The sequence below is a fragment of the Lactuca virosa genome, chromosome 8 (genome assembly GCF_052849685.1).
Source record: "Lactuca virosa cultivar CGN04683 chromosome 8, Lactuca_virosa_CGN04683_v6, whole genome shotgun sequence".
Lineage (NCBI taxonomy): Eukaryota > Viridiplantae > Streptophyta > Magnoliopsida > Asterales > Asteraceae > Lactuca > Lactuca virosa.
The window spans coordinates 392,848,341-392,992,519 of record NC_136433.1 but is presented as its reverse complement, the minus strand read 5'-3'; the positions used below and the strand labels follow the sequence as shown (position 1 = coordinate 392,992,519).

The 144,179-nt window shown below is 37.3% G+C and overlaps 2 protein-coding genes, 1 long non-coding RNA gene and 1 pseudogene across 13 annotated transcripts; all 4 read left to right on the top strand.

Moving 5' to 3' along the window:
- The first annotated feature begins 7,701 nt into the window (after positions 1-7,701).
- On the top strand, positions 7,702-14,809 carry LOC145128882 (DUF724 domain-containing protein 6-like). 6 transcript variants are annotated; one of them, XM_079063658.1, is made up of 10 exons: positions 7,702-8,254; positions 8,758-9,174; positions 11,763-12,065; positions 12,545-12,638; positions 12,734-12,936; positions 13,003-13,029; positions 13,136-13,265; positions 13,328-13,648; positions 13,734-13,895; positions 14,000-14,809. In XM_079063658.1, exons 1-10 carry the CDS (start codon positions 7,766-7,768, stop codon positions 14,674-14,676), a joined length of 2,823 nt encoding a protein of 940 aa, XP_078919784.1. In that variant the 5' UTR covers positions 7,702-7,765; the 3' UTR covers positions 14,677-14,809. The 6 variants fall into 6 exon arrangements, with proteins under 6 accessions (XP_078919784.1, XP_078919788.1, XP_078919785.1 ...); XM_079063662.1 differs by having other exon boundaries at positions 7,703-8,254; positions 11,763-12,002; XM_079063659.1 differs by having other exon boundaries at positions 7,703-8,254; positions 13,334-13,648.
- Positions 14,810-65,602: 50,793 nt separating this feature from the next.
- On the top strand, positions 65,603-134,561 carry LOC145132011 (long chain acyl-CoA synthetase 1-like; annotated as a pseudogene). Its single transcript, XR_013717838.1, has 19 exons — positions 65,603-65,721; positions 81,584-81,641; positions 81,729-81,777; positions 81,901-81,977; positions 82,066-82,105; positions 82,188-82,282; positions 82,382-82,549; positions 82,643-82,753; positions 82,819-82,906; positions 83,009-83,075; positions 83,159-83,234; positions 83,348-83,366; positions 87,037-87,041; positions 109,276-109,369; positions 109,575-109,820; positions 133,746-133,885; positions 133,976-134,158; positions 134,234-134,353; positions 134,439-134,561. The product of XR_013717838.1 is annotated as a long chain acyl-CoA synthetase 1-like (transcript).
- Positions 66,271-77,348, top strand: LOC145132245 (general transcription and DNA repair factor IIH subunit TFB2-like). 3 transcript variants are annotated; one of them, XM_079066960.1, is made up of 10 exons: positions 68,508-72,681; positions 72,785-72,843; positions 72,946-72,997; positions 73,839-74,015; positions 74,109-74,251; positions 74,971-75,039; positions 75,363-75,446; positions 75,822-75,905; positions 76,807-76,887; positions 77,168-77,348. In XM_079066960.1, exons 5-10 carry the CDS (start codon positions 74,162-74,164, stop codon positions 77,300-77,302), a joined length of 543 nt encoding a protein of 180 aa, XP_078923086.1. In that variant the 5' UTR covers positions 68,508-72,681; positions 72,785-72,843; positions 72,946-72,997; positions 73,839-74,015; positions 74,109-74,161; the 3' UTR covers positions 77,303-77,348. The 3 variants fall into 3 exon arrangements, with proteins under 3 accessions (XP_078923088.1, XP_078923087.1, XP_078923086.1); XM_079066962.1 differs by lacking the exons at positions 68,508-72,681; positions 72,785-72,843; positions 72,946-72,997; positions 77,168-77,348 and adding exons at positions 66,271-66,971; positions 68,106-68,479; positions 76,061-76,146 and having other exon boundaries at positions 76,807-76,917; XM_079066961.1 differs by lacking the exons at positions 68,508-72,681; positions 72,785-72,843; positions 72,946-72,997; positions 76,807-76,887; positions 77,168-77,348 and adding exons at positions 66,271-66,971; positions 68,106-68,479; positions 76,061-76,146; positions 76,480-76,792.
- Positions 77,441-81,363, top strand: LOC145133108 (uncharacterized). Of its 3 annotated transcripts, XR_013718409.1 has the most exons (8): positions 77,441-77,659; positions 78,354-78,412; positions 78,527-78,729; positions 79,093-79,179; positions 79,362-79,397; positions 79,968-80,048; positions 80,148-80,385; positions 81,238-81,363. It is a non-coding gene; the product is annotated as an uncharacterized LOC145133108 (long non-coding RNA). The 3 variants fall into 3 exon arrangements; XR_013718408.1 differs by having other exon boundaries at positions 78,354-78,729; XR_013718410.1 differs by having other exon boundaries at positions 78,354-78,729; positions 80,148-80,390.
- Positions 134,562-144,179: the final 9,618 nt, after the last annotated feature.

Below are 144,179 nucleotides of genomic sequence, written 5' to 3'. Positions count from 1 at the left end.
TCTTATGACTAAGAAGAGGAGTCATGAATTGTTTAAATGGTTAAATAAAAAAGATGAGTCATACTTCGTTCCAAAACAATTCTTAGAGTCATACTCCAAGATTGTAACTTGAGTGACATATCTTAAAGAGGGTTTGTTAACACTAGTCAAATGTAAGAGTAAAAGGTTATCTACTCTTGTACATTTGAAATTGGTAAGTTGTGATGTTTTGGATAAAACAGAGACCAACTTAGGCCAATTGTGTAAAGTGTTAGTCTTGATAAAGAATCCGCACTATCTCTTGAATATTTGACAAGGGAGTCTTATATGTCAAGAGGACAGTGGGAGTCTTAAAGCTCTTGAAAGTTTCAAGACTTAATCAAGAATAAAACCTAAAGTCCTTCACTAGCACACGACTTGAGGTTTATAACCTATCGTGTTGAAATTTTTGTGTCTATTCAAGTTGGCTTTGCATAGGAGTTCTGAGAGTTCTCAATTGGTTGCACAACTACTTGGAAGCAATGGCAGGCACCTGAGCTGCCAAATGGCAAGAATTTAAGATTGCACAAGTTTAATCAATATAAGTTTGGATTTGTCACTAACCTTGTCTTGTGATTATGGTTTTGACAAATTCACATGGATAAGAACACATACACTATTAAATCTAAGTGTCATAAGGTTTCTCTCCGATTCATGAAAATGATGGTGAGGAAACACTTTCACTAAGTAGATTTTAGCTAGATAGCAATTGTGATATTTGCATTCTCAAAGTCGTTAGTGGAGCGTGTGTGGTTTACCGGTACACTAACATGGACTTGTGAGAAGTGGCAAAGGTCTAAACAATTGAGACTATGATTACGGCATCCCTTTTCATAGTTCTAAAATTGTTTAGACACACATGTGAGCTATCTAAGAGAGGTGTATGATTTTGATAAAGTTTTATCAAAACAATCTAGTATCAGAAATCTGAACTTTGGTAAGAAAGTCAGCTGATTTCTGAGTACATGTCAAAGCTAGTGGGAGCATAAGTGTTATGCTAATAATCATCATGTTAGTGGGAGCATGATAATTATGACAAAGGTTGCAAGTTATCAATGTTAATTATAGAAAACAAAAGTTTCAATTCGTGAGGTTGCAGGGGTTGAAAAAGTTGTTTTGCTATAATTAAGAGAGAGGAAATTATACTTCATTTCAATTCTAAAAGCTTAGATTGAGATTTTAATCGTATTTAATCAAGGATATATATATGAATTTCATGTTGGAATGGCTCAACATAAGGAAATTCTATATATGGGTCCATTATTTGCGTTCTAAAATTCGATTATGATTACGGCATCCCTTTTCATAATCTGAATTTTGAGAACTTGGCAAATTGAAATAGAAATATTATAGCAAAAGACTGGTTTAGTCTTTATGTGAGACATCATGAATCGTGTCCCATACGCTTCGGATATAGGATCGATTACATGTGCTATATTCATCCTTTCTAAAATTTTCCAAATGCCTGGGGCATTATGAAAGGAAAAGGTCTAGAATTGGATATGACTAAAATGATTAAGCAATTGTCGAGGACAATCTAAGGTTTACCAAAGATTGGTTGCTCAAGGACAGTTGGAAGTATAATGTTAATTCTGGAAGGACCATATTCACATAATTTGTAAGGAGGCAACTCTTGTTCAGAAGTGATAGTCAAAATGGAATATGGAAATGTTTCAAAGTTAGAAATTATTCAATCTGTGTAAGATTAGGAAACTTAATGAAAGAAGGATGTTTCCAAGGAGCTGATCTCCTTTGGAATGCTCTGTAATGATTGTTGTCAAGTCTTTCTGACTTCGTGCATAATCATTAAGAGGATCAATGCATATAAGTTTAGAATCTAACAGATTTCAGTAAATGGCATGAATTTGGAATTCTTGCATTTGCAGTAAGGATTTGGGACTGTGAAAAGAGGATCATTGGAGTGATGTTCAATTGATCTATTTTACAAAGTAAAGATCATAGACAAACATAGTATGCATACTTGGTGTATGGCATGACTAGTGTTTAGAAAACATAGTGTACATGCTTGGAGCATGGGACAACTATTGTTTTAAATTCAAGTATAAAGTTGATAAAACCGAAACAATGAATAATGAGTAATCAGTATGGTGATAAATAAAAGTGTTTATTTATATTCATAGGGTTTGATACCATATTTGATTCATTTATTCTTGTGTTTCACTTTGCATGTTTTGACTTCCAGAATAACTAAGTAGCTCTTCCTGAATGATTAAGTTATTCAAACCATCCACAGTCGGTCATATGTTGGAAGTAGATATGAATCAAGACTGTCATGGGTTGGTTTGTAGAGGTCCAAGTTGGTGGACAAAGTGGTGCTACAACACTCATGAGTGCTCATAAGTTCTGAGTATTGGATTCAACCCGCGCTCATGGATTTTATCACGAGTGATCATGAGACGATAATATCTTATATTCTTCAAACCTAGAGATATGAGTTGTTACTATGAGTTGGTTATACATTGATTGCACGAAAACGCATTGGTAACTCGATGTTATAAAACGTGCCTTTGTGTATGATTCAACAAGTAGTAGAACAAGCCATATGAGTCGAAGTTTATCCATTCCTTTTACCTTCGGGATAAAAGCGATATTTGTGGGCCCCTCGATGATTTAAAGATGATACATGTGAGTGCTTGGCCAAGCCAGGACTGATTTGATTTGTTCAATCAGTCAGTCATCATGAATCGGAAATCGGGAAACAACAAATGGACAGAGAGAATGATTGATAATCCATGTCTCAGTCCATATGATATCTAGAATGGAGGAATATATGATCCCTTATCTAATGGACAAGTCATTGATAAAGGTCAGAGTTCATCGACAAGGTCAGAGTTCGACAGAAGCTTTTGAGAGCTACGATTGCTGATCGGTTCCTGAAGTCATACGCAATAATAGTTTTAGACTTATCCAAGTGGGAGACTGTTGGATTAATGTCTAAGTCCATAACTATAATTGGTAAGACTTAACCCGACCCGACATGGTCCATTTGGGTTGCATGGCATCATGCATTTGGATAGACTATAATGAGAGAAATAACACTTAAGGTTGGTTAATATATTATAAGTTCTAATATATTAATAAGGTTATTTAATTAGTATTGATCAAGAATTAATTTGGAATTAATTAAGTGATCAAAAGGAGACTAATTAAATATATGGGTTGATTGTGTAAATCATTCATTCTTATATATGTGGACTTGTGATCCAAGATTCCTTATGGTGGACTAAGTCCATGGGGTGACCCATGGATACTCCATGGAGGTTAAAATCCATGGAGCATAAGGAATGGGTAAAGTTATGAGTTACATGGTGTAACCCTAATAACCACCATATAAAAGAATCCCATGGCTCAAGAAATCGTGGACTAATGTGTGAGTGTGAAGGCTAGACGATTTCAAGGAGTGTTCAAGTTTCTCTCAAGCTATTCCAAGTGTATTTGGTGTTGTGTGAACCATTTGAGGTGTCACACTTGGGGCACTAGGCACTCAAGCTTCATGAAGACATTCTACATCAAAGAGGTATGTATTCTATCTTGTTATATTTATTATTTTGTATGCTAGATTAGGATAATACCTTGGATGTTCATAATTATATGTATAATAGAGAAAACATAGATCCAAGGTATTTAGGGTTGCATGTACACTTAGGAGTGTTAGAATGCTCATAACCCAACAGTCCTGACCTCCCCTGTCTGACACTGCAAAGCCGGAATCCTCTCTGTTGGGTCTCCTGCCCTACTTTCTCATCCATTAGTGATCCTCAAAGTAACCGGAGCAGGCGCACTCACTGCTCCTCTCCTCAACATCGGACAATCGGCCTTTTTGTGGCCCACCTGATCACAGAGAAAACATAACGGGCTTGTCCCTTGAGGACAATCCCTGCTGACGTGACCAACCCTGCCACACTTGTAGCAGCCTAAACCCCTGGAACGACAAACTCCATCGTGCAGTTTCCCGCATGTGCTACACTGAATCCGACCCTGCTGTCCTCTCAAAAGGTGATCTTCCCAGGACCCTCCGATATCTGCACCTGATCTGACCCCCTCTTCCCAATGTGCTCCAAATCAATCTCCCGCTCTTGGGCTCTAGAAATCATATCATTCAAGGTCTCGCACCCCGAGATACTCACAAACTCCCTGATATCATCCTGCAGCATATCATAATACCTCACTTTCTTCATTTACTCATTTGTTGCATACTGCGGTACCAATAAAGCCCTCTCTCGGAACTTGGCAGTGATCTCTGCCATAGTCTCAGTAGTCTGGCGGAGATCCAGAAACTCTCGCGCCAACTGTTGTACCTCAATCGCTGGTGCAAACTCAACTCAGAACCTGATCTAGAAGTCATCCCAAGACATAGCATCCACAACATCATCACCCAACTCACTACCGAATTCTTCCCACCAATCTCGTGCTCTGTCCTTCAGTAGGTAGGAAACATATCCGACCTTCGCCTCCTCGGGGCAGAAACTCGCCCTGAACGCGTTAGCCACATCCGCTAACCACCTCCTACTGACAGTGGGGTCCCTCTCCCATGGAACGCAGGAGCTCCACAAGCACGGAACTCCCGAAAAGAAGGAGTGCGAGCTCTAACAATAGCCATAATCTCAGCACGAAACGCGCCCAATAGCTCATCCAATAACTCCGAAACACAGCGAGAAACCTCCGATGAGATAAACTCCCGCAACTAATCATTAATCGGCTCTGTGCCTGCACCTGAGTCGGAACCCGAACCAGAACCAGAATCAGAACCACCTCCATGAGAGCTCATCTCCAAACTGAAATACCACAAGCCAACGATCAGAACATGCTTGAAAATTCCTTCCCACAAGCTCCTTAGATTCTCCAAGGCTCTCGCTGATTCGAGTATGGATCCCGTGCTTTCAGTAGTACGGGCCCAATACTACCTTCCACACCTATCCATACTTTACTCAACAATCCTCCCGAATCCTCTAAGTCACTCTCCCAAACCAAAGCACAAAACTCACTAAACCGCATCACTAACCCACTGAAGCATATCCTAGGCTCTCCTAGGTTCCCAGCCTCACCCAGCCCTCAGCTGCTGAAGGACTTCCACCAATGTCAACTAACTTCCTCATGAATATAGTCACATGCAACAAAGATCAGATAATCCTTCGAGTAAAAGACTCAACCCTAGAACGGTTGGACTCAGACAAGAGCTGCGCAACAGGGTCAAATCCATCACTCTAAGATTAGTTAACATGTGCCACATGTGACTTAACATATTCACTTAGCAGTCAGTTCACACCACCAAAAGTCACACAAAGCATAAAGCAAGCAACATTCAGGCAACGGAAAATCTAACCAACATACTCTAATCAAGCCATTCTATCCACTTATCATACATACATACTAGCATGCAATACTAAAGCTCATACAATCAGGCATATAAAAGCATCTCTCATATCATATAATACTTAGCAGATCCTTAGTTCTAATCTAGCATGCGATTCACATAGTCATATCATATCACAACCAAATGGCCAATGGCCTAGCGGTATGGAGTGACCATCTCATATGAGAGGTCAGGGGTTCAAGTCTCGGTGGAGACATAGGTGGTTATTTAGGAGTAGATTAGTTAGTTTGCCGTTACAAAAAAAAAATCATATCACATAATAAACATGTATTGGTACTTTGGGAACCACTTACTTGAGCTCGGCCGATTGCACGCATCACACCCATTTCTTTGATTAAAATTCTTTTTTAATTAAATGTTTATTTTATATAAATTTTCACCAAACCCTCAGTTTGAGTTCAGGCACACCCGAGAGTATGCCCGAATCCCTCAAACCAAGGCTCTGATACCAATTATTTGCTTCACGGTAAAATTATCTACATTTAAAATTCAAAATTTATACAAATATAAGAATACCAACATTTCAAGTGATAAGAAATGCAAAATTTTCCGCTCATCTGTAACTATCTAATAAATAAATAACTTTACAAATTTTTAGTCTTTACTACTTTATATTTAATATTTCTTTTTGTCGATCCATATAATACATAAATATCTAAGCTAGTATATTTATAAATTACTTGGGTTTAAAAGATTCAATTAAAGTTTAGAAGAAGCTTGGGCTTGACTTAATGTGATCTAATTGAAATTATATTACAAAACTTAATAAACATCAATTTGAACCATCTTCATTTATTTATACTAGTTATTATTATGTTTTGTCTTTCTATCTATATCAATATTGTAATCATCAAAATTAGTGGTTGTTTTTTTTCTTCAGAAAAATCACTTCTGAGCAATTTTTGCTGTGCCGCATAGCACACGCAAACACTTGATCTTTCGTAACTATTTGTTTTTTAGAAGACTTATGACTTAAAAACTGCCACATTTGCTGGATCAGTCTCTTCAAACCACTTCTCACTTTACTTTAAGTTATATTATTAAACGTATATTTGTTTTAATTTTTTTCAACAACATATTTATTATTTTAATAATATTATAAAAAATATTATAATCAATTTGAGTATATTTTACATAGTTTCAAATAATTTCAAAACCATTTGGTAAATTTCATATATTTTTTTTTGTGTTATGTTGTCTATAACCGCATATTAATAAATTATAAAGTTAATCAGTAAAATTACTATATTTATTGAAACTAACCAGAACAATAACCATCGTCTTCGAAATTTTAACAAAAGTGAACATATTTTTTTTTTGCTAAATTAACAAATTTTTAATTATTATTTAGCAAATATTATGTTTAATTATTTTCGTTTCGAAAAAACAAACAACACCTTAGATAATAGAAATTTACAGAAAAGTCCCAAACTTTTGAGAAAAGTTTCAAAAAAGTCCTAAATTTCTTTTCGAATAAAAAGTCCCATTATTTTGAGAAAATTACATAATCTGTCATTTGCTGTTCAAATATAAAAAATGATTTTTTCGTTAATTTGGGCAAAATGTTAAATAATCGGGAATTTTCTGTTAAAAAAAACTTTTTGGACTTTATTAAAAATTTCCCAAAATAATAGGACTTTTCTGCATTAATCCCCCTTAGATAATTAGTCAAATTCAAACACCCTTAAGTAAAAAGTTACAAGAAATTGGCTAACCGCAGACTTCAAACATTTTCGTTTTGAAAAAACAAAGAACACCTTAGATAATTAGTCAAATTCAAACACCCTTAAGTAAAAAGTTACTAGAAATTGGCTAACCGCAGATTTCAGACATTTTCGTTTCGAAAAAACAAACAACACCTTAGATAATTAGTCAAATTCAAACACCCTTAAGTAAAGAGTTACAATAAATTAACTAACCGCAGACTTCAGACATTTTTGTTTCGAAAAAACAAACAATACCTTAGTCAAATTCAGACACCCTTACGTAAACAGTTATAAGAAATTAACTAGATTTGAGACCATTATTTAGCAACAAATCACATGAGTACAATCATTATTACAATAGGGTTAACGATCTGTCCACTTTGTAATAATCTTTTTTTGAAAAAGAAAACATTATTGTCCATCATTTCTACATATTGATACCATTTATCATTTATATATAATAATAAAACCTATTTTGAGACATAAACCATGATTTCAAAACTGAAAAAGGTTTGATTTTGGTAAGAGGTTCCTCTCCTTTCAGATTCCAAAACAAAGAAATATAAATAAATAAATAAATAAATAAAAAGATGCTAGGGTTTTTGAAAATTGAATTTGGGATGAAGAAATGCCCTAAACATCACCCATGGATCAGCGTCACCCTCACTACTTCCTAACTAAAGGCTCTCAGGTTGAAGTTAGCTCCGACGAAGACGGTTTTAACGGTGCTTGGTTCGTTGCCACCGTTATTCACCCTCCTCCTTCCATTTCCACCACTAAAAAGACCAAGTCCCTGAATCATCCTACCAATAACAACTTGGTCTATGTCGAATACCATAATCTTGTATCCGAGGACGGTTCTTCCAGACGCTTGAGAGAGTACGCCAACGTTTCTTACGTCAGACCTTCACCTCATCCCGATTCTAACGCTGCTGCTCCCCATTTCCAACTCAACGATCTCGTCGACGCCTTTTACCGTGACGGCTGGTGGACCGGCGTCATCACAGCAGTCGTAGACAGCTCCAACTTCGTTGTCGCCTTCCAAAACCCTCCCGACCAAATTCAGTTTAATTCCTCTGATTTACGGGTCCATAGAAGATGGGACGGTGGCAGATGGGTCCAACCCGAGATACAGGTTTCCCGCTTTACCGTTTCTAGTTACCGTTCCTAATTCATACTACAAATAGTCTCCAGAGTACTACATGATATATATACGTTCTCTAGCTATGCTAGGGTTTTGTTTTCTCTTTAATTTCGTTTCTATTTTTTGGGGTTTTGTTTTCTTCACCAAAATGTACCTTGCTACGATGAACGAAAGCGCAAATATATGGTGCTATTTTTTATTTTTATAAATAAAAACTCTTCGACCTATGGTCACCATATCGGCTTGTCTGAGCGTTTCAAAGCTTAAAGCATGCTGAGCTGCTTCTAGTATTCCCATTTAGCCTAGGATTTATTGTCTTATCAGTTGTCCTTGTCAAAATTTTGCAAGCTCCCGGATTTTTCCATCTCATTTTATTACTGCATGCTCTTGGTACAAGGATCTTTTAACTTTTGAGTTTTATTCATTGTTTTGGTGATGTGAATTTTTTGATCAATGACTCTGATTTTGTTTTCCCCTTGAAAAACTCTCGAAAGAGAACAGCAGGGTTGATGTTCACTGTAGGCAAAAAAGTGGAAGTGTGTTTTGAGGGAGAAAATTTGCGTGATGTTTGGTTCCCTGCAACTGTTGTAGAAAACTCGGGCAACAATTCTTTTCTGGTTGAGTATCAGCAGCCAGGAATTGGTGATGAGGCAACTGTTCATAAAGTTACTGTAGATTACTTACACATCCGACCCTCACCACCTCATCTGAGGGATAAGAATTTTGTTTTGCTGGAAAAGGTGGATGCTTACTCTGATTTTGGCTGGTGGAGTGGAGTAGTTACCAAAGAACTTGCTGGTAATAGGTACAACGTGTTCTTTAAACACACAAAAAAGGAGAGAGAATTTGATTGCTCAAGAGTAAGGCCGCATATGGATTGGAAGGGCGGCAAATGGTTCACCACTTCTCAGGTATTCATATCATCATTTACATGGTTAACTGCTCTGCTTTCTTTTCAATTGCACCTGTCCCACTCTGTTTGGTGGTTGATTATGGACTATGTGAATATTTTTGTTGTCTACACTCTACACCTCTATAACGATTATGGATATAATATATACTTAAGTTATATATAAACCGTGTAGAGCTTTGGATGTCTAATCTAGGAAAAGAGCACAAGCTTTCCTGATTGAATGAGTCATCAGTGAGGTCGTTAATGAGCCAACAATTTGAGCATGGCTCAGCTTGTAATCAAATGAAGAATTTTAGAGTAAACAAGCCAACACGAAGCTATGTCAGCTAAAAGAAAACATGGAATGAGCTAAAAGAAGGGCCAAACTTACCCAATAGCAACCAACTTGCATTTTTCTACAACTGGAAACACCAAAATGAGAAACCCACATTTAGAATTGTTGCAGAAAATAAAAAACGACACAATTACTTAACAACTGATAAAGCCACCATTACCAAATCCATTTGCTATAAGTCAATCTATGATTGGCCTCCATAGACTATTGTTTAAAATGCTTTTTTTTTTCCTTAATCGAAAAAAAATCTTGTCGTATGTTGTCTTTTCATTCATCTTCTTCTATCAAAGCCTTCATAAAGAATTTTTTGTTTTGTTTTTTTTGCCTAAAATAAATCTTGAGAACAATTCCTTCCGAATACATGGGTAAAAGATGCAATAAAAGGAATGCTAGCTTCACCACATGCAACAATATTATGAATGAGTGTGATTCAATGGCACCTGAAGCTAGTAAGCTACTTGCCTCTATTCCATCTTGGGTTGTATATGGAAAGGGAACTTGTATATTCTAGTTGTTCGCCATATTTCCTAACTTGCATATTGTACAATTGAACTTCATGAAATGATGAAGTTTTCATGCATTTTTTGTTTCTGAAATTTTCAACAAACGAGTGGAGAGGTAAGATTGAAACCTACGTACGATAACTTTAGTTGATGAACCACATATCCGATCTCATTACTCAATCTTCCATTTGGTTCCAATCTGTCAATCTAAGAATTGAATGAACCAAGTTGCACAACTCATGGGTGATGGAGAAAAACTAGCAAGAAACTTCCTACCTTTGACATCTTCCTGGTAGTTCAAATTCTTCAATTTCTACATAGTAATTTCAACATGAAAAGTTACATGGAGCTTAAACATAGGCAAGTCAAGAAGTTGACTGAACGAACCATATTTCTATAAGGAGCGAGTGAGCGACCAATGAGGACACATGATCACTTCAATTTCTTGAGTGCCATGTTTTGAAACTATTACTAGTTAATTACATGCTGACCTAAGCTATTAGCTCGCACTTGTTCTTTGGACCAACCTAAAGACAAGAAAGAATTTGTTGGCAGAAGAGCATGCTCATGGACAAGAGCATGCTGTTCAAACAATCAAATTGTGAGATTTGTATTGGTCAATCAAGTAGATAAAGGCTGCGAAGTCTTAGATTCTTCCTACCAAAAATAATGCTCTACCTGTGAGCATGTATGGAATAGTCTTAGATTCTTCTTGGTTCATCAATGAAAGGCATGCCCTTTTCATGTTGGGCCTTTCTTGCATTCCTCACAATTCTCTCATTCGTCAATTGATAATTTGACATGCATCCGCTGAAAAAAGCTTTATTCTTGGTTGATTCTTCAAAGAACTTTTTTTTTGCTTTTCCCCTCTGCATACGCATACTCATCTTTTGGATGGTGAACCACGAGCCTAGTCATTTAAGAAAGTAACAATACGAATAGCATCAATATTAATAGCAACAATATTGTTTGAATATGCTCCCCCTTCTTCTTCCCAGCATATGTAGCAACAGTTATCATAGAAGAGAAGACAACTTTCTGTTCCTTATTATTATTATTTTTTTTATCAGAAATAACTAGCCACTTCACTACCAATACAGTCACAGTCAAGATAGGAAGTACATGTGCTCAGGTTTGACAGTTTCCCTTTCACCTGCCCTCCCTGTGTCTAGCTGGAGTCCGACATTGATTTCTGATTTTAATGTCAGCTCTAGGTTGTCTATAATATATTGCCAGAAGCTGTATATGGTTTTCAGCTGGAAACTGGCTTCATAAGATCCTTGGTTATGTCTTGTTTGCTTGTCCTGATATTGTAATTTCATTCCTTTTTTTTTTTTTTTTTCACAGTTGTCAGTAGCGACCATGGCGAAAGCTATCACGAATAGCATGGCTATGCGCCAAAGTGGTGCTATTGAGTGTTTGGTGACAGAAAGTAAGGCAAATAGCGACATTAGGTTTTTTTTTAGGGAAAATCGGAATAAAAGAAATTAGGGCTGAAGTGCTGAACGCAATTAGCTAGTTTAATGGTTTGTTCCTTATTTATTGACTATATGTGTATAATAGCTCTAATAGTTGAACATGATAAATATCTTTTATTGGTGCACTGACAAAGCTGTGCATTGAACTTGGATCTGCTTCATGACCTCTAAGTTGTAGGTTTTCTTATGCACACACTGTTTGTAAATTGTAGTTATGTGAATAGTACTGAGATTGTTGTTCTACATACATGGTGGATGTAATTCTGTGAAGGGTGAGACAGATGGGAGAACAACTAGTCATTCCAAGCAGATTGAGCAAACAACCCCTAAACAATCTATCGTTGCAACATCAATAGCAAAGAGAACAAAGCATACCGATCTTGACAGCAATGATAAGAATTCACTGCCTTCCAGAAGACTGGAAAATGAAATTAGGTCTGATTATCCAAGTTTATCAAGTAAAAACACAAATGGCTCGCCCGTTGGTCAATCTGAGGGCTTGGATACTGAAGTAAGTATAATAAATGACCAAGCCTTTAGTAAAACTGAGAATCTTTCTCATGGAAAGAAAGTGGTGAGTTGAATATCTTATCATCTTCTATGCATTTAGTGTGGTTGACTATCTGAATGAATTTCTTATCTAGACAATCATTGAGGTATGATACAAATCAGAATGATATGCCTGATGTTTTTCTTCGGCTCAGTCGGAAAAAAATTTGAAAAAATAGATAGCATCGTATTACCTTGAAAATTTTGGATTTTTTAGTCTGTGAGGTGTGACTTGGTAGTCCAAGTGATTCGTTTAAAGATTCTTTTTTGGGCCAAAAAGTCTAGATAGTAAATTAGTCATATAGATTTCAATATTCGAAAGGTCGAGAGCATACAAGGAATGGGTTTATAAGATAATTGGTTGCGAGCTTACAATATACGATTAGCAGCTCTTGATGAGCATTTTTGGTTATGCAACTGATGTGAAGTTCCACCAGCCAAACTAATCAATAATTTTCCTTCATCCAATGTTGAAAACCAAGCTTGACTTTTGACTTGTTGCAGCGTAGTAAACGAGGAAAAGGTGTTGAACTGAAAACTCCAACGATGGATTCTTCAAGAAAGAAGGGGAGATTGGAAACCGAGCTTATAGCAGAAGGTGTGTGATTAGTTGAACCTTAGCTGCCTTTGTCTTTTTGTTTGTTGTTTTAGAATCTTGTATAAGAGGTGAAGGAGTAAACAAAGATTTTTCAGGAGCTAAAGATGATCCGGTTCCAGTGAAAACAAGAAGCCAAGAAAATGTGGAAAAAGATGTTACTAAAGACTTAACCGAATGTAATGGTAATGGGATGACAGTATCAGAAGAGAAGAAACCTGAGCTGTTGAATGTTGCAGAAGGTGAGAGAAAAGAAGCATCTCCATGTGTTGGGTTGGCACCATTGACAGTGGTTGATAAGGTGAGACTTATTTTATACTTGGATGTTGAATGAAAGTGATGTATAAATTAAATGGCATTTGTGCAGAAGAAAAGTGTATCATCTAGTGTAACGGTAAGTATTTGATGGTTTGGAGGTTTGAAAAGCATTTTGTAGGTCATGTGTATGGTACTTGTTAAATAGTAGTTTAATCTTTAATATATGTATGTATGTGAATCAGGAGGGGAAGGAAGGGGAAGCTGAAACTGTTGCTCCGACTCCGACTCCAACTCCAACTCCAACTCCAAAAAGGAAGAGGGGCAGACCACCTAAGTTACAAGCCACAAGTCTTGAGACTCCAGTTGCAGCAGGTATCAGTTGACACTTGACAGTTGGTTGATGATGAACATGAAGGCATATTAATATTTTATAGTTGCAGTGGCAGTTAATGATGAGATTGAGAAAGAAGGTGTTGGTCCGACTGAGATGGAAAGTGGTCAGAGGTCTGCAAGTTCAGTAACCAAACCATTGGAGAAGCTTCCTGCAGAAGACAATAATGATGTCCAAAACCCGGAAAACACATCAAGTAACAACAAGCAGCAGCAGCTGGCAAATGAAAATGTTCAAGTACCACCACAGCCACAACCGCAGCCACAACTGCAGCCGCAGGAGGGGAAAAAGTATTCATCGATGAAAGGGAAACGAGGAAAGCGACGGACAATCAGTATAAACTCTGAGTCTCCTCCAACTGAAGGTGTGCAAATTGCTTATAATTTTGTCTGTATGTGTGTTGATTTGTGTGTGTGTATATATATATTTTATTTTTGGGTGGGGTGCAGATTGTAGAGAAAAAAAAGCCGATAAGGTGAAGGATGATATTTTAAATTCCCCAACCCCAACAAGAAATGTTGAAGCTGCCTCTCTTGGGAAATCGGTGTCTGACGATCAACCTCTTTCGAGGTGGTTAGTGCAGTCTCCAAGTGTTGATGGTCATGGGACAGGTCGTAATTTCTTGTTTTGTCTACATACATATTGGAGGATTGTTTGGTTGATGATGATAGTCTAATACTAATACTAATATGTGATATATTGATGTTCATATCAGAGGGAACTGGAAGCGTGGAGCAACCAAGAGAAAGGGATATGGAGTCGGAAATGATGATAGTGACGTCCCCTGCTGCTGCTGCTTCAGGTTTAGGTTTTTGTGATAGTTTGCCGTTTATGATAAGCAGTCCTACACTGTGGAAGACAATAGAATCGATGGACGCGTTGCGTAAGATTCCACAGAAACCACATTTCCGTCCATTAGAAGGCATGAAGGAGAGCGGGCGGGAAGGACTGGCCATCGGGAGCATGGTGACCTTTTCGACGGTGGTGGACAGGACTTGTGCACTGCGGTTTGAGGACCCGAGAAGCGCGATAGAGGAGTGCTTGGAAACGCTGGCGGAACTGGAACCTCATGGGTTTCAGGTGGAGCTCATCAGAGACCGCTTGACACAGCTGCTTCTCATAAAGGACAAGCAGGAGGACCTCCAACAACAATTATTATCCAAACAAAATTTGGAGGAGGCACACATGGAACAAAACAGACTGGATGCAGAGATTGATGAAATCGACACCGAGATAACACAGCTGGAGGAGAGACGCAGGCAGCTGCTGTCCACCAAGGAAAAACACGACTCCCACATGGCTCTTACCAAGGCCGCAGGGGACCGACTTCACCAACAGCTCGGGGTAGTTGGAACCGAATTTCATCTCCTGGCGGCTGCCCCTTTCTTCTGATTCCAATGTCATTGTCATTGTCAATGTTGTATCTCCCTTTCCCTCTCCTCTTCTTTTACAATACCATATCATCCTCAAACCCTTAGTCACAGTGTTGCTTACTTTTGAACTAAATTTCAAGTTTTTCAGTTTATGATTGTTGCACTTGCAGATTAATATTTTCAAAAACCAGACAATTTGACTCAGGTCGGTTCTGGTCTGGTCTTCACCACTTGCATCAGATAACAAACACTCTTTCTTTTGACAATTGACTATTGACTTAAGACTGTGGACAATGGGAACTTATTATAACTAGTCACAAAAATATTATAAATACCAAGGAACTCATTACATTAATGATTTTTTTCGTATATCGGGGATAATGTATTCTTGATAGATGAGATGGCCAATAATGAGGTTTTTCACCACATTCGTTCTTGATCTAGAATCTTGATGGTTTGGTTGTGTTGGCAATGATGATTTTTTCGTGAATCAGTATATTTCTTACCCCTCTTCATTTAATGTTGATGAGTTGTTTTGTTTTATAGTCGTTTATTATTATTATTATTATTATTATTATTATTATTATTATAAAAAATTGACTAACTATTTTTTCAAACTTTTTACCATAAACTAGGTAAAAATAAAAAAAATGAGTCAAATAGCCACCATTTTAACATTACTAGCTGCGAAAATGTTGGCTGCCTATAATTTTTTTTTCTAGATTTTTATAAGTCACCTTTGTGATGTGAAAATGTTGGCGGCTTATAATTTTTTTTTTCAGAGATTTAAGATCAAACAAATCTAAAAATCCAGAAGAAGTGAAAGTGGATCTTGGTGTTTGTAATACAACCATTAAGATTCTTCTTTCACTTGTTGATTTTTAGATTTGTTTGATCCAAATTTATTCTCCACTTTCGATTTATTTGTTCTTGATTTGGGTCCTATTTGCTTATCGAGGTGGGGTTTTTTTGCAAGCGAAGAAGGGTTGCATCTGACAAGAGAATTGGAAGTGTGGAAAGAAGAGATACATACGGGTGGGGAGAGTGTGGTAGGTGATGAGTTAATGGGTAACAGACTAATAGGTGGGGAGGGTGGGTGTGGTAGGTGATGGGTTAAGGGGTAATAGACTAATAGGTGGGGATATGGACGAAAAACTTAACAAAAAGACACTATAAAGAGAGTTCGTGTCTAAACTTAAAAACAAGAAAAACATATAACCATATGGACCATTCTTGTAATTTAATCTAAAAAAATTATTACATAGTCATAATAAATAGTTTGTGTCCTCATTTAAATCTGCCTTGGTTTAGCATTTATACCCCACTCGCACGACTTAATAAGAAAGAGCCTGTTCAAAGTCTAAAATCAAAAACAATAAGTTGATTTATACTTAGTTGCTGTTATCTTTCTGAAATTGTAATTATTTATTATTCTTGTGGTTGTTTCGTTGTGGAACGAATGACATCTCCAGAGACCAGAAAAAACATGTTGCATACATGTCTTTCTCGCACTATATATATATATATATATATATATATATATATATATATATATATATATATATATATATATATATATATATATATATATATATATATATATATATAGAGAGAGAGAGAGAGAGAGAGAGAGAAAAGAAAATATACATTACAGCCCCACCTAAGCTTAGGTACTAAACCTCTTGAAAATACATTGTTTTACTAGATAAAGATTACGGTTAATGGATTCACGATTAATACTTCAAGATGTAAATTCAAGATCGACACAATAGGGTTTAGGGTTTAGGGTTTAGGGTTTAGATTTAGGGTTTAGGGTTTAGGTTTAGGGTTAGGGTTTAGGGTTTAGGGTTTAGTGTTTAGGTTTAGGGTTTAGGGTTTAGGGTTTAGATTTAAGGTTTAGGGTTTAGATTTAGGGTTTAGGGTTTAGGTTTAGGGTTTATGGTTTAAATTTAGGGTTTAGGGTTTAAGTTTAAGGTTTAGTAATGTTCACTTGGGTGAAATAATAAACGATAACTGAGGAAAGAAAACAGAGATGGTAAAACGATAATGAAAGAAAGAAATGTTATGGAGGATGATATATTTACCAAGTGAAACCAAATCGGGTATATTTAGCATGTTAAAACGACATATTTTAGAAGTTTAGTACCTAAGCTTAGGTGGGGTTGTAATGTATATTCCCTATCCTCATATATATATATATATATATATATATATATATATATATATATATATATATATATATGTTATTCTATTTAAAGTAATTATTGTGTTATTGTATGCATAAATGTGGGCCAATCAATTTTACTTATTTTAAGAAATTGATTAATATATATTATTGAATTAAATATAATTGAAAAATATCACCTAATTTAATTACAAGAGTATTTTAGTCAATTAATATAGAATTAATAAAGGAAAATTGCATATTTTAAGGGATCATAGATTCTATTAATTTTAAAAATCCGATTTTACGAATTATAATTATTTTAATTCGGACATTCTGATAGAATGTGTTTTTGAGTATATTCAAAAATAAAAATATTCTTGAACCATAAATAATAAAAATATTCTTGAACCTATTTCTTGATCGTGACTTTAAAAACTTCTTGTAGAATAACAAATTCTTGAACAATTAATTGAAAAATAAAAACAAAAAATACATTATTTCTTATAGAATACGGGTAACAATTGTTAAGAATTACATTTATTGTTAAAGAATAAAACTAAAAAAACTTTCAAAACAGGAAAGAAAACATCAAAATCTAACAACGACACTAATACATTCTAAAAGAATAATGTTGCTTAGAATCACTTTCAATTTTGCGGTCCGTTCTTCAAGCATCAACTTCTGTGAAAACAAAACCAAATTGTAGTTTAGATTCCAACAAAATTGGAATTCATGATTCCATTCCAATAGAATTGGAATTTATGATTCCATGCCAACAGAGATGGAATTCATGATTCCTTTTATATTCTTCATGTCAATCTCAACAATTGTACCACACGTTTATGTTTTCTTTCCCCTAGATCACAATGTACTCCATATCTATCAAAATTCACAACTATACAATAAGATCATCAAGAGAATTGATTTTTTTTATCTATTTAAGTAGTAAAACCCAATCAAAAGAAACATACCCAATCAAAGAAGAGATCATCACCATTGTTCTTCCTTCTCTTTTCTGTCAAATGAAGCAACCAAAGCCTTCCCTATTCTTCTCCTTTGTTTTCCTGCCAAAGAACACCACTAGAGATGGGTAAATTCCAAGTAATCAAGAGAGCAACAACACTCTCTTGGTCATCCTTGCTCATTACCGATTCCACAAGCAAAAGCCACTGCTTTCTTGCTTCCATTACCATTAAAAATTAAACAAAAAAAGATGAAGAACGAAAGGGCTGCAGAAACAGCCCCCTGCTTACCTGTTTCACCTGCAAACAAGAACACGTTTGTGTTTCATTTCCTTCCCTGTCAAACACCCAATCCAAACACCCATTGGTTTCTATCAAATGAAACAAACCCAAACACCCCAATGATTTCTATCTAACAGTCAAACAAAAAGAAAAGGGAAGAGAACCTGTTACTGATCGGAGCAACACCCCTCATAACCCCTCTTCTTCTTCCGTCGAGCAAACCCACCGAGGACCCTGACTTCTTCACTTCTGCTGATCGCGACACCCCACCATTTTCCTTCGTCCCTTCAACTTCGTCAAACCACGGAGACGACCTCCCTTGTCGCCGATTGAAATCGCTCCTCCTATATTCGCACCTCTGATTCGGAGGAGAAAGAGCGAAATCTCGCTGCCTCATGCCTTCCTTCCTTTGGTTCGGCCAAAAACTGGAGATGGTCACTTAGTTCAATTGATTACCACCACCAAGACCACCTCTGTTCGATGCTTGATCGCTCGATTCTTCCCTCTCCCGATCTATGAAGAAGACGATGAAGGGCAACCCCACAAAGGGTCGCTGGTGTCGATGGACCCCCTCACCCTTGCGGTTAATCAATCACCATCGACCCACCAATCTCCCTAATTCTTGTTCGTGTGTCTTGCTCTTCGATCAGACGAAGGAAGAAACCTATACCCATCGATTCTTGTTGAATGCGAAAATCTTGTTGAAGCTACCCATCGATTCTTTTTAAAAAGGCGATCTTCTGTTTTGGAGCTAGGGTTAGGGAGGATCGAATGGGATAGAATACAGTATTGTTGATTGTTTTAAAAAGGGATAAAGGTAGGTCAAAGTAATTACCATAATTATAGGAGTGTATTTGTAGAAATTATTTATCAAATTACTAAATTACCCTTATTTATTTGTCTGATTATTTATTTATTTTTTAAATTTTGATTGACCCACATTTATGCATACAATAACACAATAATTATTTTAAACACCTGAACCTATCTCTCTCTCTCTCTCTCTATATATATATATATATATATATATATATATATATATATATATATATATATATATATATATATTATTGTGTTCTAACTATCTATTATGTGAATGTAGGATTGATTGTGTACCAATCATTTTAGTTATTTTAAGAAAGTAATTAATGCATATTACATGTTGAAGATATAATGAGTATTAATTATGTAACACTCATAAAAATCATGCCAAATTTAAACTTTTTAAAACATTTCAAAACCCATGATTATTACAAAACTTGTTTTCAAAATAGTATAATGTCAGAGTATCCCAGAATCAAATCATAAAATCATGAAATATGAGAAGCTGTACAATCACGCCTTCGCCTTCCTGCGATCATCAGAGGTACCTGAAACAATAATCGATAAATGTAAGCTCGAAGGCTTAGTGAGTTACCCCCAATATACTAACGCCATAAAACATATCAATAACATATAAGCAAACATCATGAAATATGAGCCTTCAGCCTGACTGGACCGCCTTGCAGGCCTTCAGCCTATCTGGACCGCTCTCCGAGCCTTCGGCACGTCTGGACCGCCTTGCAGGGCCTACAACATATCCGGACCACTCGCCGGGCCTTCAGTCTGACTAACATGCCCTCCTAGGTATGTTGGCCTTCAGCATAAAGCAGGACCGCCTCAACCCAACCCCAATCAAATAAACATGTGCACATAATATCATACGCTAGCATATATAACAGTCAAACTGATCTAACAGATCATCAATCATAGCAACATCCTATAAATAGGATACAGACCTAACCGTTCACTAACATAGTGTCACACCCCCAAACCAGAACGGCGGAAACGTTCGGGGGTAGATGACGTCATACGTAGTATCACAACAATGTATCATAGCAATCATAGTAAACACAACCAAACATTGAATACATATATGAAAAAGGTTTACATCTGTTTGAAACATATTTTATATACATCAAAAGTAAAATCAAAATAAGAAGACGTGACTCTATACGCTCCATCTTCTCAAAACTCCAGGAGATACCTGTCTACTGATTCCCTGAGAATACAAGCAGTTTTGAAAGAGTATCAGCATAAAGCTGGCGAGTTCATAAGTATATTTTTGTAGTGAAAACCTTTCTCTGAATCTGTAAAATGTTTGTATGCTTTCCAAGAAAATCCAATATTTTCTAACATATGTGTTTGATACTGTATTTTGTAGTAGTGTAAAACATATTAGTTTGCATGTCTGAATACCACCAACTGAATTGTATAACATTGTTTTGAATGAAAATCCCTTTGTATGAAAACCCTGGCTACCACCAGTATGTATAGTAGTTTTATTATTTATAATAAAACCGTGTATTGTATCCCTAGAATCCTCCAGTGTAATGACTAGTATGTACTAGTTTTATTAATGAAAATAAAACTAATGAAGAATGAAATTCCGTAAACAATAAGGTTAGTTTATACTATTGTGAATCGTATAACCATGCTTGATATGACCTAGTGACCTCTATGATGTTCTTCAGGCGTCGGACGTTATGATATTTGTCACCCCAGGCATGCCTGCCTAACTGTAGCTAGCAGTTCAGGTGTGAGATTGTCAATCTCGAATAGATCTATTCTCAAATTTCACGCTCTCCCTCCAGGAGACTCTGGTTATACTATGGTAGGATTTAACCTGGACCCCGAAGGGTACAATTGAAGTGTTGTCTCACAATCCTGTATTAACTAGTTTACATGTGGTTCTGTATTGTTCTCTTGTATTTGAATTCGTTGTATACTTGTAGTGTAATAATAATTATACTTAAATAATTATTAAATGTTGTACACTTATAGTAATGTATCTCATAAACTAAATCTGTCATAGTTTATATGTTTAGCAATGTAAAACTCTGTATTGAAAACCCCAAACTATACCTATTATAGTTTGCATGTATGTTGTGTACTTGGTTCGTGTATTGTTCTGAAAACTATGCAATTATGGTTGTAAATTGAAAACATCCCTTATGCTCAGCATGTTACAAAAGGGATAAAATATCTAAATATTTTATAAAACATGGAAATCTTTTGATTGTATCAATTGCATAAGTTTTAAACTTGTTGAAATTCTCTTGTATAAGTTCACAAAACTCATTTGTGTTTGGCTTGTATCCCCCCTGAAAACATTAAAAATAATAAAAGTGTAGGGGTATGAACTCACTGTTGATGTGTCAAAACGTCGACTGGAAATGAAGATCCTCGAGTGGTTGTACGTGGCACTTAACGGAATCCTAATATCAAATAAATACATATATGTATCTAAATTAGCGATTTCGTTAGACAAAGTGTTAGAAAAACACTTGTGCTTGGTTAAGGAATGTTACCGGGACTTGATTGAATCGAGGAAAGAGGGTTTTCAGTCTAATGCACCACTTAGGAAGGTTTTACGGCCGTGAACTGGGGTTTACGGCCGTGAAGAGTTTTCGGCCGTGAACTGGGGTTTACGGCCTTTGAAGATTCAATGGGTTTACAGTCGTAAACGAGTTTACGACCTTTGAAGATTAGAAGATATGAAGCGTGTATGACCGTAAACTCAAGAACAATGATGTTGGATTTCGATGAAAATATGTTCCAAATGCTCCGAAATGACTCCCAATGATGATTTTCGATGATTTTCGGAAGAAAAATGGCGTTTTTGGTGTTTACGGTCAAGAGTCTAGAGAGAGAAGGAGAGAGTTTTCGGCCAGAAAAGTCTAAATGAAGGGTAGGGACATGTATTTATAGAGGGTTTTCGTGGTCGGTGGTGGGGTCCACCTGGAATTGACCGCAAACGAGTTTACATTCGTAAATAGGTTTACGGCCGTGAACTCCAGTCAGGCCGTGAACATGCTGTTTTTTCGAGAAAAATTCGAGTTTCACGTGGTTTTTGGTCCCTACTCGTATATAAAGTTCAATTATATAACTAAATGAATTTCCAAACCGAAGGAATTTGACGAGACTCAATAAAATTCACATTTTATTAACGGTAACGGAAAAAGTTTTGAGTTGTCACATCATCCCCCCGTTAGAGGGAATTTCGTCCCGAAATTCAAACACAGAATACAAATCATGGACTCGGAAAGAGATGCGGATGTTTCTGTTTCATCTGATCTTTGCGCTCCCAAGTGAATTCAGGTCCCCGCTTGGCATTCCAACGAACCTTCACTATCGGGATGCGGCTTTGTTTCGTTCGTTTTACTTCCTTATCCATGATTTCTACGGGTTCCTCTACGAAGTGTAAGTTTTCGTCTAGTTCGATCTCATCGAGGGGAAGCACAAGTTTCTCATCGGACAGACACTTATTCAGGTTCGAGACGTGAAAGACAGGATGAACGTTACTAAGTTCTCGGGGTAGACGAAGTTTATATGCTACGGGACCGATCCTAGCGAGGATTTCGAATGGTCCAATGTATCTCGAATTCAGCTTTCCACGCTTTCCGAAGCGTATCATGCCTTTCCAGGGTGAGACCTTCAAAAGGACACGGTCACCAACCTGGAATTCCAAGGGTTTTCGTCTCTTATCGGCGTAGCTCTTTTGTCTGTCTCGTGAAGCTTTTAGTCGTTCCCGGATTTGTACAATCTTTTCTGTAGTTTCACAGATGATTTCTGGGCTTGTGAGAGTGGTGTCGGGGACTTTCCCTTTGGCTAGTTGCGTGTCGCCCACTTCATCCCAACACAGAGGGGATCTGCACTTACGGCCATACAAGGCTTCAAACGGCGCAACCTTGATACTGGTGTGATAGCTGTTGTTGTAGGAAAATTCGACCAAGGGCAGATGAGTGTCCCACGACTTACCAAAATCTATGACGCATGCCCTCAACATGTCCTCCAAGGTCTGAATGGTTCTCTCACTCTGCCCGTCTGTTTGTGGATGGTAAGCTGTGCTCATATCCAGCTTAGTTCCAAGAGCCTTCTGCAGAGACTGCCAAAATCTCGAGGTAAACCTGCTATCTCGATCGGAGATAATGGACACAGGCACACCATGCAGATGAACTATCCCTTGGATGTAGATTCGTGTTAGTCTCTCCATTTTAAAGTTTTCCTTGATCGGCAGGAAGTGGGCGGATTTAGTCAGTCGGTCGACAATTACCCAAATGGCGTCGTGCCCACTCGGAGACTTGGGCAACTTTGTGATGAAATCCATTGTAATCCTTTCCCACTTCCACTCAGGTATTTCTGGTTGCTGGAGAAGACCTGAGGGCTTTTGATATTCTACTTTCACCTTGGCGCAAGTCAAGCACTTGCCCACGAAGGTAGCGATCTCTGCTTTTATGTTCGGCCACCAATAAAGCTGTTTGAGATCCAGATACATCTTATTTGAACCTGGGTGAACGGAGTATCTAGTCTTGTGAGCTTCATTCATGACAACCTCCCTGAAACCGCCGTACTTCGGGGTCCAGATCCGGTTCATGAAATAGTAAACTCTATCTCCCTTGACCTCTAAGTTCTTTTCCATTCCTCTCAAGGCTTCATCCGACCTGTTCTCTGGTTTTAAGGCTTCCAGCTGAGCCTCTCTGATTTGATCGGATAATTGGGAATGGATAGTCATTGTGAGTGCCTTCACTCTACGACCTGAATACTCTTTTCAGCTGAGGGCATCAGCTACTACATTGGCCTTGCCAGGATGATAGCGTATTTCGCACTCGTAATCACTGAGTAGCTCTACCCATCACCGTTGCCTCATGTTTAACTCTTTCTGATCAAAGATATGCTGTAGGCTCTTATGGTCGGTGAAGACAGTGCACTTGGTTCCGTAGAGATAATGTCTCCAAATCTTTAACGCAAAGACCACTGCTCCCAACTCTAGATCGTGAGTTGTATAGTTAACTTCATGTGTTTTCAGCTGAAGCGACATCGGTTTCTTCTTTCGCAGCTTCAAGTGTCATCTGAAAGGCTCTCGCATTCGGCTTTGGTGGAAGATTGGGCTTTGCTGCATCCTTCCTCTTTGGACAGTCTTTAAAAATATGCCCTTCTTCATGGCACTCAAAACATACCCTCTGGTTGGACGGACACACGTTGGCAAAATGCCCAGTCTTTCCACATTTGTAGCAAGTCACCCCCTCACTACATTTCCCAGAGTGCTTTTTCTTGCACTTCTCACACCATTTCACTTCGGCTCCTCCTCCGAATTTTCTCGAACCAGTCTTCGAGAACTTGTTCTTTTTATTGGAACCTGAAGTTCCTTCAAACTTTCTCTTTTCACCAACTTCTGCCCTCTCCAGACCCTTCTCTCTGATCTGATTCTCAACATTCTTAGCAGCCCAGATGGCGGCTTTCAAAGTGGTTGCTTGCTTAACCATCGGACCAAAGTCAGCTGGTAATCCAAGGGAAAACTTGTTGACCTTAGAGAGTTCAGTTGGAACTAGATGAGGAACAAGCTTCATCTTTTCCGTAAAACTAGCAGCGTATTCAGTAACGCTCATCTTTCCCTTCTTCAAATTCTGGAACTCATTATTAATTTCCAGAAGATTCTGCTCAGAGCAGTATTGCAATTTCAGCTGTACCACAAAGTCTTCCCAAGACATCTTGCTAGCTTCTCCCTTGGGCATCGAATCAGCTAGTAACTTCCACCAGCTCAATACACCAGATTTTAACAGAGGAATTGCAAGTACGGTCTTCTGTTTGTTGCTGCACTCACAACTTTCAAACATCGTCTCCATTTCGGAGATCCAATTCATGACTTCCACCGGTGTCGGACTTCCAGATAGACACGGTGGTTTAGATGCCATGAAATCTTTGTATTTGCATCCTAGTCCATCAACTCCTCCATCCTGGTTGTTTTGTCTAACTATCGGTGGGTTGGTTTGACCAAGAGTCCCACTGTAATTCCCTCCTACTGATTGCCCTTCATTCAATTCGGGCTATTCAACAGGTATCGTAGTTTCCTCCCTATTATGTTGTAGTAATCGCCTGGTCTCCTCCATTTGGCGATCTAACATCATCTGCATCATTGCTTGTACCCCAGCCATCGTCATTGGCTCAAGTGCAGCTCCTACAACAGGTACTTGCTCAACTACTTGAGGTTGAGGTTGTTGATCCCTGTTTCCGTTTGCATTTGCAACTCCACTACGAGTTCTTGCCATTACAATCTATATACCGAATAAGGCGAATTTAGGTCTTTATCCTCGCTAGGTATTTAAATTCCCTTATCACTCCGAAACGTTTACATGTTAGTTCTAATATCGTAATCGTACGCTTAGAATTCTACACACATAAGGTTTCCAGATCCGGTCGGAAACAGACCATAGATCCGAACAAATAATGGCATATATGGCAAACATATAGCATTTAGTACATAAAAGCATTTTAGGCATCTTTCCTAAAATAAACTAGTGCTCGTGTCTAAATTATGGTAGACACTCATCTCACAATCATCACTTAGCATTCTAAGTTTAAGTCTAGAAATCCTACAAATTTCTTAGTTCGCTTAAACTAATGCTCTGATACCAACTGTGACATCCCCTAATTTCTCGGCCAGAAAAGACCGATTTAATTTATGCTATTTAAAATAAAATCAAAGAAATCTTTTTAAAAGATGTTGCGGAATTGGTCCCCAAAACAAAACATGATAAAAGTTTAGCAAAACCTTTCTTTAAGAAATGTATAGTTTCATTTCATATCAAAACCTCGTATGTCATGTTCCGATACAGATCAAAAGCATAAACAAGACATTATAAGCCTTTCAACAGTTATTTACAACTACTGGCCTATAATCCAAAAATCTCTCATCGTCCTCCGACTATGCTTGGGGTCCACTACCTGTAACATAAAAAGCTGAGTGGGTCAGGCTTGGGAGCCTGGTGAGCATATAGGGTTTTCAAACCACAATAATAATAAACTTATTAAGTTCACCAATCAACAATAACCCTGATTACCCGTTCCCGTTATCCTCACTTTACGTCCCTAAACACTTATCACAAGGGACCTAGCCTAAAGAATATCATCGGGATGGACACTACTGCTAAGGGGTTTCCTCAGCCATACATGTCCTAAAGGCAACCATGAGGGGGATGGAGTACATCGAATGAACACCCAAGTTCATTAACACCTACAGGTTGCGGGCCTACCAGCGTTCCACTGGACTGTCTAGAAAGTCCGTGGTCGTCATCCAAACTCCGCTAGATGACTGGATCACAATCACATCGAGGCCTCTCATCATTTTATTTCATCACACATCAACTATCTACCCATGTTTTACCCAACATATTTGTAGATAAAAATACATATACAGTTTAAAACTTGTATAAAACATCTATTCAACAGTCACCTCAATTAAACAATTAATATAATTACACGTAGCACGTATTTTATAGAAAATACTTCATATCTAGGTGTAAGATGAAGGTGACTATGCACTCACTTGATTTACTGAAAATCGGGCAGCAATTCGTTTCCTAAAACGTTCGTTTCTAAAAAAACCGGGAGTTTTATTGAGAAATCGGGCTCTACAAGGGTCGGGCTTCGAAACCGAAAAGATAAATTTTCCGGGCTTCTCGGGCACTTCGAGGCGTATTCCGGGGGTTATAATCGATACCGGGGCTTTGGGGGATGTTAAAATGAAGGAAATGTGAAAAAAGGGGCTAAAAGTGGCAAAATTCCAAAAGTATCCGAGAAGGCTCGCAAGCCCTCTATTTATAGGGGGTCCGAAGTCGGCTTAGAAGAGAGGAGTCGGCAGCGAGGACACGCGGAAGCAGTTGGGCGAGGGTGCGCAGGTGGCTCGCACGTGGGTTGCGCATGCGAGGGGCTCGGTGTCGCCTCCTGATTGGACCGCGGTCTAGTCCGAGGCTTCGGACGTGGCACTCCCTGCGAGGCTCGAACATGTGATAAAGGGCACGCGTCGGATTTTTAGTGGACCAGACTTCGGATGCGAGGGCAGGCGACACGTCTCGCCAGCTGGCTTCAGTGACTCACCAATTTCAGACACGTGGCACTATTTAAGTGAGGGTGACGTGGCCGAAGCCACCTATGCGAAATTTCTCGATTTTCGCGCCAAAACTTCTAAAATCCATAACTTTCGCATACGAGCTCCATTTTTGACGTTCTTTATATGCATGCGTAGGTAAAATTACGCTCTACAACTTCCGTTTAGACTTCGTCGGCTAATTTTGACTTAATTTTTATATTATTATTTTTAACAGACCGGGACAGAAAATCCGTTAAAAATTCATAACTTTTTCATCCGACGTCCGTTTTCGTCTGTCTTTTTACCGTTGTGCTACTATTGACGAGACCTTCGATTCTCGTTTAGGTCGTGTCGGCTAAAAATCACTCGATCTAAAATTCGAGTTTTTAGCTGTCTACTGCTAAGCTGAAACTTCGAAAAATCATAACTTCCTCATACGAAGTCAGATTTGGGCGTTCTTTTTATACCTACTCTCGGTTTAACGAACACTACGACTTTCGTTTAGATCACTAAGGCCAAAAAGTAGTTTATCAAAAACTCACTTTTTACGACATTCGGCACCGTGTCGGTTTTGTCGCGAAACTTCGACAGGTCATAACTTCTTCGTTATAACTCGGATTTTGGTATTCTTCATATATCCGTAATCCTTGTCACGCCCACTACAACTTTCTTAATAGATATCGGGTTTATCTAATATTTATTTTTGACGCTCATTTTTATTCTTAATTAATTAAACCCTAATAATTAAGCATAAAACACATAATTCACATAATATTCACATAATTCCTTTTCATTACTTCAAAATGAGTTACAAAGGTTAACCTAGACTATAACGTCAATATTAATGCCTAGCCTAGAAACACGGGCATTACACACGATTACAAACTTGTCTAGGAACGGACGGCACACCCGATTCATCAGATCCATGAATACCGGCAGTGCGTTGGTTAGACCGAAGGGCATTACTACAAACTCGTAGTTTCCATAACGAGTTCAGAATGCTGTCTTGGGAACATCATTCTCATGAACTCGCAACTGATGGTACCCTGATCTTAGGTCTATTTTCGAGAAGTAACTGGCTCCCTGAAGTTGATCAAAGAGGTCGTCGATTCTGGGTAAGGGATAACGGTTATTGATGGTGAGTTTGTTCAGTTCTCGATAATCAATGTACATCCGAAATGATCCATCTTTCTTTTTCACGAATAAGATCGGGGCACCCCAGGGTGAGGAACTCGGTCTTATGAATCCTTTGCTGAGCAGATCATTGAGCTGGCTAGATAACTCTTGCATTTCTGCCGGCGCTAGACGATATGGGGATTTAGCTACAGGAGTAGCTCCAGGGATTAAGTCGATACGGAACTCGACTTGGAGTTCGGGAGGGATTCCTGGAAGATCTTCAGGGAAAACATCAGGAAAGTTGCAGACTTCAGGGATGCTCTCGAGGTCCTTAACTTCCTGCTTTTTGTTAACGACATGGGCTAGGAATGCATGGCATTCCTTTCGTAGATATTTCTGGGCTTGGATGCAGGAAATGATACGGAGGTTTGAGCTGAGTTTATCACCGTAAACTAGGAGAGTTTCGCCCGAGGGTAGATTGAGACGGATGGCTTTTTCGTAACAAAGGATATCGGCACGATTGGGGCTCAACCAATCCATACCAATGATAACATCAAAGCTTTTTATAGAGACTGGCATAAGATCGATGGGGAAGGAATGATCGTTTAGGGTAAGGGTACAACCTATGAATATGTCGTTAGTGCTCTCTTTCTTTCCGTTAGCCATCTCGACGGTAAATGTTTCGGTTAAAGGTTGGGATGTACATTTAAGTAGATGTTTGAATGCATGACTAACAAACCTCCTCTCCGCACCGGAATCGGAAAGAATGCATGCATAAGAGTTGTCAAGGAGGAACGTACCCGTAACAACTGTGGGATCAGCAACCGCCTCCTCTTGGCCCATTTCCAGCACTCTCCCTGTGTTGCCAGCTGTGGTTGCCTTGGGGCAATTTCTCTTGAAGTGTCTAACCTCCCCACAACCATAACAGGCTTGATCGACGCCCGTTCGAGGAGCCTGATTGGTTGGTTGGACTGGTGCCTTGCAGAATCGAGCTGTGTGTCCTTTCTTACCACAGATGTTGCACAACATCTCCCGGCACTGTCCATGATGATGGTAGTTGCACTTGTTGCATAGGGGTAGGTTTCCAGCATAACGGCTGGGGGTTGTTGGAGTAGTGGGAACTGTAGCAGGAGTAGTAGCAGCGTGGACTGCCACTGTCTGTTGCTTCTTAGAGGGCTCCTGTGAAGATTGCCCCTTGCTTTTGTTCCAAAATTTCTTTTTCCCACCACCCTCGTTCGGTGGTTCAGGAGCAACTGTTACCGTATCCAAATCAACCCCGTGATCTATCAGGGTCTGCGCCAGACACTTGGCGCTGTCAAAAGTGGTAGGCTTAGCAGCCAACACGTTTCCTTGAGTTGGGGGCGTCAATCCCCAAATGTATCTTTCAATCTTCTTGCTTTCTGGGGTGACCATCCCCGGACAGAGAAGAGCCAGATCGCAGAATCTAGTTGTGTAAGTGGCGATGTCAGAACCCTTCATCTTTAGGTTCCAGAGCTCGTGCTCTAACTTTTGCATCTCGCCCCTTGGGCAGTACTCAGCCAGCATGAGTTCTTTCAGACTCTCCCAACCCATCGCATTGGCTATCGGCAAGGTTAGAGATTTGACTCGACCATTCCACCAGGTCAGTGCTCTGTCGGTGAAGGTACAGGCGGCAAACTTCAGCTTGTTAGCTTCCGTACAAGCACAAATTTCGAAAATGGATTCGATCTTATCGAACCATCGGGTTAAGGCAATGACTCCTCCATTGCCGTCGAAGGATTTGGGTTTCGCGTTCATGAAGTCCTTATAGGAACACTCATTCTGGTGTCCCTGGCCTCCACCAAGGTTTTGGGGTTCTGGTCCGCCTCCTGATCCACCCGAGCCACCCGGGTTAATTTGCGCCAATACAGCATTCACGGCGGCTGAAACTGCTGCCTGGAACATGGCAGGATCGAACTGAGGAGGTGGTGGTGGTGTTGGATCCGTCGGGGGATTGTTGTTCTTTCTGTTGGGTCTCTTTCTGGGAGGCATCTTGTTCTAAAAATAATCAGGAAGAAGAGGATGGTAAGTCCCTATATTTTTGAATCAAGATATATGAAACAAGATATATCTCAGCCTGATAGATAAGTGTTCTACTAAGTGATAAACAGGGAAAAGTTACCAATACAAGTAAACTATCGCTAAGAAGGAACGGGTAGCAACACTTGAAATGAATCTCCATACTGTATTCGGCTCTAGCTAAAATACTCCTATAGTATTTTAAGTTGTATGATCTGTTTTACTGATACCTGGTATATATATACTTGGTAAGTTTTAGGCCTGCTGCAACACCACAGTCACTCCCAAGCACATGTTGGTCATGTCTCGAATGAATATAGTTGATCAGACTATATTGATCCTAGACATGATTACATAACTGCCCATGTTTAACCACAGTGTCCAACATCCAAAATACTTTTGTTTTGTTCTACTTATGTTACTGTTTGTGATACGTATGTATACTTGTATACTCCTTGTAAAATACTTATATTTTTAAAAAAATATACTTTTAGTTCAGAGCGCTTCGGCCCCTTAGTGTTTATAGTTGTATACCATGTAAAGTTCGGTATACTTAGTTCACTATAAACAAGAGCTCTAATACCAATCTGTCACACCCCCAAACCAGAACGGCGGAAACGTTCGGGGGTGGATGACGTCATACGTAGTATCACAACAATTGTATCATAGAAATCATAGTAAACACAACCAAACATTGAATACATATATGAAAAAGGTTTCCATCTGTTTGAAACATAGTTTATATACATCAAAAGTAAAATCAAAATAGGAAGATGTGACTCTATACGCTCCATCTTCTCAAAACTCCAGGAGATACCTGTCTACTGATTCCCTGAGAATACAAGCAGTTTTGAAAGAGTATCAGCATAAAGCTGGTGAGTTCATAAGTATATTTTTGTAGTGAAAACCTGTCTCTGAATCTGTAAAATGTTTGTATGCTTTCTGTTGGGTCAAAATTATGGTTTATACTTTGCTTTTCTAGACAATTGTATTTTTCTGTAATGTTTTATGAGTTTATGGTCAGGTTTACGGCCAGATGGGTGTTTACGGCCGTAAACCCTGTTTACGGCCCAATGGGTGTTTACGGCCGTAAACCTATTTACGGCCGTAAACCAATTTATGGCCCATATTCCCCAAGTATATATATAGGTGTTAGGTGGTTGAGGAGGGATTGATGAACAGAAAAGGAGTGTACGGCCAAGAGAGAGAGAGAGAGGAGTTTTAGTGTGTGTAAGTGTGTGAATCTTGTGTAAGAGAACTTCATTCTAATCAATACATTCAAGATTCATCATCTTCTTCTTCTCCTTCTCTTTTATTTTGATCTGACATCATCCAATTGATTGGGATTCCGCACCATCAATTGGATCTGATTGATACTCAAGCATTTTGGGGACTTACAATTGGTATCTGGATTGTATCAGTCAATTTTGTCAGATCTGGAGCTTATTTGATCTTATTTTCGAAAGATTTTTGCGTTTTTGGATAGATCTCTGAAAATTAAGGGGGGGGGGGGGGGTTTGTTCTTCGCGTTTTTCATAAAAACGGGTTTTTGATCGAGTTTTGGAGCAAAAAGGGGCAAAAATCGATGTTTTTGGTCGTAACCAGCGAGGGGGTGGCGGCGTTTACAGCCAGCAACTAGGGTTTCCGGAGTTTACGGCCCGGAGTTTGCGGTCCGAGATTACGACCCTCCGAGGTTTACGGTGCGAGCTTACCGTCCGAAGTTCACGGTCAGCATCGCATTGCACGTGTACGGTCGAAGCTTACGGTTCTCGCCTCGGATTACATCTCGTCCTCGCATCGCAATCTCGGCCTCGCACATCCGAAGCTCGCATCAGCGCTTTACTAAAAAAAAATCGAAGCGAAATTGAGGGTGCCGGGTATCGAACCCGGGACCTCTGGTTCATAAACTCAGCGCGTTACCCAACTCGACTAGCTGATTCCTTGTGTTACTCCTCTCACATTTAATTCAGAAGGCGTCCTTCTCGGTTCCAATTTCGAATTTTTTACATTTTTAACCCAAAAATCAATTTCTTTTATTTTTAAATTCATTTTTCTTCCAAAAATTTTAGGTTTTAATTTTTGACTTTTATTTTTGACTTTTTACTTAAATTTTTGACTTTGACTTTTAAAATTTGACCTTTGACTTTAAACTTTGACTTTCTCGTTTAACCTTCAAATTTTCAAATTTAGATTTTCGGTTTGACTTTTAAGTTTGACTTTTTAAATTTGACTTTTAAGGTTGACTTTTGAGTTTTTAGTCAAAGAATTTAAAAAAAAAATGAGTTCCGAATCCATTCCGGTAAATGAAGTTTCATGTACTCCAGCTTTTGAAACTATGATTAAATTTCTTCGGGAACAAATTGATTTATTAAAAAGAGAAGTTGAGGACCTGAGATATGAAGGTTATCAACTCAGGAAAGGACAGAAACCCCTAAAGGCTCAGTTAAAAAAAAAATAAAGGACTTTAAGAAACTTCAGGAAGACTACAGTAACAAATGTGGAAATTATGATTATATCAAGAGACAGAATGCTGAGTTAATTACTGAGCTTGATACATTAAAAGGGCAATTTGAAACTGCAAATTTTGATTTTAAAAGGTTTGATGTATCAAGCGAAGTAGTTGCGAACATGATAGACCATTGTTTGCAATTTAAAAATAACCAGCAAAAGGGTTTAGGATACGATGTGCCTCCTCCTTTCAATCATACTTATCAGTATCACCCTGTGTCTAAAGAGGAGATTGCCAACGAACCATTCATGGTTTATGGCAAACCAGCTGGTTTTGTTTCAGGAGGCATTATTAATGTTGAAAATACTAATGTTTCTACTTCCCATGCAGATCAATCCTTAAATCAATCAAAGCAAGAAGCTGTAGGATATGTTTCTGAAAATAAAAATGTTTCTGAACCTGCTGTTTCTGTTTCAAATGATAACTCTTTTGTTTCCGATGTTAAAATCAATGATACATCTTGTGATGCTTCTGCTCCGGATCATGTTGAGTTAAATTTTTTTGACATATTTGATGATTTGTTTGAAAATACTGATGTTCCTGTTTCTAGCACATCTACTTCATGTGCAGGTAAAGTAGCAGAGGATGAGAACAAGAAGAACACCATTGAACAAACCAACATCTCCTTGAGCTCTGAATCTGTTGCTTCGAACTCAGCTGCTTCTGATCAACTTGCTGTTGAGAAATACAAGCCACCAATTCCAATGAAACAGAGTGCCTGTTGTAATTGTGCTTGTGGGAAAAATAAGAGACAAGGCAAGGACATGCCACCAGGGGCAGGAAGAAACAACTTCACAGTGAAGAAAAAGACATGTTTTCACTGTGGAACACTTGGACACATTGCCAGAAATTGTCCTAATCGCGCATACGTTCCCTACTATGCACAAGGGTGGCAGAACGCGCCAAGAGGGAGATACTCCAAAAGAAACCCCTCAAGGTCACGTTCAGATAATGGTGACTGGAACGCGCAGAAGACCAAGAATCAAACCCACAAGGCCAAGAATCTGAATCCCAAGGGCAAGAAGGGAATGTCGGCCAAGAAGCCCAATCCAAGAGATGCTCCAGTGAAACAAAGACCGGTTAGGTCAAAGTCATCTCAACGGCCGACATCAAGATCAAAAGCAAGTACTGAGCCACCCATCAGATCGAAAAAGAAATGAGTTAAACCCAACTACAAATGGGTTCTAAAGGCTCACTCTCCCAAATCTTCTAACGATTCTAATATTTCTTCATCTTCTGTTTGTGATAAACATGATATGTCATGGGAGAGAGTACCCTGCAATGATGACAAAGGTCGACCCAGTTTCAAAATGGACTGGGTTCCAAAGACCAACTGATCCCGCTCTGTGCTGGAGTAGCTATGGAGGCTTATCATCAGACTTTGGTTTGTTGATAGTGGCTGTTCCAGGCACATGATAGGGGACATCTCTCAACTGTATAACATTTTGACCTTTGTTTGAGAGTATGTGTCCTTTTACGGGGTTAGTGCTTAATGACATGAAGAATTTTCGGATCTGCTCTGAGATTACGCGTGCTGTTCTCAGACCTTCTGGATGCAAATTCAATCGGTGACTTACGGTTTGAGTTTTCTTCTATATACTCCTGAGTTTTTCTTAAGCTGATTCGCTTTAAAGACTAATTTTTGTTTTAGGATAGTTTAAATTTGCGCATTTACTTTCGTTTCTCTCCTATGCACAAATTTAGGGGGAGAAATAAAAACAAAACAAAAATTAGAAAATTAAAAAAATATATATATATTAGAAAATCAGAAAATCCAAAAATATGGTGTTAGTGAAATGTGCTTGAGGGAGATGTTTTGGGAAGTGATATCAAGAAAGTGATAACGGGCAGTCTAAAACCAGTGTAAGGGACTGAATCTAAATTGTCTAGACTCTGTGTTCAATGCGCTGGTAGGCACGAGAGATTAAAATGGACTTGACTAGGCATTAATGAACTTAAGGAATCTAGAGACTTGAAATTTTTTGACCTAGATAGATCCATTTAGCCTGATAATACGACGCTCAGATAGGTTGAGCAGGGAGATATACATGATAATCCACCGGTCACACTAAAATAATCTATATCTAGAACCGTGGTTTAACTCTTCCTCGATGTACGGACTTTGTCCTTAATTCCGGTATTGATGGGGCGACTGGGGAATTCCGATAAAGTAGGTCTGTAGGAAATTATTTTCTTGCTTTCTTTCTGTTAGTCATATGTTTCCTCCTCTGCGTGATTGAAATACATCCGACCTGGACTGCAACATATGCAATTCTATTTCTCTGCATTTTCTATCTATGCAATTATTTCTGTCTGTTAGTCATATGATGTCTCCTTTGCGTGATTGAAATATATCCGACCTGGTACACAGCATATGCACCATTCTACTTCTCAATCCCTCTAAATCTGGTTAGTCATATGTTTCACTCTCTGCGAGATTGGAAGAGATCCGACCTAGGTGTATAGCATATGCACTCTAAATCCGACTTCTCTCATAATAATTGTCTGCTCACCTAAAGTAAGGAGTACTTTGGAAGTTCCTGATTATTGGGGTATGTCAGGAAGCGGGAAACATGTTCTAGTACATTTAAAATTGAACAATCACTAGGTTGTCTGTAGATCTCGCTGCTCAATTTAGGTGGACAACAATATCTTTGGTCGTCGTCAGCTGAATGGTCCTTAAGGAATATTATTTAGGAACTTAGGATCACATTGTCTTGTCACTTATAGTATGTCCTAATTTTGTCACAATCTCTCGTGTTTAAGTGGACCACAATACCTGCGATTGACCAGATCTATTCATGAAGGAAGAGGTACTGATAAACAGTAAAGGCTGTCTAAAAACTTTGATCCCAAATCACTCTTAAAGTTAGATATCATTTTTATTTTTGTTAAATTTGTTCATAGTTTTCTTCTAATTTAAATATTAGGGGAGAATTAAAAATTTTGAAAACCAAACAAAAATAAAAAAAATTAATTAAAAAATATTTCTATTTTATTTCTTTTTCAGAAAATATGAAAAACCCAAAAATATTTTGTGCTAAGTTTTCTTTTAGTTTTGTTTTGTCTTGAAAAGTGAATTCAGGTGAAGATGAAACTCATGTAGTTTGTGTCGAAGATTTCTGAGTCAAGGCTTCATCCGTGATCATCGAAGAATTCTCATTCGAAGGAGCAAGAAATGAAGATTATTCTTTCGACATTCAATCTTTCAACCCCAGAAGCAAGGTGAAGCTGAAATTGAAGATTATGTGATGGATTGCATTGAAGTCTCCTCAATCAGTCTGCTGCTATCTTGAACCTGCTGAAGTGATCCATAAGAGTTGTTCTCTCTGATGTTCTCTCTGAAGATTCTCAAGCTGAAAGCGCTATCTTTCAAGAATCAGTACAAGAAGCCTCCTCACCCAATGTGCGTTCAATGTCAAATTCTGAAGAAAAGACCAACTGCTCAAGATGAAGTCATTCATTGAAGATTCATCAAGTTCATCTTGAAGTTGTGAAGAATTTGAAGATTAATGCTGAAGCCAAGCTCTCGATGAAGATTGACAAGAAAAGCCAGCTACTTTTTAGGGGGAGCTTGTTGGGTCAATTAAGAAAAGAAAGCTATAAACCAATGGGGAGATTGTTGGGTCAAAACTATGGTTTATACTTTGCTTTTCTAGACAATTGTATTTTTCTGTAATGTTTTATGAGTTTATGGTCAGGTTTACGGCCAGGTGGGTGTTTACGGCCGTAAACCCTGTTTACGGCCCAATGGGTGTTTACGGCAGTAAACCCATTTACAGCCGTAAACCTATTTATGGCCCATATTCCCCAAGTATATATATAGGTGTTAGGTGGTTGAGGAGGGATTGATGAACAGAACAGAGTGTACGGTCTAGAGGAGCTTATGTGTGTGTATTTGAAGGTGTTCTAGAGAGAGAGAAAAGAGAGTGTGTGTTAGTGTGTGTGAATCTTGTATCCGGATCTTCATTCATATCAATACATACAAGATTCATCATCTTCTTCTTCTCCTTCTCTTCTATTTGATCTGATATCATCCGTTTGATTGGGATTCCGCACCATCAAACGGATCTGATTGATACACAAGCATTTTGGGGACTTACACTTTCCAAGAAAATCCAATATTTTCTAACATATGTGTTTGATACTGTATTTTGTAGTAGTGTAAAACATATTAGTTTGCAAGTCTGAATACCACCAACTGAATTGTATAACATTGTTTTGAATGAAAATCCATTTGTATGAAAACCCTGGCTATCATCAGTATGTATAGTAGTTTTATTATTTATAATAAAACCGTGTATTGTATCCCTGGAATCCTCCAGTGTAATGACTAGTATGTACTAGTTTTATTAATGAAAATAAAACTAATGAAGAATGAAATTCCATAAACAATAAGGTTAGTTTATACTATTGTGAATCGTATAACCATGCTTAATATGACCTAGTGACCTCTACGACGTTCTTTAGGCGTCGGACGTTATGATATTTGTCACCCCAGGCATGTCTGCCTAACTGTAGCTAGCAGTTCAGGTGTGGGATTGTCAATCCCGAATAGATCTATTCACAAATTTAACGCTCTCCCTCTAGGAGACTCTGGTTATACTATGGTAGGATTTAACCTGGACCCCGAAGGGTACAATTGAAGTGTTGTCTCACAATCTTGTATTAACTAGTTTACATGTGGTTCTGTATTGTTCTCTTGTATTTGAATCCGTTGTATACTTGTAGTGTAATAATAATTATACTTAAATAATTATTAAATGTTGTACACTTATAGTAATGTATCTCATAAACTAAATCTGTCATAGTTTATATGTTTAGCAATGTAAAACTCTGAATTTGTAAAACTCTGTATTGAAAACCCCAAACTATACCTATTATAGTTTGCATGTATGTTGTGTACTTGGTTCGTGTATTGTTCTGAAAACTATGCAATTATGGTTGTACATTGAAAACATCCCTTATGCTCAGCATGTTACAAAAGGGATAAAATATCTAAATATTTTGTAAAATATGGAAATCTTTTGATTGTATCAATTGCGTAAGTTTTAAACTTGTTGAAATTCTCTTGTATAAGTTCACAAAAATCATTTGTGTTTGGCTTGTATTCCCCCTTGAAAACATTAAAAATAATAGAAGTGTAGGGGTATGAACTCACTGTTGATGTGTGAAAACGTCAACTGGAAACGAAGATCCTCGAGTGGTTGTACGTGGCACTTAACGGAATCCTAATATCAAATAAATACATATATGTATCTAAATTAGCGATTTCGTTAGATAAAGTGTTAGAAAAACACTTGTGATCGGTTAAGGAATGTTACCGGGACTTGATTGAATCGAGGAAAGAGGGTTTTCAGTCTAATGCACCACTTAGGAAGGGTTTACGGCCGTGAAGAGTTTCCGGTCGTGAACGGGGGTTTACGACCGTGAACTGGGGTTTACGGCCTTTGAAGATTCAATGGGTTTACGGTCGTAAACGAGTTTACGACCTTTGAAGATTAGAAGATTTGAAGTGTGTACGACCGTAAACTCAAGAACAATGATGTTGGATTTCGATGAAAATGTGTTCCAAATGCTCCGAAATGACTCCCAATGATGATTTTCGGACGAAAAATGGCGTTTTTGGTGTTTACGGTCAAGAGTCTAGAGAGAGAAGGAGAGAGTTTTCGGCCAGAAAAGTCTAAATGAAGGGTAGGGACACGTATTTATAGAGGGTTTTCGTGGTCGGTGGTGGGGTCCACCTGGCATTGACCTCAAACGAGTTACGGTCGTAAACAGGTTTACGGCCGTGAACTCCAGTCAGGCCGTGAACATGTTGTTTTTTCGAGAAAAATTCGAGTTTCGCGCGGTTTTTGGTCCCTACTCGTATATAAAGTTCAATTATATAACTAAAAGAATTTCCAAACCGAAGAAATTTGACGAGACTCAATAAAATTCACATTTTATTAACAGAATTTGATTAACGGTAACGGAAAAAGTTTCGGGTTGTCACACATAGCATCGTCCTATATACCAGGATACCGACCTAACCAGGTCACAAAGCATATCATCATCCTAACTACCAGGATGTAAATCAATAAGCATATCATGCAATAAACCCGGATACAAATCCGATAAGGGCCGACATTGGTGCCTTAGATCCTGTTTATATAGTGAGGAGAACTCACCTCACAAGTAGCTCGAATCGATAAAGTCAACTCAATCAAATGCAGCTCCAAATCCAACACCTACATCCACCGATGACTCACTTCCATAAATTCCCAAATTACCAAAATGTCACACCCCCGGACCAGAACGGCGGAAACGTCCGGAGGCGGGCGACTTCATTCCGCAATATTATAACAATTGCATATAAATGAAACATAGCAAATCCAAACATCATACATCAATATAACAAGCTTACATTGTTTTACATCATGTTTATGTTCTCAAATTTTACACAAAAGAGACATCGGTAAACAAATCCAAAATATAGCAAAATAATCTTGAGTCCGCGATCCACAACCTGCTTAATGGTTTCCTGAGAATACAAGTCGTTTGAAAAGCGTCAACATAAAATATGTTGGTGAGTTCATAAGCATTTTTGTATAAAACTTTGATGATAGTTTAGAAATCAAGAAAATCCAATATTTTCTTATCAAAATAGTTGTATGTCTTGTTTCAACTCGAGTATAGTTGCATGTGTGTCTTAGTTAGTCGTTTTCGAAATCGTATATAATTGTTTCCTCCAGAAAATTCTATATTTTCTGATGTATAAAATCATAGGTTTGAAAACCATAACACTTGTGTAGAAAAGTTTCATTTGAACAAACCAAAACATAGTTTTTTGTAAACCATGTTTTTTGTAAACCAAAAGTGAAATATGTATAAATACATTTCTGATATATTCTAGTGAGTCGTTATAACCATACTAATATGACGGAATGCCTGTTATGACGTTCTTCAGGCGTCGGTTTCGCTTAAGACATTTGTCACCCTAGACTCGCCGGTCTAGCTGTAGCGAACAACGAAGGTGCGGGGTGTCAACCCCGTATAGATCTATACACAAGTTCCCGCTCCCTCTCCAGGAGACTCTGGTTATAACTCTTACAGGACTTTGAGGGTACATTATTATGTATAAATATATGTACTGTGAAGATTTGTCTGACTAGAATACTAACCGATTTTTGAGCAAATCGTGAAAAACCATTAGTTACTAAATAAATAATAATAGCTACAGTCGTTGACTAGATATTTCGTTTAGTTTCTTTTCGTTTGTTAAAAATAATCCATTTTGAATATTTATTAAATCGACCCAGTATTAGCGAAGTCGGCAAAACAGCTCTTCCCTTTATAAAATACTAAGTGCGACTCAATTTGTCGGAAAATGCCAAGTTATGATTTGTATACAACTTTGACTTGTGTGATTTTATGACAGCAGCTTTATGACACGCAAATATTTCTGTCATAAAGGCTCTAATCGTACATTTTCTTGACGAAATTATTTATATCAAATATTTATAAAATACTCCCTAATAGTTTGCAAAAGTCATTTCAGAGCATAAAGTTCCAAACTTTGAAGATTCTAGCAATGGTGTCAACTTATAAGTCTATTTCAACAACTTTTTATTTCTAGATATGGGATATGAAATAAGGGGGTATAATGGACACATCCAAAAACCTTGGGAGGCTCTTCTTGTATACAAAGTATTCTTTATGTGGTGATTTTTAAACATTTTTCTGATTTTCATGAGATCTGTGAAATTTTACGTTCATGAAAATTTTAATAAAATAACAATATTTCAACTCACACACTAAACATACAATTACATGCAATTATCCAAGGATTTAGACAAGATTTGACTTGTATCCTCCCCCAAAAACAATAAAAAAAACTTGGAAAAAGGTGGGGTATGAAGCTCACCTTGATTAGCTTGCTGGGTGATTTGGAGAGATGATAAGGAGTTTCCAAGTTCCAACACTTGCGAGGTTCTTTGAACTTTATAAAATCCTAAGAAAATTCTATGTGTAAATATAAGGAAGTCTTAGGAATATTGTGAAGAATCACTAGTCAAAGAAGATGAACACTTACAAAAATCTGGGAATTTTCCTTGATGTAGATGAGACTTGAAGCTTGAATAAGTGGAGAGCACCCTTAGGAGTTTTCTGGAAGTGAAAATGAGAAGTGGAACTTGGGGAGGAAGGCTTCACGTATCTAAATGGGGAGGATAAGGGGTGACTTGACATTTGCATGGAGGGCTGGTGGATAAACCTCATTTTCTATGGGTAATGTGTGTTTTACTGAGATTTGCATGGGAAAAGAGGGATTTACATCACATCATAAAGTCAAACCCCTTTATCTTCTTAAAATCTCTTTAAAATCTTGGGTATTATTTTATATAAATATGTTTAAAATAAATAATTTTGGCATAAAAATAGGGGTTTAAGGGGTCTAAGATATGCCAAATAAGAGTTTGGTGTGATTTCCGACGTCAAAATGCCATAAAATGATGAAAAAGTTCGAAAATGACAAAAATCCGGAGTGTATCCTTGCTCCTGTGAGGGTCCGAAGTGCTTAGGAAGGATTCCGGAGTCATGATCCAAGTTCCGGAGCAAGGAGGGAATTTCCGAAGCCATACAGCAATTTCCGGAGTCAGCAAGACGAATTCCAAAGCGCTTCTTCTGATCCGGAGTTAGGAGGCGAAGTCCGGAGGTCTGGTTCGGATGTGCGAAGTCGGCTCCCAATTCCGAAACGGCGTGAGGCGAGGTCTTCCGGAGCGAGGTTCCGAAGCAAGCCTTAACCTTCCAGAGCATGTGAGATCCGAAGCTAGGGAGGGGTTCCGAAGATGCGAGTCCTCTTGGTTCCTTATAAGGCATTCCGGACTAAGAGGGTTCCAGACAAGAGGTTCAGAACCAAGAGGGTTCCGGACAAGAGGTTCAGGACCAAGGGGGTTCCGGACAAGAGGTTCAGGACCAAGAGGGTTCCGGACGAGAGGTTCAGGACCAAGAGGGTTCCAGACGAGAGGTTCAGGACCAAGAGGGTTCCTTTTGGGTTTTCTCCTCCGGTTTTGGGTCGTTTTCGACTGAGGAAGATACATAGAGAGATTTGGGAGAGATTTCACATACTTGGAGAGATTTGGGAGAGATTTCATATTCTTGGAGAGATTTGGGAGAGATTTCACATACTTGGAGAGATTTGGGAGAGATTTCATATTCTTGGAGAGATTTGGGAGAGATTTCACATACTTGGAGAGATTTGAAAGAGATTTCATATTCTTGGAGAGATTTGGGAGAGATTTCACATTTTTGGAGAGATTTGGGAGAGAGATAGATACAATGGGAGAGATTAAGAGAGACTTTGCCGGGGGACTTTATTAATGTTTTTCTTCGTAGTGCAAGGTCCTTAGACTTAGTTACCTTCTATTTTTGAGTGTTATACACCCCTGAAGGGCACGTAATAATGTTTTATAGAGTTGTTACTTCCCTCAATCCGATTAGGGTTTAGAATTTTGAACATTTGAAACTTTCAAGTATTACTTTGCGTTAAGATTTAGAGTCATACATTTGTAAACATAAAGTAATCTCTAACATTTTAGCACTAGTTGAGTTGACCAGTTGAACCGTTGGCCTTGACTTGACTTTGACTTGACCAGAAGTTTGCCGGTTGTCACACAAAATACCCCCAGAGGTCAAGCTGGTCAACCCTTGGTCCAAGTCAAAGTCAACGGTCAAAGTCAACAGTCCATGTTGACCCAACTCGTCGAGTGCAGCTAGCAACTCGTCGAGTTCCTTACGAACTCAGAAAGTCATAAAATCCCCACCGACTCACCGAGTTTCCGACCAACTCGTTGAGTCCAAGCGCGTCTAGAAGTCGGGGAAAACCCTAACTCACTCGTCAAGTCCTCTTACTGACTCACCGAGTCCAAGCAGAAACCAAACAACGGGAAAACCCTTCCCAACTCATCGAGTCGGCTTATCCAATTCGTCGAGTTCATACAGTCCATTTCTTATCCAGATGATTTTGAGCCACTCCAAAGCTCCAATTGATAGATCTAGCCTCCTAGGGCCTAGTTATCACGTAAAGTTGCAAACTTTACGTGCATGCAAGGTCTTAAGAGCCAAAACTAGGCTAAGGAAGAAGCTTAAGAAAAAGGGGAGGCCATAGCTTGACAAAGACTGAGACTTTATGACATTAAGGGGCTAAAGGAGTCCAGATCTGAAGTTGCAACCTCAGATCTTGTCCCCAAAACCGGAAATACCACAACCATACACCAAAAAGGGTTCTGAACCCATGAATGAAGAGATCTAGCTAATGGAGAGCCAATGTAACGACTTGTTACCTTCAATGTGATGCTAAGATGGAGTAGAGTTCAGATCTACAACTTTTCCTTGTTCCAAGCTTATTGAACTTCAAGTTCTTCTCACCAAGATCCACCTTCCAAGCTTAAAACACACAAATATGGAGAGTAAACACGATTTAGGGTTTCTGGGCTCAAGGGGGGCTGTAAGGGAGGCTAAGGGAGGCTAATGACCCTTTAAATAGGGTGCAAAACCCTGGAAATTAGGGTTTCATCCTCAAGCTCCAACTCGTCGAGTTGGTCACTTAAAACACGCGGCCAAATTCGTTCCTACTCGACGAGTCAGGGCATCCAACTCGTCGAGTAGACCTTTTACAATGGAAATAAAACTGTAAAGTTTATACCTGAGAGTCGGGGTGTTACAATTCTCCCCCACTTGAACTGGACTTTGTCCTCGAAGTCTGCCGCGGTGAATAACTCCGGGTAATGCTCCCGCATCTCAGACTCCGGCTCCTAAGTCCACTCAGATCCCCTCCGGTGCTCCATTATACCTTTACCAAAGGTACTTGCTTGTTCCGTAGAACCTTCACCTTCCTCTCCAGAACGACCACCGGCCTCTCCACGTAATTCTGGCGCTCACAACCTGAATATCATCTAATGACACCACTGCTTCCTCGTCCAGAACGCACTTCCGCAACTGTGAAACGTGGAAAGTACTGTGGACCTGACTAAGATCCTCTGGTAGCTCTAGTCTATATGCCACCTTGCCAACCCTAACAATGATCCTGAATGGTCCAATGTATCGGGGACCCAACTTCCCCCTCTTCCTGAAGCGGATCACACCCTTTCAGGGTGAGACCTTTAGGAGTACCATGTCACCGACCTGAAACTCCAACTCAGATCGGCGCCAGTCAGCGTATCTCTTCTTCCGACTCTGTGCGGTCTTCAGCCACTGTCTAATCTGCTGAATCATCTCGGTAGTCTGTAGGACTATCTCGGTCCGACCCATCACCCTGTGACCCACCTCGCCCCAACAGACTGGGTTGCGGCATCTCCGCCCATACAACAACTCATAAGGTGGAGCACCAATGCTGAAGTGAAAGCTGTTGTTGTAGGAGAACTCTACAAGGGGTAGGTAGGAGTCCCAGCTCCCACCGAAGTCAATAACACAGACTCTCAACATATCCTCAAGAGTCTGTATGGTCTGCTCACTCTGGCCATCCGTATGCAGATGCTAGGCTGTACTGAAGTGCAACCATGTGCCCAGTTCCTCGTGGAACTTTTGCCAAAATCGGGAGGTAAACCGAACATCACGGTCTGAGATGATAGAGACCGGAACCCCATGATGAGAGACAATCGCGCGTATATACATATCGGTCAGCTTCTCGGCCGATGAGCTCTCCCGAATGGGCAGAAAATGAGCACTCTTGGTTAATCGATCTACGATGACCCAAATAGCGTCGAACCCCTTCACCGTTCTTGGCAGCTTGGTGATGAAGTCCATTGTGATCTGCTTCCATTTCCACATGAGAATCTCTAAAGGCTGCAGCTTGCCATGAGTCCTTTGGTGCTCAACCCTGACCATCCTGCATGTCAATAACCTCTCAACATACCAAGCGATCTCTCTCTTCATGCACGACCACCAGTAACTCAATCGCAAGTCCCGGTACATCTTGGTGGCCCCCGGGTGAATAGAGAAACGAGACTTATGAGGCTCCTCTAATATAGTTTGTCTGACCCCACCAGACATCGGAACCCAGACCCGACCGCAACGGGTCAATAATCCCCTGCTATCCTGCATAAACCGGGTGTTCTCGCCCCTAATCATATCAAGCTTCCAGTTCTCCTGACGCATACCCTCTGCCTGGGCTTCCCTGATCAAGCCCACAAGTGGAGAATTCATTGAAATCCTCATGCACGTCACTGGAGTAAAAGATCCAGCTAACTTGTGCCTCAGGGCGTCCGCAACCACGTTCGCTTTACCTGGGTGGTAAAGCATCTCACAGTCGTAGTCCTTGACTACATCTAGCCATCTACGTTGTCTCATGTTTAGGTTCGGCTGATCCATGATGTGTCTCAAGCTCTTGTGGTCCGTGTAGATGATACAACGGACCCCATAGAGGTAATGTCTCCAAATCCTGAGAGCGAATGCCACCGCTCCCAACTCCAGATCATAAGTAGGGTATCTCGTCTCATGCGGCTTCAACTACCGTAATGCATAGGGTATCACTCGTCCTCTCTGCATGAGAACCACTCCCAGACTTGTGATGGATGCATCATAGAAAACTACAAAGTCCTCAACTCCCTCTGGAAGAGTCAAGACTGGAGCCTCGTATAGTCGCTGTCTGAGGGTCTCAAACGCCCTCTGCTGCTCGGGGCCCCACCGGAAATCCACCCCCTTCCTCGTCAGACGAGTGAGGGGTACTTGGAGAAATCCTATATGAATCTCAGATAGTACCCTGCCAATCCCAAAAAGCTCCTGATATCTGATGAACCAATGAATCGAGTATTGAATTAATCAGAGTATGAATTCAAGTAAGAATGCGAGATTGAACACCGGATGTAAATATGATCTTGTTTCAGCTTGATTTACGCTTTCGAATGTTTACAGAGAAAATAGACAGGTCTGTAAAAACTCTTATCTAACTCTAGTAAAATATCCATATTTATAGGGAACAGAAAGCCTACAAAAAATATACTAAGGCCTAGACACTTAAGCTTAGAATGAAAGCGCCCTAGTAAAATATTTTACAAAATATTCAAAGAGTTCAAAATACATTTCGACTAATTACAACAATTTGACCCTTACAATCCCCCCCTTTTGTAATCATAGTCGAAGTCTTCAATTCGTAAGAAGCGTGATAGAATACAGTAACACTCTTCGAATCTCCGTGTACCAGGAGATAATCTTCTTCAACTCTTTCTTATCTCCTTCATTGTTTTTATTGCAATGATTCATACGAACAATCAAGTTCGTATATTGAGATGTGGAATATCTCTCCACTTCGCTTGCTTGGAATAAGAACCGTTTAGCTTTTCCAGCTTTGTCTTTTCCTGCGAATACCATTCCAAAGGGCTTCAAGCAGATTTCACCATCAGCATAATTTTTCAATTCTACTTGAGTCTTCGTTGGAGCCATCGGAGCTTTAAATTCCATTCCTTTGGCAGTAGCTAATTCAACATCTGTTAGTGCCAAGCACTCATAATAGTTTTCGATAAAAATCTTGATGTGAGCTACTCCAAGCTTGAATTCATCGGGTTCTATGTTTTGAAGGTATGAAAATGATTTGTCTTTCAAAAGTAATGCAACTTGTATAAGATCATACAAGTTCATTAAAGGAAAATCTGCAACAGTGAATTCGCAAATATTTCCATTTGCCCTGGCAACCACATACTTGAAATTTTGGATTGTGTTTTCGAATATCACATCCTTTTTCATACTGATCACTTTCTTGATTTTAACCAGTGACCACACTTCCTCAGGGGCTTTTGCAAGAACAGCATGAAAACGAATTTTCATGTGTGTACCTTCATCTTTTTCTTTAAAATTTCCTTCAGCCTTGAACTGAGGCATGATGAACATCATTTCGTTTATCGGAAAATCCAGCTGGCTTGTATCAGTATTCGTAACCAAATAACTCTGTTTTGGCTTCTTCTCAAACAAATACATGTGATTATACGCTACCTTGGCCTCGATTGTTTCATAATTGTAGTGTTTGGCAGGATCACCTTTGTCCATTCCCTTCGGATCACCAGCACGCTGAGCCATAATGCTTTGAATTAACCTGAGTTTTTCAATTTCAGCTTCAGCTGCAGCCTTCTTTTCTTCTTTCGATTTTTCCACTACAATCGATTTCCCTTTATCTTTCATGGCTGGATTGTCAATTGCCTCTTTTGGTTTCGAACCACTTTCACTAGTCTCTGTAGATTTTCCAATTACAATTCCTTTCGAAAAAGGTCTTGTAATAGGTAGCGTTGTAACAACTGTTGAAGTAACCATCCCAGCAGACATAATAACTGGCTTTGTTGTTGGGATCTTCGAAGAAAATACTTTTCCTACAACTTTCGCATCTTCACCACTAGTCTTCGACTTACTAGTTTTTCTTTCTCCCCCTTGCACCCCTGTGAAAACAGGCAGGGCATGCGTTGTTGGAAGAAGACTTAATATGCGAAAGAGTGGAGCAAGTTGTTATTTGAGAATGGCTTCGAATTGGATAAACTTCTGTGATAAAAATTCAGGAGTGATCAAGGAAGAAGAAACCAGCCTGTCAGAAATTTCTTTTAACTCCTTGAGCAAAGTTATCACTTCCTCAAAGCTTGTTCTTTCAGATGTTGAAAGTTGAGTAAGTTGCGGACTCAAATTTTCATACAATTTAAAAAATCTTGTGACTGCATCACAAATTATATCAACCTTTTGATTCAAGGATGCATAATCTTGTTGAACAGTAGCAACTTCTTTTTGCATGTCTTCACGAAGTTCGTGAATCTGCAAATTTACATCCTCCCTGACCTTCTTCACTTCTTGCACAAAAAGAACATGCCTTTCCTTTGTGACATTCTTCAAATTTTTCACATCACTGGTAAACATTGAAGTTTGAGATTTGATCCGAAGTTCATTATTTTGATCATTATAATCATCCTTCTTCAAAATTCGAGATTCAGAATCAGTAATCATGCCAGAGACTTTGCTCACAACTCTGGCTTCGAGCATTTTCAACAGTGAATCAACCTCCAAACTAGAAACAGATGAACCACCCCCAGATCAGCTTGAGATTGAATTATCGAATTCAACTTCTGATTCAAAATTTTAAACTGCTTCATGGTCATCAGCATATGATCTGGAAACTGTTCTTCTTCTTCATGAAATTCCAATTCTTTAAAGGTACCTCCAAACCCCTCTGTATCAGTTTCTGTCTCCATAAAAATGGGTTCTTGAACATTCGAAGTTGGTTTGGGTGTATCAGTGGATTGAGAAGAAAAAATTGAAGTGAATGGTTGATTGATAATGTGTTCGAATGTAGGAGAATCAGTGGTTGAAGTAGTTGGAATTATGGATTGTGACAACGAAACAATGCTTTTAAATGGAGCAGAAGTAGATGTACCTTGATCTTCATTCTTCGCATCTCCATCACCCATATTGACATTTGCATCCGTATCAGATACGTGTGCAGGGATGCCTGAAGTTCGTACCTCCTCAAAAACTGATTTGGCAACCGAATCTTCGGGTGGTATGATGATTGTCTGCTCAGGATTTATCTCTGGGGTTTCTGGAATTCGTTCCTCATCATCTTCTGTTGACTCAGTAGAAATTACAAGTTTTCGAGTCTTCTTCTTCTTTTTCTTTGATAATTGTTTTGCCATATCCTCAGCCCTTCGTTTCTTAGACACCAGAGAAACAGGTACTGGCACTTCTCTAATCAAAACACCTTGATGAGTGATTTGAGGTTTTCGAATCACTTTATGGATAGGAGACTTGTGTTTATGGGTTGACTTCATTTTGATTCTTTGAAACATACCAGTCTTCGAAGGAATGACTACATTCTCTTGTGTTTCTTCAATAATGGGCTCAATCACTTGAGTTTCATCAACAGATATCTCAACTGTTTCAGGCTTCTTCTTGGGAGATTTCGAAGATTTCATCTCTGTCTCTGGCTTTTTCGTCTTCTTGGATTTCTTATCATCTCTTCCCAATAATATGCCAGTTTCAATTGTAGAATCAATAGTCTTCAAATATGCCACCAAAACAGAATTCGAAGGATCAACTCTTTTAAGCATTGCATCAGGAATACGAGCAACTGATGGAAAAACTTCCGCACTATCTGTGACATCCTTCGGATAGTGGTACGATTGGAAAATGGCTCTTTCTTCATCATTGGGAACCAAAATCCCTTCCTTTTCATAAAAGTATTGCAAAATTAGGCTCCAGTACCTTGCACACGAATTACCATGAATAGCATTCGTATGTTCTACACCCTTTTGGAATTCCTTCCATAATTGTGTAGAATAATCCACTTGAAGATCATAGTAGATTCCAGCAACCATTGCATAAACTTCCATTCTTCCTTTATCAAGACCAACTGTTCTCCCAGTTAAACATCGTAGAAAGATTCCAAATAAGAAATTCCATAGTCGTGGAAGACCAGATTTCTTAAAATCACTTATTTTGGACAATGGAGGCTGATATCCCATCTCATTAAACATGTTAACGATTTGGGGGAATGTGAAAGCAACATATGGAGGTGTATTCAGAATATCAAGAATTTGACAGAAGAGTTTCTTGGATAGCCTGACCTTTTTGTCGTTCACCAGATGAAAAGTAATCGTATCAGAAGCCTTTTTATATGTAGCAGTAGATCCTGCTTGAGACAGCCATGACATTGGAACAAAAAATGAACTGAACATCGCCTTTGACAACACAGAGTTCTTCAAAGCAACGATGAGCATCTTCAGTTCTTCCGTATATTGAGAAACATCATCCTCCAAGTGATAGTTTGTTGGTTGAATCTTCATTATTGGTAATGAAGAGGCATCTTCAGTGGTATGAGAATCAACATGAGCAGAAGTCGCCATTGTTAGGGTTTGAAGATTTTGATGATCAGAGAATTTTGGGTAATTTTGCTTTTTGATCGCGTAAACGAATAATGAACCCTTGAATCCCCTTTTATATGTAACCCTGAAGTTTGAATTTGAAGCGGGATAAGTATTTAATGATATCCGACGTGGCACCTTGAAAATCGGACCATTACTGCGTAAAAGTAGCCATGCGTCAAAAAGTAGCTGTCACATCGCCTTGAAAAACGGACATAATACCATACGTCATTTATAAACAGACTGTCTTGTAATCCCCAAGAATATTGTAACCGTCGGAACCCTTTGAATGGAAGCAAGGCTCTTTCACTTTTGGGATGAAAAGCGAAGTCATATGCCAGATATTCGAAATCATCAGCCTGAGTTGGTATTACTCAGAACCTCAAGGATTTCGTGAGTGCAGTGTTCCAAAGAATGTAGACGAGAAACAAAGATTAAAAAAATTTGGGATATTGTGATGTCAAACAATTGACACAAAAACAGATGAAATCCCGGGCAAAGATTACTTCACTAATCATTAAGAGAAATGATCAATAGCTTATGTGGTTTCCCGTGAATTACAATCGAATACTTGTTGATAAGTATCAAAGGGCTTCTCTTATAATGCTTCGTGGGTAGGGAAAAAATTTTGTTACATATCAACCTAAACATAAGGTGATAAATTGTAACAGAAATTACTTGTTTAACCAGTGTAGTCATTGACAAGTATGTTTTGAAAAATTTTAAGTGACTTGGATTTTCAAATGAAACTCACACGGAAATCATATTCATGAAAAAAAATTTGTTCTGGATCTTGTTGGGTAACAAACATCATGGGTTTCGAATGTTTGATCAAGACCACTTATTCGAAATGAATATGATTTGAAGTTTCGAATTTTGGTACTGAAACAAAAGTTTCATGAAAATCTGGAACATTGTTCCCCGTCAATGCCTTAAAAGTGTAGTGAAAATTGGGTTTCACTTTCATCTCGGTCTCATGATGTCAGATCATAAACACAGATTTTTGATATGTCTAAGTCTCGATGGGTTTGATCAGAGACCTCTCGGACATATGTCTTCGTGTGTGATTGTGTAAGAACTTTATGAATAAAAAAGATTGATGTAAGACACGAAAAGTACTTCTGTTATGTTTGGACCAAACAGTAAACTCTTAACTCATTTTGAGAAGAGTCAGGTAGCTCAGAGACTAATGTGAATATAAGCCTGATTGGGAAGAAATTTTCGTATGACAAATTTCATTAAGGCTTTCGTACACACACATTGAGTCAATTGAGGCTTTTGGACAACATGCAGCAGCATGCTTCTAGGGACAACTTAACTAGTTCAAATGATGAAAAATTTGTCGATTCATACGAAAAAATGTACCTGACCCTAGAACTGCAAGCATAATCCATTCTGTGTCTTCAAGATTGTCTGTAACAAAATACTAAAAAGAAATAAGAATCAAAATATTTTTGTTGTTTTGAATTTTTGAAAATAAAGACAGAACAAAAGAAAATCTTTTTGAATTTTTGAATTTTCGAAAATTAAATGACAAAACAAACGAAAATCTTTTTGGAATTTTGAATTTTCGAAAATTAAATGACAAAACAAACGAAAATATTTTTGGATTTTTGAATTTTCGAAAATTAAATGACAAAACAAACGAAAATCTTTTTGGATTTTTGGATTTTTGAATTTTCGAAAATTAAATGACAAAACAAACGAAAATATTTTTGGATTTTTGAATTTTCGAAAATTAAATGACAAAACAAACAAAAATCTTTTTGGATTTTTGAATTTTCGAAAATTAAATAGTACTTGTTGCAAATATGCGAAATTTTATCATCCCCTTATAAGTAACAAATGTACGAATTCGAAGGGGTCGAAGCGTTGACTATGAACAATAACCTCTGAATCAACCCTTAAAATAAGTGACAAATTTACGAATTCGAAGGGGTCGAAGCGTTGACTATGAACAGTAACCTCTGAATGCTGACGGATATTGCTTTGTCTTTCATTCAGCGCCTCTGAATCAGTCCTTATCATGCATCATTCTTCTTTTTCGCATGGAACATAATTTCCATCGATCATTCCAAGTCCCTCTATAATTCTCACAAGGGATTTTTCATCTAAAGGTTTCGTGAAAATATCAGCTAACTGATCAGTTGTTTTCACGAAATGTACTTCAATATTCCCATCCTCCATGTGATCCTTGATGAAATGATAACGAAGTGCTATATGTTTAGTCTTCGAATGCTGCACAGGATTATGACAAATTCTTATTGCACTTTGAGAATCATAATATAATGGAATCTTTTTCATATTAATTGCATAATCACGCAATTGACTTTGAATCCATATAATTTGTGAAGTGCAAGCAGCAACAGCCACATATTCTGCTTCAGCTGTTGATATTGAGACACATGTTTGCTTTTTCGACTGCCAGCTCACCAATTTGCCATCGAGAAATTGACATCCACCACTTGTGCTTTTTCGATCAAGATTACAACCACCCAGGTCTGCATCCGAATATGCTTGTACAAAGAACCCAATGTTCGAAGGATACCACAATCCTAACGAAATTGTTCCTTTAAGATAACGAAATATATTCTTCACAGCAGTGAGATGTGGTTCTCGTGGATTTGACTGATACCTAGCACAATTACACACAGAAAACATGATATCAGGTCTACTTGCTGTAAGATAAAGTAATGAACCAATCATGCTCCTGTAAAGAGTTAGGTCAACTGCAGGTTTATCTAACGAAGGTGTCAACTTTATGCCAGTTGCCATTGGAACTCGTAACTTCGTGCTATTCGTCAATCCAAACTTTTCTAACAGATTCTTCGTATATTTTTCTTGATTAATAAAAATTCCTTCTCTGTTTTGACGAATATTCAAACCAAGAAAATTATTGATTTTTCCCATCATGCTCATTTCGAACTTACTTTTCATCAAATCTTCGAATTCTCTAGATAAAGCAGGGTCAGTTGAGCCAAAAATAATATCATCAACATAAATTTGAACAAGCATTAGATGATTCCCAACTTTCTTTCGAAATAATGTGGGATCAACAGATCCTTGTTTAAATTTAGATTGTTTCAAAAATGAAGTCAGAGTTGCATACCATGCCCGTGGTGCTTGTTTCAAACCATAAACTGCCTTATCTAAAATATAAACATGATTTTGAAATTCTTTGTTAATAAAACCTGGGGGCTGTTCCACGTAAACAGTTTCTTCAAGCTCTCCATTTAGAAATGCACACTTCACGTCCATTTAATAAACATCAAAATCTTTGTGAGCTACATAAGCCAGAAATATACGAACCGCCTCAAGTCTTACGACATGGGCAAAAGTTTCTTCATAGTCGATTCCTTCTTGTTGTGAATATCCTTTAACAACAAGTCTGGCTTTGTTTCGAATAATATTTCCATCTTTGTCGGTTTTAGTTTTGAAAATCCATTTTAACCCGACAATCGAAACATTTTCAGGTTTAGGAATTAATCTCCAAACCTTGTTTCGTTCAAATTCAGACAATTCAGATTGCATTGCAACAACCCAATCTGAGTGTTCCATTGCAATCTTAACTGTTTTTGGTTCAATTTTAGAGATGAAAACATTGAACGTGCAAAATTCTTGATGAGTATTCAATACCTCATTCTTTGCACGAATTTGAGCTCTTGTTAAAACTCCCTCTTGTGGATTCCCAATTACTTGATCCTTCGAATGATCTCTTGTCCACTTTTCCATTGGCGGATATGCTGGATCAAATTCCAAAGGTGCATCTGCGTATATATCTTCATTCTGTGAACCTACAATCGAACAAACATCATCAAAATCATTATTATTCTCAATGTTTTCTAAATGCTCCCCCTCAACATTATGCTCCCCCTCAACATTAGCATTCATTCTTTCATTCTCCCCCTCGAAAGAATGCTCTCCCTCAACTATAGTATTCGAATCCAATTGCTCCCCTCCACTGGATTATTTTGCATACTTTCGCCTTTCTCTGGAGAAGTTGATGTCGAATAATCATTAAGCTTTGTTAGTTCAGAGAGATGATTATCATTTGCTTTTATTTCAGCATCAACAGCACGATCTGAAATTCCAAAAATTAAATCATAATCAATATCTAATGTTTGTGAGGATTCAGATTCATCTTGTATGTCTTTCAGAATAGGATGATTTTCAAACTGTGAGGAAGTTTGTTTAATGTAGTAATCATCAAATGTAAGATTAAAAGTTTCTTCAACTTTTCGTGTTCGTTTGTTCAACACACGATATGCGACTGAATTATGCGAATATCCCAAGAAAATCCCTTCATCTGCTTTAGCTTGAAATTTCGTAAGATTATCCTTGAGATTCATAATGAAGCATCTGCATACGAAAACATGAAAAAATTTGTCGTTAGGTTTTCGATTGTTGAAAATTTCATATGGAGTTATGTTAAAACGACGATGAATGAAAGATCTGTTTTGAGTGAAACATGCGGTGGATACTGCTTCAGCCCAAAGGTATTGTGGAAGATTCGCATATGCCAACATAGTCCTTGCCGCTTCGCATAGAGACCTATTTCTTCGTTCAACAACACCATTTTGTTGTGGTATGTATGGAGATGAAAAGTTATGCGAAATTCCTTTGTTCACCAAAAATGAATCAAGAACATTGTTCTTAAATTCAGTTCCATGATCACTCTTAATTTTTCGAACAGTTTTCTTCAATGTTGTTTCCATCTTTTTGATAAAGTCAATCATGATTTGTGCAACTTCAGATTTAAGCCTGAGAAAATAAACCCACGTAAATCTGGAAAAATCATCAACAATCACTAAAATGTACCTTTTCTTGTTGAGAGTTGAAACAGTTGAAGGACCACACAAATCAATATGTAAGAGTTCCAAAGGTGCAACTATTTTCGAATCAATCGTAATTGGATGACCTTGTTTATGTTGCTTGCCAACTTCACAAGCTGCACATAAAGAATCATTGTCAAATTTAAGTACAGGTAAACCTCTTACCAGATCTTGTACCACAAGTTTATTGATGTTTCGAAAATTGAGATGAGAAAGTCTTCGATGCCAAAGCCAACTTAAGTCTGATGTTGCTTTCGAAAGAAGACATATAGCAGGTTTCCCTACTATCAGATTGATGTCCAAAGTGAACATGTCACCTTTCCTTTTGGATTTCAGTAACACCTATTTTGTGTTGACATTCGAAATAATACTTCCTTCTTCGTTAAAAAGAACTTGATTGCCAGTGCCCATAACAAGTTGAGAAACACTTATCAAGTTATGTTGAAGACCTTCAACATACGCCACACGATTCACTGTGAATTGTCCATTCGTGATCTTCCCATATCCTTTGACTTGACATTTTTGATTGTTCCCAAACTTCACTACTCCAGCATTTTTGAGACTTCGAAAATCACGTAAATTCTCCTTCTTCCCAGTCATGTGACGAGAGCAACCACTATCGATGTACCACTTGTTATCATATTGCTCGTCACATAGTACCTACATTCAATGGAAAAATTTAGGTACCCAAGGCTTTTTGGGTCCTTGGAAATTAGATTTCAATTTCGAATGCAATGAAAAACTTTTAACCCAATCACAAACTTTTGTTTTGAGACAATCAATTAAGTTTACATCTTCATTTAAAGGAACCGAAACATAAGTTTTTGATGGTTTCGAATGTTCACTGACATTAGCCTTCGAATTCTGAGTTTGTGAATGAACATTCTTTGCTTTTATTACTGGTTTCCAAGATTTGACTGAAATGTTCGAATCCTTAGAAGATGAACTGCCATTCGATGAAGTATTCACATACTTCTCATATGCTTCGTGAATTTGCTCCTTTGAAAATGTATTCAATTGATACATCTTTCCTTTGCCTTCAAGCCAATGATCAATGTTCTTCCTTGAAGTCATTCATTTTTCTCGTGAAATTTTCATAGTTTCTTTCTTCGTTTGATTTGGAAAATTTGGCTTTTTAGGAACAAAATCAACTTTTGGATTTGTTATAAAAGATTTAGCATATGATGTATCAACTGTTGATTTAAAATGTTGACGTTGAAAGAATTTTTGATTTGGATTTGAGTTATTTGAAAATTTTCTTGGAATATTAGTTTCTGAAACGTTCGAAAACCTTGGTTGTTTATTCACTTCAGACTTTGAATGATTTGATTGAGATGAATGTTGAGGTTTTGTTGAAAAAGATGAATTTTTAGCTTTGAAAACATTTTTGGGTGATTGTGATTCAGACACCTTTTGAGACTCAACATTTTGCCAAAATATTTTCTTTCTTGCTTGTCTTTTTGAAATGTTGTTTTCCTTCGAAAATTTGTCAATTTGATCTTTGAATTCCTTGGAGTTTAATTTGACAACTTTTTCACATTCTTTTTCAACTTGTTTTGAATTCTCTTTTTCAATTTTTGATTTTTCAACCCATTTTCTTTGTGGTTTTTGACGTTGGGAAACATAAGAATTCTTTGTTAAGTTGTTTTCAACTGTGCTTTGATTTGCGAAAAAACCTTCATCAGTTGTTTTTGAATTATCATCTTCAACTAACTTCTTTAATTCTGGTTTAATTTTCTCAACATTTCCAGTAGTTACGAAAACTTGATTTGGAAAAATGACATCATCTGTACACTTGAAATTTGGATAAACCACTGTATTTGTTTCAAGATAGTGTTCACCTTTTTCATTCATCACTTTTTCGAACTTTTGTGTATCACCATACACCTGATCAACCACTATTCGTGGATTTTCTTCTTCCTTTGAAGATTTCTTTTCTTTCGAAATTTTCTCTTCATCTTCATCATCACTATCATCAGTTTAACTGTCTTTGAGATCCACGAAGTTCATATCACTAACTTTCAAAGTTGAGGGTATATCGGTTTCATTTTCAACCATCAAATCCTTAACTTTTTCTTTCCCTTTAGATGTTGATGCAACATTAATAACAGACAACTGAGAACAATCAACATCTTCAAGTTCACTAATTTCACTAATATTGTCAGAATTATCTTCAATATCAGCAAAATTAGATTGAGAATCAGATGTTGAATTCTCAGTCTTTTTCAAAATATGAATTTGTTCAGATTTAGTCAAAGTATCATTCACGATGTTAACTAATTCTTTTGCATCAAGACATTCATCAATTTTGACAATTCCATATTTATATCTATCATCAGGAACTTTGTCAAAATCAGCTATTATTTGCTCACAATCATACGAAATATTATCTACCTTAGCTCTTTCGAATGCTAGAAAAGGTAGTAATTTTCTATGTTGCTCTTTACTTATGTCACTTGAATGATGTAAATCAGTTAATTTGCCATAAAGTCTTTTCGCAGAATTACAGTAAATGTTTCTTTGTGCTAGCAAAAGTTTGACTTCACTCGTTAAAGTATCTCTATCACACATAATGTTTGTAATTTGTAATTCCAAACATTCAATTTTGCTTATTTTCAAGTCTAATCTCTTTTTGGTCTCTAACAACTCCATGGACAATTTGTTGGCCTCATTACTAGCAGACACAACAATTGAATCAAAATAAGTAACCGTCTCATCAAAAGATATTAGTTCAGAATCATAAGCATGAGTAGGAATATTAAAAGATTCGAGAATTTTACGTACCTTTGTTGTCATTGGAGATTTGTCTGCCGCTTTGGATACGAAGCATCGTCCTTTCACTTCGAATTCCTCATCATCTGAGTCCTCCTCCATTTTCGCATACAACGCTCCATGTGTTGGATTTCACATTTCTTCATCGTCTGATCCAGATGACCAGATTTGATAAGTTCCATCTTCATCCTCATTTTCACCCTTTGCAACTAATGACAAACTCTTAGCTTTCGCACGAACCTCTTCCAGCTTCTCTGCATAATACGCCTCATCCTTGACTTTATTCTTCCTCTCATCCTTCTTTCGAAGCATACAGTCATTTGCAAGATGATTCGCATCGTTGCAATAATGACAATCTATTCCAGCATCACCTTTCAACTTTTTCTCAATCCTTCCTTCAGACATTTTCGAATCTTTCTTCTCAACTTTCTTTTTCTCCTCATCAGCAGTTTTACTCACAACACTTCCTTTCCCTCAGCAAGCTTAGTTTTCGGATTGAACGACTTTTTGAAAAACTTCTTAACACGATTATTCGAGTAAAAAGCTATTGCCTCATCATCCGAATTCATGATGAATCATTCTTCTTCCTCAGAATCACCATTTTCAGCTTCTTTCTCAGATATCTTTGATACCAGTGCCATTGGACCTCCCAAATTCAGCTTCGTTTCTTCAGCAATTTCATTTACCTCAGTTTCGTGTGTTTTCAACTGATTGTACAAATCATTGAGAGTTGATGTATCAAAACTTTGCTGATTCTTCACCATCATACTTACGCTTCTCCATTCTTTTCGAAGACCCATCACAAATATGAGATTGAATTCCATTGAAGTCCTAGTAATTCCATAGCGATTACAACGATAGATTAACTCGTTCAGTCGATCATAGTAGACTTCGATTGTTTCACCTTCTTTTTGTCTGAAATCTTTCAGCTCGACTAAACATTGTTTGACTGAATTGATTTTCGTCTTCTCACTTCCTTGAAACTTATCTTTCAGATTGTTCCAGACCTCCTTTGCAGTTGTACAACTCCTAATGTAATTGTACACAACTGGAGGTAAAGCACCTCGCAGTTCCCTCAAACACCTTTTCTCCAGTTTCTTCAGACGATCAGATTGATTATCAACACCAGAATTTGTTGTAGAAGATCCGATTGGTTGAACATTCACTGGAACATTGACATTTCCAGTGATACATGTCCATAATTCTTCATCAAGACCATTCAGATAATCCTGCATACGATCAGCCCACTGATCATAGTATTTAGGGATTAGCATTGGAATTTTGGTTGATGAACCTAACAGATGAGAAAACGAGGTCATCGAATTGAGATTGAAACTCGCCATTGTTGTAAGGAAGATGATTTTGAGAATTTGAAAACAAACTAGATGAATCAAATCGAATTGATGAGAATAACACTCGATTCAACAATTCAAATGCAGAATCGAATCACAGACTAAGATCTAGACAATTTTTCACTTTCAAAAAGTGCGGAAACTTTTTGAATCAAAAAGTTGATTCAAAAACCTTTTGAACAGCGTGAAAATCAGATCAGAGATATGATTCCTGCTCTGATACCAATTGATGAACCAATGAATCGAGTATTGAATTAATCAGAGTATGAATTCAAGTAAGAATGCGAGATTGAACACCGGATGTAAATATGATCTTGTTTCAGCTTGATTTACGCTTTCGAATGTTTACAGAGAAAATAGACAGGTCTGTAAAAACTCTTATCTAACTCTAGTAAAATATCCCTATTTATAGGGAACATAAAGCGTACAAAAAATATACTAGGGCCTAGACACTTAAGCTTAGAATGAAAGCGCCCTAGTAAAATATTTTACACAATATTCGAAGAGTTCAAAATACATTTCGACTAATTACAACAATTCGACCCTTACAATATCTGAGGGAGATTTTGGAACCTCCCACTGCATAACCGCCTCGATTTTGGCCGGATCGATTAAAATCCCCTCCTGGTTAACAAGGTGTCCCAGGAACTGGACCTCTCGTAACCAAAACTCGCATTTCGAGAACTTGGCATACAGCCGCTCTCGCCCAAAACTCCAAATAGCTCCCGAAGATGCTCCTCATGCTGCTCCCGGGTCTGCAGACCCGATTCATCAGGTCCATAAATACTGCTGGCGCGTTGGTGAGCCCAAACGGCATCACCACGAACTCGTAATGTCCATAAATAGTTCGGAACACGGTCTCATCCACGTCCTCCTCCCTGACCCTGATCTGATGGTACCCGAACCTCAGGTCTATCTTGGAGAACCAAGATGCTCCATGCAACTGATCGAAAAGATCATCTATCCTCGGGAGTGGATAACGGTTTTTCACCGTTAACTTGTTCAACTACCGGTAATCAATGCACATCCGGTGTGAACCATTCTTATTCCTGACGAAGAGTATCGGTGCTCCCCACGAGGAACTACCCGGACGAATGAACTGCTTGCCCAACAGTTCCTGCAGCTGTGATGACAGCTCCTGCATCTTTGGTGGTGCCAACCGTCGCCTTGGCGATAGGGGCCATACCTGGCACTAGGTCGATCCTAAACTCAACCCGCCTCTCCGGAGGCACTACGGGTAACTCCTCCGGAAACACGTCAACAAACTCTCTGACCATTGGAACCTCTGATACTGAAACCTGATTCCTGAACCGCGTATCCACCACATATGCTAGATAACCCGCACACCTGTGCTGAATGTACTGCCGAGCCCTGGCAGCCAAACAAAATCCTGATCCTAATCTAGTGCCCTCGTCGTAAACAATCAGTTCTCCCCCACTTGGGGTTCGAACTACCATTCGCTGACCCTCGTAGTCAATCATGGCACCGAAGCGACTAAGCCAGTCCATACCCACGATCATACATACATCCCCCATGGGAATCAGAATCAGGTCTATCGGGAAAGATACTTCGAAGATCTCCAATACGCAACCCCAATAGATCGAAGAAGCGGAAATCTTGTGTTCGTTGGCGATAGAGACTCGCAATGGATACTCTAGCTCTCCTACTGGCAAACCGAAATCCCTACTAAATGTCTGAGAGACAAACGACCGACTCGCCCCTGAGTCAAATAATACCAAAGCAGGTAAGGAGTTCACTAAAAACGTACCTAATCACAGGTACAAACATATAAGCATAAAACATATATAATCAGTAAGATAATGGATAGAAACATACCAGCAACCACGTCTGGTGCTGACCTGGCCTCCTCTGCTGTAAGCTGGAAGGCGCGTCCCTGGGCCCTCGGGGGCACTGCTCGACCCTGACCCCCGTCAGTAATCCTCAGTGTAGCCGGCACTGGAGCCTGCGCCGGCCTGGCTGCGAGCTGTGGACAGTTGGTCTTCACGTGACCAACCTGATGATAGTGGTAGCAGATCCTCATATCCTGAACTGGGGCTGTCTGACGACAATCCTTCGCATAATGCCCCTCCCGGCCGCATTTGCAGCACGTGCTGCTAAACCTGCAAACCCCCAAGTGACCCTTCCTGCACTTGCCACAAGTGCGGCCCTGCTGTCCCCCTGACATGGAATCAGCGGTCTTAGACCGCTTTGGCGCCGACTGTGACTGTGTCGGGGCCTGCCGCTACTCCCTTAACTACAGCTCAATCTCTAACTCACGCCGCCTAACGGCCTCCTGTAAATCCAGAAGCGTATCACAACTCTGGGTCCCCACAAACTGTCGAATATCAGTCTTGAGCATGCTTAGATAACAAGTCATCTAAGCTTGCTCAGAAGCAAACTCCGGCCAGAACATCGCCCTCTCTGTGAACATGCGGGTGATCTCCGTCACCATCTCACCATCCTGTCTCAAATCCAGAAACTCCTGAGCCAACCGTTCCCGCTCGACTCGTGGAATGTAACGAGCGCGAAACATATCCTTGAACTGCTCCGAAGTAACAATAGCTCTCTGATCATCAGAATACGACCCAGTCACCAACCTCCACCAGTCCTTTGCCCCAGTCCTCAGCAGGTTCAGGGCACACCTGACCTTCTGGTCAGTAGGACATGAACACGTGAAGAAGCACCCCTCAATGTCAGACAACCACCTCATGGATTTGATGGGATCCTGAGTCCCACCAAAAGTAAGGAGCTACGTGTTGTCGAAGTCCCGATACTGAAAAGCCCGATCGGCTCCCAACCCTACCGTCGTTACAACTGCTGTGGCTGCTGCGGAATCCGCCTCAGTGAGGGCTGCATAGAGATCATCAAAATACTCCACCATAGCGGTCTTGATAGACCCAAACATCTCCAACAACTGAGCCTGGAACATAGCAGCAACCTCATCATGCAGGATCTCCCGGATCCTGTCGTCCATCTAGTCTGGCCTCATCTGGCCGATAGTCTCGGGCACTATCGGTGCCTCCTGTCTGCCATCTCCTGATCCTGATCCGGATCCAGTCACAAATCTTCGAGTAACCACCATGCTAAAAATATACCAAAAAGATATCAGATATTCCACATAACAATCCGGGAACCAACTCCCAACAAAACCCTAGGGGTTGTGACTTCCTTGCTACGCGTACGGGTCCTGTGCTTTTAGTAGTACGAGCCCATACTACCTTCCACACCTACCCATATTTGTCTCAAGTATCATCACAATGCCCTAAAACTATACATAAGCATGGCATGCGCTCAATCCTCACTCCTAGAGGAAGGCTAAATATCTCATAACCGGCAGACTCATCCCAAACAACCCATCCATGAAACTTCCACCAACCCTACAGCACTCGTGTATGCTAGCCATACATAACGTTGGACCCTATAGACTTTCGAATACCTGATCCTACCCTAAGCCCTTCATCAAACAAGAACAGGAAATAAGGCCAAACCAAACATTCTCATGCTATAAGATCTTAATTATGTACAGCCGTAATGCATACACTAAGCAACTATAATAATGATGTCAGTTTCATATAAGGAAAACCCTAGGCTATCAGGCATCACATAATCAGGCAGTTCTATCATGCAATTCCTGAAGATCCCTAGCCTAGTACTAGCATGCTGTTCTAACATATCACATAAATCAAATAATCCGTAAGGTATTTTTGGGGTCTATCCGCGAGCTCCGGCTGATCGTACACTTGCATCCTCCTTTATTATTTTGAAAACATTTTTTTTTAAAAAAATCATTTTAAAACCTTGTCCTCAGTTTGAGACTGGAGACACGCGAGTGTTTCCTCCAATTCACTCAAACCAAGGCTCTGATACCAACTTGTTGAAGGGATTTGAGCATTCTAACACTCTTATGGTGTACATGCAACCCTAGAAACCTTGGATCTATGTTTTACTATGATACATGCAAATTTGATTTCCAAGGTTCATAACCTATCTAGCATAGCATGGGGAACTTTTAAAACATAAATGCTAGAAGTAGAACATACCTTTTGTTGTTTGGATTCCTTGAAAACCTTGTGAGCCTAGCACCTCAAGTGTGATGCCTCAAATGTCTCACACAACACCCCAACACTTGGAATAACCTTGATAGAAGTTCACTAACACCTTAAAATCGGCTAGCCTTCTTACTTACTTGTACAAGTACCGATTTTGCTTGTCTAGGGGTCTTTATATAGTTGTGGCACAAGTAGGGTTACACCATGTAAACCCTAATTGTCATGGATTTTCATATTCCATGATCCATGGGTTTGTAACCTCCATGAACTATCCATGGATCACCTTATGGGTTTTAACCCAATCCATACAAACCATGGATCATTAGCCCACTATACAAGAATAGATGATTTACACAATCAACCTCATATATTTAATTAGTCTCTTTTTGATCACTTAATTAATTCCAAATTAATTTTTTGATCAATACTAATTAAATAATATTATTAATATATTAGAACTTATAATATATTAATAAACCTTAAGTGTCCTTTCTCTCATTTTAGTCTATCCAAGTATTGCAATGCCATGCAACCCAAATGGACCATGCCAACCGGGTCAAGTACATACCAGAAATAGTTATGGACTTAGACACCTTATCCAACACTTGTAACACTCATAAAAATCATGCCAAATTTAAACTTTTTAAAACATTTCAAAACCCATGATTATTACAAAACTTGTTTTCAAAATAGTATAATGTCAGAGTATCCAAGAATCAAATCATAAAATCATGAAATATGAGGAGCTGTACGATCACGCTTTAGCCTTCCTGCGATCATCAGAGGTACCTGAAAGAATAATCGATAAATGTAAGCTCGAAAGCTTAGTGAGTCACCCCCAAAATACCAACCCCAGAAAACGTATCAATAACATATAAGCAAACATCATGCAATATGAGCCTTCAGCCTGACTGGACCGCCTCGCAGGCCTTCAGCCTATCTGGACCGCTCTCCGAGACTTCGGCACGTCTGGACCGCCTCACAGGACCTACATCCTATTCGGACTGCTCGTCGGGCCTTTGGTCTGACTAACATGCCCTCCTGGGCCCGTAGTCTATCCGGACCGCCCTGAGTATGTTGGCCTTCAGCACAAAGCAGGACCGCCTCAACCCAACCCCCAATCAAATAAACATGTGCACATAATATCATACGCTAGCATATATAACAGTCAAACCGATCTAACAGATCATCAATCATAGCAACATCCTATAAACAGGATACAGACCTAACCGATCACTAACATAGCATCGTCCTATATACCAGGATACCGACCTAACCAGGTCACAAAGCATATCACCATCCTAACTACCAGGATGTAAATCAATAAGCATATCATGCAATAAACCCGAATACAAATCCGATAAGGGTCGGCATTGATGCCTTAGACCCTGTTGATATAGTGAGGAGAACTCATCTCACAAGTAACTCGAATCGATAAAGTCAACTCAATCAAATGCAGCTCCAAATCCAACACCTACATCCACCGATGACTTACTTCCATAAATTCCTAAATTACCAAAATACCCCCAGAGGTCAAACTGGTCAACCCTTGGTCCAAGCCAAATTCAACGGTCAAAGTCAATAGTCCATGTTGACCCAACTCGTCGAGTGCAGCTAGCAACTCTTCGAGTTCCTTAAGAACTCAGAAAGTCATAAAATCCCCACTGACTCGCCGAGTTTTCGACCAACTCGTCGAGTCCATGCGCGTCCAGAAGTCGGGGAAAACCCTAACTGACTCGTCGAGTCCTCTTACTGACTCGCCAAGTTCAAGCAGAAACCAAACACCGAGAAAACCCTTCCCAACTCGTCGAGTCGGCTTATCCGAATCGTCGAGTTCATACATTCCATTTCTTATCCAGATGATTTTGAGCCACTCCAAAGCTCCAATTGATAGATCTAGCCTCCTAGGGCCTAGTTATCATGTAAAGTTGCAAACTTTATGTGCATGCAAGGTCTTAAGAGCCAAAACTAGGCTAAGGAATAAGCTTAAGGCAAAGGGAAGGCAATAGCTTGACAAAGACTGAGACTTTATGACATTAAGGGGCTAAAGGAGTCTAGATCTGAAGTTTCAACCTCAGATCTTGTCCCCAAAACCGGAAATACCACAACCATACACCAAAAGGGGTTCTAAACCCATGAATGAAGAGATCTAGCTAATGGAGAGCCAAGGTAACGACTTGTTACCTTCAATGTGATGCTAGGATGGAGTAGAGTTCAGATCTACAACTTTTCCTTGTTCCAAGCTTATTGAACTTCAAGTTCTTCTCACCAAGATCCACCTTCCAAGCTTAAAACACACAAATATGGAGAGTAAACACGATTTAGGGTTTCTGGGCTCAAGGGGGGCTGTAAGGGAGGCTAATGACCCTTTAAATAGGGTGCAAAACCCTGGAAATTAGGGTTTCATCCTCCAGCTCCAACTCGTCGAGTTGTATCCTCCAACTCGTCGAGTTGGTCACTTAAAACACGCGGCCAAATTCGTTCCTACTCGACGAGGCAGGGCATCCAACTCGTCGAGTAGACCTTTTACAATGGAAATAAAACTGTAAAGTTTATACCTGAGAGTCGGGGTGTTACAAATTAAATCTTCAACACTTAATATGCATTAATTCCTTTCTTAAAATAACTAAAATGATTGGTCCATAATCAATCCTACATGCATACAACAGATAGTAGAAACATTTGAACCTAACTCTGTCTATATATATATATATATATATATATATATATATATATATATATATATATATATATATATATATATATATCCCCGTTGGCAATATACATGTAATCATGTATATATGTATGTATGCATATATAGCGTTAGTGTATATACGTAGGATGGGACAATACTGTAGGTAGGCCATATGAGATTAATTGCATTAATTTGCTTTACTTAAATTCATCATACCAACCAACAACACATGCGTCTCTTTGTCATTTCAGTCATCCTTCTTTAATTTAATTGGTTTGTTGGTATCGATCCCAACTATCTATTTCTTTCTGTTTTACCGGATCCCGAAGCTGAATAGTGATCATAAACAGTTTTCTGTGAAGGTGTAGGAATGTGAAAGAAAAGGTGTCGGTGGTGATGATCAATCTATTGGTCCTGTTTACCGTAATCTTCTTGCCAAACGTTTGGAAAACTTACAAGACTATATATGAGGAAGTTCTGCATGTCTATGCCATTAGGGCTTCTCGAGTCCAATCTCTCTCTCTCTCTCTCTCTCTCTCTCTATATATATATATATATATATATATATATATATATATATATATATATATATATATATATGCTACAACTATACTGTAACGCCTGTTTGCATTTAATGATCTTAAACTAGTGCTAACAAATAAACTAATCAATTATTATTAGGGATTTATGTTGTAGGTTTTTCAAGTGAATTAAGTAAATAAAAGATATTATATAGATATAAATGGTAAGTTAATAAGTAATACTAATAATAATATAATAATTTAAATAATTCAAAGTACTTAATTACTTAGAAAATGTAAATTCAGGGTTTAAACTGTCATTCTCAAAAACTGTTATGTAAAGAGATTTATGGCCAGGGATTAGATTGTATTTTCCAAAACTTGTTTTGTCATAAGAATCTTAAATCAGGGTAGAAATCGCCATCTGATCAAACCCTAAGGACCAATTATGCCAATTTTAGAATTTGGCTTGTCTCTTTCTCCCCAATCGGATGCAGCACCTGCTGGGAGTTGTTTCTTACTCATTTTAGCACCAATAATCTGAATTGCTTCAAAAGACCCCAACACCCTTTTTCCACTTATATATTCATACTTTTCATGGATTAGGGTTAAGAATGAGAGAGAGTCGCTTGAGAGGCTGCATCATGTAGTTGTGTTGTGAACTTTGACTCACTCCCTTAACAGTCGTGACTGCTATCATCTCCGGTGGAGTAAGCAAGCATGTGATTTATTTCATTCAAATAATTAAGGTATGAGAGAGGAAGTGCATCGCTACGAATGGGTGGTAGGCGATATGAAGCCCGACGACTTTGGAGGATGTTTCACGTGAAGTTGACTTCCGACAGCAGGTCTCCGGTGGGTTTTAGAAGCTATTTTGAGTATCGTATTCACTCCAGGCGTTCACACTAAGTTTATCGATGAGATTATGTTCCAGTCGAAGGGAGGCTCAAGCAAATCTGTGGAGAGGTAATGCGATAACCGGTTGTGACTAGCGATCTGTTAACAGTCCAATTTGTAAGCAACTCCAATGGCGAGGTTTAAGCACCTTTTCAGCTAGAGAGAAGAGTGGGGAGAGGGAACCGAGAAGGCAAATCTAGCAGGTCGGTTCCTGCATCCAGCGGTAGTCGTATTAGGCGACGCTAGAGGGGTTGTCGCCGGAGAAGTTTATATCGCCGGAATTGAAGAAGTGCGTCGACTGCGGAGTGACTAGGGGTCCTTCTCGAGTTCTCGTATCTATGTGGGAGGTATTCATCAGCTACTTCCCTTTTAGAGCTGCTATCCATTAGGGTAAACTAGTATGGGCTTATGCAACTAATTGATTTAAATGAATTGGCTTCCTTATAAGAATTAGTTGGACTTAATTTAATTTGGATCATAAACTATGGGCTTATGAAACTTATTCGTGTAATACGATTAAATGATATTTATGGAGCTTAGTGAATTCGTAAAGGTCAAGCAAATTTATGTCATGAAAGCTAATTTGAAATACTTTTGCGTTTAACTATATTTTTATAGAGTTGGCAAATTTATATAACTATTAATTTAACTAATAGTCAAACGAGCTTTGTGCATGTCAATGTTTAATGATGGGGTTTAGAAGTATATTATTTTCAATGAATCATTTAATAATAATATAATATTAAGTATTATTAAGTAATATTTCAAGTTCGAGCTAAATAGAGATTATTGATATGGGTTGTTGGTGTTCAAGGGGCTGGGCAATACATCTTAACCGCTATGTGGTTTTATTATGTGTTAACTGCTTCAGGTGAGTCTCCTCACTATTTGTATGGGTCGAAGGCACCAATGCCGGCCCATTTGGTTTATGTATTGTAGGAAGGCCCGGGGGATAGCCCTAGACATTATGTATGAAAGACCAGGAGGCGGCTCCTGGCACACTGTATGCTATTATGTATGGTAGGAAGACCTTGGGGTTAGCCCTAGGCATTATGTATGAAAGACAAGGAGATGGCTCCTGGCACACTGTATGTCAATTGGCTAAGTAGAACAGTATGTATGCTAGTCGTCTTTGTGATGCTTGCATGGAAGACCAGGAGGTGACTCTTGGCACTTGTCTGTAAGACCCAGGGGTGGCCCCCGACTTGGCAAGAAAGACCAAGTGTCGGCCTGTGGCATAATGGCAAGACTATGTATTGGCACATAACATCTTATTTGATTATGATATACGAATGATATGTATGGCTCATGGTTATGTATGTCAGTATGTGATTTATGTGCTTATATGCTAGACAGTATCCGGTTGAAAGAGACCGAATGGGTAGGCCATCACCCAGATATGCTACGCAGTATGTTGATATGTATGGTATGTGGTATTTGGGGAAATCACTAAGTTTCGTGCTTACGATTTTCAGTTTTAGTTTCAGGTACCTCCAATTTTCAAGTAAAGGAGCTCGAGACGACCGCAGCGCATACACCTGTGTTTTTCCGCAATGTGTGATTTCTGGGAACGAACTCTGATAAATGTTTTATTTGAAATGCTTTTCTATTTGTGAACAAAGTTGCAATAGTGTTTTAGATATATTAAAAATGAAATTTTTGGTCATGAATTTTTGGATGTTACAAGTTGGTATCAGAGCCTTGGTTTGAGGGATTCGGACACACCTTCGGGAGTGTCTGGACTCAAATCGAGGGTTTGAAAGATTTTTACAAGAAAAATAATTTTTCTAAAATTTAAAACTAATGGTTTTAATAAAGAACAAGGGGCGTGATGCGTGCAATCAGCCGAGCTCAAGTAAGTAGTTCCAAAAATACCAATACATATTTGTTATGTGATATGATATGATTATGTGATTCGCATGCTAGATTAGAGCTAAGGATCTAGGAGAGATGCCTTCGTATGCTTATATGAGCTTGTAGATTTGCATGCTAGAACTGGTCAGCCAGTGGTAAGATGGCTTGTTTAGGTTATGCCTGATTATATGAGCCTTTGAATTGCATGTTAGTATAGACTCCTGATTAGAGAATAGAATGGTTTGATTGGAGTATGTTGGTTAGATTTTCCATTGTCTGAATGCTGCTTGCTTTGTGCTTTGTGGGACTCTTAGCAATGTGAGTTAGCTACTAAGTAAATATGTTAAGTCACATGTGGCACATGCTGGATAATCTCAGAGTGATGGATTTGACCCTATTGCGCAGCTTTCGTCTGAGTCCAACCATTCTAGGGATGAGTCTTTTACTCGAAGGATTATCTGATCTCTGTTGTATGTGGCTATATTCATGAGGTAGGTAGTTGACATTAATGGGAATCCTTCAGCAGCTGAGGTCTGGGTGGGTTCGGGAACCTAGGAAAGCCTAGGATATGCTGTAGCGGGTTAGTAGTATGGTTCAATGATTACTGGTATAATGGTTTGAAGAAGTGACTTAGAGGATTCAGGAGGATTGCTGAGGAAAGTATGGATAGGTGTGGAAGGTAGTATTGGGCCCGTACTGCTGGAAGCACAGGATCCGTACTCGAATCGGTGAGAGTCTTGGAGAATATAAGAAGCTTACGGGAAGGGGGATTATTGGTTATGCTCTGATAGTGGGGATAACTGCTTTGCCAGATGAGGATGAGCACACATGGGGGAAGGACTAGGGTTTGGTCCTGGCTCCGATGGTGAGCCGGTTAGTGGAAGGACTGCCAGGGTTTTGAGTTCGCTTTGGATTAAGGAGATGGAAATTGTTTTCCGCACTAGTACCTACCCTTAGGAGCTAAGGTTCGGTTCGCCTTGGATCTCTTGTATCGGGCGGCAATGATTGATTGTGCGATCTATTGCGCTTTTGGGATTGGAGACTATGTCGTGGGAGTATTTTGTAGCTCGGTTTAGGGCAGAGGTTGCTCCAACTATTGCAATTCAGCCGTTGACGATTTAGTTGGTGAGTGTGTCAGGGTGCGAGACCCTGAATGATATGATTTCTAGAGCCCGAGAGTGGAAGATTGATTTAGAGCACATTGGGAAGAGGGGACCAGATCAGGTGCATATATTGGAGGGTCCTGGGAAGAGACCCAAGATTTCGGATCAACTTTTGAGAGGCCAACATGGCCGGATTCAATGCAGCACTTGCGGGAAACTGCACGATGGAGTTTTTTATTCCAAGGGTTTGAGTAAGTGTATCTTTGGGTTTGTTTCCATGCTTGTGTTTGGGTTGTATCTTCAAGTGATGTCATATGCCATTTTCATGCCATGAATTACTAGTGGTTAACGAAAGGTTATTTCTCTATTTGCGGGTTTGGAGTGTTCAGTATTATCTTGGTTTATGGTCAAGATCGGTTCAGGGGCGTTGTGTGAATGTCTGCGGTCAGGGTCCGCAGGATGGTTATTCGGCCTCGTCAGGATTCAGAGGGTTCAGTCATTGTGCTCAGATTGACTCATGGGTCGCCAATGGAAGTGGTCTATTACTGAAGTTTTGCTCGAAACGTCGGTTATTTGGAATTCAAGATCTGAGTCGGTATCATTTCAAGGCATCTGGAGTTATCAATATTGCTGGAATTCAGAAAGTGTTCATCTAGTCTTCAGGGGCTGTTTGGTCTTTTAAGTTAGCCTAGTAATGGGTCGCTGGCATTGGTAAGCACCGATTATCATTGGAAGGTAGGAAGGATCGGGAATCCTTCCATTTCTCGTATGTCGTGGAGACTTAGTCGGATCGAAGTGGGGGAGAACCATTCAGGTACCCAGGACAGAAGCAGGTGTGAAATTGGGATAATGGCTGCCTGAATGGAGGATTATTTGAATTGGAAGTTTGGGAAACTTCCCGACTTTGGGACCACATTTGATTGATGTGTAGCAGACCATGGGGAACCAGGTCGAGGATCCCAGTCAGGACATGATTTCAGTGTGGGATGTTAGACCGTGTGAGTGCTCGACTTTGGATGTGTTCGTATTGGTAATCAGCGGTAAGACCATGGTCTGTAGATGAGACAGCGTGGAAGGTGTTGTAAGATTGCGGGATAGCCGTAGCATTCACCAGCGGCCAGATAGCGTGGGAAATGTGGTAAGACTGCGTGGTGGCCCGTAGCATTAGTCGTCAGATAGAGTAGAAGTGTTGTAAGACTGCGGGGTGGCTCGTAGCATTCACTAGTTGGTAGATAGAATAGAAGTGTTGTAAGACTGCGGGGTGGCCCGTAACATTCACTAGTTGGCAGATAGAGTAGAAACGTTGTAAGACTGCGGGGGTGGCCCGTAGCATTCGTTCGTTAGCCGTTAGTATAGTGGTATAGTAAGACTGCAGGGGTGGCCCGTAGCATTCACTAGTGGTCAGTTGGTATGGGAGTGTTGTAAGACTGCGGGGTGGACCGTAGCATTCACCGGTCCCTATTCGGCAGTGAGAATGTGACAGATTTGTGATTCACTCACGGATTCCTTTAGATAGTTTAGGCCGAGGCGGGTCAGCCCGCACAAATATGAGTAGGCCACAGTACGATCAGATTCGGGAAATGGTAGGTCGTTGGAGACCAGGCGTGATGTAAGACTACGGTGGTTCTGGTAGCATTCACTTTTTGTATTAGATTCGGTGGCGACAGGTAGTTGGACTGTTATGATTGGGAAGACCAGAAGGAATAATGGAGCCATGAGTGGCAATATGGTTAGGGAAGATTTCAAAAGACGAAGTTCTATTCGGAAGTCGCAGGGAGCTACTGTGAGGTTGCTCTTTGGCTCAGCAACCGGGTAGGAATCCGGTATTTCGGTTAGCGGCAGTAATTTGGGATCTTTATGTAGAGCAGCTAGTTGACCGGGAGATACCCAGCCACTTACAGTGGGATTAAATAATCTCAAAGTAATTGATTTGACCTGGTTGCGCAGCTCTCGTCTGAGTCTAACCGTTGCAGGGATGAATCTTCCAGTCGAAGGATTATCTGAGCCTTCTGTCAAGTATAAGTTTTCTGCAACTGGTTTAGGTCAGTGGCTTGTTTTTCGTAAGTCGCGTCAAGATGATCAGGGTTAGAAGTGTATGTTTGGTCTGCTACTTGGTAAAAGGTTTGGTTTGGTAATGTTACGACATGGGCGGTGTGTCAGGAAGTCAGACCAATGCAGATTTCAGGTCTGGGAAAAGTAGTAGTGGCTTTGCGGGAGCTTAGGGTTTGTTTTTCTACGGGATAGAATTTTGGTTGGGGTTTTAGTTGTCTCGAGAAGGTTGTCCTATGCGCAGAATCTTCGGTTGCGTTCCTCAAATTGTTGTTTCGATATAAGTGTTAGTAAGGAGCGATTTCGAGGACGAAATCCAGTTTAAGCGGGGGAGAATTGTAACGCCTGTTTCCATTTGATGATCTTGAACTAGTGCTAACAAATAAACTGATCAATTATATTATTAGGGATTTATGTTGTAGTTTTTTCAAGTGAATTAAGTAAATAAAATATATTATATAGATGTAAACGGTAAGTTAATAAATAATAACAATAATAATATAATCTCTAAATATTATTAAAAGAGAACCTTTAATTCATCAATGAAGCAACCAGGGCCTTTGATTGGATTTCAATACTAATTTTTCTAGCCTTCGATCTGTTTCATGACGTCACCTTGAACAAAATATACACGCACGTCTAATTGTAACTTACAGTCTTACCTTATACATCTTGAAAACCCTAATCTCCTCTACACACCATCAAACGTCGTCAAATCATATCTGTTATGTCTTTTCCCTTTCTCTCTTGAGTCTCCGGCAGTCGTTTGTTACCACCACCCTCCGTACGCCACCACTACAACCTACTAGAAGGTAACCTACCATCCCTTCCCCGTTAACCCTCACTTGCTTACCTAAAACTTCTTCCCTCTCAACAGTATGATCGACTCCCAGTAAAACTCTAGCCGGAGACACTGTTGTTGAGAACCTACTCCTTTCCCTCACCCTATAGACGATCTGTACGATCATTCGAGAATTAAATGAACTCTTGCTATTGAAAATTTTTCTATGTGACTATGGATTTAGAGCGCTCTGATTGGCTTGGACAGAAGGTTATAATTTTCTCATCTTTGAGTTGATTTTCTTGCTGAAAAGTAAATCCGAAGAATGCTTACTCATCTTCAAACTCATTTTTGATCGTATGGATGATTGTAGCGTATTGCAAAACCATCTCCCCAATTGTAACTTGGAATCCTCCTGAGAAATCCGTCTGGGTAAGCTCTTCAATTGGATTTAACACGCTTTTATTTCTTGAATCGATTAACCCCTTTGGGCTCAAAGAAACCATTGATTTAGGTGTGAGTGGAAATTTGCAGCTTCTGCTCACCACCCATTCGATGAAATGCCTCAGAGGTCTCGATAAAAGTTGTAAGTGCATCAATAACAGAAAACTGATCATCCAAAAGCTAAAGTTGTTTTATAAATAATAAATTCCATTGAAAGCTACATATCTTACTCCTTTCCTCCATTTTAGTTTTATTGTTATTCTGATTGGAAATTATCTAGACAACTAATCCTTGCACACGTTGGACAAAATGTGTTGTTCTGTTATTACTCTTGCAAAAAAATCAAAGAGTTATAGTATTTTCTTAGCCTATTTAAATTAATACAAGTTTCAACTATTTAGGGAGTAGCGTTAAAGAATAGGAGGTGGTAGTCTCATATGTGTCCTATTATGATTCAATGAAATTAACATCTTCAATGCTGAGATAATTAATTCCAGTTCGATTGTGTGGTAATTTAAATTGGCTTACTTGGTTTACCTCTTTAAAGTTTGGAACATGCAGAAAACTTTTGGTTTAATGAACATGACATATTGGGGATGTGATTTTATTCACACTTAAATCACTCTCAAATATTTATCTTCTTTAAGATGTTTACAAATTAAGTCCGTTGTGGTTATTATGAGCTGATTGGATCTATATCTACCTTAAATTCTAATTGGTTGTATTATCTATAGGTTTTGAATCATGAAATACTTATTCGTTTTTATTTTCGATTTTTGTATAAGAACTGTTTGTTGAAATACTTATTCGTTTTTACAAACATTTTCAAGACCAGTTACTTCTTTTTGTGTTTTTTAATTTCTCAGGTCCATCAAATGTGTTTTTTTTTTAATTTGTTGTAAGTTTGTAGAAATGATTATTTTGCCCTTGTCTTCTCTATTTTCTTTTATATTGTGGGGCATAATTTGTGTTCTTTAATATAGGAAAATGATGCTCACACGGAGTTTTATGAAAAAGAAAAAGAAAGTATTGATCGGAAACAGGATGATGTTGTGGGACTAAAACAAGCACTTAAAGTTGCAAAGGATCGGTGTGTGTTACTATTCAATGAAGTTCAAAAATCTTGGAAAGTTACTTTTGCACTACAGTTAGATTTGAAGGTTTCTGACTTTTAAAAAATGTATTTTCATTTATCATTATGTATAAAGTTTCTCATTTGGTAATATTTTTCTTTATTGATTTGATACATGCAGAAAATATTATTCTTGCTGAAAAACATAAAACAGAGAAGGATGAAAATAATGATATGAAAAGTCAAGTTGGTCAACTCATGAACCAAGTGCAAGAGCATAAATTACAGTTACAACAACACGATTCAACAGTTGAATATTTACAGGTTCAAATTGTTAATATTTCCATTATTGATTTGGTGGTGTTGTTTTGTGTCTGTTCATGGGGCTTTTTCTGAAAAGTAAATTACAAAAAACCAACTAAACAATATTCATTTGAAATTTACGATAATACCCCTATCATTGTACTTTCATATTTTTTATTGACATCTAATATGTTATCGCAGTTACTTTCATCATTTTTTAGGGTTATTGTCGTCAATTTAGAATGATATAAAATAGCTAAAAGTAAGAATTAACATTCTACTTTCATAATGACAATAATACCCCTAAATAGTTCTCAAAGAACATTACGAACAACCTTTAAGTTGTTTCATTGTTTTTCAGGAAATTTAAGAAATAATATTTTACTTTCAGATTGATGATAATACACATCCACAATTCTCAATGTATATTAGCGAAACATAAGAAAAAATATTCATTTCAAATTACGATTGCCGATAATACACACACTATGTTATATGCTACATTTTTACAACAATAAAATTTCATTTCATTAAATGCAAAATGATTAAATATAAAAAACAACACTCTACTTTCGTTGGTGTCTTTATTATAGCATTGATAGGGGTATTATTGTAAATTTATACATACATTCAACTTTCTATGTGACTATGGATTTATTCATATTTTTTTTGCATCTGTAATTTTTCTATATTCTCTAAATACTTATATTTTGAGTCCTTTTTGAACTTTGTATGAACAGGACAGAGGAGTGGACTCTGCAGATCTGATCTCATTTCTGCTAGAACTTAGCTTTCATGTTACTGGCGAGGTATCAATTTTTGACTTAATATATATTTTAAAGCATAAATGTGATTTTTTAATGTAATAAAGGAGGATTTTGTTTTTGCCGGAATTGGAATTCAATTCCATTCCAATCCCGTGTTTGTGGAGTAGTACAGAATTGAAATCAATTGGAATTCACAAATTCTTTGACCAATGGATTTCTACTTTCCATCTTAAAATTTCGATTCCCAACATTTCGTCCCTCCTTACAGATACTCAAATATCCTTTTAACACTAAAATTTCACAAGTAAATAGTAAATACATGCTTCCCTATTGAGGCTGATATTTTAATTTGAAAACAAAAACAGGCATATAATATGAACACTTTAGATGAGATACAAAGGATAACAGTTAAAGATCTTGCAGACTTGGGATTCATCAAACTCCAGCAGGTGAATGCTACTCCATTCTTTTTACCATATTTTGTAAGGGTTAAATGCAATTTCCTTTTGTTTTTCATTTCTTCCTTTTACAGTATTGTACTTTGAAAAATCTACCCAATTATAGCAATGTCGTCCAAATACAAAACATTTTTCACTGCTATAAATTTCTTTAAACTACAATGTCCTAATAAGAAAGAAAAAATAAAAAAGTAGAATGTTACAATTTTTGGTAGATTTTCAAAGTATAAGGGCTGAATAAGAAAAAAGATGAAATTACATATAACTGGTAGTACATTGCTATTTCTTGCATATATAATTATACTTTGAAGTAGTTTAATTCTGACAGCATATAATTGGCTAATTGGTATCTTCTTTTTTCTGTAGGGGAGGAAAGATAGTTGGTTCATTCCTACAAAATTGGCTACTAATCTCTCTATTAGCTTGTCAGATGCACCATCAAGGAAACAGGTACCTACCGTATCTCTAAGTTGATATTGTTTGTTGATCTGGTTACAAAATTCGAATATGTTAATTTGCATTTTGGAATAAAAGGGTTGTTTGCATATTTTGATGATGTTCAAAAGAATTATGATTTTAGTGAGGTGAGTTTGTGTTTGTGGTAGGGATTTGTTGTTGTGGAAACTAACTTCAGGGTATATGCCTACTCCACCTCTAAGTTGCATTGTGAAATCTTGAGACTTTTTGTCAGGTAATCCATGACTTTTTATTTGTTTATATTTTCTGCATGTTCTATTTGCCAAAGTTCCCAAAATAACCTCTTTCTTAGTTGATATACTAAATATCTACTATTACTATATGTTATTGTTTAGTTGATTTCTAATTTGGATTCTTAAAATGATTTTTATTTTTTGGTGAGTTGTTACTTTTTGTTCTCTTTCTTAGTTGTTAGTAGTTACTTAATATGGTGGTTATTTTTATCACACCATAAATTTTGTAAAACCAATAAGTTTCTACAAATAGACAGAGGGTTAATATGGTAATTTTGTGTCTCATTTTTTTATGTATAACTTGCACATGGTAGAATATCAACTTCCTAACCTGATTGTTGGATCCATTACAAAAGAGAACCTCTACAAAACCTTTTCAAAATGCCATTACAGCAGACCAGGCAAGCATCAACTATCCAAATACAAAAAAAAAACTTTCATTTATTTCTGAATTACACAGTCCTACTTTTTCTCTTTTATTTACACCTAGAAAATCTACCAATTATAATATTTTTCTTTCCGTATTAGGAAATTTTACTTAGAAATATCTACCCAAGTATAGTAATGAAATTTGCTTTTTCTTGCATTTGACCCTATTAAAAAAAAGTAACTAATATTTCTTCTTGTTTCTTGATTTGCAGATAATTTCATTTCTTCAGCAGAATGCTCATCCTCGTGTTGTAGAAAAAGTGCCATCTGTACCTGAAAATGTCACAGACCAGGTTGCTCTTAATTTCCCATTATCTTCAAACAAACATAAAAAATAAATAAAAATAAAAACATGTTACTATACTTGGGGTAGATATTTAGTATTTGATAAACAACAACATATAAGGTTGTGGGAATCAGATCTAAACAGGGTAGAGATGACGCCTGCATATTTCTTCGATGATTTCCCATCAAGGGTAACAAAATACTTTCATTTATTTTAAAAGTAGGATGCTGTAAAAAAATATAAATAAACAAAACTACATTGCTATTTAACTCATTCTTTGTTTGTAGGATGTGTTTGAAGCAGCATGCGACTTTGCAAGAGAATACAGCAGTTTGCTATGCGAAGACTCCAAAAAGATTCAACTTATAGTCAAGACTGAAATTTATGCACACATGAAAGAATTTCTCAGCCATCAAAAATAGCTCTGCTCCCTTACTTATTATTATTATTATTATTTTTTTATAAAGTTTCCAGATTTAATTGAAAATAATATATATATATATATATATATATATATATATATATATATATCGCTTTTACTTTGTAAATCTCATGTTTCACATGTATATTCGTGTATCATGTGGTTTTGCACTGATAAAATTACTTATATACCTTCAACAACCTTCTATTTGTAATTTGGGATTGTGGGGGCAAAATTGTAATTTCCAAATTGTATTGTATATAGGTAAAACTATGGTAGCTCGGATTCTTGGAAAGTTACTTTTTATGGTTGGGATTTTACCAACGGATAAGGTGACAGAGGTGCAAAAACAGATTTGGTAGGTTACTTTTCTTTGATAAACTTGGATTTTATGAATAAGGATACTATTAATAAGGAAAAGTCTTACAACTTGGGTTTTATGTATAAGGATAAAGTGACAGAGGTGCAAAAACAGAACTCGCATGGTAGATCATTATTTTTGTGCTATTTGGTGTTTTACATTGTATACTTTTATTAGGTTCATATATTTGCCTACTGATTTATTTGCCTACTGAAAAATGAGAAATGAGACTGAAAAGATAGAAAAATTGGTTGGTTGGATTTTAAGGAATGCACTAATGTAGCGATTTGCACTATCTGCAATTTATTTTTTAGTAAGATCTCGAAATGGAGAAACAAATACTGGTAATAAAGGTACCATTTTCATTTGGGATCTCGATTCCAGCCATATTAAAAACAAATATTTATAAAAAATGGTCAATTGCAATTTTTATTCAAGTTCTGTTCTCTTATGATCAATTTTCATTTGTTTAAAACAAATGCACCTTAAAAAGAAAAAAAGAACAAATTTTTATTCTTTGATCAATCTGAGAGGTTGTGTTCAGATACAATCGATGATCATTCCGAAATCCGTTTTTTTTTGCATTAACCCCAAGCCAAAACTTTCAATAGGTGAATCTTTTTTTTTTTTTTTTTTAATATTTTTTATTAAGATTTTTTGGATTCTGAGATAAAATATGGTGAAATTTCAGGTCAGAATGTGCCCGAAAAAGGTGTCATCACAATGGAAAGCGATCAATCAACACAACACGTACTGAGTTAGCTCTGGAATATAGCTATCACCATTCACCAAACAATATAAAGAAATATTTATAAATTCTTGAATACATAACAAACAAAACTAGAGTTTTTTGAAAATTTGCAGGTCCAAAGGCTTGGTAGGTGTGCTATCAATGGATTCAGATTTTGGTTGGTAACCCACTATTATTTGTAATTACAAATTTGGGGAAGACCAAACTCGCCGGTGTAACTTTCGGTACCATTACTATTTGTAAAAATGCAAACATGAGCATTTGAATCGTCTGGAGTGTCACAGCAGTAGTTCTTTTGTACAATGAGTTCATTCAGGTTTTTAAACAATCTTTGTTTGCTTTCTTTCTTAATAATCATTACTGCGTGTTCATATGTAATATTTTCCTAGAAAATGCAGGAAAAAACAAAAAAATTTCTTCTTTAGAAATAGTGCATTTTTGCTTTTTTTACTTGAAAAATGTAGCATGTAGTCATCATTTTCCTCTGTTTTTTGAAAATGATCGTTATTGCTGACATGTTTACTGGAGGAATGGATGACAAAATCTGTATCTGGGTTGATTCCCGAAAGTACAAGGCCCTAATATGAGAAAATTAAAAGTACTTAGCTATAGTAAAAAGGTATAATGACGTAATATGGTTTTTATGAGTAATTTCTTCAAATTTAAATGTCTTTTTCAGGTGTACGTTTAAGTGAACGATCATAAGAAGACAAAATGAAATTACAATGTGGTGTTGTATTTCTTCAAGTTGTTTCCAGGAACTGAGGTAATACATTTTTAATTCTTTGCTTGAAATAAAATGTGACTTCTTTTGCTACCGTTATCTAGACCTTCCACTTTAATTATTGGAACATTTCCTATTTCATGTGCTAATCTTAGTCTGTTGGTGATTCAAATAAAAGTATAAACAGAACATAAACTAACAACTTCTTCTGGTCTTCATAACAGGTCTACGGTTTATCATCACAACTGTCGGTTACTTAGGTAACTTTTTTTCCCCTTTTTGGGTTTTTTTGGTTTTATATTTGACTTATGTTTATAACTGAAGATGTTTTGCTATATGATCTGCACTCTTCTATATATGTTATCACTAATATTAAATTGCTTTTGAAAAAAAATATTACATACCACCATAGAATTGAATGATTTCTGTGAATTTGACATAGTAGTTATCCACCATAACCACGCTAATCACATTATATTCTACCTATAAACACTAAAATTGCAAGGTAAAACTATTAAACATATTTTTTTAAACAACCTTACCTGAGGGACAAAAATCATTACAACAAATTAAAAATAGGCATCGATTATAATTTTATTTCAGTTGTAATGACCATCTATCAAGAATTGTACTTAATGGTGGGATAAAGAAGAATATAGTCCATAATGATTTTGAATGGGGTTTTACCACAAATTTACATGGTTATTATATGAATAAAGTTGTTGGTAGATATATCAATTTCTTACACTTAAATTTTTTTGCACGCAATGACGACCCAACAAAAATTGGAAAACCGGAAATTCCTTCTTCCCAAATCGCCCTTCATGGAGAAGGCAAAGGCTATTTACTTAACAAAAAATTAGGTCCACTTGAAAGTTGAAGGGCATTGACCGAATGACCACCTGAAAAGGGTATGGTAGTCAATCCACTGTAAATACTAAATACATCAGATGTTTCAGTTTTATGGTTGTGAGTCAAAGGGTAATTAACTGCTATTTCAACCATTTTAGTATTCGTATACCTGACCCACCAAACAAGACGATGAGACATCGAAACGACAAAAGAAAAAAAAACATGTTACTATTTTCAGTTCTTGAAAGGAAAAAGATGAGTTTGAAGCGGAGTTGCAAGAACTGGGGTCAATAACGCTCTAATGTGCATCCGGCTCTCCATAATCATCACCAAAGAACTCCTCAAAGCATATCGAAAAGTTCACCAATTAATCGAGGAGGACACAATCACATAGAGGTTACGTAATGTTTGTTCCATGTACTCGGATCTTTTATGTATTGTAGGAAGGCCCGAGGGTTAGCCCTAGACATTATGTATGAAAGACCAGGAGGCGACTCCTGGCACATTGTATGCTACTCCCTCCGTCCCAAAATTATAGTCCATCTTTCCTTTTTGGTTTGTCCCAAAATAATAGTCCACTTCTAAAAATAAATAACATTTTTACCAAAATACCCCCTCATTATTACTTAACCAACTAAGCATTTAATGGAACATTAAATGCAAAGTAAGGACAAAACTGTCATTTTATTAAATAAAGTTAGTGGTAATTAATGATTTTCTTAATATGTGTGTTTTTTTGTCTGTGAACAATAATATTGGGACGGAGGGAGTATTATGTATGGTAGGAAGACCTGGGGGTTAGCCCTAGGCATTATGTATGAAAGACCAGGAGGTGGCTCCTGGCACACTGTATGCTAATTGGCTACGTAGAACAGTATGTATGCTAGTTGTCTTTGTGATGCTTGCATGGAAGACCAGGAGGTGGCTCTTGGCACTTGTCTGTAAGACCCAGGGGGTGGCCCCCGGCTTGGCAAGAAAGACCAAGTGTCGGCCCGTGGCATAATGGCAAGACTATGTATTGGCACATATCATATTATTTGATTATGATATACGAATGATATGTATGGATCATGGTTATGTATGCCAATATGTGATTTATGTGCTTATATGCTAGATAATATCCAGTTGAAAGAGACCGAATGGGTAGACCATCACCCAGATATGCTAAGCAGTATGTTGATATGTATGGTATGTGGTATTTGGGGAACTCACTAAGCTCGTGCTTACAGTTTTCAATTTTGGTTTCAGGTACCTCCAATTTTCAAGTAAAGGAGCTCGAGACGACCGCAACACATACACCTGTGTTTTTCTGCAATGTATGATTTTTGGGAACGAACTCTGATAGATGTTTTATTTGAAATGCTTTTCTATGTGTGAACAAAGTTACAATAGTGTTTTAGATATATCAAAAATGAAATTTTTGGTCTTGAATTTTGTGATGTTACATATACATATGTAATTTGCATTATATATATGCACCTAATTAATTTTCTAAACTGACTTGCTATGCATGGTCTGAAGAATTCTCACATTTTTTAATTATCCTTGTTTGTACATGTGTTGATTTGTAACAACAAGCTGTATGTGAATAACATGGATGTAAATTTGGAATTTATGGATCAAATTGCCCTTAATGGATTGTAGCAATGGAGGTCAGTTATCAACTCAGATTCATAATTTTCACATGATATGTTTATGCATTAATTATATGTTAACGATGACTACGTGAATGAATATAGGCTTGCAATGCCCAGAGCATCGTTTGTGTACCTCTATATGATACCCTTGGTAAAACTTGATTCATTGAAACCAAACTTTTTTTTTCTTCCCTATTTCACTTAATTATAAATTAACCTAAAACCCTCCCTTCCTTCGATCTTGATTGGATTTATGTAAATATATATCCAATAGGGGCAGGGGCGGTAAACTATATTTTGGAGCATGCTGAAGTTGATATTGTTTTTGTCCAAGATAAAAAGGTTAAACAGGTGAGAACCCAAGCTTAGTTTTTCCTTAAAATATATTAGTGCGTCAGCTTGTGTGCTAAATAATTAAGCGCTTTGCTTAATTTGGCAGCTATTGGATCCTGAATGTACACATACTCGACGTCTCTAGGGTGAGAAAACCTTGTAAATATATGGAATTGCATGCATGCAGTGACAACCGAATCAATTTCTTTTGACCCTGTTTGCATGCAGTGATTGTTTGCTTCACTTCCATAGAAGAGGAGGAAAAGGAAAAGGCAGATTCCATTGGAATAAAATAATTCGCATGAAATGACTTCCTTCATATGGTTCATCAACTCTCATAACAACATGTTTCTCCATCAAGATATATATGCTTATGATTTGAGTAATTAAATTAACATTTTTCTATGATGTTGATCGAGTAGGGTAGCCAACATCCATCGGAGCTACACACACCTCAACCATCTAACATATGTACAATTATGTACACAAGCAGCACCAACGGAGATCCAAAATGTGTTATATTGACACATGAAAATGCTACAACAACTATATTTGGGGTCAATCTTTTTATGAAACAATTTGAGGAAAAGGTATGAAGACTCGATCATTTGTCCTTTGGCTTGTTGCTTTCGTATATATTCACGCTTTTTTCTGGCTCATGACTGTTGAACCATATATGACAGATGACTATAGATGATGTTTATTTATCCTTTCTGCCTCTCGCACATATCCTTGACCGTATGATTGAAGAATACTTTTTTCGTATGGGCGCCTCTGTTGGCTTCTATCATGGGGTAAAATCTGACATGTGTGTGTGTTTGTGTGTGTTTGTGTGTGTTATGAATGCTATCTTTTGAAGGATATAAATGCTATACAAGATGATATGATCGAACTGAAACCAACATTTTTGGCTGGGGTACCTCGTGTTTTGGAAAGAATTTATGAAGGTGTAGAAATTTGGGTCTCAACGGAACCTTTTTGCAGTTTTCCTAATCATGTTTTTTTACTCCATAGTTTCTTACTGATCACTTATATGTGTCGTCTTTCAGGTGTGTTGAAAGGATTAGAAGAACTTAATCCAAGGCGGAGGAAACTATTTGACATTCTATATAATCAATAATTTATCAATAAATGCTTTTGTCCACACAATTGGTTTTTGTGAAGTTACTGTAGGTTTTGATATTACTGTTGATCTGCAGCAAACTTGGATGGTTGAAATCAGGTTATAAACAAAATTATGCATCACCGTTTGCAGATATGTTGGCGTTCAGAAAGGTTTCATTTATTTTCTACTCCAACTTTTGAATGTTTATCTGAATCCTTCAATTATGTAAATGTATTTGTTTGGCTAATGACAAATGAATTTAAAGATGATTGTTTTCTTTCAGATTAGGAACAGACTGGGTAGTAGGATACTGTTGGATTAGTGACTAAGTCCATAACTATTTTGGTATGTACTTGACCCGATTGTGAGCATGATCCTTTTGGGTTGCCTTCACCAAAGCAACTTGATAGGATGATTTATGGAGAAAGAGAATAATTATGATTTATTAATATATTATATGAATAATATATTAGAAGAGAAATCATATTGTTTAATTAATATTAGTCAAGAATTAATTAGGAAATTAATTTTGTGGCTAAAAGACATTAATTAAATAAAGGGGACTAGAACTGTCAATTGTGTGATAGTTAAATATTGGGCTAATGGACTCCATAAGGATGGAGTGGACGAAATCTATGGGGAAACCCATAAGAATTCGTCCAAGGCCTCTAAGGAGGGAGTCCATGGGCTGCTTAGGGCCTAAGCAGTCAGATTAGGGTTTCCTAGTTCAAAACCCTAATAGCCTCACATATTTAAAGACCCCTAGGGCACAAAAAACGAAGATAAGCATTCTTTAGGGTTCTTGGACGTTTTTTGGTGCCTCCTTCTCTTCTCCCAAGTCATCCTCTTGCTCTTGGTGTTTGTGAGCCATTAAAGGTGTGACACTTGTGGCACTAAGCTTTCAGAAGTCAATTACAAGAAGGAATAGATTGTTATTACTACATAACAATCAAAGGTAAGATCTAAACCCTATTCTTATGTTAATATCTATTATCACATGCTAGATCTAGGGTTTATGAGCTTTGGATGATTATTGCATATTCATTAGACAAACTAGATCCAAATCTTTAGGGTTTGCATGTACACCATAGGAATGATGTAGTGCTCAAAACCCATCAGTGGTATCAGAGCCTAGGCTGTCTGTTTGATGTATTTGATGCTTAATTGTTCATTGCTTGCTTGAAAATCGAACTTTTTTGGTTTCTGACTGGCAGACTCGCCGAGTCCATGAATGGACTCGACGAGTAGGTCCTACTCGACGATTTCCATTGTGGACTCGACGAGTCCAGGGCTCTGGTGCCGGGATTTTTGAATTTTCTGCCAGATTTTGTTGAGGATAATCGCCAAAACTCATTTTTCTTGCCAAAATCCGAATTTTTTAAGTTTGGAATGGTTATCCTCATCAAAATTGATGGATTTGGTTAAATATGGATAATATAGGATTATTATTAGTCAAATATTTGACCTAGTAAGTTTGAAAAGTTTCAATTTACACCCCTTAGGTTTTATAGTTTAAATTTGAACTTTAAAAGTTTTAGTTTTGAAATTTAAATAGTTAAACCCTAATATTTTGAAAGGTTTCAAAGCTTGCCCTCAAGTTTTGGAATTTAAATTTTTGATTAAAAGTTTAATTTTGAAATATTTAAATTCTAAACCCTAATGTTTTTGAAAAGTTCAAAACTTGCCCTCAAGTTTTGGAATTTAAAATTTTGATTAAAAGTTTAATTTTGAAATATTAAATTCTAAAACCCTAGTTTTTTTTTTGAAAAGTTCAAATTACACCCTTATGGTTTTATTAAATTAATTAAGTGTATAATTAAAGGAAATTTTTAATAAATCCATAATGACATGGTTTATGTTTAATTAAATTAAAAGGTATAATTTATTAAATTAATCCACATAGTATTTTAAAAGTATAAAATACACCCTTATTAAAAGTCTAATATTATATATGTATAACTTAAATGCTAGTCTTACCGTTAGTAGGCCTCACTCACGAAGCCAATCTATAAGGGGGTATAAGGTTATGGCCTATAAAATGGCCGTTTAATGGGTGTCCATTCTCACCCACCGCTTCCTTGATTGGTGGAGGGTCGTTAGCCGAACGGGTAAGATAGGGCAAACTCTTTCCATTAAAAGTATAATGAATTATAAAGTAACTAAATGTTTTACAAAATTCCCAATCTTAGTTATTTTAGGCTAAAGTGAATTGATGCAATTCCATGAAATTACACTTTGTACCCTTGCTAAGACGTTAGTGGAGCGTGTGTGGTTAACCAGCACACTAATTGGGTTCTAAGAAAAGGTGGCAAAGGGTGACTCGATGTTTGTCATAGTTCGATGGAGCGTGTGTGGTTAACCGGCACATCGAATAGGTGACTGTAACATTGGGGGCACCATGTATATTTGCATGGTTATTCACACCCTGTTTTGTGATTCTCGGCATCCCAGTCACAAATCGAGGGGCATATCGAGATTTAAACATGCCATTGAAAAGTTCAATGAATCTCAAAAGATCTAGGAGTTTCCAATACATTTAAAACTTAACATTCTTTTTCGTTTTTCATGGTGGAAATTGGTAAATCGTCATTTACCTACCTTCAAATATTCTGCAAGTTGGATTACGGCATCCCTCTTCCAATTTGTAGGATATTGTGTTGGGTCCTAGCCTTAATATCTCATTTGGGTGTTTTATTAAGGGATCAATCAACTAAACTTAATATTTCTCCCGTTTGTAGATGTCAAAGTCTGACAACTATGGTCTTACTAAATCCGTTGGAAAAAGGTTTTCCACGTGAAGATGATGTTCCACGATTGGATTGTGGAAATGGAAATCATGCTTCACTTCCTCCACCTTCTCCAATAATTCTCCCTGACCCATGTGTTCGAAGACTTGAAAAGTTCAAGGTCACTCATGCCCTATTGGCAATAAGACACAAAGATGGAAAGTCTGTGTGTGCACACGTCTTAAAGATGAAGTCACACATTGACTGGTTAAGGATGTTGGGTGTCGATGTCTCAAGGAAGTTGGTTGTTGACTTGGTTCTTCAGTCACTTCCCGAATCATATGGTAAGTTTGTTAGAGAGTACTATATGATGGACCACGACATGACCCTCATTGATTTGACTTATTTGCTTATTGCTGCTGAATCAAAAATGATTTGGCGCACTGGTCGAGCAAATTTGTCTGATAAATCAATGCCCCAACCTTCTATGGGCAATGGCAACATTGGAAGTCCAGAAAAGTTTTCTCTACGCAAGAGAAAGGCTGAGTCTGAGATAGTCCCGTGTACCATTCCATAAGAATCCATGTGTTTCTACTGCCAAAAGAAGGGGAATTGGTTACGAAGCTGTCCTCACTACCTAAGAGATCTAAGAGATGGGAGGGTCAAGATGTATGACTCTGCTTTAGGAAATATCCACTATATAACTCTATTAAGTTCCTATTTGGAGATTCTTAATACATGATGTGATAAGATTACATTTCGATGTTTTGAAGGATCGAAGAAAGGAAAGCAAGCTTAGAGGAAGGAGCGAGCTGAGTCTGATCGCGAAGAAATGGATTACGATCGCATGGATTCGATGATCGGATTTTTTAGCTGTTGCTTAGAGTTATGATAAACTGCTTAGGAATATGTAATAGCATAGTTTTCATTTGCATTGTAAGGATATATTTTTCCGCAATAAAATAAATTTTGATTTTGTCTTATTTATATTTCCTTGCAATGGAAATTGTGAAAATTGATGTTTATGTGTTTCTATTATAAGCAATATTAAATGGGTTTGATTCTTAGTTATATTATTTATGAAAATGTCGTAACTTTCTAAGTAAGGAAAGATTCCCATCGCCCAAGTTTCAATTGGACAGAAGCTTGGAATCATATGATTTGAATCATGCGATGTATGGAAATCTTGGTACTTAGAAATTTTAAGGCTAATTCATTGGCAAAGAGTCAAGTGAAGGACTAGGAGATCGAGTTCACAATGTTGTGCACTGGTCAAGTCCACCATAAATAAAAATGAGATTATTCGCCATGATTTACTAAAAGTCTAGTAAATGTGGTTATGCTTACAAGATTAAGTGTAATTCTGAATCATTGAAAAGTTTCAATGAATGGCAGAACGAATAAGAATAATCAATGAAGGCAGAAAGATAAAAAGTTTCTCCAATCTAAGAAGAAGGGAGAGTACCTTTGTATCGTGTTTTATGATCGTCTTGGTAATCGTAGGAACCATATTACACTTCATCCTCTAAGGAAACCTTAGTTGTCACAACTAGGAATTCTGATACGTTTTAAACACTTAACAAAGAATGACATTGTAGCTAGAACTTGAAAACATGTATGGTGTTTATTCAATGACAACAAAATTCCATCAAACACCCTATACAAACATTCAAATATTCAACAAAAAAAAAATTCGGAAACCCTAAAAATCCCGGTTTAAGTCCATTTTGGACTAGGATTTTCTTATTGGACCCAATGGACCAATATGCTTCCAATTTTGACTATTTTGGGCTTAGAACTCTTAAATAGGCTCTAACTGGACCCACTTTCATTTATTTTAACATTTTGGGCCATAATGGGCCTAGAATGAAATAAAATACCCTTATTGGGCCATAACAAATCTATTTAGCCCTAAAGGGCCATCAAACTCATTCTTTTATACAAATTGGGCCGTAAAACCTCTTAAGGGCCCATTGGGCCGAAAACCATTAACTTGGGCTTCACATTAGGAGACTTAAGCACAAAAGGCCCAAATCCTCTTCTCTCTTCTCTCTTTCTCGGCCAAGAGGAAAACAAAAAAAAATAGAAATTAATGAAATAAGGAGGGTTAGCCACCTCCTTATTACATTATGGACTTCCATGCACCATCACAAATCTCCATGCAATCCATCCTTTCACCTCTCTCTCTTCTCTTTCTCTTCTTCTTATCTCTCGGCCAAAGGAAAAACACACACACACACACAATTCACTTAAGCTTCTCTCAAGAACTCATAACAACTTCTTCACTTCTCCTTCCAAATTTTCGAGATTTAGAGCTTTTCAAGGAGGTTATTCCATAATAATCATCATCATTGGTAAGTTATTGTTTAGATCCATAACCTAGTCTTTTTATTTCATCAAAACTTCTTCCTAACTCAGACAATTTTCATGATCTACTCCTTAGAAGCTTCTTAAGTTTGAAATCAACCCAAGAAAGCTTGCTAGGGCCGAAAAATAGCATCAAACTCTTCCCTTTCTTCTTCAAATCGAAAAAAACAAGCAAAGGTGAGTTCATACCCCTCTATTTTCGGTTTTCACAAGTTTTATGGGGGAGAATACAAGTAAAATGTGTAGATCTATGTGTATGTGTATGTTATGTGTGATTTCATGTATGTATGTGTGATTTTATGTGTTTATGTGGTAAATATGTAACAAAAAGGAAAGAAATCTCGAGATCTATGGCACAAGAAGGAAAATAAACATGATCTAAGATATATTACACTAAACAAGTCAAGAAAAATTACCCTCTAAGGTTATAATAAACATATTGCAACATAAAACTCATTTTTGGACTATATTTGTCAAATAAACAAAAGTTGGGTTAAAAATTGTCATTCATGGTTTTCATAAGGACCAAAAGAGTCAAAACAGTTAAAATAAATGTTTTTATGAATATTATGCTCTTCAAAGGACTAGATATGTAATTTGTAGCTTAATGGGCCAATTTTTGGGCTTTTCGGCCCATAGGCCCAAAAATTGCGAAAATATGATTTTCAAGGGATTGAAATGGTACAACTCTCAAAACAGGGGGTAAAAGGGGTAAAAAAACTATTTCAGGGGTTAAAATGATTTTTTTTCCAAAAAGGATAAAAAATGTAAAGTTTTTGGAATTTGGGCCAAAATTGTAAAAGTTGCGAAAAACTTGGACTTTAACCGAAAAACTCCTTACTGAAGGGGCTGAAACTGCCAAAGAGTAAATTTTGAGCTAAAAACATTACTTAAACAAGTTTATGGGTCAAAAATGTCAAGAAAATGGTTTAAGGGCCTAAAATGTCCTTTTTTTATAAGGGACTAAAATTGTCATTTTTATTAAAAAGAAAGGGGCTGAATGGGTCATACCAATATTTTGAGCTAATTATTTTATTATTCAGATATTTGGGTAAAAAAAAAAGAGAATACCAAATTACAACTTATGAAAATAGAATGAAGAATATACATATATTTTCAAATATCGTTATAAACAATCGACAAGTTTCGTGCCGTTGCGAATTTAACAATTGTTCAATCAAACTTCCGACAATTATACTATACCTAAAACAAATAAATATTCAAATAGTTGGGCTTGAAAGATCCTAATCATGCTTATTGGGCCTTCGTGGCCCATTGACATGACTTTTGGGCCTAACAATAATAACACATGTCTATTGGGCCTCCTATGACCCAATTACATGTTTAAGGGACCCTCAATGGCTTCTATGTGCTATTGGGCCTCAGTGGCCCATTAGCATTGCTAGTAAGGTCCAATTAAATCAAATGTGAAATGGGCCAATGCGTCCTTCGTATAACCAACAGCCTTAAATAACACACGTAATTAGCAGGACCTTGTAATCCTCCTCTCCTCGTTTGTTAGGCTTACCTCCAATTCAAGTAAACAAATATAGGTCGGTAATCAATGGTAATCAATTTCGTTTGGATTAAGTGAGTAATAACGGGCGACACCTCTAAGTGTCGTTCGTAGTCTGTGGTTATAATCAAAGTCTCCTGGAGGGAGAGCGAGAGTTTGTGTATAGATCTATACGGGGTGACTCCCCCACACCTCAGCTGTTCGCTACAGTTAAACTCGGCCAGTCTAGGGTGACAAAATCTTAAGATCAATTCCGGCGTTCGCTAGAATGCCAAGACAGACGAACTAGTCATTATCATGCATGGTTATAACGACTCACATAAATAAATAAATCCAATACTATCCGAGTAATCAAGGTAAATCATAATCATTCGTTGTGACGGTATAATAATTCAAAACAATCATAGTATATTATCGGAAAACATCGGGTTTTTCGAGGAAATCAACACCATTCACTTGTACTTTCAATAACTATAATGCAAAACTTCTCATTTATACACTTTTTGAAATCATTCATGCACAAACTTATGGATCTTCACACTTTGGTATAAACAATTGTCTTTTCAGAAAATATCGGATTTTATGGGTTTTATAAACTACACAAAACATTTTTATAACAACTCTGCTTATAAACTCACCAACATTCCATATGTTGACGTTTTCAAAATAACTTGTATTCTCAGGTAACAGGTAAGCTGAAGAGTAATACCAAGTATGTTAGGATGTTATGTTTTGAAAACTCTCAAACAATTTATGCTATGGATATGTAATATTTAGACAATGTACTTGATGTGAACAATGTCAGTTGTAATGTATTAATGCATGGTGAAGTTTATGTTGTGTTTCATGTATAATCATTGTGATGATATTCAATTTGAGTCACGCGAGCCCTCGGACGTTTCCGCCGTCTGGTTCGGGGGTGTGACAGGTTGGTATCATAGCTCTGTTTATAGTGAACTGGCATATCTAACCACAGATTGATATGCAACTATAAACCAAAGAGGGACTAAAACAACTCTGAACAAAACAATAAAACATAACGATAAAACACCTCTACTTGTACGATATAGGAAAAAGAACATAATACCAAATCAAATAAGATAATACTGACATCTCGGTTAAGTCGGGACTGTTCCTAGTTGTATTAAGGGGTGAATGTAGCCTGATCAACTACATTTTCTCCGAAGTACAACTATCACATGCCCCGGGGAAACCTCGATGGTCGGTAAACCTAAAAACATACCCCTTTGTTACCAAGAAGAGAACATCAACTGAATTTGCATAATAATTAAAACATCTTAGGAGTAATAATAGTTTATTCATATACCTCCTCTCAGTCACCATGGAAGGAGAGCACCAGGGCATTCAGTTTCATCAGGTCTTAGTGGCCCACGGAATGATCGAGGACGAACCCGAGGGAGATCAAGGGGGAGCACACGGCATTGGGCCCGACGAGTACACAGACACAGACTACGAGTTAGATGGGACCGATGACGACATGGAGGAAGAACAAGACCCAGACGAGGATTCCGTCACACCACCTACGAGCGAGACGCAGCAGAACCACCCTGCCCCACCAGGGAATCCCGCGAGAGATAATCGTTCTCCGGAAGCTGAGATTGCCGCTCTGCGGCAACAACTATTCGCCATGGAAGCACGAGCGGTGCAGGCCGGACAGGAAAGAGATGAAGTCATTGGAGAAATGACTGAGATGGCCCAGTTGTTGGCAAAACACTTTGGTATATGACCTCGATGCCGCCGTCGGGCGCTCCTTAGGGTGTTAGGACCAGCTTTACCCTACTAGTACTATGATCTATGCTATGTACCATCGACTCTATGGTTAAGTGATTACACTACTCATAGAGTCGTTACGCTGCCGAACTTGCACCACTTATGTATGCTCTTTCGAGCAAATTTTCATGTATCAAAGTACGGATATTATTAATGGAAAAATATATGTGTCCTATTGTGATGTTGTTATCTGTTATGTGTTATGTATCCATGATTGTATGTTAACATGTGAAACTATTTAAGTACATGCAATACACCTAGTTTATAGGACCACAAACTCACAAAAATCATAGGCACTCAACATCTTTCCGTTCAATGACAGAAAGATGCCTCAACGACCAACCCGTGGAAACCCTGAGCCAACCCCACCAGAAATCAACTCAGCTGCATTTCAAGCAGCTGTATCTGCTGCGGTCACCGCAGCCATGGCGCAAATCCACCAAGGGAACAATGGTGGAGGTAATGGACAAGGGGCTGGAAGTTCGAACAACGGAATAAATCAAGGACCTACCAAGACATGCTCTTACAAGGACTTCACCAACGCCAAGCCACGAACCTTTAATGGCACGGGTGGAATGATAACCCTAAAGAGATGGATTGAGAAGGTGGAATCAGTATTTGAGATATGCGAATGCCCCGAGGAGATGAAAGTGAAGTTTGCCGCATGCACATTCGTTGACCAAGCTCTCACCTGGTGGAATGGACACGTAGAAGCCATGACTCTCCCCGTAGCCAACGCCCTGCCGTGGGTGGAGTTGAAAGAAATACTGATGGCCGAGTACTGCCCGCGAGGCGAAATTCAGAAAATGGAGCAAGAGTTATGGAATCTCACCGTCCGCAACTCCGACATTGATGCATACATATCAAGGTTTAGCGAACTGTCGCTGTTGTGCCCTTGCATGATTACTTCAGAGGGAAAGAAAATCGAACGATTCATCTGGGGATTAACCTCCCCAATTCAAGGAAATGTGATAGCTGCAAATCCCGAAACCTTCGACAGTGCCAAGAGGTTGGCCAAGAAACTGTACGACCACAACAACAAGAAGGGCGAGAAGCCAGGGGAAACTGAAGGCAAGAAGGAGAGTGACAAAAAGAAAGGAAAGAATAACAAGAGAAAGGGGCGACAAGGCTCAGAGTCGTCAAAGAAGCAACAAATAGTGACAGTCAATGCTGTAACCACCCAAGTACCCTCCACACCACATGCTCCAGTCTCAGCTACTCCAAGTGCCCCTAGGCAGTATTCCGGGAATCTCCCAAAGTGCAACAAGTGCAGTCTCCATCATAATGGCGAATGCAGGGAGATGCATTGTACCAGTTGCAATCGAAAGGGTCACACGACAAAATATTGCAGGACCTATCCTCCCCAGAACCAACAACAAGGAAACAACAACAACAACAACAACCGCAATAACAACAACAACAACACCAACAACAGCGCCAATAATGCGGGACCAAGCCACACCTACTATGGATGTGGAAAGACTGGACATTTCCGTCGAAACTGCCCCAACATCAACAACCCTGGGAATGGAGGAGCAGGAAGAGTGCTGACCATGGGTCAGGGAGAAGTGGTTCAGGATCCCGCTGTTGTCACCGGTATGTTTCTCCTAAACCACACTTATACATGCATCCTATTCGATACCGGGGCAGAACGAAGCTTTGTAAGTAATAGATTCAAACACTTGTTAAAACAACAACCCCAGAAGCTTAATGAAACCTTTACGGTGGAAATGGCTAATGGGAAAACAGAATCCACTGGGGAAATCTACATCGGATGTACCCTGACCTTGAACCATCACTTCTTTCAAATAAACTTAATGCCTGTATCCATTAGGAGTTTTGATGTGATTATCGACATGGACTGGTTAAGCCCCCACCATGCTGAAATTATGTGTCACGAGAAGGCCGTTCGCCTTCACCTCCCAAATCGCGAAACCCTAATTATATACGGAGACAAACCCAGCACGAACCTTCGTCTTATCTCGTGCATTAAGGCACAGAAGTATCTACGAAAGAAGGACTTGACGTTTCTGGCTCATATAGTGGATAAGTCCAAAGAAGAGGTCAATATTCGAAACATCCCAGTGGCTTGCAATTTCCCGGATATCTTTCCTGAAGATCTTCTGGGGATACCCCCAGAAAGACAAGTCGAGTTCCGAATTGACCTCGTGCCAGGAGCTACACCCATCGCCAAATCGCCCTACAGATTGGCTCCTGCGGAAATGCAAGAGCTGTCTAGTCAACTCAGCGAACTTTTGGACAAAGGATTCATCCGACCCAGTTTCTCACCTTGGGGAGCTCCGGTTCTCTTTGTTTAGAAGAAAGACGGTTCCTTTAGGATGTGTATTGACTACAGGGAACTAAATAAGCTCACTATCAAAAATCGCTATCCACTTCCGCGAATCGACGATCTATTTGACCAACTCCAAGGAGCAAATTACTTCTCTAAGATAGATCTGCGATCTGGATACCACCAACTCAAAGTCCGGGAAGAGGATATCCCCAAAACCGCTTTCCGAACTCGTTATGGACATTATGAATTTGTCGTAATGCCCTTCGGTCTAACGAATGCCCTTGCCGCATTCATGGACCTAATGAATCGAATCTGCCGACCATTCCTCGACAACTTTGTCATCGTTTTTATCGACGATATTCTAGTCTATTCTCGAAGCGAAGAGGAGCATGGCCGACATCTCCGGCAAATTTTAGAAACCCTAAGAACCGAAAAACTATACGAAAAACTCTCTAAGTGTGAGTTCTGGCTCCGTAGTGTGAACTTTTTAGGTCATGTTGTTAGTCAAGAAGGGATACATGTGGATCCTTCTAAGGTCAAATCCATCGAAGGATAAGCGATCCCAATGACACCCACATAAATTCGTCAATTTTTAGGTCTCGCAGGCTATTACAGGAGGTTCATTCAGAACTTCTCCAAAACAGCCAAGCCACTTACCTTGATTACGCAAAAGGGTGTACCCTTTGAATGGACAGATAAGCAAGAAGCCGCATTCCGAATTCTGAAGCAAGCACTCTGCAGTGCACCTGTATTATCACTACCAGAGGGAACAGAGGACTTCGTAGTTTACTGCGATGCGTTGAATCAGGGTTTAGGCTGTATACTCATGCAGCGTGGGAAGGTGATAGCTTATGCGTCCCGACAACTAAAGACACATGAGGTGAATTATACCACCCATGATCTCGAATTGGGAGCTGTGGTCTTCGCCTTGAAGATTTGGAGGCACTACCTTTATGGTACCAAGTGCACCATTTTCACTGACCACAAGAGTCTCCAACACATTTTAAATCAAAAGGAGTTAAACATGAGGCAACGAAGATGGGTTGAGCTGCTGAACGATTATGAGTGCGAAATTAAGTACCACCCAGGTAAGGCTAACGTGGTAGCTGATGCCTTGAGTCGAAAAGAATACTCGAATCGTTGTGTGAAGACTCTCTCCATAACCATTCAATCCCAACTAACCTCGAAAATCAGAGCAGCCCAGTTCGATGCCATGATGACAGAAAACAAGACAAGCGAAGCGTTACGTGGGATGGAAAAGAATTTCGAAGTGAAGGAGGACGGAGCATATTATTTCATGAACCACATTTGGATCCCTAAACTTGGGGGATTCAGAGAAGTAGTCATGAATGAAGCCCACAAGACACGATACTCCATCCATCCGGGTTCAGATAAAATGTACTTGGATATCAAGCAACATTATTGGTGGCCTAACATTAAGGCAGAAATTGCCACTTACGTTAGCAAGTGCCTCACGTGTGCTAAAGTAAAGGTGGAATATCAGAAGCCCTCGGGATTACTACAACAACCAGTAATTCCCGAGTGGAAATGGGAAAGGATTACTATGGACTTTGTGACCAAACTACCCAAGACGACTGATGGTTTGGATACCATATGGGTAATAGTTGACAGGTTGACAAAATCCGCTCATTTCCTGCCAATGAAAGAGTCATACAAGATGGAACGATTGACAAGGATCTATATCAAGGAAATCGTGAGACTCCACGGAGTGCCAATATCTATCATCTCAGATAGAGATAGTAGGTTTACTTCACGCTTTTGGCAATCGCTTCAGAAAGCTATGGGAACACAACTTGACATGAGCACTGCCTACCACCCACAAACGGATGGTCAAAGCGAGCGAACCATTCAAACGATAGAAGATATGCTTCGCGCATGTGTGATAGATTTTGGAAGGTCGTGGGATACCCACTTGCCTTTGATCGAATTCTTGTACAACAACAGTTATCACTCAAGCATCAAAGTTGCTCCTTTCGAGGCATTGTATGGGCGCAAATGTAGATCACCGTTGTGTTGGGCTGAGGTAGGTGACACTCAGCTAGCAAGAGGACAGACACCAGGCAACGCATTAACGGGACCAGAAATCATACACGAAATGACGGAGAAGATAATTCAGATCAGAGCCCGACTGCAATCATCACGAGACAGACAGAAGAGCTACGCCGATAAACGGCGAAAGCCCTTGGAATTTAAAGTCGGGGATCGGGTGTTGTTAAATGTCTCTCCCTGGAAAGGGGTGATTCGTTTTGGGAAACGGGGAAAACTAAACCCACGATACATTGGACCCTTCGAGATTCTTGCCCGAATCGGTCCAGTGGCTTATAGACTGCAGCTACCCGCTGAGCTCAACAGTGTACACCTCGTATTCCATGTTTCCAATTTAAAGAAGTGCTTATCCGACGAAACTCTCGTCATTCCATTAGAAGAAATCGAAATCAACGAGAATCTCCTGTTCATCGAAGAACCGGTCGAAATCATGGACAGGGAAGTGAAGCGTACTAAGCAAAGTCGCATTCCGATTGTGAAAGTTCGGTGGAACGCGAAACATGGACCAGAATTCACATGGGAACGCGAAGACCAGATGAATCAGAAGTACCCTCACCTATTCTCGCATCCTCAAATCTAACTAAAAAAAAAAGAATTTCGGGACGAAATTCCCTCTAACGGGGGGATGATGTCACAACTAGGAATTCTGATACGTTGTAAACACTTAACAAAGAATGACATTGTAGCTAGAACTTGAAAACATGTATGGTGTTTATTCAATGACAACAAAAATCCATCAAACACCCTATACAAACATTCAAATATTCAACAAAAAAAAATCGGAAACCCTAAAAATCCCGGTTTAAGTCCATTTTGGACTAGGATTTTCTTATTGGACCCAATGGACCAATATGCTTCCAATTTTGACTATTTGGGGCTTAGAACTCTTAAATAGGCTCTAACTGGACCCACTTTCATTTATTTTAACATTTTGGGCCATAATGGGCCTAGAATGAAATAAAATACCCTTATTGGGCCATAACAAATCTATTTAGCCCTAAAGGGCCATAAAACTCATTCTTTTATACAAATTGGGCCGTAAAACCTCTTAAGGGCCCATTGGGCCGAAAATGTAACATCCCAAAATTCAAGCCCAAAAATTTCATTTTTGATTAATTAATTCATAAAACATTTATTAGAAAATATTGTATAAACACGTCATCTCAAAAAAACCAAGTATCATGTTTGAAACCCACAACATAAACAAATGTCATATCAGAGTACAATCCCAGAGAACACCATGCGGAAAATCATGTGTGTGTGTGATGCCATGCTACGCCGCCGGCTCCTTCCCCTTAGACGAAGAGGTACCTGAAACCAAAACTGAAACCGTAAGCACAAAGCTTAGTGAGTTCCCCCATCATACCACATACCATACAATATCATCGGTATCTTTCAACCGGTAACCATTCATCGGTATCTTTCAGCCGGTAATCATCCATTGGTATCTTTCAACCGGTAACCATTCATCGGTATCTTTCAACCGGTAACTGGGGACTATTCCACCCCTACCACTAACATACAATACAAGATATAAGCATACAGTCAGGCATATCCGGGTACTGACCTACCCCTCGGTCCTAAGGACCACTATCAGGGAAACTATCCTTATCATGCACGTAACATATCATACAGATATAACTCATAACCAAACCAAGATAATTATCACAAAGACAATCATCTTCTAAATACTCCTCATTGGTGGGCCGGCATTGTGGCCGTAGACCCACCCCTACTGGAAGGTAACTCACCTCGTACAAGTGGCTGCTGATAATCTGTGCGGGAAACCTCCGTCCGCTGCTGCTCCGGAAATCCTCCGGCTACAAACCCCATAAACACTCAGTTATAAACTGATCTCTATACTTAGGGTAAAATGACCATTTACCCCCAACCAAGTCAAGTCAAAGTCAAAGTCAACTTCCAGTTGACCCGACTCGCCGAGTTGGGCCGTCAACTCGCCGAGTCCCTCACTCTCTACTCGTCCTCATCCGTGACCCTACTCGTCGTGTTGGGCCGTCAACTCGACGAGTTCTTCTCTCATTCGAACGCCCCATGAAAACTCATCCGACTCGCCGAGTTGATGAACAACTCGTCGAGTTGGCCTTTATCTGATGAACCAGATCTGTCCTCAACTTGCCGAGTTGATGAACAACTCGCCGAGTTCTAAGGAGATTGCCTTGGACTCGCCGAGTCTGTTCATGCACTCGCCGAGTCCCATGAACTTCCAGCACAATGGCTTAGTCCAGAACGTTGGGTCACTCCCTGGGACCCCCTTAAAACCTTTCCACACTCAACTGGGTTCTTTTGACCCTCAACAGAAAGGGCAAAACCCTTAGACTCGCCGAGTCCAAGAATGGACTCGCCGAGTCGGTCTCATCCCTTCACTAAAACTTCGATTTCAGATGAACAACACTTGACCAAATGATAGATCCCAACCCATGGACTCGATCTAGCACGTAAAGTTACAAACTTTACGTGCATGCATGGGACATTAGAGCTTAAAAGGCTCTAAAATGGTTCTTTTGTTGCATGGGGCCTTCCTTGGGTGCAAAAGCAACCTAGATCTGACTTGTGACTCATAAAACGACATGATACAGAAGCCCAAACCCCCAACCATGTTTGCAAACATGGTTGGCCACCAAAAATGGCTTATAAAAGCCCTAAATCACCTCAAAGAGGGATCTAACAAATGAATGAGCAAGGTTCAGACTTTATACCTTCCAAAGACTGCAAATGATGAACCAAACTCGAATCCTTCAGTCCCCTCTTGATCCTTCTATGCTCTTCCTTCTTCCTTGAGGTCAAAACTCACAAGAATCACTCAAAAAGTCTTAGATCTTTTCAAAAACGGCTAGGGTTTGATATGAGGGGTTTTTGGAAGCATAAAGGGGCGATGGGGGCTGCATAAGGTTGTTTAAATAGGGTGCAAACCCTCAAATTAGGGTTTTTGTCCAGACAGAGGCTACTCGCCGAGTCCGGGACCCGACTCGGCGAGTCCGCGACTTAAAACCCGTGCCCCTTCCCGCTCCTACTCGGCGAGTCGAGCCTTTGACTCGCCGAGTCCAAGGCCAAACATGTGAAATACTCAAAGATTTAAATAAAAGAATACGTACCAAGAACCAGGTGCTACAAATCTCCCCCACTTATTTTAGACTTCGTCCTCGAAGTCTTCTGCTTGCTCCTGAAACAGCTCGAGGTAATGCATCATCATCTCATCCATCGGCTCCCAAGTCCACTCCGACCCCTTCCGGTGCTGCCATTGCACCTTCACGAGTTCCACTCTCTTGTTCCTCAGATCCTTCGACTTCCGGTCGAGGATCGCTACAGGCCGCTCGATGTAATTTAGGCTGTCATCAACCTGAATGTCCTCCAAAGGCACCACTGCAGTGTCGTCCACCAGGCACTTCCGCAGCTGCGAAACATGGAAAGTGCTGTGTATCTGTCTGAGCTCGGCCGACAAATCCAACCTATACGCCACCTTGCCCACCCGGGCTAATACCCTGAACGGACCAATGTACCTGGGGCCTAACTTGCCCCGCTTCCTGAATCGGATGACACCTTTCCAAGGCGACACCTTCAGGAGAACCATATCCCCGACCTGGAACTCCAGGTCTGATCGACGCTTGTCGGCATAACTTTTCTGCCGACTCTGAGCAGTCTGAAGCCTGCTCCGAGCCTGCTGAATCCTCTAGGTCGTCTCGAGCACCACTTCGGTGCTCCCCATCACTCTCTGTCCAACCTCGCCCCAACATATCGGGGTCTTGCACTTCCTCCCATACAACATCTCGAAGGGAGGACAGTCGATACTCGCATGATAGCTATTATTATACGAGAATTCCGCCAACGGAAGGTAGGTATCCCAGCTACCTCCAAAGTCTAAAACACACGCCCGCAGCATGTCCTCCAGAGTCTGAATGGTCCGCTCGCTCTGGCCATCCGTCTGCGGGTGAAAGGCGGTGCTAAAATGCAGACGAGTACCCAGCTCGTCATGAAACTTCTTCCAGAACCTGGAAGTGAATCGCACATCCCTATCCGAAATCACCGAAACTGGCACTCCGTGCCGCGCCACCACCTCTCTGATGTAGATATCGGCCAATTTCTCGGCCGAGATGCCCTCCTGAATCGGGATAAAGTGGGCGCTCTTGGTCAATCGATCGACGATGACCCAAATCGAATCCACTCCCCGCGCGGTCCTGGGAAGCTTGGTGATGAAATCCATCGTGATGGCTTCCCATTTCCACAGCGGGATATCCAACGGCTGCATCTTGCCGTGCGGTCTCTGGTGCTCGGCCTTGACCTTCCTGCAGGTTAAGCACCGCTCCACATACCATGCCACGTCCCGCTTCATGCAGGGCCACCAGTAATCGGGACGAAGATCCCTATACATCTTCGTCGCTCCGGGATGGATGGAAAATCGGGATTTGTGCGCCTCCTCCATCAGGACCTGGCGCACGCCTCCATGATAAGGGATCCACACCCTACGGTGAAGGGTCAATAACCCTCGACTATCATAATCGAAGGAGGAAACCTGACCCACTATACGCTCACTCTTCCGATGTTCCTCCTTCATGGCCTCCTGTTGGGCCTCCCGAATCCGCTCCAAAAGCGGAGTCACCACTGTCATCCGCATGCAGATACCTCTGATCGGCGCCGCCTTGCGGCTAAGCGTGTCGGCCACCACGTTGGCCTTCCCCGGATGGTAAGGATCTCGCAGTCATAATCCTTTACCACGTCCAACCACCGACGCTGCCTCATGTTTAGATTCGGCTGATCCATGAGGTACCTCAAGCTCTTGTGGTCCGTTTAAATCGTACAACGAACCCCATAGAGGTAATTTCGCCAAATCTTGAGGGCGAACACAACAGCCCCCAACTCCAAATCATGCGTCGGGTAGTTCGCCTCGTGAGGCTTCAGCTGCCTCGACGCGTAGGCGATGACGTGCCCTCTCTGCATCAATACCGCGCCCAAACCTGAAATGGACGCGTCACAGTATACTACAAAATCCTCCACGCCCTCTGGTAGGGCTAAGATTGGCGCTTCGCACAATCTCTGTCTCAAAGCCTCAAACGCTGCCTGCTGCTCAGGCCCCCAACGAAAGACCACAACCTTCCTCGTTAGCCTGGTCAGGGGTAATGCTATCTTGGAGAAATCCTGGATGAATCTCCGATAGTAGCCAGCTAATCCCAGGAAACTCCGAATCTCAGATGGAGACTTCGGAACCTCCCATCTCATCACGGCCTCCACCTTGGCCGGATCCACCGAAATCCCGTTCTGGTTGACAAGGTGCCCAAGAAACTGCACCTCGCACAACCAGAACTCACACTTGGAGAACTTGGCATACAGGTTCTCCCTCCTCAAGGTCTCTAGAACCTCTCGCAGATGCTCCTCATGCTGCTCTCGCGTCTTGGAGTAAACCAAGATATCATCAATAAATACTATCACCGACCGGTCTAACATCGGTCTACACACGCGGTTCATTAGGTCCATGAACGCGGCAGGAGCATTGGTGAGCCCGAATGGCATCACCACAAACTCATAATGGCCATAACGCGTCCGAAACGCGGTCCTCTGCATATCCTCCTCTCTGACCCTCATCTGATGATATCCCGAACGCAAATCAATCTTGGAGAACCAAGATGCTCCATGTAGCTGGTCAAAGAGGTCATCAATCCTCGGGAGTGGGTAGCGGTTCTTCACCGTTACCTTATTCAGCTCCCGATAATCTATACACATCCGATGCGACCCGTCCTTCTTCTTCACAAACAGAATCGGGGCTCCCCAGGGTGAACTGCTCGATCGAATGAAACCCTTGTCTAACAACTCCTGAAGCTGTGTAGACAACTCCTGCATCTCAGGAGGAGCCAACCGATACGGTGCCTTGGCTATCAGAGCCGCACCAGGGACTAGGTCGATCCTGAACTCCACCTGTCGCTCCGGAGGTATCCCAGGCAACTCCTCGGGGAATACGTCCGCAAACTCTCGTACCACGTGTACATCGTCCACCGTAATCCTACCCGCCTCCCGGGTATCCATAACATAGGCGACATAACATGCGCAACCCTGCTGAAGGTAACGCCTAGCTCTCGCTGCTGAACATAAAGCTGGTCCTCGCTGTGGCCTCTCGCCCTGAATCACCAGCTCTCCCCCATTTGGGGTCCTGATCCGTACCAACTGCTGCGCGCAGTCGATCACTGCCCCATTGGGGCTCAACCAATCCATGCCAATAATGACCTTGTTCCCCCGCAAAGGTATGGGAACCAGGTCCACCAGGTAGCGCTCCTCGAATAATCTCAGCACACAATCTCGGAACACTGTCGATGCATAACCTAGTCTTTTTATTTCATTAAAACTTCTTCCTAACTCACACAATTTTCGTGATCTACTCCTTAGAAGCTTCTTAAGTTTGAAATCAACCCAAGAAAGCTTGCTAGGGCCGAAAAATAGCATCAAACTCTTCCCTTTCTTCTTCAAATCGAAAACAACAAGCAAAGGTGAGTTCATACCCCTCTATTTTCGGTTTTCACAAGTTTTATGGGGGAGAATACAAGTAAAATGTGTAGATCTATGTGTATGTGTATGTTATGTGTGATTTCATGTATGTATGTGTGATTTTATGTGTTTATGTGGTAAATATGTAACAAAAAGGAAAGAAATCTCGAGATCTATGGCACAAGAAGGAAAATAAACATGATCTAAGATATATTACACTAAACAAGTCAAGAAAATTACCCTCTAAGGTTATAATAAACATATTGCAACATAAAACTCATTTTTGGACTATATTTGTCAAATAAACAAAAGTTGGGTTAAAAATTGTCATTCATGGTTTTCATAAGGACCAAAAGAGTCAAAACAGTTAAAATAAATGTTTTTATGAATATTATGCTCTTCAAAGGACTAGATATGTAATTTGTAGCTTAATGGGCCAATTTTTGGGATTTTCGGCTCATAGGCCCAAAAATTGCGAAAATATGATTTTCAAGGGATTGAAATGGTACAACTCTCAAAACAGGGGGTAAAAGGGGTAAAAAAACTATTTCAGGGGTTAAAATGATTTTTTTTCCAAAAAGGATAAAAAATGTAAAGTTTTTGGAATTTGGGCCAAAATTGTAAAAGTTGCGAAAAACTTGGACTTTAACCGAAAAACTCCTTACTGAAGGGGCTGAAACTGCCAAAGAGTAAATTTTGAGCTAAAAACATTACTTAAACAAGTTTATGGGTCAAAAATGTCAAGAAAATGGTTTAAGGGTCTAAAATGTCCTTTTTTTTATAAGGGACTAAAATTGTCATTTTTATTAAAAAGAAAGGGGCTGAATGGGTCATACCAATATTTTGAGCTAATTATTTTATTATTCAGATATTTGGGTAAAAAAAAGAGAATACCAAATTACAACTTATGAAAATAGAATGAAGAATATACATATATTTTCAAATATCGTTATAAACAATCGACAAGTTTCGTGCCGTTGCGAATTTAACAATTGTTCAATCAAACTTCCGACAATTATACTATACCTAAAACAAGTAAATATTCAAATAGTTGGGCTTGAAAGATCCTAATCATGCTTATTGGGCCTTCGTGGCCCATTGACATGACTTTTGGGCCTAACAATAATAACACATGTCTATTGGGCCTCCTATGACCCAATTACATGTTTAAGGGACCCTCAATGGCTTCTATGTGCTATTGGGCCTCAGTGGCCCATTAGCATTGCTAGTAAGGTCCAATTAAATCAAATGTGAAATGGGCCAACGCGTCCTTCGTATAACCAACAGCCTTAAATAACACACATAATTAGCAGGACCTTGTAATCCTCCTCTCATCGTTTGTTAGGCTTACCTCCAATTCAAGTAAACAAATATAGGTCGTTAATCAATGGTAATCAATTTCGTTTGGATTAAGTGAATAATAACGGTCGACACCTCTAAGTGTCGTTTGTAGTCTGTGGTTATAATCAAAGTCTCCTGGAGGGAGAGCGAGAGTTTGTGTATAGATCTATACGGGGGTGACTCCCCCACACCTCAGATGTTCGCTACAGTTAGACTCGGCCAGTCTAGGGTGACAAAATCTTAAGATCAATTCCGGCGTTCGCTAGAATGTCAATACAGACGAACTAGTCATTATCATGCATGGTTATAACGACTCATATAAATAAATAAATCCAATACTATCCGAGTAATCAAGGAAAATCATAATCATTCGTTGTGACGGTATACTAATTCGAAACAATCATAGTATATTATTGGAAAACATCGGGTTTTTCGAGGAAATCAACACCATTCACTTGTACTTTCAATAACTATAATGCAAAACTTCTCATTTATACACGTTTTGAAATCATTCATGCACAAACTTATGGATCTTCACACTTTGGTATAAACAATTGTCTTTTCAGAAAATATCGGATTTTATGGGTTTTATAAACTACACAAAACATTTTTATAACAACTCTGCTTATGAACTCACCAACATTCCATATGTTGACGTTTTCAAAATAACTTGTATTATCAGGTAACAGGTAAGCTGAAGAGTAATACCAAGTATGTTAGGATGTTATGTTTTGAAAACTCTCAAACAATTTATGTTATGGATATGTAATATTTAGACAATGTACTTGATGTGAACAATGTCAGTTGTAATGTATTAATGCATGGTGAAGTTTATGTTGTGTTTCATGTATAATCATTGTTATGATATTCAATTTGAGTCACGCAAGCCCTCGGACGTTTCCGCTGTCTGGTTCGGGGGTGTGACATTAATGCACTAGTTTGGCTTAGAAGAGGAATCGAGAATTGTTGTATTGGTTAAGTCAATAAGATGTATCGTACTTCGTTCCAAAATCAAGTCTTAGAGTCATACTCCAAGATTGTGACTTGAGTGATATATTCTTAAGTATGAATGTTCTTACACTTGCACATTTTGGTAAGTTGTGATGTCTTGGATAAGACAAAGACCAACCAGTACCAAATTATGTGTAGGTTTTGTCTTGATAAAGACACACACTAACTCTTAAGTATTTGTTTGTCAAGAAATGTTTCTTGACAAGAGAATCTTATATGTCAAGAGGTCAGTGGGAGTCCAAATAATCTTGAAAATTTCAAGAACTAATCAAGAGTAAACCTATTATTAAACACTAGCACACGACTTGAGGTTTGTAACCTATCGTGTTGACATATTCTTGTTTCTGTGCCGTTCCAGGTTGGTCAACTATGCATGTGAGTTCTATGAGTTCTCAATGGGTTACATAGGGGCAAGACACCTTGATCAATGGAAAGTACATTGAAATGTAGGGGTGAGCTGATCAATAACTTGGAAGAAATGGTGGGACCCTTGATGGCGAGAAATTAAGAATGAATAAGTTCTGTCCATAAGAGTTTGGATTTGTCACAACATTATCTTGTGATTATGGTTATGACAAATTCACATGGATATGAATACATACACCATAAAATCTAAGTGTCATAAGGTTTCTCTTCTTCATGAAAATGATTGTGAGGAAACGTTTTCACTAAGAAAGATTTTGAAGATAGCGATTATGTAAATTGCATTCTAGAATTCGATTATGATTACGACATCCCTCTTCATAGTTCGAATTGTGAGATTTGGCAATTAGTCTGAACATTTGGGACTTAGTAATATAAGTCCCAAATTAGTTTAGACACACATGGGAGTTGTCTGACGAAAGGTGTATGAGTTTGAGAAGCTTAGATAAAGGCTTATCGAAGCACATCGTATTGGAAATATGAACTTTGGAAGTCAATAAGTATTGTCTTCTAGAAATCCAACTGTTTTCTGATACGTGTCAAAGTTAGTGGGAGCATAAATATTATGTTGGAATGGATATAATCATCATGTTAGTGGGAGCATGATTATTATTTTAAGTATTGCAAGTTGGCAATATTAATTATAGAAAAACAAAAGTTTTACCTTGCAAAGTTGCGGGTGTTGAAAAGTTGTTTTTGCTATAATTAAGGGAGAGAATGTTATACTTCGTTTCCAATCTAAAAGATTAGATCGAGAAATTTTAATTGAATTTAGTCAAGGATATATTTATTAATTGCATTCTCAAAGTTCGATTATGATTACGGCATCCCTCTTCATAGTTCGAATTTTTGAGGACACGGCAAATAGAAATATTATTGCAATATTATAGCAAGAAACTGGTAAAGTATCAAGTTTCTCATTATGAATCGTATCCCATACGCTTCGGGTATAGGATCGATTGCATATGTTGTAATATTTGACCATTCTAAAATTTTCCAAATGCCTAGGGCATTAAGAGGGAAAATGGACTAGAACCGGTTTGACTAAAATAAATTGAACAACTGTCAACGACAATCTAAGGTTCGCTAAGGATTGGTCGCTTGTGAGCAGTTGGAAGTATAGTAATGAATGGACCATATCAACATTATTATGAATAGATAAGACTCTATTCACAATGAGTTGTTATATGGAAAATATGGAAATGTTTCCATATTGGGAGTTGGACGTTAAGAATTTATATCTAGATTAGAAACTTTTATGCAAGAAGGATGTTCAAAGGAATGTACTTTGAATGTGAGACTTCATATCTATGGAATTTTCTTGTAACAATCTCCAATAGAGCATTTTGTAATTTCATTGGCCAAGTCTTGGTGACTTTTGTGCCGTGACATTACGAAAGGATCGTTGCATAAAGTGTTAGAATCTAACATATTCTAGTAGTGAAGAGAATTTTGTATTCTTACACTAATTGATAAGGATTAGGAATTGTGAAATGAGTTTTGTTGGAAATTTTCTCAATAGATGTATTTCACAAGGTAAGGACCATAGGTAAACATAGTGTGCATGCTTGGTGCATGGGACAACTGTTGTTATAATTCAAGTAATAAGTTGATTACCCGAAACAACAAATACTGAGTAATCAATATGGTGATTAAATAAAAGTGTTTTATTTATACTCAAAAGTTTGGGGCCATATAAGATTAATATTATTCTTGTGTTTCACTTTTCATGTTTTGACTTCCTGAATAATAAGATTATTCGAACGTTCCACAGTCACTCATACTTTGGGAGTAGGTATGAAAGAAGATTGTCATGAATTGGTTGTAGATTGTCCAAAGTGTATTAGACATAGCAAAGGTTTGCTGCAACATTCATGAGTGCTTATGAATAAGATTTGAGCATTGGATTAAACCCACGCTCACTTGGATTGCTTCATGGATTTTATCACGAGTGATTGGTGAGACGATAATATCTTATATTCTTGAAACCGAGATGTGTGAGTTGTATCTTGCAAATCGGTTGCACATTGATAATATGTAAACGCACCAGTAACTTGGTGTTATAAAACGTATTGTTGTGTGTGATTCGGTGAGTGAGTACAAGCGAGCATTGAGTCGAAGTTTATCTATTCCTTTTACCCAATGTGGGATAAAAGCGATATCTATGGGCCCCTCGATGATTTAGTGATAACAAACGTAAGTGCTCGGCCGGGCAATGGCTAATTTGATTTGTTCAATTAGTCAGTCGTCATAAATCGGAAATCGGGAAACAACAAATGGACAGAGAGAATGATTATAATCCATGTCTCAGTTCATATGATATCTAGAATGGGGGAATATATGATCCCTTATCTAAAGGACGCGTATCTGATAAGATCAGAGTTGACAGCGGCTTTTGAAAGCTACGATTGTTGACCAGGTTTGAAATCATACACATAATAGTTATTAGACTTATCCAAGTGGGAGACTGTTGGATAAGTGTCTAAGTCCATAACTATTTTGGTATGTACTTGACCCGATTGTGAGCATGGTCCTTTTGGGTTGCCTTCACCAAAGCAACTTGATAGGATGATTTATGGAGAAAGAGAATAATTATGATTTATTAATATATTATATGAATAATATATTAGAAGAGAAATCATAATGTTTAATTAATATTAGTCAAGAATTAATTAGGAAATTAATTTTGTGGCTAAAAGACATTAATTAAATAAAGGGGACTAGAATTGTCAATTGTGTGATAGTTAAATATTGGGCTAATGGACTCCATAAGGATGGAGTGGACGAAATCTATGGGGAAACCCATAAGAATTCGTCCAAGGCCTCTAAGGAGGGAGTCCATGGGTTTCTTAGGGCCTAAGCAGTCAGATTAGGGTTTCCTAGTTCAAAACCCTAATAGCCTCACATATTTAAAGACCCCTAGGGCACCAAAAACGAAGCTAAGCATTCTTTAGGGTTCTTGGACGTTTTTTGGTGCCTCCTTCTCTTCTCCTAGGTCATCCTCTTGCTCTTGGTGTTTGTGAGCCATTAGAGGTGTGACACTTGTGACACTAAGGTAGTGTTTGTTTTTTGTCTGCAGATCTGCGTGGCATCTTCTGTCTGCGCCGCGCAGACCATGCGTAGACATTAGCTTTCGCAGACTGTTTGTTTTTTTGAAGACTGCAGACCTAAATGTCTGCGCGCCCTCTTCTTGGCGCAGATGTGGACCAGAGTCTTCTGACATCTTCATACATCTTCTAGCCTAAAAAAACATATATATCTTTATTTTTTTAACTTTTTTTTTTAATTTATATTTTTTTCAACTTTATTAATGATAAAAAATTTGAAAAAAAATTACAAACTTTAAAAAAAAACTTTCGACTATACAAACATGATATTTTTGACAAACTTATAAATAAATATTATTACAATAATAGTCGTTGAAGTTGTTTATAAAAATATAAAAAAAATCATAATATATTCTTATATTTTTTTGCCAAATTTTGTAAAACATTATTTAATACAGTATCGTCAATTTCTCGAGAAAATATTTATGGTACGTTTTTAATGGATTTAATTGAAAAAATCGAAGTTTATTTCCATCAATTTATGTATCAAATTCTTTGATCACTAATTATAATGTTTAGTTATAACTTTGCAACCAAAGTTGTTGGTTTTTATCAAAGATATACGTTAATTCATACCATTTTTATTTTTATTCTTATACAATAATACATAAAAGTTGATCTAGATTCGTTAATTATTTATAACAAAGTCATAAAAATATTAAAAAATCACTTTGAAGTTTAAAAAAATCAGTTTATTTAGGTTTCAGTTTATTTTAGTAGCCCACAGATATTAAAAAAACAAACAGTCTTCTTTTTTCAGACTGCAGACGTTTGGTCCACCTCTTCTACTGCAGAGGTCTACAGATGTGGTCCGCAGACTGCAGACATTTTGCCTCAGAAAAAACAAACAGCACCCTAGCTTTCAGAAGTCAATTACAAGAAGGAATAGATTGTTATTACTACATAACAATCAAAGGTAAGATCTAAACCCTATTCTAATGTTAATATCGATTATCACATGCTAGATCTAAGGTTTATGAGCTTTGGATGATTATTGCATATTCATTAGACAAACTAGATCCAAAGCTTTAGGGTTTGCATGTACACCATAGGAATGATGTAGTGCTCAAAACCCATCAGATACGTCTTACTGTATCTGGAGGAGCCCCATTAATCCCCGAGGTGGAAGAGTTCTTGAGGGTCACATCATGTGCTTTTGTACTACAAGGATATGGTAAATGTAGTTTGATGATGAGATGTAATATTATTTGCATGCATAGTAATAATAATAGGATAATTCTATATGTACCTCCCAGTTACTTCGTGTACCCCTACCCCTGTGTGAGTGGGTGAGTGTGTGTACCCCATAATTTGACAATTTTTGTGAGTGAGGGATACGTATAGTACACCCTAATAATAATAAGTGTTTCTTGTAACAGGGTTGACAGATACTTATGGTTTAGCTGCAGTTGCATATCCATACGAAATGTCAATGGTGGGGAGTGTTGGTCCTCCTTTTGTATACACTGAGTTACGTCTTGAAGAAGTTGCATATATGGGTTACGATCCTTTGGCGTATCCTCCACGAGGTGAAATATGTTTCAGGGGGAAATCTTGTTTTGATGGATACTACAAGAATCCAGAGTTGACAAATGAGGTAATGGTAGATGGGTGGTTTCATACAGGTTTAACTTCTTACTTGGCTTGTAGATGTGTGTATGTTGCTAGGATTGATCTCTATATATATATATATATATATATATATATATATATATATATATATATATATATATATATATATATATATATATATATATAGAGAGAGAGAGAGAGAGAGAGAGAGATCGGATCGGGTGAGAACTCATTTTTCGGTGAGGACTGCGAGGACTAATCGTGGCCCTCCATCTAAAAAATTGAATGACTATGATTTTTTTTTGATTTAATTGTATTTTAAAAGAAAATGGCGGTGACATTTTTGAAAATATATCGAACTTTTTGCCATTTTCCGTCGATGAGTAATTGTTTTGAGGGCTCACTCGTCATTTGCAAAAAAAAACCCTCGTTACCGTTTTATTTCGTTCTCCCCCCATTTTCTTCATTCTTCTTCGCTGTGTCAGTGTATCAATTTCTCAAGCATCGATCGTATAATCCTATCGTTTGAAGTCGTAATACTCTTTCAATCATCGTGTTTAATCTTCGCAGTTCTTGTGTTGATCTTATGGAAGCAGGTACAATTTTTTTTATAGTTTTTATGTTATTAAGTTCGTGTTTGATTTCTTTATGTATACTAAAAGTCCTTATTGTTAGTTTTTTCTATATTGTTGTTCAGATTCTTCGATTATTTGTCATTTATTCAGTTTTTTCGTTTTTTTAATTATTACGAGACCCTAGTTTTTTCTTTTTTGCTATATTTTCTGTATTTGTCTTTTTCTGTGTTTTTTTGTTCGATTTTCTGTTAATCGAAGTGTTTTAAGTTCCATTTACTGATTTTCGTTGCTGTAATTGTTAGATTATCTGATATTGTCACTTTTTGATATCTCTGTTTGCTTTGTTTTGTTTTTTTGTTAATGGATGTATTTGAAGTTCAATTTATTGTTTATCGTTTCTGAAATTGTTAGTTTACTTGATATTGTCACTTTTTGATATCGTTTTTTTATGTAAACATAATTTTATCCAATTTGCATTTTATCTGTTTGTTTTTAATATCAATTTTTAATTTGTTATGTTAGTATTTATTTTATGCTGTCTACTTTCTGTGTTTGTATGGCTTGGTTTTCATATATTGATTATTGTTTATAGTTTGTATGTATAAAGTGTGCTTTTATTATTTTCTTTCTTTTCATATATTGATTCTTTGTTTATATCATTATTAAAAAAAATGTAGTTGTTATCTATATACATTTAAGGAATTCATATTCGTTTGTTTTAGCAGTCATAAATATGATTGTAGATGTTTATTTTGTTGTCCAAGGTAATCTAAGTTATTATTCATGTTAGAAATTATCTTTTATAATCATTGTAATGATAAGAATCTTTTACAACAATTGTTTTTTTTTATTTCTTAATGTTTGTTTTCATATTTCTAGTTCCTTTTAACATCATTTTCTTATTTGTTTTATTTATATGTAGTTGAATCAAAGAAAATGAAGAGATTAGCTCTTCCGAAAGATGCAAAAGATAATATTATTGATCTTTCTTCTAATAGAAAGGCTTTATTAATGTCACACCCCGATCCTTGTCGGAATCGATCGAGGCGTGATATATTGTTCAAAGTCTCATGACAACTATGTTATAATATGATTAGATTCAATTAAGTACTAAGTATGCAAACAAGATCCACAACATACAAATACAAATCCAAATATGAACAACATTTATTACATCAAATTTAAATAGTCTTGTGGATTTCTAAGGCACAACCTATTTTTCATCAACTTCATTCTTCAAATCTGCATCATGGGTAAAAACAGGTCAACTACGAGAGTTGGTGAGTAATCTAATTTTAGTAGAGAAAATTGTGAAGTTGAAACCTTTATAATTGGAAATTTTTTTTCTTTTGAAGTCGGAAAACAATTGTATTTGAGATAACGGTTTATAAATCAAAAATTGATTAACAAATGATAACAACAACAATAAGTCCTCACCCTATATATACATATGTATATATATATATATATATATATATATATATATATATATATATATATATATATATATAAATATATAGGATGGAGCATCTAATCATCATACACACTCAACCACGTGAGATCAATCACCTTAGCGTCCCAAGGCGGGGTGGTCAACCCAATAGCGCTATTATTGTCCATAACGTACCTCAAGAATACGGGCATAGTCATGGAGATTAGACTAAAAATGGTAATGCACTACAAGTACATGTAGCGTAAACAAACAATAGTTATACAATTAATGACACACGTATAAATGTCCCAACAATGTCTCAATTGTGATAAAACAATAAAATGAAGTTGGAACATATTAGAACCACATGATACACCCCAAAAATATTGAAAATGATAAAATATGGGGTAGATTACTCACATTAGTCCCAAAACGAAATGCGTGTGTCGTACGATAGACGATTCGGGTCAAAATGGCGTAGAACCTAATATAATTAATAGTTTTGGTTTAGGAAATGCTAAACGAGAATATAGTACTAATACAAATAATTAGACACATATTCTTATATTAGATGAATTAACAATAATTCATTTTGATTATAATATTAAGGTATTCGTTTGTTAAATGAATTTTAAATTGAATTAATTACTTTGCATAATTAATTTATATTTTCAATTTAGGCCAGATTTTAATAATTTCTTATTAAAATAATAACTTGCCCAATTATAAGTAATTACAGATTTTAACAATTATTTATATGAAATAATCATTAAAATGCATTTTTACATGCTTAAATACTTAGGAAAATAGTTTTAAATAGTAAACAGTATTGAAAAATTATGAAATTATTAGGAAATCATTATTGCATACAATATGAATTACTGTAAAATTTGTATATTTTTCTGAACTGTTTTAGTATTTATTTAATATTTTAATGATTAAACAACACAAAATTCGGGAAAAATAGTAAATGATTATCAAAAAATCTGTAAAATTAACCATAGTTTTATAACATGATGTAGAGCTCAGTGTATAAGTTTCAGATATTTGTGACTAAGGGAAGTATTTTTTATATATTTCATTATTAATTAATCAATAAAATCATAAATAATAGTAAACAGTAATATAAATGCATGAAACTTTATATATCATGTTTAATCAGTATACAAGGTTTAAGTGGTGAAGAGAATAATGTGTTGGGAGAAAAATGAAAGGAAAGTGGATGGGAGGTGTGAGTGGGAGACCATGGGAATAATCTTTTTGCTTTTGGTGGTCTTCATAATTTCCCACTAACACAAGCATCTTTTACATAATTAATATAAGAGTTTTATAAAATTTAAAGTAAAGTTTATAAAAATAGAGTTTTATAAAATTTAATGTAAAGTTTATAAAAATGGAGTTTTATAAAAGATAGGTTATGATTTGATTATAACAATCTACTTTGATTTGAAGTTTAATTATAGCATTCAAGTTTGATTCTTTTAATTTAATTAGAGCATTATACTTTGATTTGATTTTAATATGGGATCATAATTTAATTTGATTATAGTTATAACGTTGTACTATACTATGTTGCTATTAACGTCAATTTATATCGTAGTGTATGGGTTTTGATCCTATTAGCGTCAAGTAATCTTGAGTAGGGTTTGAATGAGATTGAGAGAGGTTTCGTTTGTGATCTTTTTGAGTGTCCGGCTTCGCAACGCAAGGTCCATAGACCCCGTTAAGCCATGATTTAGTGTCCTACACCATCCCGATGATTGTGCAATAGTGTTTTATCGCTTTGGTTCATTGTTTAGCACTGTTAAGGCTAAGGAAAATCAAACACATGAACTTTCCAAATGATGTTTTCTCATTAAAATAGCGAATTGTACAGTGATTACATAACGTAAACCCTATCATACAAGGGTTAATGAAGTTGACCGGTTTGACTAGTTGACTTTGTTTGACTTTGACTTGACCAAAATTTGATGGTTGTCACATCATCCCCCCGTTAGAGGGAATTTCGTCCCGAAATTTTCATTTTGATTGGGACTTCAAGAGTTTGGAAAAAGATGTGGAAAATTTTTCGTAGTACAAGAAATTGATTATGGTGAGGAACAACCCTCCTGATGTCAGATGACGACCTTGGAAATTTCTTATTGTAACTTGAACTGAGGCAATTTAAAAGGAGTTTATTGTTTTGGGATAATAGAGTATTCTATGTGTGCTTTTATACTCCCTGTTTTATCCTTGGTATTACCACTATGAATATTTTATAACGTAGTTAGCGAGTTCCATCATTACGAATGTTTCAACAAATTTTGACGAAATTTGCATTATAAGTCCTACAAGTTCTTTTATAGTCGATTGACGTAAACTAGTCGTATATCATTAAGATTGCAAGGGCATTTTGGATGGGTGACCCTGCCTTAAGCCCACAACTAAACAAGGAACAGGGAATGAGGCGGAATCACACATTCTAAGTCCATAGAATCTTAATGATATATGACCATAACGTTTACACTAGCCATCATAGATTCCAGGGGTGTAGTATTATTGGGGCCAGGAGTAGGAATTGTAGTTCAAAATAAAATTGTTATAAGCCTGCTATCTTCAAACTTGGGCTTTGGCCCCTCCCGATTCCTAATCAGAATGGTCCAATACTTTTGCCCGATCCAAGTCGAGAGTTGATTCATGTGGCTTGAGCTTAGGCTTGGGTCTTAGAGAAAGAGGCAATGCGTCAGGCTGGCTTCACAGAGCTGCAAAAACTCTTCTCTCTCGACAGTGGATAGATAACATGCCTCGGCTCTTCAGGCCCACATTGCCTACTGGGCCAACTCATATGAACATCCACTTTGTTACCCCACTTGGGTTATAGGCAAGTGTTACCAAGCCCGGTATCAAGAAATCAAAATCGATTCATCCCTAGTTGCCCAATTCGCTGCCTATCTCGCCTACTGTTCGTTTCTCGCTGTCTCGCCAAGTCAGTCGCCTGGTCTCACTCTCGCCAATCGCCATCACCTAATGCCCAAATCCCTATTCACACTTCACAGAAATCAGGTATGTAATCCCGAGACCCATATCCTGTTCAGCTGTTCTTTCTTTTCTGATTGTAAGATTGTTGATTGTTGGTGTTGGCGTATTGCACTGTTGCTGCCGTTTTCAGTCAATCCGTTGCCTATTTATGCGTTACTACTGTCTTACTGAGTTTCTTTTTAATTTGGTTGTCATTTGTGATTTGGCGATTTTCCAATTTGATTTATAAGTTATGAACTTATAGATTTGGTTATTGTTAAATGAGTTATTGGTTATTGTTCAAATTTTGATTTTGATTTTTTTTTTTTGTTAATTTCAGTTTATAATATTTTCGGCCCCCCTCCCCCAAGTTAATTGTTCAAGCTCCGCTACTGATAGATTCACTGGTAAAAACCCTGAGTTTTTACATAGATGATAAGACTTATTTGGGTTTTGCCGTGTTCCCAAGATTCATGGTTTATAGACTTGAATAGATGCTTGTTTTAGTAATAAAAAGAAATTTAGAATTTAAATGTCGATGTTAGATGCTTGTACTGATATTTAAGGGGTTAAAAAAAAATAAAGTTTTATTAGTTACCTATAGCGACACTCAAGTCAAAATTTGCATGTGTGAAGACTTGGAGTACTTTCTAATGAAAAGTGTGCTACTGGGGAAATTCGAAATTGGTACGTAGCTTCAAAGTCAAGAATATGCAGTAGGCATGTGATGCATTAAATGCATGAGGCACAAAAGTCCTAATTTGCAGCAACATATACGTATATGTGTGTGAATTGAAGAAGAAGGCTACGGCTCAAAGACCATTCATTTCCTCTTTATTTTTTATTTATTACTCCTCCCACTTACCTTATATAAATCATCACAGAAGAAGGTAACGGCTCAAAGACCATTCATTTCCTCTTTATTTGTTATTTATTACTTCTCCCACTTCCCTTATATAAATCATCACAGAATAAGGTTACGGCTCAAAGACCATTCATTTCCTCTTTATTTGTTATTCGTTACTTCTCCCACTTCCCTTATATAAATCAGCACATTCTTACCGAGACTCTTTAACTTCTCCCTCACAAATGGATCCGCCTGCAGATCATCAAAACCCCATAGATGACCTCGATCGGTTTCAGTACTTTGATCATCAGGATCTGTTCAGGTATATATAAATGTCACTCATTACACCATCTTTCACACAGAAAAGTGATTTTGTTTATATTGATCAAAACATGGTTTGATTTTTGCAGTGGTGACCTGCTCAACCATCAGGATTTCGAGTTGTCGGAAAAATCGCATGAAGTGCTCGATCAGAATGTTTCCACAGTACTTAACAAAGATCAAAACATCATTTCTAGAAATGAGTTTCATGATCTTGATCCCCTTGAAGACCCCCTTGAAGATATCAGCTTATGGGATTGTTGGGAGGATGGTAATTTACCATTGGTTAGTTTCAGTGAAGATTGTAAATCCGGTGGTGAGGCTATAGGTAGTTCTAGTGCTGCCACCACTGATCACGGTGACCGGAAGGTGGCAAATAGATTGAGACCATTGGAGTTTGAAGAGATAGCGAAGTACTTTGAGATGCCGATAATCATGGCAGCAAAGGAACTAGGGATAGGGTCAACATTGTTGAAGAAAAGATGCAGAGAGCTAAACATAAACAGATGGCCTCATAGAAAACTTAAGAGCCTTCAATCCCTCATTCAAAATGCCAAGGTAAACTATGATAATAACCTTCTATACATTACTCATGCATGTATGCATGCACTTGGTAACCAAAGTAGTTTTGGTATTTTCTAAAATTTTAATTATTAGTTTCTTTATAACATAAACATAGGCCCTAGGCATATGCCACATCGAATCAATTGTTTTACTACGATTTCTGATTTATATTTACATAAACTTAACTCATTGTAAATTTTGTGAACTCACACGAAAAATATATTGCATCTACCTAAAAAAAACTAGGAGTTGGGATTAAAGGAGGAGGTAGAGACGTTAGCAGGGCACAAGAAGATGATGGAGAAATTGCCAGGTATGGAATTGACAGAACGAACAAAGAAGCTTAGGCAAGCTTGCTTCAAAGCTATTTATAAGAAGAGAGGACTTAACAATCCTTAGTCCTTACCTTTTCTTTTAGCCATTTTGTTATAATTAGTGGATTTTAATCTACATTGTATGTGTTTTTCTCTTGATAGATTGATACCCTTTTTAGTTTCATTGTGTTTGTCTATTGATTTTTAATGCAGAAAATTTTGTATAATTTGGGTATTATAGTTTGTATTATGTATTTAGCTATATTCTAGATTGCCGACACGACTACGCTGACGACTCTATACCAGAGGTCTATATAAATAGACTTATGAATTTAGTAGGAATAACTTGATTATAATCTTGTGATTTGTTCCATGTCTGATCCACTCCTAAGATTCGCTCGACATGCCCCCAGTTATGTGTAATTAAAATTTTATTAGACTGTTGATCATAATGAGTCTACCCTAAGTCCACAACCAAACAAGGAACATGTCAACTATGAGAAACACGCATATGGACTTGTGACTTATTTGTAAATTGATTATGGAAATAAAGTTTTTTTTTTTTTTTAGACATTGTTGGGTAAAATAATTGTAAAACACTTGTTGGGCCACGGTTAGGAGTGTTGGGCACCTTTTGGGCTTTCCATGGTTACTAAATGTGAAACATGTAGCACTTGCGTGGGCCCCCACAAAACTAAGTTTTCACATTTCTTTCCCACTTCTAGGCCCGTTAGGGAACTTAATAGTCCAATGAGTTGGCCATTTTGGAGTGTATCCTTTCGGATACGTTTGATAAGGTCGGGTATTTTGATGGCTCAAAAGTAATGTGAATGACGCGCTTTGGCCTATAGGTTTGGGAACTCTCGCCTTTGGTCCCCAGATAAGCAAACTGGTCCCTCGGTTGATTGGGATGTATACGAATGCTTACCTAGTTAGGACTTTCGGGCTACCGGCACCTCCCCCTTCCAGTTACTACGCGTCCATTACTATGATCCTACCCAACTAGAGTGGATGACTTTGAATTTCCTATGAGCTCTAAGGAATACATATATGTATATACATTTTGTTAAACAACTTGAGTATGTGTGTGATTTTCAGAGAAAGTGGAGAATATTCACAAGTGTATGCACACATATAAGTGTCAGGAGTAATACGTATGCACATAAGGGAGCAATTAACACACAAAGGTATTCCTAGGATTTTCTAAGTGCGAATTGCATACAGTTGTGTGTGCATTTTATAAACTAGCATACGAGAGGACCCTAGAGGCTATAGACTAGGTCAAGGCAATTAACCTAATTCCCTATAGTCAAGGGCTCTGATACCAATCTGTCACACCCCGATCCTTGTCGGAATCGATCGAGGCGTGATATATTGTTCAAAGTCTCATGACAACTATGTTATAATATGATTAGATTCAATTAAGTACTAAGTATGCAAACAAGATCCACAACATACAAATACAAATCCAAATATGAACAACATTTATTACATCAAATTTAAATAGTCTTGTGGATTTCTAAGGCACAACCTATTTTTCATCAACTTCATTCTTCAAATCTGCATCATGGGTAAAAACAGGTCAACTACGAGAGTTGGTGAGTAATCTAATTTTAGTAGAGAAAATTGTGAAGTTGAAACCTTTATAATTGGAAATTTTTTTTCTTTTGAAGTCGGAAAACAATTGTATTTGAGATAACGGTTTATAAATCAAAAATTGATTAACAAATGATAACAACAACAATAAGTCCTCACCCTATATATACATATGTATATATATATATATATATATATATATATATATATATATATATATATATATATATAAATATATAGGATGGAGCATCTAATCATCATACACACTCAACCACGTGAGATCAATCACCTTAGCGTCCCAAGGCGGGGTGGTCAACCCAATAGCGCTATTATTGTCCATAACGTACCTCAAGAATACGGGCATAGTCATGGAGATTAGACTAAAAATGGTAATGCACTACAAGTACATGTAGCGTAAACAAACAATAGTTATACAATTAATGACACACGTATAAATGTCCCAACAATGTCTCAATTGTGATAAAACAATAAAATGAAGTTGGAACATATTAGAACCACATGATACACCCCAAAAATATTGAAAATGATAAAATATGGGGTAGATTACTCACATTAGTCCCAAAACGAAATGTGTGTGTCGTACGATAGACGATTCGGGTCAAAATGGCGTAGAACCTAATATAATTAATAGTTTTGGTTTAGGAAATGCTAAACGAGAATATAGTACTAATACAAATAATTAGACACATATTCTTATATTAGATGAATTAACAATAATTCATTTTGATTATAATATTAAGGTATTCGTTTGTTAAATTAATTTTAAATTGAATTAATTACTTTGCATAATTAATTTATATTTTCAATTTAGGCCAGATTTTAATAATTTCTTATTAAAATAATAACTTGCCCAATTATAAGTAATTACAGATTTTAACAATTATTTATATGAAATAATCATTAAAATGCATTTTTACATGCTTAAATACTTAGGAAAATAGTTTTAAATAGTAAACAGTATTGAAAAATTATGAAATTATTAGGAAATCATTATTGCATACAATATGAATTACTGTAAAATTTGTATATTTTTCTGAACTGTTTTAGTATTTATTTAATATTTTAATGATTAAACAACACAAAATTCGGGAAAAATAGTAAATGATTATCAAAAAATCTGTAAAATTAACCATAGTTTTATAACATGATGTAGAGCTCAGTGTATAAGTTTCAGATATTTGTGACTAAGGGAAGTATTTTTTATATATTTCATTATTAATTAATCAATAAAATCATAAATAATAGTAAACAGTAATATAAATGCATGAAACTTTATATATCATGTTTAATCAGTATACAAGGTTTAAGTGGTGAAGAGAATAATGTGTTGGGAGAAAAATGAAAGGAAAGTGGATGGGAGGTGTGAGTGGGAGACCATGGGAATAATCTTTTTGCTTTTGGTGGTCTTCATAATTTCCCACTAACACAAGCATCTTTTACATAATTAATATAAGAGTTTTATAAAATTTAAAGTAAAGTTTATAAAAATAGAGTTTTATAAAATTTAATGTAAAGTTTATAAAAATGGAGTTTTATAAAAGATAGGTTATGATTTGATTATAACAATCTACTTTGATTTGAAGTTTAATTATAGCATTCAAGTTTGATTCTTTTAATTTAATTAGAGCATTATACTTTGATTTGATTTTAATATGGGATCATAATTTAATTTGATTATAGTTATAACGTTGTACTATACTATGTTGCTATTAACGTCAATTTATATCGTAGTGTATGGGTTTTGATCCTATTAGCGTCAAGTAATCTTGAGTAGGGTTTGAATGAGATTGAGAGAGGTTTCGTTTGTGATCTTTTTGAGTGTCCGGCTTCGCAACGCAAGGTCCATAGACCCCGTTAAGCCATGATTTAGTGTCCTACACCATCCCGATGATTGTGCAATAGTGTTTTATCGCTTTGGTTCATTGTTTAGCACTGTTAAGGCTAAGGAAAATCAAACACATGAACTTTCCAAATGATGTTTTCTCATTAAAATAGCGAATTGTACAGTGATTACATAACGTAAACCCTATCATACAAGGGTTAATGAAGTTGACCGGTTTGACTAGTTGACTTTGTTTGACTTTGACTTGACCAAAATTTGATGGTTGTCACAATTAAGGTCCAAGTCTTTTGTAGATATTTCATCTTCTTCCAAAGGAACTTCATCAGTCAAAAGTGTTAAAGTTAAGAAGGTTTCCAAAGTCATTAAAAGTCCAAATGAAGATGATGATTTTGTTTATGTTCCTATTGTCGGTCAAGTAAATGTTAAGAAGGCTGAAATTGTATATAGGTATCCTCCAGGTTTAATATCTAGTATATACAGAAGCCTTAATGATAATCAGAAAGATGCTGTTAAGGAAATAGGGTTTGGATTTGTTGAAGACTTTGTGTTTAAAAATTTTTCTAGGGAAATCTGTTCGTGGGTTCTTGAGAGATATGATGAAAAGAGAAATGTTCTTTGTATCAACAATAAGGATATTCACATTACTAGGAGAGGTGTGCATTACGTATATGGACTTCCAATGGGTGATATTTCTATGAAAATTCCTAAGAAAAGTCGTTATGGGATTGCTGTTATTAAAAACTGGAGGAATCAATTTTCTATTTCTAGGATTAGGCTTCCTAATCTCAAAGAGATTTTAGAAAAAAGCACTGATTCAGGTTTCATGTTTTTATTGAATGTTTTGGTTGCATATGTGACCATCATGGTTGATGGTCCACCTATGGGTACATGTAACCAAAAATTTTTAAAATTTTTTGATGAAAAATGTCCATTAAAGATCTTGATTGGTGTGACTTTGTAATTGATTGTTTAAATCAGAGCAAAAAGTTGTTGGAATTTGAATCAGATTCAATTCATGTCAAGAATCCTCAATACACTGGTCCTGTTGCGTTTTTAGTGGTAAGTTTAAATTTTTTATTTTTTTTTGAATTATTTTTTCTCAATTTAATTATTAATTATATTTTGTTTTCATGCTATATAGTTATTGTATCTTCATTGCACAAAGTCATCTTCAGAGTCATTTGAAAGGGTATATCTTGCATCATCTTATTGGTCTCCAATTAAAGTTAAAGATAAATTAAAAGAAGCATTTAGTGATGGAGGTTATGAAAAAGTTGAAGTCATTCACACATATGAAGATTTTGTTGATGATGCAATAGTTAAAGATTCTGAAATAGAAACAGGTTTATATTTTTTGTTATTTTTATGAAATATTTTTTTATTTTCATAATCTTATTTAATTGTTTTTTAATATTTTAATTTAATAAAAAATTGTTTTTTATATTTGTAGATGAAGAACACATTAGTCTTGCTAATGTTTTGAGAAGAAGAATGGAAAAGAAAAAGATGAAAGAGAATGAAGAAAACAAATATGTTGTTATGAAAAAGAAAACATATAAGAAAAAGATGGGAAAGAATATTCATTTGAAAAAAATGAATAAAAGTTCAAAGAAAAAATCTGAAGCTCAACAAGTTGAAGGTAATTTGATTTTTTAATTAATTATTATGTTTATTTTCCTTTGTAATTTATTACATTTTTTTATCTTTTTGGATCTTTCTGAAAAAGGAATCAATATTGTTCACGAGAAATCAATTGAGAATAAAGTTCCTTTTGTTTTGGATTTTGCTGACAAAGGAAAAAAAAGTTGTTGAAGATAACACAAAGGAGAATCAAGTGAGAGATAATGTTAAGTTTTATTTATTATTTATTTATTATTTGTATTTTATTTTTGTTTACTTTTATATTTTGAATCAGTTCATGTTTTTGTGGATAATGCTGATAAAGGAAAGAAGTTTGTTCAAGAGAACATAATTGATGATGAAATGAGAAATTATGGTGAGTTTTTTTTTAAGTTTTTAATATATATTTTGAATTTTTTTTATTTGTTTTTGATAAATATTATAATGTGATTGAAGATTGGATGGATAACAGTCCTTCTGTTCCTCGATTTGATATTATTTTTGTGGTTCAATGTCTTTAGAGGTATATATGTTTTTGAATCATATTATATTTGATCATTTTTTTTATCATCTGTTGATTTTAATATTATTTTTCAGGATTTTAAGGAGAAGATTGATTTTTTGTTTAAAAGTTATAGTTATTTGAAGCATACCATTGATCATTGGATCAATCGTGCTTGGAATCAGTTGCCATGCAACAAAGACATTTTGGAGTATGCTGATAAAAGAAATGTTGAATTTAAGAAACTTCATGAAAATATTGTGTTATCTTGTGGTGCAGAAGTAAATCAAAAGGTTGAAGTTTCCAAGGATTTTTCGAATGATGAAAAACAAAGTGAAGATGTTCCGCTTTGTCTGTAGTTAAGAGTTGTTCAACTTGATCGACTCTCAATGACACAATTTTTGGATCATCCTAGGGTTCAGGAACAGTTGGAGGTGTTAATAAATTCAAATGAAGTTTTGGATCATCATAGTATTGAGTCAAGCAAAATATTGAGTGATCCAATTGTTTCATATCAGTTTCATGATCCTGATGCTATTATTTCAAACCCTTTAGGAAATCCTTCTCCTGTTTGTTCAGAGTATGCTTTGGTTATTGGTGAATCTTCTACAAGCATTGTAGGTGAAGTTGTTGGATTCCAACATGTAGGGGTAGTTGAAAATTTATCTAAGGGGATTGTTCAAATTCCTCTTAATAGTTTTGTAGAGAAGATTAAGCAACCTATCATTTTTTCTGCAATACCAATTCAGTCTTATAACATCAATGCCAATCCAGGTAGACCAAAAAGAGATCTACAACCTTCTCTAGCACTTTGTTCACCTTATCATAAAAAAGAAGTTGATACAACCGAACGCGTTTCACGTTTGGAAGAAAGGGTTGCAGGTTCTTTGTTTTTGGCGATGCGTAATCCCATGTATTTCCTTATTGATGTTTTTTATAATCTTAATTTTTTTTATCTTAAACGTTTAGTATATGTTTTTATAATCTTAATTTTTCTAAGGAAAAAGTCTATGAATCTACCAATGGATTTGCTGGTATAAGATCCATGATGGAGTCTCTCATACCGGGTTGTAGGATTTACAGAGGTGTTATTGATTTATGGTCTGCTTTTCTAAATGATCTGGAAAAATATAAAGGCCACACTACTCCTTCAAGGTTTTTCATGCCATGCTCACTTATGGTATGATCCGTACTGTTTTTTATATTTTTTATTTTCTAATTTTTTTTCATTTTGTTAGACAAATATTGTTTTCAAGAAGACGGATAGGATTAATGCACGATTTGTAGACAAAGTTCAAAATCATTTGGAAAAGTTTCCCCGTATTCTTTCCTGTTCTTAGGAAAAAACATTACTTTTTGATTGTTTTTGATATGATCAATGGAAAGATGGAAATGATTGATAACAACATGACTACAGGAGGGATCCCTACAAAATATCGGGGTTTTCTTGATAATTTGGTATTTTTTTTGTTATATATATATATATATATATATATATATATATTGTTTTCTTTTTTTATACTAATAAAAAAATTGTTTATGCAGAAGACTATGTTTAAACAGTATTTGACCATTTTGGATCATCCTAGAGTCAAATCATTCAAAATAATGAAGATGGAAGGGTTTCAGATGGACTGGCAGACTAAAGACAATGATGTTGACTGTGGGTTATTTCTGATGAGACACATGGAAGTTTATCATGGTGGTGGAGTGGAGAAGTTAGATGCTGATTTTCTGCTTGAGTGTACCAGTCAAAAGATGTAATTGTCTGAAATGAGGAAGAAATATGTTTGTAAGATGTTGTTGTCAGACATGAATTTGTGCAAAGCTTCTTTTGTTACAACTCTTGAGGATTATGATAATCTATCAAGCTACAAGAGGAAGAAGATTTACATTGAAAGTCATTTACATGAAGTTGAAGGCAGGGTTAAAGCAATATGTATTCTATGATTATTTGATGTGTCTGCTTTTGAAAATATTTTGATTTTTATGTGATTTGATAAGGAAGACTATATAAGTATCCTTCTTTGTTTTCTGTTTAGAATTTAAATGTATGTTTTGTTTTTTGTTTTTGATGATCACCATGATATGGTAAACTATGTTACACTTACGCTATGAAAGAAATGTTGGTTTATAATGATGCTAAGTAAGTCTATATAAGTATGCTTGTTTGTTTTATGTTTAAAATTTATATGTATATTTTTTTAATGATCACCATTATATGGTAATTTATGATCCACTTATTATATGATACATAATTGTGTTTTATAGTGTTTTTTATTCAAATTATTCATAAAATAAAATGTTATGTATGTTAGTATGTGGCCCAACAAGTATAAAAGTATCAAGGTTGTAACCAATGTGTTTTTAAGATAAATAGTATTATAGTTAATGCAAAATTTTATATTTTTTGAACCATATTCTATTTATAGTTTGATGATGCAATTTCATTGTTTCAAACTTTTATTATGATTTTATAAATTAAATTCTTTACATTATATTATAAATGTCATGTATAAAGTCATGAGCCAAAATTGTTTTTATTCCACTAATAATTTTTAATCTTTTAATAAATTTTATGTTAAATAACTATTTTTTTTGGATCAAAATTTTGGATCAAAATTTTTGCATCATTTACATATAAATAATCAAAAAGAACTTGATATTTTGAAAATCATTTTAATCAAACTATCAAACATTTTATTAAAACATTTCATTCATAAATTAATGAAGCAAAATTATTTATTTTTGTAAATCAAATTTCAGATCTTATTAAAAAAATATATCTATAATTTTGTATCAACATTTTCGCATCAAAATTATAAATATAAAAAGATTCAAAAAGATCTTACCATTTAGAATATTACTTTATTTAAACATTCAAACAATCTTATCAACTACTTTATAACTCATATTTGAATCAAATCGTTTGCATCAAAAGTACAAGGGTAAAATGATTCAATAATAAAAAAAAATTTATTAATCAGTATATAGTTCTTTTGTTAAAAATATATCAAACAAATTTAATATCTATCAAACATTAGTTGTCGTGCCTTCTGTTGCGAATTTATGGCAATTACGTGCATCGTGTTTTTTACTTGTGCCGTAATTTATGTATTTACCACATTTATGACATTTTCTCTCATCCTTCTTTGCTTTTTCAGCAGCAATATCCTTCTTCCCCTTCATTCTTTTCTTTGTTTTTTGAACATCTTTGTTATTGATTAATGTAGGAGGTAATATGTTTACTTTCTCCTTCTGTTCCATACCCATCAAAGTCTCAATAACTTTTGTGTTTTTCATTGATTTTACATTTTTTGTTTCATTGTCAACCTTTGTCATCTTCTCATTCATTTCATCTCTGAACAAGATCAATTTGTCAAAATCATTCACCAGCCTATCAATGCAGAACTCCATTGCATATTCTAATTCCCTTATAACAGATTGAATTTCTTATTTCTTTTCTTTTGTATGGACATTTGGTATTTTATAATTATTCATGTATCGTGGTACCACATCCTTTGTCCCTCTTTTTGTCAAATATGCTTTTGGATAACTCTCCACACTTTCTATTCTTAAAACATAGAAACAATGTCTACATAAAATTCCTGTCAATTCAAATCTGAAGCAAGAACAAAGAAATTTTTGATCCGATTTAAAAAGTTTAACTTGTAAAAAAAGTAGTAAATAGTCAATATAAGTTAATATAATATGTGTAATACAATTGTAATTTATAATGTACCTTAAATTGGCCATGATGTTTTGGATGTTTGTCTATATCTTTTATTGTGAATGTTTTCAATTCTTCTGATTCTTCTAATCTGATTGACATACAACTAACCTTTGATACAACAATATCTGATTGAATATCATAGAAAAAATTTCTTGTGAAGAATTCAGCTGCTTCAACTTCAGGTTTCAATCCGGTTTTAAAATCTGGTTTTGTGTATCTTGAATCATGATCATTTTTTCTTTGAATGCATCTTTGTCCTTCTAATGCAATATCAAAATGAGTTGAAAATTCAATCAAATGCAAATCTGAGTTAGAGAGTAGCCCATAGAAATAATTTTTAGCTTTAGATCTTGATGTAGTCCTCATCAATCCAGAGAATGTGCATTCTTTGAAATAAGAAGAAATCCATAAATCTCTCATTTTGTACATCTCGTTAAACCAATTGTTTTCATTTAAGTGAAACTCGTCCATTAAGTTTTTCCATGTTGATTCAAAATCTTTTGTGAGTATTGTTTCATTCCAAATTAGATCACTCAACTTTTTCAAAAAATATGTTTTTTCCATATGACTTCCCAACTGCATACATATATATAAAATTAAAAAAACAATTATATTAAATAAAAAAATATTTTATAATTTTATACTAACCTTGTCAGTAAATTTTTGTGATATATGCCACATACACAATCTATGTCTTGCATTCTTGAATACAACTGATACTGCTTGTAAAATTGCAACATCTTGATCTGTCACAATCACATTTGGCTCTTTGGGAAATGCTTTTTTGAAAGTATGTAGTAGCCATGAGTAAGATTCAATGCTTTCACTTGAAAGTAACCCATCTCCAAAAGTTATGCATCATTTATGATTATCTATACCAATAAATGATACAAAAATCACCCTATATCTGTAAAACAAAGAAAGGACAAATTTATTTATTCAAATAGTAATGATGCAAATTATTTATTTAAAACTTTTATTAATGATGCAAATTATTCTTTTTAACATTTTAATATTATTAAAGTATTGATCAAGTTATATATATATATATATATATATATATATATATATATATATATATATAGAGAGAGAGAGAGAGAGAGTGAGAGAGAGAGAGAGAGAGAATTTTAAAAAATATTTCATTATTATTGTTGATAGATTAATATTTCATAAAATTAATGATTCTAAATACAATGATTGAAAAATATAATTTAATGACTTACATACTATTTATTTAAATTTGATCTAATTTAAGATAATCATTAAATGATTCAATAAAAAATCTATTAATATTCAAAATTTTCCTAAGTGATTCTCTATTAATAATGATTATAAATATGAGGATTCAAATTATAATTACATTGAAGATTCAATTTATTTTTGAATCTTTTATTTTTAAATTTATATTCTCAAAATCTATTAATACAAAATTGTTATAATTAAAAATAATGATCCAATATTCTAATATTTGTAAATTAAATAATTCGAAATATAAGTAAATTATGGAGTCACTTACTTGTTTGTTCGGTAAGTCGCATCAAAATCAAGAACATATCCAAATGCAGAATAGTTTCAAAAATATTTCATTATTATTGTTGATAGATTAATATTTCATAAAAATAATGATTCTAAATACAATGATTCAAAAATATAATTTAATGACTTACATACTATTTATTTAAATTTAATCTAATTTAAGATAATCATTAAATGATTCAATAAAAAAATTATTAATATTCAAAAATTTTCTAAGTGATTCTCCATTAATAATGATTATAAATATGAAGATTCAAATTATAATTACTTTAATTTCGTAAAATTTAAAACAATTTTTCATTTTTCAACATAATAAAACTCATATAATATTCTCAAATCTCATGTATCAAATGTCATCATAATAAAACATATCCTAGAATCTCAACACATAATCTCCTGCCAGTGTGTACAGATCATGCCGGCGCCTTCCCGCGATCCTCGCTGGTACCTGAAACACATATCACATAACACGGTAAGCATAAATGCTTAGTGAGTTCCCCAAAATACCACATACAACACATAAGCCACTCAAGGCTATAACTCGGTATGACCCTCCAGTCAATGTGTCTCAGCGGGACCCTCCAGTCCCGTAGCTCGTTGGACCCTCCAGTCCGGTCTAGCTCGTTGGACCCTCCGGTCCGGTCTAAATCGTTGGACCCTCTGGTCCGGTCTAAATCGTTGGACCCTCCGGTTCGGTCTATATAACACATAGCATACATATTTCACAATGCACATTAACTCAAACATACACATAACACATAAGACCCTCCGGTCTGCACATAGTTACCACTCTAGGTAATGTATAGTGAGAAGACTCACCTCGGATAATCTCGGAAAGTCTCGAACTCGAATCACTGATCTAGCCTCCGCCTAATCACATAAAGTAGTTATCTCTAATTAATACGACTCTCAAAGGCTAGACTAGTTCTTCCCTATATTCTCTCAGAATGGGAAAAGACCATTTTACCCCTCCAATGGTCCAATGTCCAAATGTTGACCAAACCCTAAAAGTCAACCCCAGTTAACGGTCCAACTTTGACCAGACTCGTCTAGCGCACTCGGGTGACTCGGCGAGTCCATGCGTGTCCCATGAATCCTCCTAAGGCCTCACTCGACTCGTCGAGTTAACCTTTCCCTCGACGTGTTACCACTGATCACGAATCGTGGTGCAACACGATCCGACTCGTTGAGTCCTCTCATGGACTCGGTGAGTTTCTTCCATGAGAATGCTCAAACGACCTTCTGAGGTCAGATCTGTTTCTCTAACTTATAGATCTGACCTTTTAACACCCAAAAGTCACGTAAAGGTCTGAACTTTACGTTCATGCATCGCACATATGGCTCCATTTGATGAAATAGCTCTAAACATGGAGTCCTAAGCTCAATATCTTCATGTAACAACATAAATCTTGGTTGTTGGGACACTCTGGACCTCTCAACGTCCAGATCTAAAGTCTATTTCTCAATGAGACTTCTCATGCTCCATATTTCAACTAAAGAAAAGGGTAAAGAGACCCTAGATTCAAGAGATCTATTATATTCACGAAAATAGGCATGGATTCATACCTCAACAACAACCCTTGAAGAAATAATGGTAGATCTGAGCTCCTTAATCAGCCTAGCTTGAATCCCCTCCCTCCTTCTTGCAAAAATGCACTAAAGGTGATGCAATTAGCTCCTTCCCTCACTCTCTATGCTCTCTGGTTCTTTAGGGTTTCTCAAGTGGGTGTGTGGCCGCAATGAGGGCCATAAGGACCCTTAAATAGGGCACATGCCCGAAGATTTAGGGTTTCTGTCCACAGCGCGGCTCGTCGAGTCGACTCGCCGACTCGTCGAGTCCCTTCATTAATCATAGTCAGCAGACGCGATCCTACTCGACGAGTTTAGTCGTCAACTCGTCGAGTCCCTCTCCTTGACTCAAAAATAAATACTTAATTTATGATACCTGGAAATCCGGATGTTACAAAATTACATTAAAGATTCGATTTATTTTTGAATCTTTTATTTTTAAATTTATATTCTCAAAGTCTATTGATACAAAATTGTTATAATTAAAAATAATGATCCAATATTCTAATATTTGTAAATTAAATAATTCGAAAATATAAGTAAATTATGGATTCACTTACTTGTTTGTTCGGTAAGTTGCATCAAAACCAATAACATCTCCAAAGGCAGAATGGTTTCGTTTTGCTTCTTCATCTGCCCAAAACAATCCAGTAAATTCTCTATTACTTCCAACACTATAGTCAAATGAAAAATCCTGTAAATAATCCTTTTTCTTCATCAACTTGTTTATCATAAAATCTACATCTCTTTCTCCAATATATTCAATCCAATCTCTTTTGAAATTTTTTGTATCTGTTCATGTAGCTCCAGTATTCTCAAAACCATTGCTGGACTCTTTCATGTATTTATATGCAACACTTGATCCCATGTTCATATTTGACATATCATATATGATTTTCTTTTGTGAAAATGTGAGTCTTCTTTCAGAATTTAGAAATTTTTTTATCTTCTACATGAACAAACATATGTGTATGTTCTTCTTTAAGCTCATATATATATATATATATATATATATATATATATATATATATATATATATATATATATATATATATATATATATATATATGCCATATGTTATTATTGTTGACCTTCATTCTCACATATGCTTCACAGTTTACTCTAATAGAAGGTCTTCTGCGTTTTTTGCTGTTTGAATCTGTTAGAGTATCATATGCATATTTCTTTTTTGATCCTTGCCTATTACATACTATGTATCTTCTTCCATAACCTTCTACTCCTTTCACTGTCTTTGTAGATCCTATTCTTTTTTCAAAACCACTTTTCCTAGAATATTCTTTATAAAATGCTAAACCTTCTTCAAATGTAGGAAAAGTTTGTCCCTTATAAGGTCTGATATCTACATCTGGGATCCAATATGTTTTTCCATTAATTATTCTCACAATTGGATCACGTATACAATATGACGAAGATTCAACATTCCCTGATGAAAATCTAATATTTGTTGTTAAGAATTCATAAAATATTATATATTAAATCATATTTTACAAAAAAAAAAAACAATATTTTTTAATAACAAAATTACCTTGATCATTACTTTCTAAATTTGTTGTTTTATTTTTTCGCTTTTTGCATCATCAACATGCATTGTACATTCTATATTTGCTGAATTTTGCTCCATAACTTGTTTTTGACCTAACATTAACATAGAACCTAATATTAACACGATTTTTATATATATGATTCTTTATATTTGATTAGCCTTTTGTATTAGTCAATTTCGATATCACTCATCATATTATCAATAAAAAATTGAAAACAAATGTTTTTTTTGTACATTAATTACAATGATCTAAAGTTTTTTATGAATATAAATTCGATTTTTAACCTAATGATAAAACAGTTCATTGTATGAACAAATGTTGTTATAAATCATGTCTTTTCAATCGTAATGTATATAAATATCAACGAATCGAGATTTAAATCGAAGTTTCTACAATAAATTAGATTTAATCATGCCAATTTCATACATGAATTCGTTAGAATCGTAACTGAATTATCATGTTTTGATACAGAGCATTATAAATAGGCAGTACTCTAACTTTTTTTAGTTCGAATCTAAGCTAATTTTATGTTATGTGAATCAAAATTTGAGAGTTTCAGTAGAAATCGATGAAAATTTTAGTTTAACCTGATTTCAAATTATAAAACAACTTGAATGATGATTGAAGCAAAGTTTTTCGTTTTTTGAAACATAAATTCATGATTATCAGTAAAAGATAAGATTTTGATCTGAATGTAACCTGATTCCGTATGATTTGTATCGAATATTGAAGATTTTAGTAGAAAGAGTCTTAGTTTCGTTCATTGTTCTTCGAAGTAGCTTGATGATCGGAGGTTAATGGCGAGCTGGAAGATAATGACGTCGTCTTCGTCGGAAGTTATAAATCCCAACGCTATGTTAGTCCAACATTAGCAACCCATGGTTTTGGACCTAAATACCCTTAATGAGCTTGATTGGCCACGGTTAGTCCTCGCAATCCTCACCGAAAAATGAGTCCTCACCGAAACCGGACCCTATATATATATATATATATATATATATATATATATATATATATATATATATATATATATATATATATATATATATATATATATATAGGATTAAATAGGAACACAAAAAATGGTAGGAAGCGCGGGGACAATTTTTGGCCTTAAGATTGAAAAAATAAATGGTCAGTATTTGATTTTATTTATCGTCAAAATCTAGCGAGATGATATGACATTTTCGTAATTAATTACGAGATTTTGATAATTTATGTGGAAGGTTAATTGTTTGAAGGGTACAAGTGACAAAAGCAAAAAGATTAAAAGAAAAAAGAAAAAAGACAATGACAATTCGGCCATGTGTCCTCTCCAGGAGCTGACACCTGTCATTATGGGCTGGTGAGTTTTTTTTCCTCCCGTTTAGTTTTTCAGCCATAGATTTTTGCTTCTTTGAAAAAAAAATCTGAAAAAACCAAAGTTTTTAAAATTTAATTCTCTACAAAATGAGCACAATAATGAAAATTCTCCAAAAATTATAAAAATTTGAGGAGTACTTCTACTCACTATTCTAATGACTTTGTAAAAAGAATTTTTAAAAAATAAGGTGCTTTAGGTACCAAACTTGATTTTAAAAGATTAAAAGTTTTTAAAAAAAATGTTGAACATAATATGATGCAAATAGAGATGATTCAAAATATTTATGATTCAAAAATATTATGATTCAATATGTTTATGATCCTCAACTTGTTATGATCTAAAAATATTTTGATTCAAATATTCAATGATCCTTAATTATTATATTTTTTATGATTCAAAATTAAATGATTCAAAAAATATAATGATCCAAATGTTTTATTGAATAAAAACTTTATTTAATTCAATATATTATTATCCAAATTAAAATGATCCAAAAATGTATGATGCATAATATCGTTATGATTCAAAATATTAAGATTCAAAATTTTATGATCCAAAAATAATATGATTAAAAAAAATTATGAACGGAAAATATTATTATCCTTAATATTCTTCTGATTTAGAATTTTATAATTGTTAAACATTAAAAAACTAAAACCGATATTTAGTTTAAAAAAAAAAATACATACTATCTTCAAGTGTGTAGTAAGATATTAAAAAAATAATAAAAAAAAATTTGAAAAAAAACAAAAAAAATTTAAAAAATTTAAAAAATTTAAAAAAATTAAAAACATTAAAACCGAGCATATATTTGTTTTTAAAAAAATCTCTACTATCTTCAAGTGTCTAGTAAAGATATTAAAAAAACGAAAAAAAAAAGAAAACGAAAAAAAAATTTTAAAAAAAAATTAAAAACATTAAAACTGAGCATATATCTATTAATTGTTTTTAACGAAAAACAAAAAAAAAAAACAAAATAAATGAAAAAGAAAAGAAAAACACATTTAAATGACGTTCCATGGATGTTCATCGCACATGATTATTCCCTCGAGTCCGTATTACGTTTCATACACGTTCGCCGCGTGCGAACGCGTCACGACCAAGTAAATGGGTGTGAGAATAGTCCTCACGGTTCCTACCAAATTTTAGGTTGCTACCGGATCCGGACCCTATATATATATATATATATATATATATATATATATATATATATATATATATATATAAAGAGAGAGAGAGAGAGAGAGAGAGAGAGAGAGAGAGAGAGAGATAGAGAGATAGATAGATAGAGAGAGAGAGAGAGAGAAAGGTCATGGCATCAACAATATGTTGAACTCCATAGAGTTAAATGGATTGTTACACAATAAACACACCATCTATTAAATACTTATACAACTTTACTTTTAGCACCCAAAATCCATTAAACAACTATTCAATCCTATTCACAACTTTATTATTTCTATTGAACCATTCAATGATCATTAAAATATCATTACTCATACTCCATTCAACTCCTATTTAATCATAGTCGTCACCTTATTCAACTCTTATATTATGTACATTGTGGATGCTCTTATTAGGTGACATAGGGGAGATATTACCTAATGGAGCAGTGATAATTATTGACAGGAAGAAACATTTGATAAAGTTGTCACAAGGAGAGTATGTTGCACTTGAGCATCTAGAGAAAGTTTATGGCATCACTCCCATTGTTGAAGATGTAATCATTATCATCATTCATCTTCATTTGTTTTAGTACTTACAATGTTAGAATTTGGAAAGTATATATGTGACCATGTGGTGGTTTTAGATATTGGTGTACGGGGATAGTTTCAAGTCATCATTGGTGGCGGTAGTGGTACCAAATAAAGAACATGTAGAAAGATGGGGACATAAAAATGGCCACAAGAATTGCTTTCCTAGCCTCTGCACCCTCACCCGGTTACAAGATTACATCCTCTGTGAACTAAAATCTACGACACAAAGAAACAAGGTACTGCTCTACCTTTTAATTTTTTCCATCTCAACATATATATTTTCTAACTAAATGTGGTTTGGTTTGGTGTAGCTAAGAGGTTTTGAACATATTAAGGGCGTTATTGTGGAAGCCAAAACCTTTGAAGGGCAAAAAGATTTGTTGACACCAACATTGAAGAAGAAAAGAGACAAATTTCTTAGCCGCTACAAGGTACTAGCTAGCTACACTTGTATATATGATTTCCTCCATTCCAGACTAGTTGGTTGAATTTCTTTCTTATGGTTTTGTGATGCAGGTTCAAATTGACCACCTCTACAAAAACAAATCCTAAAACAAGATCACCTTATGTATCTGAATTCCAAAAGAGCATGACCAATTGCATTATCTTATTCATGTGTATTCTAATGCTCCTCTTCTAATAAACAAGAAAAGGAAATTCAGATTATGACACCTACCAAAAACACATGCCTATTGTAACAAGAACAACCTAATCAATAACATATATTTATCTACTCAATACCAACACTTTGAAGCATTCATTTTCTTTTACTATTTGGTCGACGACTTTCAAAATTCATATCTTCATACAAACAAAGAATTATTATGAATTCCTTAACATCAAGTGTGTTGGGTTATTATGATTTTTGAGCACATATCAACAAAAGCAATAACAAACAAAACTTTAATCATCATAATCCGCCATGGATCTTGTTCTAGTGAACTCTTAGCAACAAAAACTAAAACTAGAAGTATGGATCGATTATACACCTTTATTTCAAATGAAGTAGAAACCAAATTGGTCTTTTGTCTTAGATTATCTGAAGGTATAAACCAACACCTCTCTAATGAAGTCACACCCCAAAAGTTTGACCAAGCAATGAGACCAAGTTTTTCTTCCTTTTCTCTTTGTCAAAAGTCGAACATCCTAAGAGGAGGGATTGTTGAGAGTTTTCACAAACCGAGAGGGAGACAACGTTTAAGCAAGATAGATATCGAGATAAGGGTTAATCCGATATAAGAGGGGGTGGTTCCTTATGGGATTGACTCTCGTTTTTTATGGCTTATCCTTTTAAATATAATAATTATCCTTTTTTGATTTTTAAGTTAACATTATCCCTAAAAGAGATAATTACTAGAAATGGATATTTCCCCTTAACCCCTTCTGCATAATCAATTTCATATTAACTCACCATAACAAAGGTGTGTTAATAAACTAAACCCCTAATTTTTCTCTTTTATCAAATTAGATTAAATCATATCTTATATTCTTATGTGTAACCTAAAAGGACTCTGCTAATTATGGAAAGTCACTAACTTGTTGTGACCATGGACATATTTCAAACAAAGTGATCAAACAATAAAAAGAGTCTTTACATTTCATAAAAAAATATAGAAATGACGAAAAATGTTTTATACTAATTTAGAATTTAGATCATAAAATTTTATAAAGTAATGTGTAAATGATACATAACAAGCAAGCTACAAAACTTGGACCTCTTCATACCTTATGTTCATGTTATCTTCCTTGTCTTTTTCATGTTTCCCTACACCCTCTCAACGAAACGTTTGATTCACACTACAATGAGGTGCAATGTCAACCAACATGATACAAAAAGTCAGTAAGACCAGATTTACTACAAAAACAATGCTCTTTGTATTGTTGAAATATATTTTAACATCACTTTCTTAGAGTAGTTGCTTGTAATGGAATAACCAAAACATTAAATAAAAGGATCCTAAGCAACCTCAACTTCTAACATATAAACAAACTAAGCATTTCAAATGAAAAAACCATGTAAGTGGATATGAATCAAAGTAACCATACTCCCTACGAACATATCACATTTGTAAATGTGCAAATGGAATTCCTACATGCCAAGACATATTATGGCTTCTGGTCCAAACAATTTGATGATCCCAAGCATATATCAAATGTTAGTTTTAAGTTTTCCTCCCAGCTATACATATGATATTCATAGAATGAGAAAAAAAATGTTCCAATGATTTTCAATGATCAACTGTTAGATCTGTCATGAGTTGACTTACCACGCTAACTGAATATGCAATTCCTTGTTGAGTTACCATGCTATAATTTAACTTTCTCATCAATCTTCTATTCTTCTTAGGATATTCAAACGACTCTACTTTTTTCAAGATCTACAAATTAGGAATCATTGGTGCATTACATGTTTTAGCACCCGATTTTATTGTTTTAGTTAGCAAGTATTTATTTGGCACAAAAGTATTTATTAATTACCTATTATTACCTCAACACCTAGGAAGTACTTTAATGTTCCTAAATCCTTTTTTGGAACCCAATGTGTAAGAAAGTTTTGAGAGATGAAATGCATGATTCATCACTTGCGATGATAACAATCTCATCAACATAAACAATGAAAAGGATTAGGCCAGTACCTCATTGCATATATTTGATCAATTTACAATTCTATAGTCCAAACTTCTCAATCGATTGACCATATTTTCCAAACCAAGTGCTATGACCATAAGTATACATATATTTTAGAATATTTCATGTACTTTTTGTTGTGTTTTTATTGCAAATTTGGACAAATGATACTTATTTTGCGTAGAATTTATAAATGTTCAGTTATTTGGGGAAGTCGCGGAAAAAAAACAAAAATGAGCACAAATCAGGAGCAAACGTTGAAATTGGAGCTAGTCGAGGAAAAAAGCTAGATTTCATAAGAGAGAAGTTCCAATTCTAATTATGTGTTGTGTCTGATGGGTTTTGGGAAGCTAAAAACGATATTTTTTTATAAAAAAAATTATAAACGACAAACAGAATACTTTAAAAATAACTACTTTATTTTTAGACAATTTTAACAAAACCACCAAAAGGATCCAGTTACATGAACTAGAAAGATTATGACAACCATAAGATGTTAAGAATACAACATTTAAAGACTTTGATCCTACTTGGTTTTGGGGAGTTGATGAAGATGACAAAAAATCAAGAAATAGTTTCTCTATAAAGGATCCACCAACAAGTATATGTCACAAATAATGTGTAATGTAACAACCCGTTATTTCAGGTCAATATAATGACTAAAAGTCGAGTCTTGTAACCTCTTTGTAAAGTAATAAGAATATCATCGAAAAGGAAATGTTCAAAAAGCTCTGTTTGGGTACACTATGTGGTAGATATAGTGATAAGGTTTCCAAAAATATAAAGAACATTAAAATCCGAGTTATAACGAAGGAGTTATGACCAATCAAAGATTCGTAACACTACCGGTAAAGCGCTGTTAAGCATAAAACGAGAATTTTCAATAAAATACTTTTTAGCCTTAGGTATCTAAACGAAAGTCATAGATATCATTAAACCGTAGACATACATAAAAAGAACGCCCAAATCTGACTTCGTATGAAGAAGTTATGAATTTTCGAAGTTTCTGACCTAGCAGTAGACAGCTAAAAACTCGAAATAGAGATCGAGCGGTCTTTAGCCGACACAACCTAAACGAAAGTTGAAGACCCCGACAATAGGAGTACAACAGTAAAAAGTCTAACGAAAATGGACACCAGATGAAGGAACTATGGAATTTAAACGGACTTTTCCAGGCCTGGCCTGTTAAAAATAATATAATAAAAATAAATTCAAAATTAGCCGACAGAGTCTAAACGAGAGTTGTAGAGCCTTTTCACACCTACACGTGCATATAAAGAACGTCGAAATCGGAGCTCGTACGCGAAAGTTACGGATTTTACAAGTTCGGGACACAAAACCCGAGGCTGACTCAGCCTCACGACGTGAGGGAACCATGCTCACGACGTGAGCTCGTGACTGATGGGTTCCAGAGTGTCAACCACGTCAAATCGTCGAAGAGGATCATGCTGACTAAGCCTCACGACGTGAGAATCCAAAACTCACGACGTGAGTTCCCAAATCAGCCCCTATAAATAGAAGCTTAAGGGTGTCGGGTTTGGTGCTCATCTCTTTTCATCTAAGTGTCGTTACTCTACGTGATTACTTCGAGAAGCCTTCCCGAAGCCCTGGATTTTTATACTCGAGTCTCGAAAGAAGTTCTACACTCCCGAGATCCCCGAGAATCCCGAGATTTCAACTCTCTCTAGTCAAAGTTCTGCTCGATTCTTCTTTCGACTACTTCAAAGCAACCACTTCAATCAAGTGAGTTCATACCCCCTTTTATACACCTTCAAATACTTTATAATGTACTTTTAATACATTTCGGGGGAGAATACAAGTAAACACACGGTTGATCCCGAGTGAAAACGTGAAAACTCTTGTTATACTTTGCATGAATTAGACTTATACAAAATGCATAGTATCCAGGGTAGCATTCCTTGTTAAACCATTTTATGCATTCAAAGAACTTATGATTTATGATTTGTCAAACATTGTGAAAAAAAGGATAAACATTGCATACAAAACTATTATTCTAATACAGACTTAGTTGAGAATCCGTGAGACGATTACATCTTCAAATGCTACCTTTTTGTTACAAAGGTACTACCTAAAGTCCTGTCTATTATAACCAGAGTCTCCCGTTTGGAGAGCATGTCAAATGTGTATAGATCTATACGGGAAGTCATGATCCCGCGCCCTGACTGTTAGCTACAGTCCTTTGGGTGACAGTTTGTCATAAACGTTTCGAAGCCTGAAGACCGTCGCCACAGGCATATTATGTTTAGTATGGTTATAAAACTCACCGGATAGACAATTATTATGGTATTCTGCTTTTATGAATGGGTAGCTATTAAAACTATTCTTCATCTAACGAGTGCGATCTTCTTATAGCTTTATTATATAAAACTATGCCTCAACCTTTTAAGAATGACAGTTGCTTGCGATTTTCGGTCTTAGACATTAGAGACTGCATCTCATTTAGGAAAATAAGGGATTTTCCTGTATCCAAAACAATCAACTAATAGGAAAATAAGGGATTTTCCTGGTACAACTATTTACAATTCACAACGCGAATATTCATATGCATTTCATACTTTTATAAGAAAATAAGGGATTTTCTTGGAAAACGCACGAACTTTGGAATGACATACATTTTCTCAAAACCGCTTATGAACTCACCAACTTAAATGTTTACACTTTTTCTTTGAAATAACTTGTATTCTCAGGGAACCGCTAAGCAGGTTTGGAAATCAACTTTTGGGGATTAACGCTCTGACGTTAATTACTTCTTTTGAAAGATGTTTATGTATTTATCTTTTGAACATGTAACAAATACAATTATGTAAACGTTTTGGAAACTTTTTATATATATGGTAGTGTGTACTTTCCTTACTATGAACTGTTATGATACTGAATATGCCGTCCTCCGCCCCCGAACGTTTCTGCCGTTCTGGTTTGGGGGTGTGACATGTAACACCCTGTTCGCGATCATTCTGTAATTAAGGGCCGTGGGCCGGAATTCGATTGTGTAAAGGATTTGGTCCTTAAGTAGGCGATTTTTAGACCTTTAAGAAGGAGGTAATGACGGTCATGAGATCAAAACCTTTGAATTGTGTTGTGGAGTCAAAGGGTAAAACGGGAAAAATCATAGGTCAGGTTCTTGCATGAAATATGGATTTTTTTTGAGAATTTTTTAGTCCAAGATAGTTAGATAATATTGTAGATATCCTCATACCTTTTCGTGGATATAAAGAACCTCAAAATCGGAGTTAGAACGAAGAAGTTATGCCCGTTTGAAGTGTGGTCGGTTTTGGGTGAATCTGAGTATGCTGGGCGTACAGAGGGGAGTATGATGGGTGTACTGAGCCACCCTGAGTACGCTGGACGTACCAGGAGTATGCTGGGCATACGTGATCAGTGCCCAAACCCTATTTTTGTGGTTTGAGCCCTATTTAAGCTCCTTAACTCCCCCAAACTCACTCCATTCTCAGCCTCCACCCCTTCCATGAAACCCTAACCCTAGTTGAGCCTTGTGAGCTAAAAGAAGGTGTTTTTGAGTGCTTTGGAGTATGCATGGTGCACCTTGGAGAAGAAGGAACTTCTTGGAGAAATTTTGTTTGCATTGGAGCTTGTAGATTTGGACTTTTTTCACCTTGATCTATCTTCTAGAGGTATAAAGTTTGAATCTTGATGTAACATCCCAAAATTCAAGGCCAAAAATATAATTTTTAATTAAGTGATTTACAAATAATTTATCAAAACATTGCCAAGATCATGTCAATACATAAAACCATAAAATCATGTATCAAAACCATCTCATTTGGGGTAATAAAATATCAGAGTACAATCCCAGAAAACTCAATGTGGAAACCATGTGTGTCTGTGATGCGCTGCTACACCGCTGGCTCCTTCCCCTTAGACGAAGAGGTACCTGAAACCAACACTAAAACCGTAAGCACAAAGCTTAGTGAGTTCCCCCATCATACCACATACCAAACAACATGCATATTGTCGGGCAATTCTGGGGTGCCCGACCTACCCATGTCAACCGTTCTGGGGTGCTGACCTACCTATGTCAAGCCGTTCTAAGGTGCTGACCTACCCGTGTCTGGCCATTCTGGGGTGCCGACTACCCTCCGGTCTATCTCAACCGATCACGTGGACTATTTCACCCCTCTACTGCTAGCATGTAATATCATATCATAATCATATTGTCAGACATATCTAGGGTGTCCGACCTACCCATTGGTCCTAGCGACTGAATCGAGGACTAATCCCCTCCTACTGATACTATCACATATAACACATCATGCTAGCATGCACACATATCAAACCAAAGCAAACCAGACAATTATCACAAAGACAATCGTCTCAACTAAACAACTACTAGTGGGCCGGGCTTGGTGCCTTAGACCCACTTCTACTGGAAGGTAACTCACCTCAATGTCGTGTAGTGTCTGAACTGTCCTCGGCGTGAAAGTCGACTCTCCTCGAATCCTCAATCCCTACACGACAACCCTTCTAAGTTATCAATTCAAACATGAAACCCTAACCAGGGTCAACTCAATTCGGTCAAAGTCAACTTTGGTCAAAGTCAACCTCCAATTGACCTGACTCGCCGAGTTCGTCTACCAACTCGTCGAGTCCATACTCCTCTAACCCAAACCAAACCCCGAGTCTACTCGTCGAGTCTAGCAAGAACTCGATGGGTTCTCCTTCAATCATACCATCGAGACCATCTTCATCCGACTCGTCAAGTTCATCCTTGAACTCGTCGAGTTCATCTCCCTCATAAGAATGTGTCCAGACTATGACTCACCGAGTTGTATGAACAACTCGTCGAGTTCATCTTCAAAGATTGGGAGATTGCCTTGGACTCACCGAGTTGGCTCAAACACTCTTCGAGTCCCATGACTCCCAGGTCCCTTTTGGAGCCTAAGTAACTGAGGGACCTTCCATCCTATCATCTGGTCCATCGACAGAAAGGATTTGGTGGTCATTACACCCCGACTCGCCGAGTCGCAAGAACGACTCGCCGAGTCCATCCTTGACCAATACTATACAGTCAATTTAAATGGGTCTTAACACATCAAAACCATAGATCTGGCCTCCTAATGTCCATTTTACACGTAAAGTTCCAAACTTGGTGCACATGCATGGGGTCTTTGGCTCAAAAAGCCATAAAATATGGTCTACAAGATGCATGGGGTGTTTATGGCAACAAGGTGGGCACCTTTATGCCATAAAACCCCCTAATAGCCCCCGATCTGAAGCACAAACTGACTTCCAATACTCAATCCTGAATACAACCTCTCTAAGGATTAGAAAATGGACCAAAATCAAGATCTAAACAAAGAATAGATAAGGTTTTAGCTTTATACCTCTAATAAGCTGGAAATATGCTCAAAACGCTGGATCTTCTTGCCTCCCCTTGATCTCACAAGTCTCCTTCTCCTCTTCAAGCTTCAATCACACAAAAGTAACACCACAAGGCTCAAGAACACACTAAAAACGGCTAGGGTTTCGAGGTAATGCTTTCTGGGAGTAATAGGGACTATGGAGGCTAAGATAAGTTGTTTAAATAGGGTGCAAACCCTCAATTTAGGGTTTCACTCAAACAGCGTCTACTCACCAAGTCGGTCTCCCGACTCGTTGAGTAGACTACTTAAACTTTCCGCGGATCACGACTCTACTCGACAAGTTGGGCCTCCAACTCATCGAGTCCCAGAGAAAACATAAGGAATACTTGAAAAGAGTGCATACCAGGAAACGGGAGTTACAAATCTCCCCGACTTATCTTAGACTTCGTCCTCGAAGTCTGTTGCTCGATCCTGAAAAAGCTCAGGGTAATGCTCCCTCATCTCGTCCTCCGGCTCCCAGGTCCATTCCGAGCCCTTGCGATGCTACCACTGCACCTTAACCAACTCCACTCTCTTGTTCCTCAGATCCTTCAACTTCCTGTCTAGGATTGTCACTGGCCTCTCGATGTAATTCAGGCTGTCATCCACCTGGATATCCTCTAATGGTACTACTGTCAAATCGTCCGCCAAACACTTCCGAAACTGGGAGACGTGAAAGGTGTTATGAATGTGATTGAGTTCGGCTGGCAGATCCAGCCTATATGCCACCTTGCCCACCCGGGCTACAACCGTGAAGGGTCCAATATACCTAAGGCCCAGCTTGACCCGCTTTCTGAATCGAATGACGCCCTTCCAAGGCGACACCTTCAGGAGTACCATATCCCCGACCTGAAATTCCAGGTCTGACTGACGCCTGTCGGCATAACTCTTCTGCCGACTCTGAGCAGTCCGAAGCCTGCTCTGAACCTGCTAGATCCTCTCGGTGGTCTTGAGTACCACTTCGGTACTCCCCATGACCCTCTGCCCAACCTCTCCCCAACATATCGGGGTCCTGCACTTCCTCCCATACAACATCTCGAAAGGAGGACGGTCGATACTCGCATGATAGCTGTTATTATAGGAAAACTCCGCCAGAGGAAGGTAAGTATCCCAACTACCTCCGAAGTCTAAAATACACACCCGAAGCATATCCTCCAGAGTCTGGATGGTCCGCTCGCTCTGACCATCCGTCTGTGGGTGAAAGGCGGTGCTAAAGTGCAGACGAGTACCCAGCTCATCATGAAACTTCTTCCATAACCTGGAAGTGAACCGCACATCCCTGTCGGAAATCACTGAAACTGGCACCCTGTATCGCGCCACTACTTCCCTGATGTAGATGTCGGCCAGTTTTTCATCCGAAATTCTCTCCTGAATCGGAATAAAATAGGCGCTCTTGGTCAATCGATCAACGATGACCCAAATCGAATCCACTCCTCGCACGGTCCTGGGAAGCTTCGTGATGAAATCCATAGTAATATCCTCCCATTTCCACAGCGGGATATCCAGCGGCTGGACCTTGCCGTGAGGTCTCTGGTGCTCAGCCTTGACCCTCATGCAGGTCAGGCACCTCTCCACGAACCAAGCTACATCCCTTTTCATACAGGGCCACCAATAATCACGACGAAGATCCCTGTACATCTTCGTCGCCCTAGGATGGATAGAGAACCTAAATTTGTGTGCCTCCTCCATCAATACCTGGCGCACACCTCCATGATACGGGACCCACACCCTACGGTGAAGAGTCAACAATCCCCGGCTATCATAGTCGAAGGAGGAAACCTGACCCACAATTCGCTCGCTCTTCCGATGTTCCTCCTTCATGGCCTCCTGCTGGGCCTCCCGAATCTACTCCAACAGCGGAGTCACAACTGTCATCCTCATACAGATGTCCCTGATCGGCGCTGCCTTGCGGCTAAGCGCATCGGCCACGACATTGGCCTTCCCTGGATGGTATAGGATCTCACAATCATAATCCTTTACCACATCAAGCCACCGACGCTGCCTCATATTCAGATTTGGTTGGTCAATGAGATACCTCAGGCTCTTGTGGTCCGTGTAAATAGTACAACGAACCCCATAGAGGTAATGACGCCAAATCTTGAGGGCGAAAACAACAGCCCCCAACTCTAAATCATGCGTCGGATAGTTCGCCTCGTGAGGCTTCAGCTGCCTCGAAGCGTAAGCGATAACATGCCCTCTTTGCATCAATACCACGCCCAGACCCGAGATGGTTGCATCGCAATATACC

Bases quoted from the DNA above. Each gene is read 5' to 3' on its own strand.
- LOC145128882 (XM_079063658.1), top strand. From the start codon at position 7,766: ATGGATCAGCGTCACCCTCACTACTTCCTAACTAAAGGCTCTCAGGTT. The intron at 12,639-12,733 runs GTGTGTGATTAG...AAGATTTTTCAG, and splicing joins AACCGAGCTTATAGCAGAAG to GAGCTAAAGATGATCCGGTT. The intron at 13,649-13,733 runs GTGTGCAAATTG...GGTGGGGTGCAG, and splicing joins TGAGTCTCCTCCAACTGAAG to ATTGTAGAGAAAAAAAAGCC.
- LOC145132245 (XM_079066960.1), top strand. From the start codon at position 74,162: ATGAAAAGTCAAGTTGGTCAACTCATGAACCAAGTGCAAGAGCATAAA. The intron at 74,252-74,970 runs GTTCAAATTGTT...TTGTATGAACAG, and splicing joins CAACAGTTGAATATTTACAG to GACAGAGGAGTGGACTCTGC. The intron at 75,447-75,821 runs GTGAATGCTACT...TTTTTTCTGTAG, and splicing joins GATTCATCAAACTCCAGCAG to GGGAGGAAAGATAGTTGGTT.